This window comes from Miniopterus natalensis, chromosome 11 (genome assembly GCF_054644295.1).
Source record: "Miniopterus natalensis isolate mMinNat1 chromosome 11, mMinNat1.hap1, whole genome shotgun sequence".
Classification (NCBI taxonomy): domain Eukaryota; kingdom Metazoa; phylum Chordata; class Mammalia; order Chiroptera; family Miniopteridae; genus Miniopterus; species Miniopterus natalensis.
In genome coordinates this window covers 71,395,154-71,534,906 of record NC_142091.1, presented here as the reverse complement: position 1 = coordinate 71,534,906, position 139,753 = coordinate 71,395,154, and the positions used below count along the sequence as shown (strand labels likewise).

Below are 139,753 nucleotides of genomic sequence, written 5' to 3'. Positions count from 1 at the left end.
GGGAGTGGCGGTGGTCGGGGGGAAGGAGGCAGATGTTTTAGGGCTTAAAGAAAATCTCAGATCCTGAGATTACTCTCCTAGAATTGAGGGCTCAGACCATTGCCCATAATCTCTCTGAATATCTGTCTCTACTGGGGTGTAAGAGGAGGACAGGCATCGTCGCTATGTCCAACAAGGATGTGGTACCTCTGTGCTCCAGCCTGCTTTTGTGCACTTCCTCCCCAGGCTCTGGCTGCCCCACTTTGGAGGATGTGATCGAAAAGGCCATTGATCCTACAGTGGACGAAACACAGTACATCCAAGATCTTCAAGAGTTCATACCAGATGATGCCACCGCCAATGCCCTAAAGGAAGTGAAGCAATGCTTTCTCAGCCAGAGTAACGAAACTCTGGACAACGTCAGAGTGATGATGGTAATCTTGGTTTGTTCCTAACAGCTTTTACAGCACTGCACAGGGACAAGCAGGCTCCCAGGTTGTTGCCTTTTGAAAGCAAGTGTCGATCACACGCCATTATATCAGTGAATTTAGTTGTTGGTGAGTGTGAATACTTTGACATCCAGAAAGCCACCCAAGGGCTGGGGTTGGTTTGCCTGCTCACATTGTGGATTCTGTAGTGAGTGACGCATGGAGAGGGGAAAGAGGGCTTGAGCAGAGGCCTACCTACCTCTCAGCCTCTCAGAGACACCTGATTCTCAAGAAGACCCTCACTTGTAAGAGTGATCAGCAAACAAACAAAATACTCTTGTTCATCAAAGCAACTACTGAAACACTTTAAAGAATTTTCAAGAGTGCAGAAAATTCCATTTCAGGAAGATGCCTTCCGTCTTATTACTGCCACCCCCAAAGCACCTTCAAGCAACCACAGTTTGCTAGTGTGAGTGAGTGCATTTCTTGACCATGAATTAAAGCCCCATGAGTGACAAGAGGACACCATGGCTATGCATCCACCATGGGTGATGGAATTGTTGAAAGCAAAAATCAGTAGTTAAACAATGAGATCTTTTCTATTTAGAACAGGTGTTGTTTAGTTTTTTTTCTAGTATTCATTCCCTGCCCTAACATACAACTGAAAACATTCCAGGGTAACAAGTTAGAAATATTGCCACAGCACAAAGATAAAAGTCTACATTGCTCAGAATTTTCTGACACAGGGTTTCTGACAACATGGATAAATCTGGAGGAACTTTGATTAAAAAAAAAAAAAGCCAGTCACGAAAAGAGAAATATTGCATTTTGTGTAGCAGGTGATCCCTGAGAAACAGAGGTAGAACTGTGGTCTCCAGGGCGGGTGGTGAGGAAACCGGGAGCTGTTCAGGGTCTGGCGCTGCACTGCAGCAAGGTGAGAAGGTCCTGGAGGTTGGTTGCTCTGCAGGGTGAATGTTCTTAACACGACTAAACTGTACCTTTAAAGTGGTGAAAATGGTCATATTTATGTTACATGTATTTACCATAATTACAGTTTGAAAACACTAACAAGCCCTTCAGTGAAAGGTGATGGGATTTTCCTTTGAAAACCCAGGTCAGACAAGTCACTGGAGTGCACGTCTCCCAAGGTCTGTAGCCACAGGGACGTGGGAGGCCTCAGTCTGTCTGCTCTCTTTCTACATGTAGGCCGTGCAGGATCCCAAAATGCACATGTTCTTGGGCTTGGGCTGAGATACTGAAAAGTGATAACACAGCATATTTATTGGATATGTTATTTCAAGGAAGAGGAGACATGCAGATAAGATCATCAAAGGGATCCCTGATGGGGACCAGATCTGGAAGCAGCAGCACGTCTTTGGCGTCAGGAAATGTCTCCTGAGCAACAGAACAAATGAGATCATTTTGACTTGGCTTTCAGCACCAGCTCTCTGTCGATGGCTGTGGACAAGTCCAGGAAAACAATGAGAGGCCATGTTTGTCTTTCAGGATTTTCCTTTGTAAGGGGAATTGAAATGTGAGTGATGTCTCTGCTTCTGTTTTCCAGGAAACAATATATGACAGTAAATGGTGTGCTACGTATTAACTTCCCACCAGACCTTTGGCTCAGACTGCAGAGATGTCAGAAACCGGCTGTCAATGGGTGGAAACCACACCAAGCTTTCTTTTTTGTCTTTTGATCTTCAGCCTGCAAGACAGTTGTTGAAACCTCACATACATTTTCATTTCAATAAAGAAGCTGCAAACCTAAAGTTCCTTTTTGGTTATTGATTAGAATGGAGACTCTAGAGAGACTCACATCACACATGCGTTCCTCACACACACCCGCACACACACTAGAACTGAATCATTCATTACAGACCCCATGACTGAAGGCCAGAGAATCTGAAAGGTCCTCTGCTCCTTACCATCCGTAGTCCAGCTTTGATCCTGTCTCAGGAAAAGTATTGTCCTCCCCTCATCACCCCCAACCCCCCGGGCCATCTGGGCAGTGCTCAGGGCCTCAGGTTCCCGGATCCACCCATGTCATGTGCAGGCTATGCCCTGCTCACCAGGGCTAGGCTCCTCCCTGGGTACTCTCTGTCCCTGACCCGAGGTGCAGGGAGAGCAACAGAGCTAGTGAGAGAAGTGACTCAGGCAAAGCAAGGCTGAATCCTGTCTTGAACTCCCTCCTACTTCTCAAAACACCTCTGGGTTCGTGACACCATTAGGCCCAGGCAAAATGACCCTTTCCCCACACATGCGTTCCTCACACGCAGGCGCTGAGACAAAGGACCAACACCAGACACTGACTGCACCTAAAGCACTAAATCCCAGGGGCTTCCATCGATCAAGTGATTACACATTTGTCAAAGTTCAGCCTCAGTCTGTGCTGCAAGGCAGACGTGCACAGTGCCAGCAATGCCTCCCTCTGGCATAGTCACTAGGGTGGGACCGTGGATGAGACGGTCACTCAGTGAGGAAGGGAGGGCTGGAGGCCAGGCCTTGTGACCTGTAACGTCCTTTGTGGGCAGGACCAGGGAGGCTCACTAGGTACAAATAGCCCCGGGCTCCCCAGGATGCTGAGTCCAGCTCCCAACTGCTCATTGTTGCCTAAAGCGGATCTCAAAGCAAAATCAGCCATGAGACTGTTCCTGCCTGTCCTGCTGGTCACTCTGCCCCTTCACTGCCATAGGGGTGAGTAGCATTTCTGATCGGACACCAGCGGGCCAGTGCGTAGCCCTCTGACCTAGGGGGCTGCTTGGGGAGAGTGGGGAACACATCAGAATCCTTAGCTTCACTCCCCGTGTGGACCGGCCACCAAAAGCCCAGGGCTCATTGTATCCATTCCCAATGTATGGGGCTTTTACAGGAAATTGTTCCAGAAAAGTTTTAACTCTTTTCCAGTGGAAGCCCCCTTCCCACCCATGGTCTGTGTCCGGGAAGCAAGAGAACGTAATAAAACTTGCTTGTGAATCCGCGTTCTGCTGCTTGGCAGTGCTGGGACCTCGAACAAAGGCTCCATCTCTTCAAGTCTCCCCCACCCTTGGCTTTCCAGCTACAGCAGGAGAAGCTGTGACCATGAGTGACATGAATAGTCAGAGGCCAACTCTGGTCTCCCCAGACGGTCTCTGTCCAGAGTCTTTTAGGTGCCATCGAGTCCAAGGCTGTTGAACTAGATTCAGACCCATGGAAGGTTCCCGCAGGCCGGTGCTCAGCTCAGGAAGAGCCGCTGTTGTCTGAGTCTCGAGTCATCAGTGTTCCCGTGGCCTGAGGGTCAGCAGCACTCACTGAGGCCACACGTCCTGCTCCTGCAGGAGCCCAGCCAGGATGTGCAGAAGCAGCGCAGTCGCCAGGCTGCAACTGCAGTGTTTCTAGGCAAACTGCAGACTTTCCGCCAACAGAAGGGCCGTGTGCTCGTGCCCTCGGGACGGAACAGAGGCCCTCTGAGCCTGTCTCCTGCACCTGACTTTCGGCACCTCCTCCCCTTCCCCGAGCGGCCCCTCTCCCCACCCCTCAGCCCTGCACAGCCGCTGTCTGACCAGGTGGGATTGGGCCCTGCAGGGGCGCCTTTGGAGCTGCAGGTGGTTACAAAGCCCTGGGTGGGGTGGAGAATGCAGAGCAGGAAAAGGGGTCACTTCAGGTCTCGGTACAATCCCAGTGGGAGGAAAGTAGGCCCCAGTTCCTGCCTCCCCGCCCCAGGAACTCTGTCCGTCAATGCAGAATCCGAGAGCCAGAGGTGATCTGTGTTTCAGCTTCAGATGCATGAAGCTTCCAGAGTTCTCTTCATAAGCTTTGTAGGAGTCTTCACCCACCGACAAAACCCCAGTGTTAAACTTAGTCAGAAAAGGGCGTCTCCCCTCCTTTCATAGTTTCCCTCACTCCTCTCCAGATGGACCCCCCTCTGATCTCTGGTAAGATCTGACCTCGCCCTTCATGGGAAAGACTGATTGCTAACATTGCCTCTCCCCCAGTGCCCAAGACAAAAGAAGGCATTGCCCTCCTAGAGGCAAACCTTCATGCCTGAGATCTAGGGAAAGCAAATTTCAACAAAGCAGGCGTCTCGGGAAGGCCTGGGTGTACTTGACAAAGGGTGAGAAGTGACGTAGGGGCCGGTCAGCCTGTTTCCATCCTGGCTCTGCTGCTGGCTCTGTGATCTCGGGCAGGTCAGCACTGCAGGAGTTTGCACTGACATTGGCTCAGTTTGGGGGGAGACCACAGTCCCCTGGGGTTCCTTCTATCTGAGGTCTGGGAGCCATGGGGAAAGCTGACTTATGTTACTGCAATTGTGTTTCTTTTTCTTCTACTCCAGCAAATGCAATAGGCTGTGCAGGACTTGTTTCTGAAATAAAAAGTTTCCTGTTGGATTACAGTTCCGTCTTCCATTTGAAACTTCTGAAGTATCACACACCTCCAGAGGCTGTCAAGGCCAAACTTGAAGTGAAAAAATGCATAGACAAGATCTCCTTTGGTGACAAATTAAGAATTGCAGGAGTAGTGGTAATATCTCCTTTTTTCCAGGACCACCTGCTCAGCTGCATGCCCGGAGGGAGGGGAGGGTGCTGCTCTGTGGGGGGCACAGGGTTGGGGTCCCTGCCCCTCTGCTCGCCTCTGATAGAGTGCCCGGGGCCAAGGGTGGATTATAACAGGACACCTGCTGAGAAAGACTAAGCCTGCACAGGGCATCTTGTTTATGATCCCCCCTGGGCACCAGGTTCCCCACAGTGTCCAGAGTGAGGACAACCAGGGACAACCAGTGGTGATGTTGAAAGACCAGAGGCTGCTGCCTCCCTGCCTGGGAGCTTTCCTGACGGAGGGAGAGTGGCCCTCACCCAGTGGCACTGTCCCCTGGGGATCCCCTGGCAGTGCTGGGAGTGGTGAAGGGGAGACAGTGGAGGGAGAGCGCTGGCCCCCGCCCCTGTCAGGATGGAGAACTGGCCGCCTGGCTCTGGCACATTTGCAGAGCCAAGGCCGGCGCCCTGTCCCTGTGCCCCACTTTCCTGTCCTCCCCAATCAGGGCCCGTGGGCACAGACCCTGCCTGCTATGTCCTCTGCGGCCCTTGTGGAGCTGACCCCTTCCTCAGGTGTCTGTGAGGGACACAGATACGGGAAGGTGTCTCTCAGCTCCTCTGCCCTGAATGAAGTCGGGTTTCATGCCAATGTCCACACCAGCCGGACTCTCGGGGGGAGAAGTCCTTGGGCGGCCAGACTGCACTTCCCACCAGGAGGCTGGAATCTCCTGCAGGAAGATTTTCCCACTTCCCCCCCCAAACCCCATCCAGGTCCCTCAGCCCCGGGTCCACTCTGGAGGAAACACCCGGTCTTCGGACCCAGGACTCAGAGCAAGGAAATCCCAGGCTGCTCCCCCACCCTTGACCCTCCTACTGGCTCCAGCAGACACCTGAGCCCCTCTCTGGGGTCTCTGGGGCCTATGTGTCAGGCTGTGGTCATGCTCTTTCCTGACCTACTGGGTGCATTGTGCCTGCATCAGGACTATTGAGTCCCCACACGCACGGCCATCCTGCCTGGTGCCCGCTGGGCGTTTGCTGGTTGCAGTTTCTTTCAGGTCTTGGTTGTGAACAGCCCTCTGTGTGAACCCGTCACCTCCAGGGCAGCATGACCGAGGCACCTCTCTTTCTTTTTCTCTTTCAGGTCAAAATAAAGAATACATGTAACAGTGGGTTTCCCTCTAGCCCTCCTACCACTGCCTCTGTTGCTCAATGATGACCTGACCTTCCCTGGAAAATGTAGAGGTGTCAACGTCTTGCTTCAATAAATCACTTGACCTGCACGTCTCCACGTGTCCTGTTTTATCCAAGAATCCCTGTCCGTGCATCGAGATGGTATCATCATATCCTGGCGTTGGGTGGTGTCAATGGGGCATTTCATTGACATGAAGAGCAGTGGCCGTGGCGTCTGAGGACAGGGATCAGAGAGGGAATGCTGCTCAGGAACCCCTGTGTCACTCACAGGTCTCCCAGGCCCGTGGCCCTGACAGAAAAGGAGGGTGATGGGTAAAAACACTCCACAGGGTCCTGCTCCTGGGCTTGGTCCCCAGGGAACCGCAGCCTGAGGCCAGTCACCTGGTTCCCAGCAGCAGCAGCCGCCCTGCTCCCCCCTCCCATGAGCTCAAGCAGCCCGCTGGCCTCAGTCCTTCCCTGGGCTTGCAGGCTGGGAGGGGCCCGGGGAGCGTGTTTTCCCTCCACTTCTCCACCTGCAGGGACCGTCCAGGCTTCACTCTTTGCCCTGCACACACTCGTGCGCTCACCCCTCCACCCCCAGCTACTACCACCTCCCCCAAATTCTCCCTAAAGCCCTGAAGCAAGCAGGCAGCTGCCAGGGGGAAACTCCACTCCAACAGTGCACCCCGACCCCAGGGAGCCGGGCAGAGGAGCACAGGGAATGCGCAGCCCTCCTGTCCCCGGGCGCACAGGCTCAGGGGGCGCCACCCAGGGAGGCAGCAGCCCCAGAGCCCCCGATACAGCCCTCAGAGGCCCGGGATGATTGTCCAGGGGCTGCTGCCTTTTGTCACGACTCCTTTAGTTACCACTCTTACTATTAGGAAGAGAGTGTTTGTCACCCAAAGGACCTGTGTGCAAGATCACGAGGGTGTGTCTACAGAACCTATCAGTTCACAGTTACTTTGATGGCTGTATTTATTTATTTCATTTGTGTTAACCCTCCCCCGAGGATATTTGTCCCCGTGATTTTTTTTAGAGAGAGTGGAAAGGAGTGAGGGAGGTGCAAGGAGAGAGAAACTGCCCTGTGAGGGGGACACATCAGCTGGTTGCCTCGCACACTCGACCCGATGGGGGCCCAGGATGGAACCTTCCACCCAGGTACGAGCCTTGACCGGGAATCGAACCATGACCCCCAGTGGGCCGGCCGATGCTCTGACCTGTGGGCCACACAGGCCAGGGCTTAATGACTTTATTTTACTGAAAACTACATCCCCTCCCCCAGCCCCTGGAAAGCACCATTGTAGTCTCTGCTTCTGTGAACTCGATGGCTCTAGAAACCTCTTGTATGGGGATCGTGCATTATGGCCCTCCTCTCACTGGCTTACTTCACAGCGTGTGCTGTCCTCAGCGTCCCCACTGCAGCCGGGACACAGCTCCTGCTGTGGGGGATGACTATGGGCCAGGTGCGCGGATCCTCTCCTCTGCCTCGGACCCTGGGCCGCTTCCACCTCTTGCTGCTCTAAAGTGGGGAGGCAGGTACGTGCTTAAGACCCCGCTTATACACTCAGAGGACAGCTGGATCGAAGACATTGTCATTCTTTGCTTAATATTTCAGGGACCTCCAGACCCTTTCTTCAGTGGCTGCACTAATTCACATCTGCTCCCAACACACACCAGTGTTTCTGTTGCCCACACGCTGGCCAGCACTTCGATTTGGCCTCTCTGTTCCTTCTTTATTATTATTATTATGATTGTTATTATTCTTATTATCTTATTATTATTATTATTGTTATTATTTGGCAAGTAGCCATGAGAGTGGGTGAGAAAAACCCATGTGATACTGACTTGAGATTGGAGACAGAGCAAGAAAGCTCCAGGGCACAACATCCACTTGTGTCACCTCACCCACCCGTTCTGCCACCCGGGCTCCCGGGGGAAGGGACACTCTCCTTGGCGTGGCCCATCCTGTCTCTGCAGTCGCTCGGCGGCCCCCCTCTCTGCTCTGCTGTGGGCTGGGGGACACCGCTCCCCTGCTCCACAAGCCTCCCCGTCTGTGGCGTCTGGTCTTCCCTCAGGCTCCTGCCTCGGGTGGCTCCTCCGAACATTGCTTCATGTCGGAATGATTTCTGTCCAGAGTGGCTCTCAAGTATGCTCCCCTGTCACCAGACGGCTTCCCTGAGCCTTTCTCAGAGTGGTCCCTGCCCCCCTGAGTTTCCACAGAGCAGGTGCTCAGGGTGGGGGCAGGCAGAGGACCAGCCCTGGGGGCACTTGTACTGCTGGGACCCGATCACTCAGAGGGCCCTGTGCTCAGACTGAGAGGTGAGACTGTCCCAGGACAGTTCAGGCTTTGATTTGATGGGCACGTTTGCTTGGTAGTGTTAATGGGTTAGATTAGTCTAGGAAGTTAGGAGGTGGAGGGGTTGTCTTCCTCTTGACACTGTTTTGTCTTGGGAACCAGGCACCGCGGACTTTTTCACAATTGTCACCACACACTGACCTTTCCCCTCAACCGCCCAAAGGAACCCTGGCACACTGGGCATCATTTTACACGAAAGATGCCCCCGAACCAGGTGGAGTGGTTTCTCCAGTCACAGTCATTCATTTATTCCAGGCTGAGACCAGGGAGCAACACCAGACACTGTCGGCGGCTAAGGCGCTGAATCCCAAGGGCTCCCTTCCATCAAGTGATTACACATTTGTCAAAGTCCAGCCTCGGCCTGTGCTGCAAGGCAGACGTGCACGGTGCCAGCAGTGCCTCCCTCTGACACAGCCACTGTGAAGGCACCCTGTGGATGGCATCTGTGCTCAATGTGAAGGGAGGGCTGGAAGCCAGGCCTTGTGATCTGTAACGTCCTTTGTGGGCAGGACCAGTGAGGCTCACTAGGTACAAATAGCCCCGGGCTCCCCAGGATGCTGAGTCCAGCTCCCAACTGCTCATTGTGGCCTAAAGCGGATCTCAAAGCAAAATCAGCCATGAGACTGTTCCTGCCTGTCCTGCTGGTCACTCTGGCCCTTGGCTGCCAGGAGGGTGAGTAGTATTTCCGATCGGACACAGGAGCCAAGTAAGTAACCCTCTGACCTAGGGGGCTGCTTGGGGAGAGTGGGGAACACATCAGAATCCAAACCTTACAGAAAATCGCTGCAGAAAATTTGAAGAGTTTTGCCATGGAAGCCCCCTCCCCCCCATGGTCTGCGTCCGGGAAGAAGCAGGGCCTCATAAAACTGGTCTGCGAATCCTGGTTCTGCCGCTTGGCAGTGCTGGGACCTCGAACAAAGGCTCCATCTCTCCAAGCCTCCCCAAATCCTTGGCTTTCCAGCTATCGCGGGAGAAGCTGTGACCATGAGTGACATGAATAGTCAGAGGCCAGCTATGGTCTCCCCAGATGGTCTCTGTCCAGAGTCTTTTAGGTGCCAGCGAGTCCAAGTCAGACCCATGGAAGGTTCCCCCAGGCGGGGGCTCAGCTCAGGAAGAGCCGCTGTTGTCTGAGTCTCGAGTCACCAGTGTTCCCGTGGCCTGAGGGTCAGCAGCACTCACTGAGGCCACACATCCTGCTCCTGCAGGAGCCCAGCCAGGATGTGCAGAAGCAGCGCAGTCGCCAGGCTGCAACTGCAGTGTTTCTAGGCAAACTGCAGACTTTCCGCCAACAGAAGGGCCGTGTGCTCGTGTCCTCGGGATGGGACGGAACAGAGGCCCTCTGAGCCTGTCTCCTGCACCTGACTTTCCGCACCTCCTCCCCTTCCCCGAGCGGCCCCTCTCCCCACCCCTCAGCCCTGCACAGCCGCTGTCTGATCAGGTGGGATTGGGCCCTGCAGGGGCGCCTTTGGAGCTGCAGGTGGTTACAAAGCCCTGGGTGGGGTGGAGAATGCAGAGCAGGAAAAGGGGTCACTTCAGGTCTCGGTACAATCCCAGTGGGAGGAAAGTAGGCCCCAGTTCCTGCCTCCCCGCCCCAGGAACTCTGTCCGTCAATGCAGAATCCAAGAGCCAGACATGATCTGTGTTTCAGCTTCAGATGCATGAAGCTTCCAGACTTCCCTTTATAAGCTTTGTAGCAGTCTTCACCCACCGACCAAACCCCAGTGTAAAACTTAGTCAGAAAAGAGCGTCTCCCCTTGTTTCAAGTTTCCTTCACTCCTCCCCAATTGGACCCCCCTCTGATCTCTGGTAAGATCTGACCTCGCCCTTCATGGGAAAGACTGATTCCTAACATCTCCTCTCCCCCAGTGCCCAAGACAAAAGAAGGCATTGCCCTCCTAGAGGCAAACCTTCATGCCTGAGATCTAGGGAAAGCGAATTTCACCAAAGCAGGCGTCTCGGGAAGGCCTGGGTATACTTGACAAAGGGTGAGAAGTGAAGTAGGGGCCGGTCAGCCTGCTTCCATCCTGGCTCTGCTGCTGGCTCTGTGATCACGGGCAGGTCAGCACTGCAGGACTTTGCACTGACATTGGCACAATTTGGGGAAGACCACAGTCCCCTGGGGTTCCTTGTATCTGAGATCTGGGAGCCATGGGGGAGGCTGACCTTCATTACATCAATTGTGTTTCTTTTTCTTCTACTCCAGCAAATGCAAACACTTGTCCAGCACTTATTTCTGAACTGGAAAGTTTCCTGTTGGATCCTGCTTCCACCTTCAATTGGAAAGTTCAGAAGTTTCATGCACCTCCAGAGGCTGTCGAGGCCAAACTTGAAGTGCAGAAATGCGTAGATAAGATGTCCTTCGTTGACAAATTAAGAGTTGCAGGAGTAGTGGTAATATCTCCTTTCTTCACAGAGGCAACTGCTCAGCTGCATGCCCGGAGGGAGGGGAGGGTGCTGCTCTGTGGGGGGCACAGGGTTGGGGTCCCTGCCCCTCTGCTCGCCTCTGATAGAGTGCCCGGGGCCAAGGGTGGATTATAACAGGACACCTGCTGAGCAGGACTAAGCCTGCACAGAGCATCTTGTGTATGATCCCCCCTGGGCACCAGGTTCCCCACAGTGTCCAGAGTGAGGACAACCAGGGACAACGAGTGGTGATGTTGAAGGACCAGGGACTGCTGCCTCCCTGCCTGCGAGCTTCCCGAGGGAGGGCGAGTGCCCCTCACCCAGTGGCACTGTCCCCTGGGGACCTCCTGGGAGTGCTGGGAGTGGTGAAGGGGAGACAGTGGAGGGAGAGCGCTGGCCCCCGTCCCTGTCAGGATGGAGCACTGGCCGCCTGGCTCTGGCACATTTGCAGAGCCAAGGCCCGCTCCCTGTCCCTGTGCCACACTTTCCTGTCCTCCCCAATCAGGGCCCGTGGGCACAGACCCTGCCTGCTATGTCCTCTGCGGCCCTTGTGGAGCTGACCCCTTCCTCAGGTGTCTGTGAGGGAGTCAGATACGGGAAGGTGTCTCTCAGCTCCTCTGCCCTGAATGAAGTCGGGTTTCATGCCAATGTCCACACCAGCCGGACTCTCGGGGGGAGAAGTCCTTGGGCGGCCAGACTGCACTTCCCACCAGGAGGCTGGAATCTCCTGCAGGAAGATTTTCCCGCTTCTCCCCCCCAAACCCCATCCAGGTCCCTCAGCCCCGGGTCTACTCTGGAGGAAACACCCGGTCTTCAGACCCAGGACTCAGAGCAAGGAAATCCCAGGCTGCTCCCCCACCCTTGACCCTCCTACTGGCTCCAGCAGACACCTGAGCCCCTCTCTGGGGTCTCTGGGGTCTATGTGTCAGGCTGTGGTCATGCTCTTTCCTGACCTACTGGGTGCATTGTGCCTGCATCAGGACTATTGAGTCCCCACACGCACGGCCATCCTGCCTGGTGCCCGCTGGGCGTTTGCTGGTTGCAGTTTCTTTCAGGTCTTGGTTGTGAACAGCCCTCTGTGTGAACCCGTCACCTCCAGGGCAGCATGACCGAGGCACCTCTTTTTCTATTTCAGGCAGGCACTGTGCTGAATTGTGACGAATAGATTTACAAATTCTTACCCTCCAGTCTTCTGTTGCTCAACCATGACATGACCTTCCCTGGAAAATGTAGAGGTTTCAATGTCTTGCTTCAATAAATCACTTGACCTGTAATTCTCCTTGTGTCCTGTTTTATCCCAGCATCCCTGTCTTGGGTTGGGGCGTTTTCATCATGACATGGTCTTGGGTGGTGTCAATGGGGCATTTAATTGACTCCAAGAGCAGTGGCCGTGGCGTCTGAGGACAGGGATCAGAGAGGGAATGCTGCTCAGGAACCCCTGTGTCACTCACAGGTCTCCCAGGCCCGTGGCCCTGACAGAAAAGGAGGGTGATGGGTAAAAACACTCCACAGGGTCCTGCTCCTGGGCTTGGTCCCCAGGGAACCGCAGCCTGAGGCCAGTCACCTGGTTCCCAGCAGCAGCAGCCGCCCTGCTCCCCCCTCCCATGAGCTCAAGCAGCCCGCTGGCCTCAGCCCTTCCCTGGGCTTGCAGGCTGGGAGGGGCCCGGGGAGCGTGTTTTCCCTCCACTTCTCCATCTGCAGGGACCGTCCAGGCTTCACTCTTTGCCCTGCACACACTCGTGTCGCTCACCACCCCTGGCTACTGCCTCCTCCCCCAAATTCTCCCTAAAGCCCTGAAGCAAGCAGGCAGCTGCCAGGGGGAAACTCCACTCCAACAGTGCACCCCGACCCCAGGGAGCCGGGCAGAGGAGCACAGGGAATGCGCAGCCCTCCTGTCCCGGGGGGCACAGGCTCAGGGGCCAGCAGCCCCAGAACCCCCGACACACCCCTCAGAGTTCCAGGATGAGTGTCCAGGGGCTGCTGCAACACCCGCCACACACTGTGGCCTCAATTAAGTGATTGACCCTGTTGTGGAGGTCCAAAGTCAAAGATCTGTATCATTTGGGGAAATTTCAGTGTCAGGAGGAAATGCTGGCTGTGGACGGTAGAGGTGAACAGCTCTCCCTGGTCGCTGCCCCTGTGAGGGCTGCTCCCATCCTTGTCTGGTACCACATCGCCCCGTCTCTCCCCATGAGGTGACAATGCTGCGTCCTTTCTGGTGCTGAAAATCTCTCTGTGTCTCCTCCGTATACAAAATAATGGGTGGCAGTGAGAGGACCCCAGGAAATCCAAGATTATCTCCTCACCTCAACATCTGTAACTTTATCACGTCTGCAAAGCCCCCTTTGCCCTGGGAGAGAAATGACATGTTGTGGGTTTAGGGTGTGGAACTTGCTGGGGGCATCATGAGCCCACTGCAGCTTATCTCACCCCCGACACCTATGTGTCCACTACGTTCTGCCCCCTCCCTGGCCCCAGCATCCCTTGGACATCCTGTCCTTTCCATCCCCACAGCCATCATCATAGGCCAGGCCCAGACCCTCCGGGCTTGTGTCAGAGTGTCATAAACTGTCCCCTGGGGTGGAAGATGCCCTTCTTTCAATCGGCTTTCGTTTTGACACCACAGTGACCTCCGACAACAAAATGGAATCCCCCCTACTCCTGTCGCCCTGAAACCCTAGGGCTCATGTGCTCCTACTGCTCCAGGAAGAGCACTTAGCTTTAGTCCCCTGAGCATTCTCCAGTTGTACAGGGTGCGTTTCTACAGGTTCTGATGCAGACCGTAGCAGAGAGGACTACCTGCGGTTATCGGCTCTGGCCAAGGCTTTTACAGTAAGTGTGTACTTTGATCACGTCCGGAAGCATATATACTCTAATTAGTCTCTATTTTCTGAAACACATGATGTATTCAGCCTACCTCCTATGCTGGGTGGACACAGGACTCTTGGGGCTCTTGCAACAGCCTGAGAAACAGGGAGTGGAACTGCATGGGGAGGACCAGGGCCCCGTCTGGCTTTGTACACAAGGCCTTGCAAGGCCCATTCCTGGCACCCTCTCACCTTAGCTCCATGCTCACCCAGTATATGTGCCCAACCATGGTTGTCTATATGCCATTCAGCCATGCTTTACCTTCGGTCACACCACTGCCCGTGGGCATGTCCTGGTCCCTCTGCCTCCACATTGTTCCCTGTAGAGGACAGCCGACCACCCTACCTATAATGTCCACTTCACGTCTCCTTCTTGATGGTGCCCTATCTGACTCTTGCCCCCTAAAAAAACCTTTATACACAGACATAATTTACACTCAACAACGCACACAGATACACGTTTTATACACACACACACCCCTGAGATGTGCACAATGAGACCCATACATTCACACAGACAGACATTCACACAGACAGACACATGCATTCACACAGACATGTACACACAGAGACATATATACAGATAGGTATAGTCATCTCTCTGCTATCACTGTATCTTTCTGTGATGTGGTGTTCATATAACAGAGTTGTTTGAAGAACAACTCTCTGTTTGATGTGCCTCCCGGGTTTTCCTTATTGACAATGTGACAACTTTTAGAAACTCTGCTTGTAACATATGGAGTTGAACCAGGTTACAGGACTGACTTCTGCAGACTCTTTGTTTTACCTGTGAGCCTCTACTCCTTCCCTGGCAAGTGCTGTCACTGTCAGTCTCACTCTGCTCCTCACACATCTTCCCTCCCCATCCCACTTAAGCTCTTGGACAAGCTCTATATTCCCCACCCAAAGCACTGGTTTTGGCATAAGCTTAATTCAAGCAAACTTTCAATGGCTCTCCATTCTTAGAATATGAAACTCATTATCTCCATTCAAAATTACTATGTGCAGGCCTGAATGACCATCAAAACTTCACCTTGTGTTAAAGTGAACACCTCCCCTTCCTCTCTCCCTTTTAATTCTACTTTTTCTCTCCCACATGCCAACCTTGTTTCTGACACTTTGAGGGTATAAAAGTGGAGAGAAAAAGAAGACAAGCAACTTCTTAATTGACACATATTCTTTGGAGACTGGTCTAAGTTCTCTGGGCCAGAAAGAACTTTCTCTCAGGGGATACCTTCAGGGGTCTTCAGAAAGCTAAGATCACTATGATCTCCTGTTGTCTTCATGGGTCATAAATACTCAAAGCAAAACAAGTAGTTCTGGAAAAATTGTAAATGATTTGGAAGACAAAGCCAAATAGTGTAACAAAACTATAGGTACATGCAGGATAAAGAACAGAAAAGTGAGAGAAAAGCAAAGCATGATAAGGCATCCATTCATGAGGCCCAGCTAACAGGATTCCAAATGAGAGAGATCAGGGTGGGAGGAAAGTCACCAAAGAAATACATCAAGAAAATTTCCCCACAGTGAAGAATATGAAATGGACTAGCTCACCCATTCCCCACATCAAAACACATTGGTGGGACTTGGAAACAGTGTCCTGAAGACATGAGATTCATTCAGAATGAAACACTGAGTCACATGCAAGGATGAGTTTAAAACCGAGTCAACACAAGTTTGGGAGACACAAAGTAATCCTGAAAATTCCAAGGCTCTGACCTATAATTGAATATGAATAGAATTCTATATGCAGTCAGCTACCATTTAAGCATGAAGATATACATAAAGGTATTTCAGAAATGCAAATCTTGAAGAGTTTTATCTCTAATGAGCTTGCTCTCAAAGGAAGGAGAACATATGCTCTACAAAGAAGAATAGATGGAAAAAACCAGAGCATGGAATCCAGTAAGCACAGGACATAAGCTACGTGCTTACAGATGAATCTGTACTCCTCAGAGACATTTCCACACAAGAAGACACAGTGAAGAAGCTTTTCATGGAGATTGTCTCTCAGTATTTACTCTTTGGAACAATGCTCCTACACCATTATTTCCAAATAAAAACTTATAAAATTATAGGAATTTTAAAGACAGAAATGAAAAGGAAAGACAGGATTGAAGAAAAAGACAAAAAATGGTTGGGGCCAACATTTGGCAAAAAATAGGTGAAGATGCTACAAACCATCTCGGGTCAACTTGGAACCGACACGCAACCAAGTGAGGAGACACTGGATGTACTTTGTTGAAGGACTAATTGATTCCCTGAAGCAATTGATAATCATGTGAAATGACAAGACATAAGACAGAGAAGTGAATAGATATATTAGGTATGTCAGTAGAAGAAGTTTCTTTCATAGCAATTAGAGGCCTATAGACAATCAAGGAAAACAAAGTCCTTATGAGCTTACATTGTCCAGGAAGAAAATCTCTGAGAGGAGGTGAGGACTGAGTTGGATGTTGAAGGACAAAGTCAAGGAGGAAGAAAGAAAGGAGAAATCGAGGCCCTCCAGGAGTGAGGACAAGCCTGGCAAAGTCCCAACCATGAAGCTGAGCTGCAAGCACTAGAGGACACAAGTGCCCACACTCCTGTCGGCATTGTTCTGCATCGAGGCTCCACTTACTGTCCACCAAGTATGAAACCGCCCAGCACTTTATGAGGGCACATGCTTTCAGAGATTTCTCTGTCACTGGGTGACTCAGCCATGGCTCTAGTACCACGTGACGTAGGAGGGTTGTTTTCCGAGTGGATGTCCTGGGCATCGCAGGCTGTTTAGCACCAAACCTGGTCTCACCCATTTGATTCAAGGAGCACACCCCTACCCTGTGGGGACAACACAGTATCTCTGGACATGAACAAATGTCAGCAGGGCGTGTGTAAGGAGAGAGAAAATCAGCCCCAGTAGAGAATCACAGATTTGGAAATTAGAAATACATGTTACTAGATCTCCCATATTCCTCTTTTGATACCCCAAAGGGCCAGAAATTCCCACTATGGAAGCCTACAAATATTGAGAAAATGTGGGCATGAGCTAGAGGGAAAATTAGTAATGAAAGAGAGAAGCTCATGGTGTAGAAATCAAATGAACCATATCAACTGTCAAATGTGTGGGGAATTAAATATATAACCACACATTTTGTATAAATGTCAAGTTGTGTAAAGTTCAGGGTTTTAGTGAATGAGCCAAGGAGAATTAGCTGGAGGTGACAACTGATCCTGACTCAGCTTCCAAATCTGGCTCCTTGTCCATAGTCATTAGATGAATCCGGGTTAGATGGATCAAGCTAATGTTTACTTCCAGGGAACAGAAGGACTGAGGTGGCCCAGGCCCTGGATGTCAGAGCTCCAACTTCTTGCTCTCCCAACCTGGCCCTATGCTGATCCCACAGTTCTCTCCAGAAACATAAAGTATGTGGTGTTAGCACCAGGATGTCAGGCTGATGCCTGGGTTTAGTGCTGTGAACGAGACTTGCCTTTATTAGAGTTTGTATTTGAAATGAGCTTCTCTTTCTAAATAGACCCAGTAATAAAACATGTTATATAATCAGAGACTTCTTTGTAGAATCTCAAAATCTGTCCCAAAAAACAGTTATACAACAATTAATTAGACACCTACTTTATCACTAAGGTCACTCACTCAAAACCCAGAAGAGTACAGGTCATGCCTGTAGGACCTGAACAAGGAGGAAAGAGCCATAGGGTGAGGTGCTGGTTGCCAGCAGGAAGGTGCACAAAAAGAGCCATGGATCTGGAGAAGGTGATCCCTAGAGATTCACAGCCACAATAGAACAAAAGAAGTTGGCTGTCTGTGATGTGGCATCAGGAATAAATACTGAGTTTCAAGCTAAAGGGACTCAGGCAAGGACAGTGGAGAAGTAGACTTCACATGGAGCCAAGACCCGAGCAGAAAACTGTGGGGCCTGCACAGAAATCTACCTAGAGTCCACATAGGGCAGTTGGGCTAGTCAAGGTCACGAGAATCCATCTGAATCAGAAAGTGAAGGTCCATCAGGGTGAAACTAAGGAGGTCAATAGTGTTGAGCACTGTCTCTGATGCTAGAACACCTGGTTCCTTACCTGGCTCTGCCACCCATTAGCTGTGTGCCCTTGGTCAGGCTACTTGACTTCTCTTGTCCCATTGTGTGCAGCTCGTGAGAAATGTTATACCTAACTCATGGGGAGGGAGACCACACATCTCAGTTTGCTCACTCAGGAGAATCCTGTTTTTGGTTGCTGTCGCGGTGTTCCATCCATTTAGTGAGGAAGAAACCTGTGAAGGGTCCAACGTCGCAGCAGACAACAGGGCAGGTCCATAACCATGGGGGCACCAGACAAAGTCCTCACTGAGTCCTGTTCAAGGAGACAGTCTTCCATTTCTTTACGAACATCTTTCACTTGCTTTTGGAATGAAGATCGCCAACCACTGTCACCTGGCAGAAAGTACACACATAAGAACACATCCTTGTTTATGCCTAGCTTTTTCCTAAATCAATATTGTTCTTGACAACTTAAGACCCAGCTGATTGATGGAAAGAAATGAGTCTGAAATAATCCAGACAGAGAATAATGCATTCACAGGCAATTGCTTATTGGCTCATCTCTCAGGCTCTCTCATTTGTTTCTTTTTTCTTTACTCTAAGCCAATGTCGTCTCTCTTTGTCCTTCATACCATCCCTGGTAAACTGATGTGGTTTTTGTATCTTATGAGGCTGTCCTGTCCCTCTCTGACACCAAGAGGCACGCTTTCCATGCTTCCTTTACCTTGCCAAGTGCCATCTGCGCTCAGGGCCTCTGTACTTGCCCAGAACATTCTTCCCCAGATGATCCCCCAGATTTCACTCTTCACTCATGCAAGCTAAAAAGTCCTGGCCTGATAGCCTGCCTGGACCTCCTTGCAGGATGCTGCCCTAGTGGTTTTTCTGTTGTTCATGACACAATCACTTTCCCTTTATGTCATATTCTATTGCAGGCTTGTGTGTTGACTTCCTGTTAGAGGTAAGCTGCAGAAGTGCAAGGTTCTGGTCTAACTTGTTCCTACAACTGAATCTGTGACACGTAGCACAGGGCTTAGTCATAGGGTAATCATGGTTGTTATGAACATGGATGGATAAATGAATGGATGGAAGGATGGATGAATGGATGATAGATGAATGGCTAGATTAATGGATGGATGGATGGATGGATGGATGGATGGGTGGATGATAGGTGAGCAGATGAAAACCTCTGATTTAGTCACGATCACCCTTTCTATGCCCTGTGCTGGGCTTGTACACTGACTGTCTGCTATTCTTACAAAACCAGGCTTGGTATCATTGTGCCCCCTTTAGAAATGAGCAAAGGGAAGCTCGGGACAACTAGCACCAACTTCCCCAAGGACACTTCATGATGAGCAGCTGCATCCAAGATTCACCCCACATCTGCAGGAGCCCAGACCCACCATTCAGCGCCACCTCCCTTAAGCACCTGTAATTCTACTTCTCACGTCAGCTACTGAATCAGAGGACCAAAACCCCAGAACGCTAACAAAACTAAACAAAAATTAACTCTACATTTATAACTAAATTTATGAAATTGACTTAACTAAATGAGATAGTCTTTGTAAAAACAGCCCTCGAAGAAGGTGAAGAATTATAGTTCTTTTCCAACAAAGGTATCTGACGGGTCAAGTCTATGGGTGTGGAACGTCTGCCCTCCACAGGCGCTATGTGGTATCACACCCAGCCTAGGTTTCTCATGACTCAGGAGGAGCAGAAAGAGGGTAGGAAGAGTTTTGCACCTTGAAGAAATAGACCAAAAAGAGGAGTCTCGGGGGTGTGGGGAGAGGACGAGGTCAAGGGGAGAGCAGGAGTGGCAAGGGGAAGGAGACCTGCAGGAGGAGAGAGAGGTAGTGAGGACCCCAATAACAATAAAACAAAAATGACAGCACAGGCTCAGGGCGTAATTTGCTTTTATTTAGCAAGGCCTTCAGCATTAATTTCACCTAATGTCATTTCCACTATTGCAGCTCTGAAATTTCTAAGGGTTTTTAAAGGTTCTGTCTCCTTGGTTTCTACAAACAGAGCACAGGCTGGCTGGGTTCCAGTTGATTCTCGAGTCCTTCCTGGGGCCCAGTGCCAGGTTTATCTGGTGACGCATTCCGCCGTCATTGGCAGGGATTCGGGTGCCCACCAGGAGAATAAAAGGAGGAGTCTGGGCCCTCTCCTCCAAAGTGAGTCAGTCTCTGCTTCCCTGCCACATCGGAGTGACCGGCCAACAACAGCTGCTTGAACCATGAAGCTGGTGACAGTCCTCATGCTGGCTGCCCTCCCCCTGTCCTGTTATGCCGGTGAGTGCTGACAGGGCCAGGCCGTGGGTGCAGGCCTTTGTCGGGCCCCCTGTGGAAGATCTCCTGCCCCCAGACCCCAGTGCAGAGCATCTCATTTCTCTGGTGTCTTCCTTGTTCGCGGTTACATAGTGTTTGGTTTCTGGGCTGTGGAAGCCAGGCAGCTGGGAGTGGCGGTGGTCGGGGGGAAGGAGGCAGATGTTTTAGGGCTTAAAGAAAATCTCAGATCCTGAGATTACTCTCCTAGAATTGAGGGCTCAGACCATTGCCCATAATCTCTCTGAATATCTGTCTCTACTGGGGTGTAAGAGGAGGACAGGCATCGTCGCTATGTCCAACAAGGATGTGGTACCTCTGTGCTCCAGCCTGCTTTTGTGCACTTCCTCCCCAGGCTCTGGCTGCCCCACTTTGGAGGATGTGATCGAAAAGGCCATTGATCCTACAGTGGACGAAACACAGTACATCCAAGATCTTCAAGAGTTCATACCAGATGATGCCACCGCCAATGCCCTAAAGGAAGTGAAGCAATGCTTTCTCAGCCAGAGTAACGAAACTCTGGACAACGTCAGAGTGATGATGGTAATCTTGGTTTGTTCCTAACAGCTTTTACAGCACTGCACAGGGACAAGCAGGCTCCCAGGTTGTTGCCTTTTGAAAGCAAGTGTCGATCACACGCCATTATATCAGTGAATTTAGTTGTTGGTGAGTGTGAATACTTTGACATCCAGAAAGCCACCCAAGGGCTGGGGTTGGTTTGCCTGCTCACATTGTGGATTCTGTAGTGAGTGACGCATGGAGAGGGGAAAGAGGGCTTGAGCAGAGGCCTACCTACCTCTCAGCCTCTCAGAGACACCTGATTCTCAAGAAGACCCTCACTTGTAAGAGTGATCAGCAAACAAACAAAATACTCTTGTTCATCAAAGCAACTACTGAAACACTTTAAAGAATTTTCAAGAGTGCAGAAAATTCCATTTCAGGAAGATGCCTTCCGTCTTATTACTGCCACCCCCAAAGCACCTTCAAGCAACCACAGTTTGCTAGTGTGAGTGAGTGCATTTCTTGACCATGAATTAAAGCCCCATGAGTGACAAGAGGACACCATGGCTATGCATCCACCATGGGTGATGGAATTGTTGAAAGCAAAAATCAGTAGTTAAACAATGAGATCTTTTCTATTTAGAACAGGTGTTGTTTAGTTTTTTTTCTAGTATTCATTCCCTGCCCTAACATACAACTGAAAACATTCCAGGGTAACAAGTTAGAAATATTGCCACAGCACAAAGATAAAAGTCTACATTGCTCAGAATTTTCTGACACAGGGTTTCTGACAACATGGATAAATCTGGAGGAACTTTGATTAAAAAAAAAAAAAGCCAGTCACGAAAAGAGAAATATTGCATTTTGTGTAGCAGGTGATCCCTGAGAAACAGAGGTAGAACTGTGGTCTCCAGGGCGGGTGGTGAGGAAACCGGGAGCTGTTCAGGGTCTGGCGCTGCACTGCAGCAAGGTGAGAAGGTCCTGGAGGTTGGTTGCTCTGCAGGGTGAATGTTCTTAACACGACTAAACTGTACCTTTAAAGTGGTGAAAATGGTCATATTTATGTTACATGTATTTACCATAATTACAGTTTGAAAACACTAACAAGCCCTTCAGTGAAAGGTGATGGGATTTTCCTTTGAAAACCCAGGTCAGACAAGTCACTGGAGTGCACGTCTCCCAAGGTCTGTAGCCACAGGGACGTGGGAGGCCTCAGTCTGTCTGCTTTCTTTCTACATGTAGGCCGTGCAGGATCCCAAAATGCACATGTTCTTGGGCTTGGGCTGAGATACTGAAAAGTGATAACACAGCATATTTATTGGATATGTTATTTCAAGGAAGAGGAGACATGCAGATAAGATCATCAAAGGGATCCCTGATGGGGACCAGATCTGGAAGCAGCAGCACGTCTTTGGCGTCAGGAAATGTCTCCTGAGCAACAGAACAAATGAGATCATTTTGACTTGGCTTTCAGCACCAGCTCTCTGTCGATGGCTGTGGACAAGTCCAGGAAAACAATGAGAGGCCATGTTTGTCTTTCAGGATTTTCCTTTGTAAGGGGAATTGAAATGTGAGTGATGTCTCTGCTTCTGTTTTCCAGGAAACAATATATGACAGTAAATGGTGTGCTACGTATTAACTTCCCACCAGACCTTTGGCTCAGACTGCAGAGATGTCAGAAACCGGCTGTCAATGGGTGGAAACCACACCAAGCTTTCTTTTTTGTCTTTTGATCTTCAGCCTGCAAGACAGTTGTTGAAACCTCACATACATTTTCATTTCAATAAAGAAGCTGCAAACCTAAAGTTCCTTTTTGGTTATTGATTAGAATGGAGACTCTAGAGAGACTCACATCACACATGCGTTCCTCACACACACCCGCACACACACTAGAACTGAATCATTCATTACAGACCCCATGACTGAAGGCCAGAGAATCTGAAAGGTCCTCTGCTCCTTACCATCCGTAGTCCAGCTTTGATCCTGTCTCAGGAAAAGTATTGTCCTCCCCTCATCACCCCCAACCCCCCGGGCCATCTGGGCAGTGCTCAGGGCCTCAGGTTCCCGGATCCACCCATGTCATGTGCAGGCTATGCCCTGCTCACCAGGGCTAGGCTCCTCCCTGGGTACTCTCTGTCCCTGACCCGAGGTGCAGGGAGAGCAACAGAGCTAGTGAGAGAAGTGACTCAGGCAAAGCAAGGCTGAATCCTGTCTTGAACTCCCTCCTACTTCTCAAAACACCTCTGGGTTCGTGACACCATTAGGCCCAGGCAAAATGACCCTTTCCCCACACATGCGTTCCTCACACGCAGGCGCTGAGACAAAGGACCAACACCAGACACTGACTGCACCTAAAGCACTAAATCCCAGGGGCTTCCATCGATCAAGTGATTACACATTTGTCAAAGTTCAGCCTCAGTCTGTGCTGCAAGGCAGACGTGCACAGTGCCAGCAATGCCTCCCTCTGGCATAGTCACTAGGGTGGGACCGTGGATGAGACGGTCACTCAGTGAGGAAGGGAGGGCTGGAGGCCAGGCCTTGTGACCTGTAACGTCCTTTGTGGGCAGGACCAGGGAGGCTCACTAGGTACAAATAGCCCCGGGCTCCCCAGGATGCTGAGTCCAGCTCCCAACTGCTCATTGTTGCCTAAAGCGGATCTCAAAGCAAAATCAGCCATGAGACTGTTCCTGCCTGTCCTGCTGGTCACTCTGCCCCTTCACTGCCATAGGGGTGAGTAGCATTTCTGATCGGACACCAGCGGGCCAGTGCGTAGCCCTCTGACCTAGGGGGCTGCTTGGGGAGAGTGGGGAACACATCAGAATCCTTAGCTTCACTCCCCGTGTGGACCGGCCACCAAAAGCCCAGGGCTCATTGTATCCATTCCCAATGTATGGGGCTTTTACAGGAAATTGTTCCAGAAAAGTTTTAACTCTTTTCCAGTGGAAGCCCCCTTCCCACCCATGGTCTGTGTCCGGGAAGCAAGAGAACGTAATAAAACTTGCTTGTGAATCCGCGTTCTGCTGCTTGGCAGTGCTGGGACCTCGAACAAAGGCTCCATCTCTTCAAGTCTCCCCCACCCTTGGCTTTCCAGCTACAGCAGGAGAAGCTGTGACCATGAGTGACATGAATAGTCAGAGGCCAACTCTGGTCTCCCCAGACGGTCTCTGTCCAGAGTCTTTTAGGTGCCATCGAGTCCAAGGCTGTTGAACTAGATTCAGACCCATGGAAGGTTCCCGCAGGCCGGTGCTCAGCTCAGGAAGAGCCGCTGTTGTCTGAGTCTCGAGTCATCAGTGTTCCCGTGGCCTGAGGGTCAGCAGCACTCACTGAGGCCACACGTCCTGCTCCTGCAGGAGCCCAGCCAGGATGTGCAGAAGCAGCGCAGTCGCCAGGCTGCAACTGCAGTGTTTCTAGGCAAACTGCAGACTTTCCGCCAACAGAAGGGCCGTGTGCTCGTGCCCTCGGGACGGAACAGAGGCCCTCTGAGCCTGTCTCCTGCACCTGACTTTCGGCACCTCCTCCCCTTCCCCGAGCGGCCCCTCTCCCCACCCCTCAGCCCTGCACAGCCGCTGTCTGACCAGGTGGGATTGGGCCCTGCAGGGGCGCCTTTGGAGCTGCAGGTGGTTACAAAGCCCTGGGTGGGGTGGAGAATGCAGAGCAGGAAAAGGGGTCACTTCAGGTCTCGGTACAATCCCAGTGGGAGGAAAGTAGGCCCCAGTTCCTGCCTCCCCGCCCCAGGAACTCTGTCCGTCAATGCAGAATCCGAGAGCCAGAGGTGATCTGTGTTTCAGCTTCAGATGCATGAAGCTTCCAGAGTTCTCTTCATAAGCTTTGTAGGAGTCTTCACCCACCGACAAAACCCCAGTGTTAAACTTAGTCAGAAAAGGGCGTCTCCCCTCCTTTCATAGTTTCCCTCACTCCTCTCCAGATGGACCCCCCTCTGATCTCTGGTAAGATCTGACCTCGCCCTTCATGGGAAAGACTGATTGCTAACATTGCCTCTCCCCCAGTGCCCAAGACAAAAGAAGGCATTGCCCTCCTAGAGGCAAACCTTCATGCCTGAGATCTAGGGAAAGCAAATTTCAACAAAGCAGGCGTCTCGGGAAGGCCTGGGTGTACTTGACAAAGGGTGAGAAGTGACGTAGGGGCCGGTCAGCCTGTTTCCATCCTGGCTCTGCTGCTGGCTCTGTGATCTCGGGCAGGTCAGCACTGCAGGAGTTTGCACTGACATTGGCTCAGTTTGGGGGGAGACCACAGTCCCCTGGGGTTCCTTCTATCTGAGGTCTGGGAGCCATGGGGAAAGCTGACTTATGTTACTGCAATTGTGTTTCTTTTTCTTCTACTCCAGCAAATGCAATAGGCTGTGCAGGACTTGTTTCTGAAATAAAAAGTTTCCTGTTGGATTACAGTTCCGTCTTCCATTTGAAACTTCTGAAGTATCACACACCTCCAGAGGCTGTCAAGGCCAAACTTGAAGTGAAAAAATGCATAGACAAGATCTCCTTTGGTGACAAATTAAGAATTGCAGGAGTAGTGGTAATATCTCCTTTTTTCCAGGACCACCTGCTCAGCTGCATGCCCGGAGGGAGGGGAGGGTGCTGCTCTGTGGGGGGCACAGGGTTGGGGTCCCTGCCCCTCTGCTCGCCTCTGATAGAGTGCCCGGGGCCAAGGGTGGATTATAACAGGACACCTGCTGAGAAAGACTAAGCCTGCACAGGGCATCTTGTTTATGATCCCCCCTGGGCACCAGGTTCCCCACAGTGTCCAGAGTGAGGACAACCAGGGACAACCAGTGGTGATGTTGAAAGACCAGAGGCTGCTGCCTCCCTGCCTGGGAGCTTTCCTGACGGAGGGAGAGTGGCCCTCACCCAGTGGCACTGTCCCCTGGGGATCCCCTGGCAGTGCTGGGAGTGGTGAAGGGGAGACAGTGGAGGGAGAGCGCTGGCCCCCGCCCCTGTCAGGATGGAGAACTGGCCGCCTGGCTCTGGCACATTTGCAGAGCCAAGGCCGGCGCCCTGTCCCTGTGCCCCACTTTCCTGTCCTCCCCAATCAGGGCCCGTGGGCACAGACCCTGCCTGCTATGTCCTCTGCGGCCCTTGTGGAGCTGACCCCTTCCTCAGGTGTCTGTGAGGGACACAGATACGGGAAGGTGTCTCTCAGCTCCTCTGCCCTGAATGAAGTCGGGTTTCATGCCAATGTCCACACCAGCCGGACTCTCGGGGGGAGAAGTCCTTGGGCGGCCAGACTGCACTTCCCACCAGGAGGCTGGAATCTCCTGCAGGAAGATTTTCCCACTTCCCCCCCCAAACCCCATCCAGGTCCCTCAGCCCCGGGTCCACTCTGGAGGAAACACCCGGTCTTCGGACCCAGGACTCAGAGCAAGGAAATCCCAGGCTGCTCCCCCAACCTTGACCCTCCTACTGGCTCCAGCAGACACCTGAGCCCCTCTCTGGGGTCTCTGGGGTCTATGTGTCAGGCTGTGGTCATGCTCTTTCCTGACCTACTGGGTGCATTGTGCCTGCATCAGGACTATTGAGTCCCCACACGCACGGCCATCCTGCCTGGTGCCCGCTGGGCGTTTGCTGGTTGCAGTTTCTTTCAGGTCTTGGTTGTGAACAGCCCTCTGTGTGAACCCGTCACCTCCAGGGCAGCATGACCGAGGCACCTCTCTTTCTTTTTCTCTTTCAGGTCAAAATAAAGAATACATGTAACAGTGGGTTTCCCACCAGCCCCCCTACCACTGTCTCTGTTGCTCAATGATGACCTGACCTTCCCTGGAAAATGTAGAGGTGTCAACGTCTTGCTTCAATAAATCACTTGACCTGCACGTCTCCACGTGTCCTGTTTTATCCAAGAATCCCTGTCCGTGCATCGAGATGGTATCATCATATCCTGGCGTTGGGTGGTGTCAATGGGGCATTTCATTGACATGAAGAGCAGTGGCCGTGGCGTCTGAGGACAGGGATCAGAGAGGGAATGCTGCTCAGGAACCCCTGTGTCACTCACAGGTCTCCCAGGCCCGTGGCCCTGACAGAAAAGGAGGGTGATGGGTAAAAACACTCCACAGGGTCCTGCTCCTGGGCTTGGTCCCCAGGGAACCGCAGCCTGAGGCCAGTCACCTGGTTCCCAGCAGCAGCAGCCGCCCTGCTCCCCCCTCCCATGAGCTCAAGCAGCCCGCTGGCCTCAGCCCTTCCCTGGGCTTGCAGGCTGGGAGGGGCCCGGGGAGCGTGTTTTCCCTCCACTTCTCCATCTGCAGGGACCGTCCAGGCTTCACTCTTTGCCCTGCACACACTCGTGCGCTCACCCCTCCACCCCCAGCTACTACCACCTCCCCCAAATTCTCCCTAAAGCCCTGAAGCAAGCAGGCAGCTGCCAGGGGGAAACTCCACTCCAACAGTGCACCCCGACCCCAGGGAGCCGGGCAGAGGAGCACAGGGAAGGCGCAGCCCTCCTGTCCCCGGGCGCACAGGCTCAGGGGGCGCCACCCAGGGAGGCAGCAGCCCCAGAGCCCCCGATACAGCCCTCAGAGGCCCGGGATGATTGTCCAGGGGCTGCTGCCTTTTGTCACGACTCCTTTAGTTACCACTCTTACTATTAGGAAGAGAGTGTTTGTCACCCAAAGGACCTGTGTGCAAGATCACGAGGGTGTGTCTACAGAACCTATCAGTTCACAGTTACTTTGATGGCTGTATTTATTTATTTCATTTGTGTTAACCCTCCCCCGAGGATATTTGTCCCCGTGATTTTTTTTAGAGAGAGTGGAAAGGAGTGAGGGAGGTGCAAGGAGAGAGAAACTGCCCTGTGAGGGGGACACATCAGCTGGTTGCCTCGCACACTCGACCCGATGGGGGCCCAGGATGGAACCTTCCACCCAGGTACGAGCCTTGACCGGGAATCGAACCATGACCCCCAGTGGGCCGGCCGATGCTCTGACCTGTGGGCCACACAGGCCAGGGCTTAATGACTTTATTTTACTGAAAACTACATCCCCTCCCCCAGCCCCTGGAAAGCACCATTGTAGTCTCTGCTTCTGTGAACTCGATGGCTCTAGAAACCTCTTGTATGGGGATCGTGCATTATGGCCCTCCTCTCACTGGCTTACTTCACAGCGTGTGCTGTCCTCAGCGTCCCCACTGCAGCCGGGACACAGCTCCTGCTGTGGGGGATGACTATGGGCCAGGTGCGCGGATCCTCTCCTCTGCCTCGGACCCTGGGCCGCTTCCACCTCTTGCTGCTCTAAAGTGGGGAGGCAGGTACGTGCTTAAGACCCCGCTTATACACTCAGAGGACAGCTGGATCGAAGACATTGTCATTCTTTGCTTAATATTTCAGGGACCTCCAGACCCTTTCTTCAGTGGCTGCACTAATTCACATCTGCTCCCAACACACACCAGTGTTTCTGTTGCCCACACGCTGGCCAGCACTTCGATTTGGCCTCTCTGTTCCTTCTTTATTATTATTATTATGATTGTTATTATTCTTATTATCTTATTATTATTATTATTGTTATTATTTGGCAAGTAGCCATGAGAGTGGGTGAGAAAAACCCATGTGATACTGACTTGAGATTGGAGACAGAGCAAGAAAGCTCCAGGGCACAACATCCACTTGTGTCACCTCACCCACCCGTTCTGCCACCCGGGCTCCCGGGGGAAGGGACACTCTCCTTGGCGTGGCCCATCCTGTCTCTGCAGTCGCTCGGCGGCCCCCCTCTCTGCTCTGCTGTGGGCTGGGGGACACCGCTCCCCTGCTCCACAAGCCTCCCCGTCTGTGGCGTCTGGTCTTCCCTCAGGCTCCTGCCTCGGGTGGCTCCTCCGAACATTGCTTCATGTCGGAATGATTTCTGTCCAGAGTGGCTCTCAAGTATGCTCCCCTGTCACCAGACGGCTTCCCTGAGCCTTTCTCAGAGTGGTCCCTGCCCCCCTGAGTTTCCACAGAGCAGGTGCTCAGGGTGGGGGCAGGCAGAGGACCAGCCCTGGGGGCACTTGTACTGCTGGGACCCGATCACTCAGAGGGCCCTGTGCTCAGACTGAGAGGTGAGACTGTCCCAGGACAGTTCAGGCTTTGATTTGATGGGCACGTTTGCTTGGTAGTGTTAATGGGTTAGATTAGTCTAGGAAGTTAGGAGGTGGAGGGGTTGTCTTCCTCTTGACACTGTTTTGTCTTGGGAACCAGGCACCGCGGACTTTTTCACAATTGTCACCACACACTGACCTTTCCCCTCAACCGCCCAAAGGAACCCTGGCACACTGGGCATCATTTTACACGAAAGATGCCCCCGAACCAGGTGGAGTGGTTTCTCCAGTCACAGTCATTCATTTATTCCAGGCTGAGACCAGGGAGCAACACCAGACACTGTCGGCGGCTAAGGCGCTGAATCCCTAGGGCTCCCTTCCATCAAGTGATTACACATTTGTCAAAGTCCAGCCTCGGCCTGTGCTGCAAGGCAGACGTGCACGGTGCCAGCAGTGCCTCCCTCTGACACAGCCACTGTGAAGGCACCCTGTGGATGGCATCTGTGCTCAATGTGAAGGGAGGGCTGGAAGCCAGGCCTTGTGATCTGTAACGTCCTTTGTGGGCAGGACCAGTGAGGCTCACTAGGTACAAATAGCCCCGGGCTCCCCAGGATGCTGAGTCCAGCTCCCAACTGCTCATTGTGGCCTAAAGCGGATCTCAAAGCAAAATCAGCCATGAGACTGTTCCTGCCTGTCCTGCTGGTCACTCTGGCCCTTGGCTGCCAGGAGGGTGAGTAGTATTTCCGATCGGACACAGGAGCCAAGTAAGTAACCCTCTGACCTAGGGGGCTGCTTGGGGAGAGTGGGGAACACATCAGAATCCAAACCTTACAGAAAATCGCTGCAGAAAATTTGAAGAGTTTTGCCATGGAAGCCCCCTCCCCCCCATGGTCTGCGTCCGGGAAGCAGCAGGGCCTCATAAAACTGGTCTGCGAATCCTGGTTCTGCCGCTTGGCAGTGCTGGGACCTCGAACAAAGGCTCCATCTCTCCAAGCCTCCCCAAATCCTTGGCTTTCCAGCTATCGCGGGAGAAGCTGTGACCATGAGTGACATGAATAGTCAGAGGCCAGCTATGGTCTCCCCAGATGGTCTCTGTCCAGAGTCTTTTAGGTGCCAGCGAGTCCAAGTCAGACCCATGGAAGGTTCCCCCAGGCGGGGGCTCAGCTCAGGAAGAGCCGCTGTTGTCTGAGTCTCGAGTCACCAGTGTTCCCGTGGCCTGAGGGTCAGCAGCACTCACTGAGGCCACACATCCTGCTCCTGCAGGAGCCCAGCCAGGATGTGCAGAAGCAGCGCAGTCGCCAGGCTGCAACTGCAGTGTTTCTAGGCAAACTGCAGACTTTCCGCCAACAGAAGGGCCGTGTGCTCGTGCCCTCGGGACGGAACAGAGGCCCTCTGAGCCTGTCTCCTGCACCTGACTTTCCGCACCTCCTCCCCTTCCCCGAGCGGCCCCTCTCCCCACCCCTCAGCCCTGCACAGCCGCTGTCTGATCAGGTGGGATTGGGCCCTGCAGGGGCGCCTTTGGAGCTGCAGGTGGTTACAAAGCCCTGGGTGGGGTGGAGAATGCAGAGCAGGAAAAGGGGTCACTTCAGGTCTCGGTACAATCCCAGTGGGAGGAAAGTAGGCCCCAGTTCCTGCCTCCCCGCCCCAGGAACTCTGTCCGTCAATGCAGAATCCAAGAGCCAGACATGATCTGTGTTTCAGCTTCAGATGCATGAAGCTTCCAGACTTCCCTTTATAAGCTTTGTAGCAGTCTTCACCCACCGACCAAACCCCAGTGTAAAACTTAGTCAGAAAAGAGCGTCTCCCCTTGTTTCAAGTTTCCTTCACTCCTCCCCAATTGGACCCCCCTCTGATCTCTGGTAAGATCTGACCTCGCCCTTCATGGGAAAGACTGATTCCTAACATCTCCTCTCCCCCAGTGCCCAAGACAAAAGAAGGCATTGCCCTCCTAGAGGCAAACCTTCATGCCTGAGATCTAGGGAAAGCGAATTTCACCAAAGCAGGCGTCTCGGGAAGGCCTGGGTATACTTGACAAAGGGTGAGAAGTGAAGTAGGGGCCGGTCAGCCTGCTTCCATCCTGGCTCTGCTGCTGGCTCTGTGATCACGGGCAGGTCAGCACTGCAGGACTTTGCACTGACATTGGCACAATTTGGGGAAGACCACAGTCCCCTGGGGTTCCTTGTATCTGAGATCTGGGAGCCATGGGGGAGGCTGACCTTCATTACATCAATTGTGTTTCTTTTTCTTCTACTCCAGCAAATGCAAACACTTGTCCAGCACTTATTTCTGAACTGGAAAGTTTCCTGTTGGATCCTGCTTCCACCTTCAATTGGAAAGTTCAGAAGTTTCATGCACCTCCAGAGGCTGTCGAGGCCAAACTTGAAGTGCAGAAATGCGTAGATAAGATGTCCTTCGTTGACAAATTAAGAGTTGCAGGAGTAGTGGTAATATCTCCTTTCTTCACAGAGGCAACTGCTCAGCTGCATGCCCGGAGGGAGGGGAGGGTGCTGCTCTGTGGGGGGCACAGGGTTGGGGTCCCTGCCCCTCTGCTCGCCTCTGATAGAGTGCCCGGGGCCAAGGGTGGATTATAACAGGACACCTGCTGAGCAGGACTAAGCCTGCACAGAGCATCTTGTGTATGATCCCCCCTGGGCACCAGGTTCCCCACAGTGTCCAGAGTGAGGACAACCAGGGACAACGAGTGGTGATGTTGAAGGACCAGGGACTGCTGCCTCCCTGCCTGCGAGCTTCCCGAGGGAGGGCGAGTGCCCCTCACCCAGTGGCACTGTCCCCTGGGGACCTCCTGGGAGTGCTGGGAGTGGTGAAGGGGAGACAGTGGAGGGAGAGCGCTGGCCCCCGTCCCTGTCAGGATGGAGCACTGGCCGCCTGGCTCTGGCACATTTGCAGAGCCAAGGCCCGCTCCCTGTCCCTGTGCCACACTTTCCTGTCCTCCCCAATCAGGGCCCGTGGGCACAGACCCTGCCTGCTATGTCCTCTGCGGCCCTTGTGGAGCTGACCCCTTCCTCAGGTGTCTGTGAGGGAGTCAGATACGGGAAGGTGTCTCTCAGCTCCTCTGCCCTGAATGAAGTCGGGTTTCATGCCAATGTCCACACCAGCCGGACTCTCGGGGGGAGAAGTCCTTGGGCGGCCAGACTGCACTTCCCACCAGGAGGCTGGAATCTCCTGCAGGAAGATTTTCCCGCTTCTCCCCCCCAAACCCCATCCAGGTCCCTCAGCCCCGGGTCTACTCTGGAGGAAACACCCGGTCTTCGGACCCAGGACTCAGAGCAAGGAAATCCCAGGCTGCTCCCCCACCCTTGACCCTCCTACTGGCTCCAGCAGACACCTGAGCCCCTCTCTGGGGTCTCTGGGGTCTATGTGTCAGGCTGTGGTCATGCTCTTTCCTGACCTACTGGGTGCATTGTGCCTGCATCAGGACTATTGAGTCCCCACACGCACGGCCATCCTGCCTGGTGCCCGCTGGGCGTTTGCTGGTTGCAGTTTCTTTCAGGTCTTGGTTGTGAACAGCCCTCTGTGTGAACCCGTCACCTCCAGGGCAGCATGACCGAGGCACCTCTTTTTCTATTTCAGGCAGGCACTGTGCTGAATTGTGACGAATAGATTTACAAATTCTTACCCTCCAGTCTTCTGTTGCTCAAACATGACATGACCTTCCCTGGAAAATGTAGAGGTTTCAATGTCTTGCTTCAATAAATCACTTGACCTGTAATTCTCCTTGTGTCCTGTTTTATCCCAGCATCCCTGTCTTGGGTTGGGGCGTTTTCATCATGACATGGTCTTGGGTGGTGTCAATGGGGCATTTAATTGACTCCAAGAGCAGTGGCCGTGGCGTCTGAGGACAGGGATCAGAGAGGGAATGCTGCTCAGGAACCCCTGTGTCACTCACAGGTCTCCCAGGCCCGTGGCCCTGACAGAAAAGGAGGGTGATGGGTAAAAACACTCCACAGGGTCCTGCTCCTGGGCTTGGTCCCCAGGGAACCGCAGCCTGAGGCCAGTCACCTGGTTCCCAGCAGCAGCAGCCGCCCTGCTCCCCCCTCCCATGAGCTCAAGCAGCCCGCTGGCCTCAGCCCTTCCCTGGGCTTGCAGGCTGGGAGGGGCCCGGGGAGCGTGTTTTCCCTCCACTTCTCCATCTGCAGGGACCGTCCAGGCTTCACTCTTTGCCCTGCACACACTCGTGTCGCTCACCACCCCTGGCTACTGCCTCCTCCCCCAAATTCTCCCTAAAGCCCTGAAGCAAGCAGGCAGCTGCCAGGGGGAAACTCCACTCCAACAGTGCACCCCGACCCCAGGGAGCCGGGCAGAGGAGCACAGGGAATGCGCAGCCCTCCTGTCCCGGGGGGCACAGGCTCAGGGGCCAGCAGTCCCAGAACCCCCGACACACCCCTCAGAGTTCCAGGATGAGTGTCCAGGGGCTGCTGCAACACCCGCCACACACTGTGGCCTCAATTAAGTGATTGACCCTGTTGTGGAGGTCCAAAGTCAAAGATCTGTATCATTTGGGGAAATTTCAGTGTCAGGAGGAAATGCTGGCTGTGGACGGTAGAGGTGAACAGCTCTCCCTGGTCGCTGCCCCTGTGAGGGCTGCTCCCATCCTTGTCTGGTACCACATCGCCCCGTCTCTCCCCATGAGGTGACAATGCTGCGTCCTTTCTGGTGCTGAAAATCTCTCTGTGTCTCCTCCGTATACAAAATAATGGGTGGCAGTGAGAGGACCCCAGGAAATCCAAGATTATCTCCTCACCTCAACATCTGTAACTTTATCACGTCTGCAAAGCCCCCTTTGCCCTGGGAGAGAAATGACATGTTGTGGGTTTAGGGTGTGGAACTTGCTGGGGGCATCATGAGCCCACTGCAGCTTATCTCACCCCCGACACCTATGTGTCCACTACGTTCTGCCCCCTCCCTGGCCCCAGCATCCCTTGGACATCCTGTCCTTTCCATCCCCACAGCCATCATCATAGGCCAGGCCCAGACCCTCCGGGCTTGTGTCAGAGTGTCATAAACTGTCCCCTGGGGTGGAAGATGCCCTTCTTTCAATCGGCTTTCGTTTTGACACCACAGTGACCTCCGACAACAAAATGGAATCCCCCCTACTCCTGTCGCCCTGAAACCCTAGGGCTCATGTGCTCCTACTGCTCCAGGAAGAGCACTTAGCTTTAGTCCCCTGAGCATTCTCCAGTTGTACAGGGTGCGTTTCTACAGGTTCTGATGCAGACCGTAGCAGAGAGGACTACCTGCGGTTATCGGCTCTGGCCAAGGCTTTTACAGTAAGTGTGTACTTTGATCACGTCCGGAAGCATATATACTCTAATTAGTCTCTATTTTCTGAAACACATGATGTATTCAGCCTACCTCCTATGCTGGGTGGACACAGGACTCTTGGGGCTCTTGCAACAGCCTGAGAAACAGGGAGTGGAACTGCATGGGGAGGACCAGGGCCCCGTCTGGCTTTGTACACAAGGCCTTGCAAGGCCCATTCCTGGCACCCTCTCACCTTAGCTCCATGCTCACCCAGTATATGTGCCCAACCATGGTTGTCTATATGCCATTCAGCCATGCTTTACCTTCGGTCACACCACTGCCCGTGGGCATGTCCTGGTCCCTCTGCCTCCACATTGTTCCCTGTAGAGGACAGCCGACCACCCCACCTATAAGGTCTACTTCACGTCTCCTTCTTGATGGTGCCCTATCTGACTCTTGCCCCCTAAAAAAACCTTTATACACAGACATAATTTACACTCAACAACGCACACAGATACACGTTTTATACACACACACACCCCTGAGATGTGCACAATGAGACCCATACATTCACACAGACAGACATTCACACAGACAGACACATGCATTCACACAGACATGTACACACAGAGACATATATACAGATAGGTATAGTCATCTCTCTGCTATCACTGTATCTTTCTGTGATGTGGTGTTCATATAACAGAGTTGTTTGAAGAACAACTCTCTGTTTGATGTGCCTCCCGGGTTTTCCTTATTGACAATGTGACAACTTTTAGAAACTCTGCTTGTAACATATGGAGTTGAACCAGGTTACAGGACTGACTTCTGCAGACTCTTTGTTTTACCTGTGAGCCTCTACTCCTTCCCTGGCAAGTGCTGTCACTGTCAGTCTCACTCTGCTCCTCACACATCTTCCCTCCCCATCCCACTTAAGCTCTTGGACAAGCTCTATATTCCCCACCCAAAGCACTGGTTTTGGCATAAGCTTAATTCAAGCAAACTTTCAATGGCTCTCCATTCTTAGAATATGAAACTCATTATCTCCATTCAAAATTACTATGTGCAGGCCTGAATGACCATCAAAACTTCACCTTGTGTTAAAGTGAACACCTCCCCTTCCTCTCTCCCTTTTAATTCTACTTTTTCTCTCCCACATGCCAACCTTGTTTCTGACACTTTGAGGGTATAAAAGTGGAGAGAAAAAGAAGACAAGCAACTTCTTAATTGACACATATTCTTTGGAGACTGGTCTAAGTTCTCTGGGCCAGAAAGAACTTTCTCTCAGGGGATACCTTCAGGGGTCTTCAGAAAGCTAAGATCACTATGATCTCCTGTTGTCTTCATGGGTCATAAATACTCAAAGCAAAACAAGTAGTTCTGGAAAAATTGTAAATGATTTGGAAGACAAAGCCAAATAGTGTAACAAAACTATAGGTACATGCAGGATAAAGAACAGAAAAGTGAGAGAAAAGCAAAGCATGATAAGGCATCCATTCATGAGGCCCAGCTAACAGGATTCCAAATGAGAGAGATCAGGGTGGGAGGAAAGTCACCAAAGAAATACATCAAGAAAATTTCCCCACAGTGAAGAATATGAAATGGACTAGCTCACCCATTCCCCACATCAAAACACATTGGTGGGACTTGGAAACAGTGTCCTGAAGACATGAGATTCATTCAGAATGAAACACTGAGTCACATGCAAGGATGAGTTTAAAACCGAGTCAACACAAGTTTGGGAGACACAAAGTAATCCTGAAAATTCCAAGGCTCTGACCTATAATTGAATATGAATAGAATTCTATATGCAGTCAGCTACCATTTAAGCATGAAGATATACATAAAGGTATTTCAGAAATGCAAATCTTGAAGAGTTTTATCTCTAATGAGCTTGCTCTCAAAGGAAGGAGAACATATGCTCTACAAAGAAGAATAGATGGAAAAAACCAGAGCATGGAATCCAGTAAGCACAGGACATAAGCTACGTGCTTACAGATGAATCTGTACTCCTCAGAGACATTTCCACACAAGAAGACACAGTGAAGAAGCTTTTCATGGAGATTGTCTCTCAGTATTTACTCTTTGGAACAATGCTCCTACACCATTATTTCCAAATAAAAACTTATAAAATTATAGGAATTTTAAAGACAGAAATGAAAAGGAAAGACAGGATTGAAGAAAAAGACAAAAAATGGTTGGGGCCAACATTTGGCAAAAAATAGGTGAAGATGCTACAAACCATCTCGGGTCAACTTGGAACCGACACGCAACCAAGTGAGGAGACACTGGATGTACTTTGTTGAAGGACTAATTGATTCCCTGAAGCAATTGATAATCATGTGAAATGACAAGACATAAGACAGAGAAGTGAATAGATATATTAGGTATGTCAGTAGAAGAAGTTTCTTTCATAGCAATTAGAGGCCTATAGACAATCAAGGAAAACAAAGTCCTTATGAGCTTACATTGTCCAGGAAGAAAATCTCTGAGAGGAGGTGAGGACTGAGTTGGATGTTGAAGGACAAAGTCAAGGAGGAAGAAAGAAAGGAGAAATCGAGGCCCTCCAGGAGTGAGGACAAGCCTGGCAAAGTCCCAACCATGAAGCTGAGCTGCAAGCACTAGAGGACACAAGTGCCCACACTCCTGTCGGCATTGTTCTGCATCGAGGCTCCACTTACTGTCCACCAAGTATGAAACCGCCCAGCACTTTATGAGGGCACATGCTTTCAGAGATTTCTCTGTCACTGGGTGACTCAGCCATGGCTCTAGTACCACGTGACGTAGGAGGGTTGTTTTCCGAGTGGATGTCCTGGGCATCGCAGGCTGTTTAGCACCAAACCTGGTCTCACCCATTTGATTCAAGGAGCACACCCCTACCCTGTGGGGACAACACAGTATCTCTGGACATGAACAAATGTCAGCAGGGCGTGTGTAAGGAGAGAGAAAATCAGCCCCAGTAGAGAATCACAGATTTGGAAATTAGAAATACATGTTACTAGATCTCCCATATTCCTCTTTTGATACCCCAAAGGGCCAGAAATTCCCACTATGGAAGCCTACAAATATTGAGAAAATGTGGGCATGAGCTAGAGGGAAAATTAGTAATGAAAGAGAGAAGCTCATGGTGTAGAAATCAAATGAACCATATCAACTGTCAAATGTGTGGGGAATTAAATATATAACCACACATTTTGTATAAATGTCAAGTTGTGTAAAGTTCAGGGTTTTAGTGAATGAGCCAAGGAGAATTAGCTGGAGGTGACAACTGATCCTGACTCAGCTTCCAAATCTGGCTCCTTGTCCATAGTCATTAGATGAATCCGGGTTAGATGGATCAAGCTAATGTTTACTTCCAGGGAACAGAAGGACTGAGGTGGCCCAGGCCCTGGATGTCAGAGCTCCAACTTCTTGCTCTCCCAACCTGGCCCTATGCTGATCCCACAGTTCTCTCCAGAAACATAAAGTATGTGGTGTTAGCACCAGGATGTCAGGCTGATGCCTGGGTTTAGTGCTGTGAACGAGACTTGCCTTTATTAGAGTTTGTATTTGAAATGAGCTTCTCTTTCTAAATAGACCCAGTAATAAAACATGTTATATAATCAGAGACTTCTTTGTAGAATCTCAAAATCTGTCCCAAAAAACAGTTATACAACAATTAATTAGACACCTACTTTATCACTAAGGTCACTCACTCAAAACCCAGAAGAGTACAGGTCATGCCTGTAGGACCTGAACAAGGAGGAAAGAGCCATAGGGTGAGGTGCTGGTTGCCAGCAGGAAGGTGCACAAAAAGAGCCATGGATCTGGAGAAGGTGATCCCTAGAGATTCACAGCCACAATAGAACAAAAGAAGTTGGCTGTCTGTGATGTGGCATCAGGAATAAATACTGAGTTTCAAGCTAAAGGGACTCAGGCAAGGACAGTGGAGAAGTAGACTTCACATGGAGCCAAGACCCGAGCAGAAAACTGTGGGGCCTGCACAGAAATCTACCTAGAGTCCACATAGGGCAGTTGGGCTAGTCAAGGTCACGAGAATCCATCTGAATCAGAAAGTGAAGGTCCATCAGGGTGAAACTAAGGAGGTCAATAGTGTTGAGCACTGTCTCTGATGCTAGAACACCTGGTTCCTTACCTGGCTCTGCCACCCATTAGCTGTGTGCCCTTGGTCAGGCTACTTGACTTCTCTTGTCCCATTGTGTGCAGCTCGTGAGAAATGTTATACCTAACTCATGGGGAGGGAGACCACACATCTCAGTTTGCTCACTCAGGAGAATCCTGTTTTTGGTTGCTGTCGCGGTGTTCCATCCATTTAGTGAGGAAGAAACCTGTGAAGGGTCCAACGTCGCAGCAGACAACAGGGCAGGTCCATAACCATGGGGGCACCAGACAAAGTCCTCACTGAGTCCTGTTCAAGGAGACAGTCTTCCATTTCTTTACGAACATCTTTCACTTGCTTTTGGAATGAAGATCGCCAACCACTGTCACCTGGCAGAAAGTACACACATAAGAACACATCCTTGTTTATGCCTAGCTTTTTCCTAAATCAATATTGTTCTTGACAACTTAAGACCCAGCTGATTGATGGAAAGAAATGAGTCTGAAATAATCCAGACAGAGAATAATGCATTCACAGGCAATTGCTTATTGGCTCATCTCTCAGGCTCTCTCATTTGTTTCTTTTTTCTTTACTCTAAGCCAATGTCGTCTCTCTTTGTCCTTCATACCATCCCTGGTAAACTGATGTGGTTTTTGTATCTTATGAGGCTGTCCTGTCCCTCTCTGACACCAAGAGGCACGCTTTCCATGCTTCCTTTACCTTGCCAAGTGCCATCTGCGCTCAGGGCCTCTGTACTTGCCCAGAACATTCTTCCCCAGATGATCCCCCAGATTTCACTCTTCACTCATGCAAGCTAAAAAGTCCTGGCCTGATAGCCTGCCTGGACCTCCTTGCAGGATGCTGCCCTAGTGGTTTTTCTGTTGTTCATGACACAATCACTTTCCCTTTATGTCATATTCTATTGCAGGCTTGTGTGTTGACTTCCTGTTAGAGGTAAGCTGCAGAAGTGCAAGGTTCTGGTCTAACTTGTTCCTACAACTGAATCTGTGACACGTAGCACAGGGCTTAGTCATAGGGTAATCATGGTTGTTATGAACATGGATGGATAAATGAATGGATGGAAGGATGGATGAATGGATGATAGATGAATGGCTAGATTAATGGATGGATGGATGGATGGATGGATGGATGGATGGATGGATGGGTGGATGATAGGTGAGCAGATGAAAACCTCTGATTTAGTCACGATCACCCTTTCTATGCCCTGTGCTGGGCTTGTACACTGACTGTCTGCTATTCTTACAAAACCAGGCTTGGTATCATTGTGCCCCCTTTAGAAATGAGCAAAGGGAAGCTCGGGACAACTAGCACCAACTTCCCCAAGGACACTTCATGATGAGCAGCTGCATCCAAGATTCACCCCACATCTGCAGGAGCCCAGACCCACCATTCAGCGCCACCTCCCTTAAGCACCTGTAATTCTACTTCTCACGTCAGCTACTGAATCAGAGGACCAAAACCCCAGAACGCTAACAAAACTAAACAAAAATTAACTCTACATTTATAACTAAATTTATGAAATTGACTTAACTAAATGAGATAGTCTTTGTAAAAACAGCCCTCGAAGAAGGTGAAGAATTATAGTTCTTTTCCAACAAAGGTATCTGACGGGTCAAGTCTATGGGTGTGGAACGTCTGCCCTCCACAGGCGCTATGTGGTATCACACCCAGCCTAGGTTTCTCATGACTCAGGAGGAGCAGAAAGAGGGTAGGAAGAGTTTTGCACCTTGAAGAAATAGACCAAAAAGAGGAGTCTCGGGGGTGTGGGGAGAGGACGAGGTCAAGGGGAGAGCAGGAGTGGCAAGGGGAAGGAGACCTGCAGGAGGAGAGAGAGGTAGTGAGGACCCCAATAACAATAAAACAAAAATGACAGCACAGGCTCAGGGCGTAATTTGCTTTTATTTAGCAAGGCCTTCAGCATTAATTTCACCTAATGTCATTTCCACTATTGCAGCTCTGAAATTTCTAAGGGTTTTTAAAGGTTCTGTCTCCTTGGTTTCTACAAACAGAGCACAGGCTGGCTGGGTTCCAGTTGATTCTCGAGTCCTTCCTGGGGCCCAGTGCCAGGTTTATCTGGTGACGCATTCCGCCGTCATTGGCAGGGATTCGGGTGCCCACCAGGAGAATAAAAGGAGGAGTCTGGGCCCTCTCCTCCAAAGTGAGTCAGTCTCTGCTTCCCTGCCACATCGGAGTGACCGGCCAACAACAGCTGCTTGAACCATGAAGCTGGTGACAGTCCTCATGCTGGCTGCCCTCCCCCTGTCCTGTTATGCCGGTGAGTGCTGACAGGGCCAGGCCGTGGGTGCAGGCCTTTGTCGGGCCCCCTGTGGAAGATCTCCTGCCCCCAGACCCCAGTGCAGAGCATCTCATTTCTCTGGTGTCTTCCTTGTTCGCGGTTACATAGTGTTTGGTTTCTGGGCTGTGGAAGCCAGGCAGCTGGGAGTGGCGGTGGTCGGGGGGAAGGAGGCAGATGTTTTAGGGCTTAAAGAAAATCTCAGATCCTGAGATTACTCTCCTAGAATTGAGGGCTCAGACCATTGCCCATAATCTCTCTGAATATCTGTCTCTACTGGGGTGTAAGAGGAGGACAGGCATCGTCGCTATGTCCAACAAGGATGTGGTACCTCTGTGCTCCAGCCTGCTTTTGTGCACTTCCTCCCCAGGCTCTGGCTGCCCCACTTTGGAGGATGTGATCGAAAAGGCCATTGATCCTACAGTGGACGAAACACAGTACATCCAAGATCTTCAAGAGTTCATACCAGATGATGCCACCGCCAATGCCCTAAAGGAAGTGAAGCAATGCTTTCTCAGCCAGAGTAACGAAACTCTGGACAACGTCAGAGTGATGATGGTAATCTTGGTTTGTTCCTAACAGCTTTTACAGCACTGCACAGGGACAAGCAGGCTCCCAGGTTGTTGCCTTTTGAAAGCAAGTGTCGATCACACGCCATTATATCAGTGAATTTAGTTGTTGGTGAGTGTGAATACTTTGACATCCAGAAAGCCACCCAAGGGCTGGGGTTGGTTTGCCTGCTCACATTGTGGATTCTGTAGTGAGTGACGCATGGAGAGGGGAAAGAGGGCTTGAGCAGAGGCCTACCTACCTCTCAGCCTCTCAGAGACACCTGATTCTCAAGAAGACCCTCACTTGTAAGAGTGATCAGCAAACAAACAAAATACTCTTGTTCATCAAAGCAACTACTGAAACACTTTAAAGAATTTTCAAGAGTGCAGAAAATTCCATTTCAGGAAGATGCCTTCCGTCTTATTACTGCCACCCCCAAAGCACCTTCAAGCAACCACAGTTTGCTAGTGTGAGTGAGTGCATTTCTTGACCATGAATTAAAGCCCCATGAGTGACAAGAGGACACCATGGCTATGCATCCACCATGGGTGATGGAATTGTTGAAAGCAAAAATCAGTAGTTAAACAATGAGATCTTTTCTATTTAGAACAGGTGTTGTTTAGTTTTTTTTCTAGTATTCATTCCCTGCCCTAACATACAACTGAAAACATTCCAGGGTAACAAGTTAGAAATATTGCCACAGCACAAAGATAAAAGTCTACATTGCTCAGAATTTTCTGACACAGGGTTTCTGACAACATGGATAAATCTGGAGGAACTTTGATTAAAAAAAAAAAAAGCCAGTCACGAAAAGAGAAATATTGCATTTTGTGTAGCAGGTGATCCCTGAGAAACAGAGGTAGAACTGTGGTCTCCAGGGCGGGTGGTGAGGAAACCGGGAGCTGTTCAGGGTCTGGCGCTGCACTGCAGCAAGGTGAGAAGGTCCTGGAGGTTGGTTGCTCTGCAGGGTGAATGTTCTTAACACGACTAAACTGTACCTTTAAAGTGGTGAAAATGGTCATATTTATGTTACATGTATTTACCATAATTACAGTTTGAAAACACTAACAAGCCCTTCAGTGAAAGGTGATGGGATTTTCCTTTGAAAACCCAGGTCAGACAAGTCACTGGAGTGCACGTCTCCCAAGGTCTGTAGCCACAGGGACGTGGGAGGCCTCAGTCTGTCTGCTCTCTTTCTACATGTAGGCCGTGCAGGATCCCAAAATGCACATGTTCTTGGGCTTGGGCTGAGATACTGAAAAGTGATAACACAGCATATTTATTGGATATGTTATTTCAAGGAAGAGGAGACATGCAGATAAGATCATCAAAGGGATCCCTGATGGGGACCAGATCTGGAAGCAGCAGCACATCTTTGGCGTCAGGAAATGTCTCCTGAGCAACAGAACAAATGAGATCATTTTGACTTGGCTTTCAGCACCAGCTCTCTGTCGATGGCTGTGGACAAGTCCAGGAAAACAATGAGAGGCCATGTTTGTCTTTCAGGATTTTCCTTTGTAAGGGGAATTGAAATGTGAGTGATGTCTCTGCTTCTGTTTCCCAGGAAACAATATATGACAGTAAATGGTGTGCTACGTATTAACTTCCCACCAGACCTTTGGCTCAGACTGCAGAGATGTCAGAAACCGGCTGTCAATGGGTGGAAACCACACCAAGCTTTCTTTTTTGTCTTTTGATCTTCAGCCTGCAAGACAGTTGTTGAAACCTCACATACATTTTCATTTCAATAAAGAAGCTGCAAACCTAAAGTTCCTTTTTGGTTATTGATTAGAATGGAGACTCTAGAGAGACTCACATCACACATGCGTTCCTCACACACACCCGCACACACACTAGAACTGAATCATTCATTACAGACCCCATGACTGAAGGCCAGAGAATCTGAAAGGTCCTCTGCTCCTTACCATCCGTAGTCCAGCTTTGATCCTGTCTCAGGAAAAGTATTGTCCTCCCCTCATCACCCCCAACCCCCCGGGCCATCTGGGCAGTGCTCAGGGCCTCAGGTTCCCGGATCCACCCATGTCATGTGCAGGCTATGCCCTGCTCACCAGGGCTAGGCTCCTCCCTGGGTACTCTCTGTCCCTGACCCGAGGTGCAGGGAGAGCAACAGAGCTAGTGAGAGAAGTGACTCAGGCAAAGCAAGGCTGAATCCTGTCTTGAACTCCCTCCTACTTCTCAAAACACCTCTGGGTTCGTGACACCATTAGGCCCAGGCAAAATGACCCTTTCCCCACACATGCGTTCCTCACACGCAGGCGCTGAGACAAAGGACCAACACCAGACACTGACTGCACCTAAAGCACTAAATCCCAGGGGCTTCCATCGATCAAGTGATTACACATTTGTCAAAGTTCAGCCTCAGTCTGTGCTGCAAGGCAGACGTGCACAGTGCCAGCAATGCCTCCCTCTGGCATAGTCACTAGGGTGGGACCGTGGATGAGACGGTCACTCAGTGAGGAAGGGAGGGCTGGAGGCCAGGCCTTGTGACCTGTAACGTCCTTTGTGGGCAGGACCAGGGAGGCTCACTAGGTACAAATAGCCCCGGGCTCCCCAGGATGCTGAGTCCAGCTCCCAACTGCTCATTGTTGCCTAAAGCGGATCTCAAAGCAAAATCAGCCATGAGACTGTTCCTGCCTGTCCTGCTGGTCACTCTGCCCCTTCACTGCCATAGGGGTGAGTAGCATTTCTGATCGGACACCAGCGGGCCAGTGCGTAACCCTCTGACCTAGGGGGCTGCTTGGGGAGAGTGGGGAACACATCAGAATCCTTAGCTTCACTCCCCGTGTGGACCGGCCACCAAAAGCCCAGGGCTCATTGTATCCATTCCCAATGTATGGGGCTTTTACAGGAAATTGTTCCAGAAAAGTTTTAACTCTTTTCCAGTGGAAGACCCCTTCCCACCCATGGTCTGTGTCCGGGAAGCAAGAGAACGTAATAAAACTTGCTTGTGAATCCGCGTTCTGCTGCTTGGCAGTGCTGGGACCTCGAACAAAGGCTCCATCTCTTCAAGTCTCCCCCACCCTTGGCTTTCCAGCTACAGCAGGAGAAGCTGTGACCATGAGTGACACGAATAGTCAGAGGCCAACTCTGGTCTCCCCAGACGGTCTCTGTCCAGAGTCTTTTAGGTGCCATCGAGTCCAAGGCTGTTGAACTAGATTCAGACCCATGGAAGGTTCCCGCAGGCCGGTGCTCAGCTCAGGAAGAGCCGCTGTTGTCTGAGTCTCGAGTCATCAGTGTTCCCGTGGCCTGAGGGTCAGCAGCACTCACTGAGGCCACACGTCCTGCTCCTGCAGGAGCCCAGCCAGGATGTGCAGAAGCAGCGCAGTCGCCAGGCTGCAACTGCAGTGTTTCTAGGCAAACTGCAGACTTTCCGCCAACAGAAGGGCCGTGTGCTCGTGCCCTCCGGACGGAACAGAGGCCCTCTGAGCCTGTCTCCTGCACCTGACTTTCGGCACCTCCTCCCCTTCCCCGAGCGGCCCCTCTCCCCACCCCTCAGCCCTGCACAGCCGCTGTCTGACCAGGTGGGATTGGGCCCTGCAGGGGCGCCTTTGGAGCTGCAGGTGGTTACAAAGCCCTGGGTGGGGTGGAGAATGCAGAGCAGGAAAAGGGGTCACTTCAGGTCTCGGTACAATCCCAGTGGGAGGAAAGTAGGCCCCAGTTCCTGCCTCCCCGCCCCAGGAACTCTGTCCGTCAATGCAGAATCCGAGAGCCAGAGGTGATCTGTGTTTCAGCTTCAGATGCATGAAGCTTCCAGAGTTCTCTTCATAAGCTTTGTAGGAGTCTTCACCCACCGACAAAACCCCAGTGTTAAACTTAGTCAGAAAAGGGCGTCTCCCCTCCTTTCATAGTTTCCCTCACTCCTCTCCAGATGGACCCCCCTCTGATCTCTGGTAAGATCTGACCTCGCCCTTCATGGGAAAGACTGATTGCTAACATTGCCTCTCCCCCAGTGCCCAAGACAAAAGAAGGCATTGCCCTCCTAGAGGCAAACCTTCATGCCTGAGATCTAGGGAAAGCAAATTTCAACAAAGCAGGCGTCTCGGGAAGGCCTGGGTGTACTTGACAAAGGGTGAGAAGTGACGTAGGGGCCGGTCAGCCTGTTTCCATCCTGGCTCTGCTGCTGGCTCTGTGATCTCGGGCAGGTCAGCACTGCAGGAGTTTGCACTGACATTGGCTCAGTTTGGGGGGAGACCACAGTCCCCTGGGGTTCCTTCTATCTGAGGTCTGGGAGCCATGGGGAAAGCTGACTTATGTTACTGCAATTGTGTTTCTTTTTCTTCTACTCCAGCAAATGCAATAGGCTGTGCAGGACTTGTTTCTGAAATAAAAAGTTTCCTGTTGGATTACAGTTCCGTCTTCCATTTGAAACTTCTGAAGTATCACACACCTCCAGAGGCTGTCAAGGCCAAACTTGAAGTGAAAAAATGCATAGACAAGATCTCCTTTGGTGACAAATTAAGAATTGCAGGAGTAGTGGTAATATCTCCTTTTTTCCAGGACCACCTGCTCAGCTGCATGCCCGGAGGGAGGGGAGGGTGCTGCTCTGTGGGGGGCACAGGGTTGGGGTCCCTGCCCCTCTGCTCGCCTCTGATAGAGTGCCCGGGGCCAAGGGTGGATTATAACAGGACACCTGCTGAGAAAGACTAAGCCTGCACAGGGCATCTTGTTTATGATCCCCCCTGGGCACCAGGTTCCCCACAGTGTCCAGAGTGAGGACAACCAGGGACAACCAGTGGTGATGTTGAAAGACCAGAGGCTGCTGCCTCCCTGCCTGGGAGCTTTCCTGACGGAGGGAGAGTGGCCCTCACCCAGTGGCACTGTCCCCTGGGGATCCCCTGGCAGTGCTGGGAGTGGTGAAGGGGAGACAGTGGAGGGAGAGCGCTGGCCCCCGCCCCTGTCAGGATGGAGCACTGGCCGCCTGGCTCTGGCACATTTGCAGAGCCAAGGCCGGCGCCCTGTCCCTGTGCCCCACTTTCCTGTCCTCCCCAATCAGGGCCCGTGGGCACAGACCCTGCCTGCTATGTCCTCTGCGGCCCTTGTGGAGCTGACCCCTTCCTCAGGTGTCTGTGAGGGACACAGATACGGGAAGGTGTCTCTCAGCTCCTCTGCCCTGAATGAAGTCGGGTTTCATGCCAATGTCCACACCAGCCGGACTCTTGGGGGGAGAAGTCCTTGGGCGGCCAGACTGCACTTCCCACCAGGAGGCTGGAATCTCCTGCAGGAAGATTTTCCCACTTCCCCCCCCAAACCCCATCCAGGTCCCTCAGCCCCGGGTCCACTCTGGAGGAAACACCCGGTCTTCGGACCCAGGACTCAGAGCAAGGAAATCCCAGGCTGCTCCCCCAACCTTGACCCTCCTACTGGCTCCAGCAGACACCTGAGCCCCTCTCTGGGGTCTCTGGGGTCTATGTGTCAGGCTGTGGTCATGCTCTTTCCTGACCTACTGGGTGCATTGTGCCTGCATCAGGACTATTGAGTCCCCACACGCACGGCCATCCTGCCTGGTGCCCGCTGGGCGTTTGCTGGTTGCAGTTTCTTTCAGGTCTTGGTTGTGAACAGCCCTCTGTGTGAACCCGTCACCTCCAGGGCAGCATGACCGAGGCACCTCTCTTTCTTTTTCTCTTTCAGGTCAAAATAAAGAATACATGTAACAGTGGGTTTCCCACCAGCCCCCCTACCACTGTCTCTGTTGCTCAATGATGACCTGACCTTCCCTGGAAAATGTAGAGGTGTCAACGTCTTGCTTCAATAAATCACTTGACCTGCACGTCTCCACGTGTCCTGTTTTATCCAAGAATCCCTGTCCGTGCATCGAGATGGTATCATCATATCCTGGCGTTGGGTGGTGTCAATGGGGCATTTCATTGACATGAAGAGCAGTGGCCGTGGCGTCTGAGGACAGGGATCAGAGAGGGAATGCTGCTCAGGAACCCCTGTGTCACTCACAGGTCTCCCAGGCCCGTGGCCCTGACAGAAAAGGAGGGTGATGGGTAAAAACACTCCACAGGGTCCTGCTCCTGGGCTTGGTCCCCAGGGAACCGCAGCCTGAGGCCAGTCACCTGGTTCCCAGCAGCAGCAGCCGCCCTGCTCCCCCCTCCCATGAGCTCAAGCAGCCCGCTGGCCTCAGCCCTTCCCTGGGCTTGCAGGCTGGGAGGGGCCCGGGGAGCGTGTTTTCCCTCCACTTCTCCATCTGCAGGGACCGTCCAGGCTTCACTCTTTGCCCTGCACACACTCGTGCGCTCACCCCTCCACCCCCAGCTACTACCACCTCCCCCAAATTCTCCCTAAAGCCCTGAAGCAAGCAGGCAGCTGCCAGGGGGAAACTCCACTCCAACAGTGCACCCCGACCCCAGGGAGCCGGGCAGAGGAGCACAGGGAAGGCGCAGCCCTCCTGTCCCCGGGCGCACAGGCTCAGGGGGCGCCACCCAGGGAGGCAGCAGCCCCAGAGCCCCCGATACAGCCCTCAGAGGCCCGGGATGATTGTCCAGGGGCTGCTGCCTTTTGTCACGACTCCTTTAGTTACCACTCTTACTATTAGGAAGAGAGTGTTTGTCACCCAAAGGACCTGTGTGCAAGATCACGAGGGTGTGTCTACAGAACCTATCAGTTCACAGTTACTTTGATGGCTGTATTTATTTATTTCATTTGTGTTAACCCTCCCCCGAGGATATTTGTCCCCGTGATTTTTTTTAGAGAGAGTGGAAAGGAGTGAGGGAGGTGCAAGGAGAGAGAAACTGCCCTGTGAGGGGGACACATCAGCTGGTTGCCTCGCACACTCGACCCGATGGGGGCCCAGGATGGAACCTTCCACCCAGGTACGAGCCTTGACCGGGAATCGAACCATGACCCCCAGTGGGCCGGCCGATGCTCTGACCTGTGGGCCACACAGGCCAGGGCTTAATGACTTTATTTTACTGAAAACTACATCCCCTCCCCCAGCCCCTGGAAAGCACCATTGTAGTCTCTGCTTCTGTGAACTCGATGGCTCTAGAAACCTCTTGTATGGGGATCGTGCATTATGGCCCTCCTCTCACTGGCTTACTTCACAGCGTGTGCTGTCCTCAGCGTCCCCACTGCAGCCGGGACACAGCTCCTGCTGTGGGGGATGACTATGGGCCAGGTGCGCGGATCCTCTCCTCTGCCTCGGACCCTGGGCCGCTTCCACCTCTTGCTGCTCTAAAGTGGGGAGGCAGGTACGTGCTTAAGACCCCGCTTATACACTCAGAGGACAGCTGGATCGAAGACATTGTCATTCTTTGCTTAATATTTCAGGGACCTCCAGACCCTTTCTTCAGTGGCTGCACTAATTCACATCTGCTCCCAACACACACCAGTGTTTCTGTTGCCCACACGCTGGCCAGCACTTCGATTTGGCCTCTCTGTTCCTTCTTTATTATTATTATTATGATTGTTATTATTCTTATTATATTATTATTATTATTATTGTTATTATTTGGCAAGTAGCCATGAGAGTGGGTGAGAAAAACCCATGTGATACTGACTTGAGATTGGAGACAGAGCAAGAAAGCTCCAGGGCACAACATCCACTTGTGTCACCTCACCCACCCGTTCTGCCACCCGGGCTCCCGGGGGAAGGGACACTCTCCTTGGCGTGGCCCATCCTGTCTCTGCAGTCGCTCGGCGGCCCCCCTCTCTGCTCTGCTGTGGGCTGGGGGACACCGCTCCCCTGCTCCACAAGCCTCCCCGTCTGTGGCGTCTGGTCTTCCCTCAGGCTCCTGCCTCGGGTGGCTCCTCCGAACATTGCTTCATGTCGGAATGATTTCTGTCCAGAGTGGCTCTCAAGTATGCTCCCCTGTCACCAGACGGCTTCCCTGAGCCTTTCTCAGAGTGGTCCCTGCCCCCCTGAGTTTCCACAGAGCAGGTGCTCAGGGTGGGGGCAGGCAGAGGACCAGCCCTGGGGGCACTTGTACTGCTGGGACCCGATCACTCAGAGGGCCCTGTGCTCAGACTGAGAGGTGAGACTGTCCCAGGACAGTTCAGGCTTTGATTTGATGGGCACGTTTGCTTGGTAGTGTTAATGGGTTAGATTAGTCTAGGAAGTTAGGAGGTGGAGGGGTTGTCTTCCTCTTGACACTGTTTTGTCTTGGGAACCAGGCACCGCGGACTTTTTCACAATTGTCACCACACACTGACCTTTCCCCTCAACCGCCCAAAGGAACCCTGGCACACTGGGCATCATTTTACACGAAAGATGCCCCCGAACCAGGTGGAGTGGTTTCTCCAGTCACAGTCATTCATTTATTCCAGGCTGAGACCAGGGAGCAACACCAGACACTGTCGGCGGCTAAGGCGCTGAATCCCAAGGGCTCCCTTCCATCAAGTGATTACACATTTGTCAAAGTCCAGCCTCGGCCTGTGCTGCAAGGCAGACGTGCACGGTGCCAGCAGTGCCTCCCTCTGACACAGCCACTGTGAAGGCACCCTGTGGATGGCATCTGTGCTCAATGTGAAGGGAGGGCTGGAAGCCAGGCCTTGTGATCTGTAACGTCCTTTGTGGGCAGGACCAGTGAGGCTCACTAGGTACAAATAGCCCCGGGCTCCCCAGGATGCTGAGTCCAGCTCCCAACTGCTCATTGTGGCCTAAAGCGGATCTCAAAGCAAAATCAGCCATGAGACTGTTCCTGCCTGTCCTGCTGGTCACTCTGGCCCTTGGCTGCCAGGAGGGTGAGTAGTATTTCCGATCGGACACAGGAGCCAAGTAAGTAACCCTCTGACCTAGGGGGCTGCTTGGGGAGAGTGGGGAACACATCAGAATCCAAACCTTACAGAAAATCGCTGCAGAAAATTTGAAGAGTTTTGCCATGGAAGCCCCCTCCCCCCCATGGTCTGCGTCCGGGAAGAAGCAGGGCCTCATAAAACTGGTCTGCGAATCCTGGTTCTGCCGCTTGGCAGTGCTGGGACCTCGAACAAAGGCTCCATCTCTCCAAGCCTCCCCAAATCCTTGGCTTTCCAGCTATCGCGGGAGAAGCTGTGACCATGAGTGACATGAATAGTCAGAGGCCAGCTATGGTCTCCCCAGATGGTCTCTGTCCAGAGTCTTTTAGGTGCCAGCGAGTCCAAGTCAGACCCATGGAAGGTTCCCCCAGGCGGGGGCTCAGCTCAGGAAGAGCCGCTGTTGTCTGAGTCTCGAGTCACCAGTGTTCCCGTGGCCTGAGGGTCAGCAGCACTCACTGAGGCCACACGTCCTGCTCCTGCAGGAGCCCAGCCAGGATGTGCAGAAGCAGCGCAGTCGCCAGGCTGCAACTGCAGTGTTTCTAGGCAAACTGCACACTTTCCGCCAACAGAAGGGCCGTGTGCTCGTGCCCTCGGGACGGAACAGAGGCCCTCTGAGCCTGTCTCCTGCACCTGACTTTCCGCACCTCCTCCCCTTCCCCGAGCGGCCCCTCTCCCCACCCCTCAGCCCTGCACAGCCGCTGTCTGATCAGGTGGGATTGGGCCCTGCAGGGGCGCCTTTGGAGCTGCAGGTGGTTACAAAGCCCTGGGTGGGGTGGAGAATGCAGAGCAGGAAAAGGGGTCACTTCAGGTCTCGGTACAATCCCAGTGGGAGGAAAGTAGGCCCCAGTTCCTGCCTCCCCGCCCCAGGAACTCTGTCCGTCAATGCAGAATCCAAGAGCCAGACATGATCTGTGTTTCAGCTTCAGATGCATGAAGCTTCCAGACTTCCCTTTATAAGCTTTGTAGCAGTCTTCACCCACCGACCAAACCCCAGTGTAAAACTTAGTCAGAAAAGAGCGTCTCCCCTTGTTTCAAGTTTCCTTCACTCCTCCCCAATTGGACCCCCCTCTGATCTCTGGTAAGATCTGACCTCGCCCTTCATGGGAAAGACTGATTCCTAACATCTCCTCTCCCCCAGTGCCCAAGACAAAAGAAGGCATTGCCCTCCTAGAGGCAAACCTTCATGCCTGAGATCTAGGGAAAGCGAATTTCACCAAAGCAGGCGTCTCGAGAAGGCCTGGGTATACTTGACAAAGGGTGAGAAGTGAAGTAGGGGCCGGTCAGCCTGCTTCCATCCTGGCTCTGCTGCTGGCTCTGTGATCACGGGCAGGTCAGCACTGCAGGACTTTGCACTGACATTGGCACAATTTGGGGAAGACCACAGTCCCCTGGGGTTCCTTGTATCTGAGATCTGGGAGCCATGGGGGAGGCTGACCTTCATTACATCAATTGTGTTTCTTTTTCTTCTACTCCAGCAAATGCAAACACTTGTCCAGCACTTATTTCTGAACTGGCAAGTTTCCTGTTGGATCCTGCTTCCATCTTCAATTGGAAAGTTCAGAAGTTTCATGCACCTCCAGAGGCTGTCGAGGCCAAACTTGAAGTGCAGAAATGCGTAGATAAGATGTCCTTCGTTGACAAATTAAGAGTTGCAGGAGTAGTGGTAATATCTCCTTTCTTCACAGAGGCAACTGCTCAGCTGCATGCCCGGAGGGAGGGGAGGGTGCTGCTCTGTGGGGGGCACAGGGTTGGGGTCCCTGCCCCTCTGCTCGCCTCTTATAGAGTGCCCGGGGCCAAGGGTGGATTATAACAGGACACCTGCTGAGCAGGACTAAGCCTGCACAGAGCATCTTGTGTATGATCCCCCCTGGGCACCAGGTTCCCCACAGTGTCCAGAGTGAGGACAACCAGGGACAACCAGTGGTGATGTTGAAGGACTAGAGACTGCTGCCTCCCTGCCTGCGAGCTTCCCGAGGGAGGGCGAGTGCCCCTCACCCAGTGGCACTGTCCCCTGGGGACCTCCTGGGAGTGCTGGGAGTGGTGAAGGGGAGACAGTGGAGGGAGAGCGCTGGCCCCCGTCCCTGTCAGGATGGAGCACTGGCCGCCTGGCTCTGGCACATTTGCAGAGCCAAGGCCCGCTCCCTGTCCCTGTGCCACACTTTCCTGTCCTCCCCAATCAGGGCCAGTGGGCACAGACCGTGCCTGCTATGTCCTCTGCGGCCCTTGTGGAGCTGACCCCTTCCTCAGGTGTCTGTGAGGGAGTCAGATACGGGAAGGTGTCTCTCAGCTCCTCTGCCCTGAATGAAGTCGGGTTTCATGCCAATGTCCACACCAGCCGGACTCTCGGGGGGAGAAGTCCTTGGGCGGCCAGACTGCACTTCCCACCAGGAGGCTGGAATCTCCTGCAGGAAGATTTTCCCACTTCTCCCCCCAAACCCCATCCAGGTCCCTCAGCCCCGGGTCTACTCTGGAGGAAACACCCGGTCTTCGGACCCAGGACTCAGAGCAAGGAAATCCCAGGCTGCTCCCCCACCCTTGACCCTCCTACTGGCTCCAGCAGACACCTGAGCCCCTCTCTGGGGTCTCTGGGGTCTATGTGTCAGGCTGTGGTCATGCTCTTTCCTGACCTACTGGGTGCATTGTGCCTGCATCAGGACTATTGAGTCCCCACACGCACGGCCATCCTGCCTGGTGCCCGCTGGGCGTTTGCTGGTTGCAGTTTCTTTCAGGTCTTGGTTGTGAACAGCCCTCTGTGTGAACCCGTCACCTCCAGGGCAGCATGACCGAGGCACCTCTCTTTCTTTTTCTCTTTCAGGTCAAAATACAGAATACATGTAACAGTGGGTTTCCCACCAGCCCCCCTACCACTGTCTCTGTTGCTCAATGATGACCTGATCTTCCTTGGAAAATGTAGAGGTGTCAACATCTTGCTTCAATAAATCACTTGACCTGCATGTCTCCACGTGTCCTGTTTTATCCTAGACTTCTTCCCCTTGCTTTGGGGTGATTTCATCTTAACTTGGCTTTCGATGGTGTCAATGTGGCATTTTACAGACTCGACAAGCTATGGCCGCGGCATTGGAGGGCAGGGATCACAGAGGGAACATTGCTCAGGAACCCCTGTGTCACTCACAGGTCTCCCAGTGCCATGACCCTGACAGAAAAGGAGGGTGATGGGTAAAAACACTCCACAGAAAGGGTGGTCCCTCGGCTTGGTCCCCAAGGAACCGCAGCCTGAGGCCAGTCACCTGGTTCCCAGCAGCAGCAGCCGCCCTGCTCCCCCCTCCCATGAGCTCAAGCAGCCCGCTGGCCTCAGCCCTTCCCTGGGCTTGCAGGCTGGGAGGGGCCCGGGGAGCGTGTTTTCCCTCCACTTCTCCATCTGCAGGGACCGTCCAGGCTTCACTCTTTGCCCTGCACACACTCGTGTCGCTCACCACCCCTGGCTACTGCCTCCTCCCCCAAATTCTCCCTAAAGCCCTGAAGCAAGCAGGCAGCTGCCAGGGGGAAACTCCACTCCAACAGTGCACCCCGACCCCAGGGAGCCGGGCAGAGGAGCACAGGGAATGCGCAGCCCTCCTGTCCCGGGGGGCACAGGCTCAGGGGCCAGCAGCCCCAGAACCCCCGACACACCCCTCAGAGTTCCAGGATGAGTGTCCAGGGGCTGCTGCAACACCCGCCACACACTGTGGCCTCAATTAAGTGATTGACCCTGTTGTGGAGGTCCAAAGTCAAAGATCTGTATCATTTGGGGAAATTTCAGTGTCAGGAGGAAATGCTGGCTGTGGACGGTAGAGGTGAACAGCTCTCCCTGGTCGCTGCCCCTGTGAGGGCTGCTCCCATCCTTGTCTGGTACCACATCGCCCCGTCTCTCCCCATGAGGTGACAATGCTGCGTCCTTTCTGGTGCTGAAAATCTCTCTGTGTCTCCTCCGTATACAAAATAATGGGTGGCAGTGAGAGGACCCCAGGAAATCCAAGATTATCTCCTCACCTCAACATCTGTAACTTTATCACGTCTGCAAAGCCCCCTTTGCCCTGGGAGAGAAATGACATGTTGTGGGTTTAGGGTGTGGAACTTGCTGGGGGCATCATGAGCCCACTGCAGCTTATCTCACCCCCGACACCTATGTGTCCACTACGTTCTGCCCCCTCCCTGGCCCCAGCATCCCTTGGACATCCTGTCCTTTCCATCCCCACAGCCATCATCATAGGCCAGGCCCAGACCCTCCGGGCTTGTGTCAGAGTGTCATAAACTGTCCCCTGGGGTGGAAGATGCCCTTCTTTCAATCGGCTTTCGTTTTGACACCACAGTGACCTCCGACAACAAAATGGAATCCCACCTGCTCCTGTCGCCCTGAAACCCTAGGGCTCATGTGCTCCTACTGCTCCAGGAAGAGCACTTAGCTTTAGTCCCCTGAGCATTCTCCAGTTGTACAGGGTGCGTTTCTACAGGTTCTGATGCAGACCGTAGCAGAGAGGACTACCTGCGGTTATCGGCTCTGGCCAAGGCTTTTACAGTAAGTGTGTACTTTGATCACGTCCGGAAGCATATATACTCTAATTAGTCTCTATTTTCTGAAACACATGATGTATTCAGCCTACCTCCTATGCTGGGTGGACACAGGACTCTTGGGGCTCTTGCAACAGCCTGAGAAACAGGGAGTGGAACTGCATGGGGAGGACCAGGGCCCCGTCTGGCTTTGTACACAAGGCCTTGCAAGGCCCATTCCTGGCACCCTCTCACCTTAGCTCCATGCTCACCCAGTATATGTGCCCAGCCATGGTTGTCTATATGCCATTCAGCCATGCTTTACCTTCGGTCACACCACTGCCCGTGGGCATGTCCTGGTCCCTCTGCCTCCACACTGTTCCCTGTAGAGGACAGCCGACCACCCCACCTATAAGGTCCACTTCACGTCTCCTTCTTGATGGTGCCCTATCTGACTCTTGCCCCCTAAAAAAACCTTTATACACAGACATAATTTACACTCAACAACGCACACAGATACACATTTTATACACACACACACACACACACCCCTGAGATGTACACAATAAGACACATACAGACATTCACACAGACATTCACACAGACAGACACATGCATTCACACAGACATGTACACACAGAGACATATATACAGATAGGTATAGTCATCCCTCTGCTATCACTGTATCTTTCTGTGATGTGGTGTTCATATAACAGAGTTGTTTGAAGAACAACTCTCTGTTTGATGTGCCTCCCGGGTTTTCCTTATTGACAATGTGACAAGTTTTAGAAACTCTGCTTGAAACTCACAAATGGAGTTTAACCAGGTTACAGAACTGTCTTCTGAAGACTCTTTGCTTTACCTGTGAGCCTCTACTCCTTCCCTGGCAAGTGCTGTCACTGTCAGTCTCACTCTGCTCCTCACACATCTTCCCTCCCCATCCCACTTAAGCTCTTGGACAAGCTCTATATTCCCCACCCAAAGCACTGGTTTTGTCATAAGCTTAATTCAAGCAAACTTTCAATGGCTCTCCATTCTTAGAATATGAAACTCATTGTCTCCATTCAAAATTACTATGTGCAGGCCTGAATGACCATCAAAACTTCACCTTGTGTTAAAGTGAACACCTCCCCTTCCTCTCTCCCTTTTAATTCTACTTTTTCTCTCCCACATGCCAACCTTGTTTCTGACACTTTGAGGGTATAAAAATAGAGAGAAAAAGAAGACAAGCAACTTCTTAATTGACACATATTCTTTGGAGACTGGTCTAAGTTCTCTGGGCCAGAAAGAACTTTCTCTCAGGGGATACATTCAGGGGTCTTCAGAAAGCTAAGATCACTATGATCTGCTGTTGACTTCATGATTCATAAATACTCACAGCAAAACAAGTAGTTCTGGGAAAACTGTCAGATCTTCGGAAGACAAAGCATTGTCCAGGAAGAAAAACTCTGTGAGGATGTGAGGAGTGAGTTGGATGTTAAAACGCAAAGTCAAGGAGGAAGACAGAAAGGAGAAAGCGAGGCCCTCCAGGAGCGAGGACAAGCCTGGCAAAGTCTTGACCGTGAAGCTGAGCTGAAAGCACTAGAGGACACAAGTGCCCACACTCCTGTCGGCATTGTTCTGCATCGAGGCTCCACTCAGTGTCTGCTGAGTGGGAGATAACCTCTCTCTGCCAAAGGACAAATGCTTTCAGCGAATTCTCTATCACTGGGTGTCAAATCTGGTCTTAGCAATTTGATGCAAATAGCACATCACCCACCCTGTGGGGACATCAAAATATCTCTGGACATGGACAAATGTACACAGGGTTGAGTGCAAGGAGGGAGAAAATCAGGCCCACTAGAGAATCTCAGTTCTAGCATTGGAAATATGCATTATTATCCAGGGGAGCGGTTTGGAGGAGGGTGGAGGGGGTCAATGGAGGAAGAAAATGGGACATTTGTAATACTTTCAAAAATAAAGATAAATAAATAAATGAATAAATAAATAAATAAATAAGTATTACTAGATTGCCAACATTTTCACTGTGACACACATAAAGGCCAGAGGTTCCCATTCTGGAGGCCACAGTCAGTGAGACAATGTGGGCATTAGCTGTAGAGAAATTAGTGACAGATTAGAGAAGATAATGGTGTAGAAATTGAATGAACCATATGAACTGTCACATGTGTATGGGGATTAAATATATAACCACACATTTTGTATAAACATCAAGCTGTGTAAAGTTCAGGGTTTTAGTGAATGAGCCAAAAAGAATAGGCTGGAGGTAACAACTGATCCTGACTCAGCTTCCAAATCCGGTTCCATGACCCAAATCATTAGACGGATCCGGGTTAGATTGGATCAAGCTAATGTTTACTTCTAGGAAATTGAAGGACTGAAGTGGCCCAGGCCCTGGATGTCAGAGTTCCAACTGCAGCTCTCCTGCTTTATGATACCTAAGAGTCCACTAAGTTGTGTCTCCTCCATGGCCCCAGCATCCTTGGAACATTCTGTCCTTTCCAACTGCACAACTTTCATCATAGTCCAGGCCTAGTCCCTTCTGGCTTGTGTCAAAGTCCCCTAAACGGTCTCCTGGGGTCAGAGATACCCTTCCTGCAGTAGGATTTCTCATTGGCACCACAGTAACCTCTGACAACAAAGTGGGAATCCTACCTTACTTCTGTCACCCTGAAATACTCAATGTTTCAAGTAAGAGGACTTAGTATTAGTTCTCTACTTATTCTCCCATTATAAAGGGTATATTTGTACAAACGCTGATGGAGACAATAGCAGAGAGGACTACCTACGATTATCAGTTCTGTCCAATGCTTTTACAATAAGTGTGTATTTTTATCACGTCGGGAAGCATATGTACTCTAATTAGTCTCTATTTTCTGAAATACATTATGTATTCAGTCTACTTCCTATGCTGGGTGGACACAGGATTCTTGGGGCTCTGGCAAGAGCCTGAGAAACAGGGAGTGGACTGGCTCTGGCAGGAAGAGGGCCCCCTTTGGCGTTGCACACAAGGCTTTCCACAACTTGTCCCTGGCACCACTCCCACCTCATCTCCCTGCTCAAACAAAATCTGTGCCCAGCCATGGTTGTCTTTATGCCAGTCACTCATGCTTTACCTTGGGTCACACTACTGCCCATGGACATGTCGTGGACCCTCTGCCTCCACATTGTTCTCTGTAGAGGACAGCTGACCACCCTATCTGTAAGGTCCATTAAATATCTCCTTCTTGAAGGAGCCCTCTCTGACTCTCACCCCTTAAAATAAACTTTTATACACAGAAGCAAGTTTATATTCAATGACACACAGATAGATACACATTTACACACACACACACACACACACACACACACACACACACACATACACACTAAGCCCAGACACACGCACAATGAGACACCCACACAGACACAGACAGACCTTCATACAGACATGCACATGAAAGGCATAGTCACCCTTGTGTTATCACTGTATCTTTCTGTGTTGTAGTATTCATATCACAGAGTTGTTTTGAGAACATATTGAATAAATTAATAATATAAAAACAAATGTTATCAACCATTATCATTATTTCTAAACTACTTCAGAGTTTACGTGCATCGGGCAGCCTATGGGGTGGACCTTGTCCAGGGAGGCTTACAGGTTCTATCTCACTGAGTCCTGACTACACTCCAGGAAGGGAAAGACTGTGACCATCATTGGACATGGGAACAAAGAATGTCCTACCCACTGCCCCTCAAGCCTGGCTCTGTGTCTTCTCACAGCTAACTGGGAAGATTTCAAAAGCAAGTGATACCCCAGCTCCACTCCAGGACTAACGTGTGGGTGTCTCCGCAGGTAGAGCCTGCATGGTCCCCATTCATCACCTCCACCTCTTGCACATGCAGCACCAGTGACTGTGGAGGCTGCTGCCTCATTGAACTGGGGGTAACACCAAGACCGTGTACAACAGTCAGAGACTCCCTGCACACCAGGGAGTCACCTGGAGACCTTTCCTTGGACACTCCTCTAGTTCTGCAAGCCTGGCAGCTGCAGGTCATTCCTTAGTTTCACTGTTAAAATGATAATAGGCTTTGGGTCTTGTGCAGGGACATTTTCTTTTGTGAGCTGCTGACAGTGTGGGGGGTGAGATCATGCAGGGCTCCAAAGGTGGGGCTGGAGGAGAGGCTGAAGAGTGATGATCCAATGGGTAGAGACCCTGTTTGGAGTGAATCTGGAAATGGAAAGTGGTAAAATAAAAGATCATGAGTGTACCCAATGGCAGAGAATTCCACACATAAATTAGGTGAAAATGGTAAATTTTATGCTGTATGCATTTTACCAAACACACAAAGTCTGCACAGACCATAGAGTTCTGAGAGGCAGCAGAAAGATACCTGCAAGTGGGAACAGGGCCTGCATCTCAACCCCCTGGACACTTTCCTTCAGCACTGTCCCCATCTCACTTCAAATCATGTCAGCTGTCAACTCTCTGCTTGATTTGTCTCCTGGGTTTTCCTTGTTGATGATACGATCAAATTTTAGAGACTCTTGCTCAAACTCACAAATCGAGTTTAACCAGGTTAAAGACTGGCTTCTGCAGAGTCTTCATTTTACCTGTGAGCCTCTGCTCCTTTCCTGGCAAGTGCTGTCACTCTCAGGCTCATTCTGCTCCTCACACATCTTTCCTCCCCATCCCATGTACACTCAGTGACAGGCTGAATATTCCCAGCCCAAAGCTCTGGTTTTGGCTTAAGCTTACTTCAAACAAACTTTCAGTCACTCTCCATTCCTATAATGTGAAACTCATTGTCTCCATTTAGAAATCAGTATATTCAGGTGTATAAAGTAATCAGAACTTCACCTTGTGTCCAAATGAACACTCTCCTTCCTCTGCCCCCTTTCATTCTACTTTTCCTCTCCCAGACGCTCACCATCATTTCTGACAGATTGAGGACATAAAACATTAAGCAAGTTCTTAATGCACTCATATTCTTTTGAGACTGGACTAAGTTCTCTGTGCCAGAAAGAACTTTCTCTCAGGGGACACCTTTGGAGGTCTTCAGAAAGCTCAGATTACTATGATCTGCTGTTGTCTTCATTGTTAATAAACATTCAAAGTAAAACAAGGTGCTTTGGAGAAATACAATAAATGACATCTGGGAAAATTTAAAGTATTTGGAAGAAAAACCAAATAGTGTAACAAAACTATAGGTACATTAGGATAAAGAACAGAAATATGAAGAAAAAGAAAAGCATGATAGGTCATCCATTCAGGAGGCCCAACTAACAGGTTTCCAAAATGAGAAAGATCAGGGTGGGAGGAAAGTCACCAAAGAAACACATCAAGAAAATTTCCCCACATGAAAAAAATGAAATGGACTAGCTCACCCATTCCCCGCATCATAACACATTTGTGTGACTTGGAAACAGTGTCCTGAAGACATGAGATTCATTCAGAATGAAACACTGAGTCACATGCAAGGATGGGTTTAAAACTGAATCAACACAAGATTGGGAGACACAAAGTAATCCTGAAAATTCCAAGGCTCTAACCTATAATTGAATATGAATAGAATTCTATATGCGGTCAGCTAGCATTTAAGCTTGAAGATACACAAAGATATTTCAGAAGTGAAAATCTTGAAGAGTTTTATCTCCAGTGAGCTTGCTCTCAAAGGGTGGAGAGCATAGGCTCTACAAAGAGACATAGATGAAAAAAACCACGACATGGAATCCAGTAAGCACAGGACATAAGCTATGTGCTTACAGATGAATCTGTACTCCTCAGAGACATTTCCACACAAGAAGACACAGTGAAGAAGCGTCTCATGGATGTTGTCTCTCAGTATTTACTCTTTGGAACAATGCTCCTACACCATTATTTCAAAATAAAAATTTATGAAATTATAGGAATTTTTAAGACAGAAGTGAAAAGAAAAGACAGGATTGAAGAAAAAGACAAAAAATGTTGGGGTCAAAATTTGGCAAAAAATAGGTGAATTGCTGCAAATCATGTCAGGTCAACTTGGAACCTACACGCAACCAACTTAGGAGACTATGGATGTACTTTGGTGAAGGATTAATTGATTCCCTCAAGCAATTGATTATCATGTGAAATGACAAGACATAAGACAGAGAAGTGAATAGATATATGAAGTATGTCACTAGAAGGAGTTTCTTTCATAGCAATTAGAGGCCTATAGACAATCAAGGAAAACAAAGTCCTTATGAGCTTACATTGTCCAGGAAGAAAAACTCTGAGAGGTGGTGAGAACTGAGTTGGATGTTGAAGGACAAAGTGAAGGAGGAAGAAAGAAAGGAGAGAGTGAGGCCCTCCAGGAGTGAGGACAAGCCTGGCAAAGTCTCAACCATGAAGCTGAGCTGCAAGCATAAGAGAACACAAGTGCCCACACTCCTGTCGGCATTGTTCTGCATCAAGGCTCCACTCATTGTCCACCAAGTATGAAAACGCCCAGCACTTCATGAGGACACATGCTTTCAGAGATTTCTCTGTCACTGGGTGACTCAACCACAGCTCTAGTACCATGGGACGTAGGAGGGTTGTTTTCCGAGTGGATGTCCTGGGCATCGCAGGCTGTTTAGCACCAAACCTGGTCTCACCCATTTGCTACCAGGGGCACATCCCTACCCTGTGGGGACAGCACAGTATCTCCGGACATGAACAAATGTCAACAGAGTGCATGCAAAAAGAGAGAAAATCAGCTCCAGTAGAGAATTACAGTTCTGGAAATTAGAAATACACATTATTAGATCTCCCATATTCCTCTTTTGATGCCCCAAAGGGCCAGAAGTTCCCACTATTGAAGCCTACAAATATCGAGAAAAAGTGGACATGAGCTGGAGGAAAAATTAGTAACAGAAGAAAGAAGCTCATGGTGTAGAAATCAAATGAACCATATCAACTGTCAAATGTGTGGGGAATTAAATATATAACCACACATTTTGTATAAATGTCAAGTTGTGTAAAGTTCAGGGTTTTAGTGAATGAGCCAAGGAGAATTAGCTGGAGGTGACAACTGATCCTGACTCAGCTTCCAAATCTGGCTCCTTGTCCATAGTCATTAGATGGATCCGGGTTAGATTGGATCAAGCTAATGTTTACTTCCAGGGAACAGAAGAACTGAGGTGGCCCAGGCCCTGGATGTCAGAGCTCCAACTTCTTGCTCTCCTAACCTGGCCCTATGCTGATCCCACAGTTCTCTCCAGAAACATAAAGTATGTGGTGTTAGCACCAGGATGTCAGGCTGATGCCTGGGTTTAGTGCTGTGAACGAGACTTGCCTTTATTAGAGTTTGTATTTGAAATGAGCTTCTCTTTCTAAATAGACCCAGTAATAAAACATGTTATATAATCAGAGACTTCTTTGTAGAATCTCAAAATCTGTCCCAAAAAACAGTTATACAACAACTAATTAAACACCTACTTTATCACTAATGTCACTCACTCAAAACCCAGGGGTTCAGGTCATGCCCTGTAGGACCTGAACAGGGAGGAAAGAGTCATAGGGTCAGGTGCTGGTTGCCAGGAGGAAGGTACTCAAAAAGAGCCATGGGTCTGGAGAAGGTGATCCCTAGAGATTCACAGCCACAATAGAACAAAAGAAGTTGGCTGTCTGTGATGTGGCATCAGGAATAAATACTGAGTTTCAAGCTAAAGGGACTCAGGCAAGGACAGTGGAGAAGTAGACTTCACATGGAGCCAAGACCCGAACAGAAAACTGTGGGGCCTACACAGAAATCTACCTAGAGTCCACATAGGGCAGTTGGGCAAGTCAAGGTCATGAGAATCCATCTGAATCAGAAAGTGAAGGTCCATCAGGGTGAAACTAAGGAGGTCAATAGTGTTGAAAACTGTCTCTGGTGCCAGAACACCTGGTTCCTTACCTGGCTCTGCCACCCATTAGCTGTGTGCCCTTGGTCAGGTTACTTGACTTCTCTTGTCCCATTGTGTGCAGCTCGTGAGAAATGGTATACCTAACTCATGGTGGGGAGACCACACATCTCAGTTTGCTCACTCAGGAGAATCCTGTTTTTGGTTGCTGTCGCAGAAACCTGTGAAGGGTCCAACGTCGCAGCAGACAACAGGGCAGGTCCATAACCATGGGGGCACCAGACAAAGTCCTCACTGAGTCCTGTTCAAGGAGACAGTCTTCCATTTCTTTACGAACATCTTTCACTTGCTTTTGGAATGAAGATCGCCAACCACTGTCACCTGGCAGAAAGTACACACATAAGAACACATCCTTGTTTATGCCTAGCTTTTTCCTAAATCAATATTGTTCTTGACAACTTAGAATCCAGCTGAATGATGGAAAGAAATGAGTCTGAAATAATCCAGACAGAGAATAATGCATTCACAGGCAACTACTTATTGGATCATCTCTCAGTGTTTCACACTAGTTTCTTTTTTCTTTACTCTAAGCCAATGTCGTCTCTCTTTGTCCTTCATACCATCCCTGGTAAACTGATGTGGTTTTTGTATCTTATGAGGCTGTCCTGTCCCTCTCTGACACCAAGAGGCACGCTTTCCATGCTTCCTTTACCTTGCCAAGTGCCATCTGCGCTCAGGGCCTCTGTACTTGCCCAGAACATTCTTCCCCAGATGATCCCCCAGATTTCACTCTTCACTCATGCAAGCTAAAAAGTCCTGGCCTGATAGCCTGCCTGGACCTCCTTGCAGGATGCTGCCCTAGTGGTTTTTCTGTTGTTCATGACACAATCACTTTCCCTTTATGTCATATTCTATTGCAGGCTTGTGTGTTGACTTCCTGTTAGAGGTAAGCTGCAGAAGTGCAAGGTTCTGGTCTAACTTGTTCCTACAACTGAATCTGTGACACGTAGCACAGGGCTTAGTCATAGGGTAATCATGGTTGTTATGAACATGGATGGATAAATGAATGGATGGAAGGATGTATGATAGATGAATGGCTAGATTAATGGATGGATGGATGGATGGATGGATGGATGGATGGATGGGTGGATGATAGGTGAGCAGATGAAAACCTCTGATTTAGTCACGATCACCCTTTCTATGCCCTGTGCTGGGCTTGTGCACTGACTTTCTGCCATTCTTACAAAACCAGGCTTGGCATCGTTATGCCCCCTTTAGAAAAGAGCAAAGGGAAGCTCGGGACAACTAGTACCAACTTCCCCAAAGACACTTCATGATGAGCAGCTGCATCCAAGATTCATTCCACATCTGCAGGAGCCCAGACCCACCATTCAGCGCCGCCTCCCTTAAGCACCTGTAATTCTACTTCTCACGTCAGCTACTGAATCGGACGAACAAAAAACCCAGAACGCTAACAAAACTAAACAAAAATTAACTCTACATTTATAACTAAATTTATGAAATTCACATAACTAAATGAGATAGCCTTTGTAAAAATAGCCTTCAAAGAAGGTGAGGAATTATTACTCTTTTCCGACAAGGTACCTGACGGATCAAGTCTATGGGTGTGGAACGTCTGCCCTCCACAGGCACTATGTGGTATCACACCCAGCCTAGGTTTCTCATGACTCAGGAGGAGCAGAAAGAGGGTAGGAAGAGTTTTGCACCTTGAAGAAATAGACCAAAAAGAGGAGTCTCGGGGGTGTGGGGAGAGGACGAGGTCAAGGGGAGAGCAGGAGTGGCAAGGGGAGGGAGACCTGCAGGAGGAGAGAGAGGTAGTGAGGACCCCAATAACAATAAAACAAAAATGACAGCACAGGCTCAGGGCGTAATTTGCTTTTATTTAGCAAGGCCTTCAGCATTAATTTCACCTAATGTCATTTCCACTATTGCAGCTCTGAAATTTCTAAGGGTTTTTAAAGGTTCTGTCTCCTTGGTTTCTACAAACAGAGCACAGGCTGGCTGGGTTCCAGTTGATTCTCGAGTCCTTCCTGGGGCCCAGTGCCAGGTTTATCTGGTGACGCATTCCGCCGTCATTGGCAGGGATTCGGGTGCCCACCAGGAGAATAAAAGGAGGAGTCTGGGCCCTCTCCTCCAAAGTGAGTCAGTCTCTGCTTCCCTGCCACATCGGAGTGACCGGCCAACAACAGCTGCTTGAACCATGAAGCTGGTGACAGTCCTCATGCTGGCTGCCCTCCCCCTGTCCTGTTATGCCGGTGAGTGCTGACAGGGCCAGGCCGTGGGTGCAGGCCTTTGTCGGGCCCCCTGTGGAAGATCTCCTGCCCCCAGACCCCAGTGCAGAGCATCTCATTTCTCTGGTGTCTTCCTTGTTCGCGGTTACATAGTGTTTGGTTTCTGGGCTGTGGAAGCCAGGCAGCTGGGAGTGGCGGTGGTCGGGGGCAAGGAGGCAGATGTTTTAGGGCTTAAAGAAAATCTCAGATCCTGAGATTACTCTCCTAGAATTGAGGGCTCAGACCATTGCCCATAATCTCTCTGAATATCTGTCTCTACTGGGGTGTAAGAGGAGGACAGGCATCGTCGCTATGTCCAACAAGGATGTGGTACCTCTGTGCTCCAGCCTGCTTTTGTGCACTTCCTCCCCAGGCTCTGGCTGCCCCACTTTGGAGGATGTGATCGAAAAGGCCATTGATCCTACAGTGGACGAAACACAGTACATCCAAGATCTTCAAGAGTTCATACCAGATGATGCCACCGCCAATGCCCTAAAGGAAGTGAAGCAATGCTTTCTCAGCCAGAGTAACGAAACTCTGGACAACGTCAGAGTGATGATGGTAATCTTGGTTTGTTCCTAACAGCTTTTACAGCACTGCACAGGGACAAGCAGGCTCCCAGGTTGTTGCCTTTTGAAAGCAAGTGTCGATCACACGCCATTATATCAGTGAATTTAGTTGTTGGTGAGTGTGAATACTTTGACATCCAGAAAGCCACCCAAGGGCTGGGGTTGGTTTGCCTGCTCACATTGTGGATTCTGTAGTGAGTGACGCATGGAGAGGGGAAAGAGGGCTTGAGCAGAGGCCTACCTACCTCTCAGCCTCTCAGAGACACCTGATTCTCAAGAAGACCCTCACTTGTAAGAGTGATCAGCAAACAAACAAAATACTCTTGTTCATCAAAGCAACTACTGAAACAATTTAAAGAATTTTCAAGAGTGCAGAAAATTCCATTTCAGGAAGATGCCTTCCGTCTTATTACTGCCACCCCCAAAGCACCTTCAAGCAACCACAGTTTGCTAGTGTGAGTGAGTGCATTTCTTGACCATGAATTAAAGCCCCATGAGTGACAAGAGGACACCATGGCTATGCATCCACCATGGGTGATGGAATTGTTGAAAGCAAAAATCAGTAGTTAAACAATGAGATCTTTTCTATTTAGAACAGGTGTTGTTTAGTTTTTTTTCTAGTATTCATTCCCTGCCCTAACATACAACTGAAAACATTCCAGGGTAACAAGTTAGAAATATTGCCACAGCACAAAGATAAAAGTCTACATTGCTCAGAATTTTCTGACACAGGGTTTCTGACAACATGGATAAATCTGGAGGAACTTTGATTAAAAAAAAAAAAAGCCAGTCACGAAAAGAGAAATATTGCATTTTGTGTAGCAGGTGATCCCTGAGAAACAGAGGTAGAACTGTGGTCTCCAGGGCGGGTGGTGAGGAAACCGGGAGCTGTTCAGGGTCTGGCGCTGCACTGCAGCAAGGTGAGAAGGTCCTGGAGGTTGGTTGCTCTGCAGGGTGAATGTTCTTAACACGACTAAACTGTACCTTTAAAGTGGTGAAAATGGTCATATTTATGTTACATGTATTTACCATAATTACAGTTTGAAAACACTAACAAGCCCTTCAGTGAAAGGTGATGGGATTTTCCTTTGAAAACCCAGGTCAGACAAGTCACTGGAGTGCACGTCTCCCAAGGTCTGTAGCCACAGGGACGTGGGAGGCCTCAGTCTGTCTGCTCTCTTTCTACATGTAGGCCGTGCAGGATCCCAAAATGCACATGTTCTTGGGCTTGGGCTGAGATACTGAAAAGTGATAACACAGCATATTTATTGGATATGTTATTTCAAGGAAGAGGAGACATGCAGATAAGATCATCAAAGGGATCCCTGATGGGGACCAGATCTGGAAGCAGCAGCACGTCTTTGGCGTCAGGAAATGTCTCCTGAGCAACAGAACAAATGAGATCATTTTGACTTGGCTTTCAGCACCAGCTCTCTGTCGATGGCTGTGGACAAGTCCAGGAAAACAATGAGAGGCCATGTTTGTCTTTCAGGATTTTCCTTTGTAAGGGGAATTGAAATGTGAGTGATGTCTCTGCTTCTGTTTTCCAGGAAACAATATATGACAGTAAATGGTGTGCTACGTATTAACTTCCCACCAGACCTTTGGCTCAGACTGCAGAGATGTCAGAAACCGGCTGTCAATGGGTGGAAACCACACCAAGCTTTCTTTTTTGTCTTTTGATCTTCAGCCTGCAAGACAGTTGTTGAAACCTCACATACATTTTCATTTCAATAAAGAAGCTGCAAACCTAAAGTTCCTTTTTGGTTATTGATTAGAATGGAGACTCTAGAGAGACTCACATCACACATGCGTTCCTCACACACACCCGCACACACACTAGAACTGAATCATTCATTACAGACCCCATGACTGAAGGCCAGAGAATCTGAAAGGTCCTCTGCTCCTTACCATCCGTAGTCCAGCTTTGATCCTGTCTCAGGAAAAGTATTGTCCTCCCCTCATCACCCCCAACCCCCCGGGCCATCTGGGCAGTGCTCAGGGCCTCAGGTTCCCGGATCCACCCATGTCATGTGCAGGCTATGCCCTGCTCACCAGGGCTAGGCTCCTCCCTGGGTACTCTCTGTCCCTGACCCGAGGTGCAGGGAGAGCAACAGAGCTAGTGAGAGAAGTGACTCAGGCAAAGCAAGGCTGAATCCTGTCTTGAACTCCCTCCTACTTCTCAAAACACCTCTGGGTTCGTGACACCATTAGGCCCAGGCAAAATGACCCTTTCCCCACACATGCGTTCCTCACACGCAGGCGCTGAGACAAAGGACCAACACCAGACACTGACTGCACCTAAAGCACTAAATCCCAGGGGCTTCCATCGATCAAGTGATTACACATTTGTCAAAGTTCAGCCTCAGTCTGTGCTGCAAGGCAGACGTGCACAGTGCCAGCAATGCCTCCCTCTGGCATAGTCACTAGGGTGGGACCGTGGATGAGACGGTCACTCAGTGAGGAAGGGAGGGCTGGAGGCCAGGCCTTGTGACCTGTAACGTCCTTTGTGGGCAGGACCAGGGAGGCTCACTAGGTACAAATAGCCCCGGGCTCCCCAGGATGCTGAGTCCAGCTCCCAACTGCTCATTGTTGCCTAAAGCGGATCTCAAAGCAAAATCAGCCATGAGACTGTTCCTGCCTGTCCTGCTGGTCACTCTGCCCCTTCACTGCCATAGGGGTGAGTAGCATTTCTGATCGGACACCAGCGGGCCAGTGCGTAACCCTCTGACCTAGGGGGCTGCTTGGGGAGAGTGGGGAACACATCAGAATCCTTAGCTTCACTCCCCGTGTGGACCGGCCACCAAAAGCCCAGGGCTCATTGTATCCATTCCCAATGTATGGGGCTTTTACAGGAAATTGTTCCAGAAAAGTTTTAACTGTTTTCCAGTGGAAGCCCCCTTCCCACCCATGGTCTGTGTCCGGGAAGCAAGAGAACGTAATAAAACTTGCTTGTGAATCCGCGTTCTGCTGCTTGGCAGTGCTGGGACCTCGAACAAAGGCTCCATCTCTTCAAGTCTCCCCCACCCTTGGCTTTCCAGCTACAGCAGGAGAAGCTGTGACCATGAGTGACATGAATAGTCAGAGGCCAACTCTGGTCTCCCCAGACGGTCTCTGTCCAGAGTCTTTTAGGTGCCATCGAGTCCAAGGCTGTTGAACTAGATTCAGACCCATGGAAGGTTCCCGCAGGCCGGTGCTCAGCTCAGGAAGAGCCGCTGTTGTCTGAGTCTCGAGTCATCAGTGTTCCCGTGGCCTGAGGGTCAGCAGCACTCACTGAGGCCACACATCCTGCTCCTGCAGGAGCCCAGCCAGGATGTGCAGAAGCAGCGCAGTCGCCAGGCTGCAACTGCAGTGTTTCTAGGCAAACTGCAGACTTTCCGCCAACAGAAGGGCCGTGTGCTCGTGCCCTCGGGACGGGACGGAACAGAGGCCCTCTGAGCCTGTCTCCTGCACCTGACTTTCGGCACCTCCTCCCCTTCCCCGAGCGGCCCCTCTCCCCACCCCTCAGCCCTGCACAGCCGCTGTCTGACCAGGTGGGATTGGGCCCTGCAGGGGCGCCTTTGGAGCTGCAGGTGGTTACAAAGCCCTGGGTGGGGTGGAGAATGCAGAGCAGGAAAAGGGGTCACTTCAGGTCTCGGTACAATCCCAGTGGGAGGAAAGTAGGCCCCAGTTCCTGCCTCCCCGCCCCAGGAACTCTGTCCGTCAATGCAGAATCCGAGAGCCAGAGGTGATCTGTGTTTCAGCTTCAGATGCATGAAGCTTCCAGAGTTCTCTTCATAAGCTTTGTAGGAGTCTTCACCCACCGACAAAACCCCAGTGTTAAACTTAGTCAGAAAAGGGCGTCTCCCCTCCTTTCATAGTTTCCCTCACTCCTCTCCAGATGGACCCCCCTCTGATCTCTGGTAAGATCTGACCTCGCCCTTCATGGGAAAGACTGATTGCTAACATTGCCTCTCCCCCAGTGCCCAAGACAAAAGAAGGCATTGCCCTCCTAGAGGCAAACCTTCATGCCTGAGATCTAGGGAAAGCAAATTTCAACAAAGCAGGCGTCTCGGGAAGGCCTGGGTGTACTTGACAAAGGGTGAGAAGTGAAGTAGGGGCCGGTCAGCCTGTTTCCATCCTGGCTCTGCTGCTGGCTCTGTGATCACGGGCAGGTCAGCACTGCAGGAGTTTGCACTGACATTGGCTCAGTTTGGGGGGAGACCACAGTCCCCTGGGGTTCCTTCCATCTGAGGTCTGGGAGCCATGGGGAAAGCTGACTTATGTTACTGCAATTGTGTTTCTTTTTCTTCTACTCCAGCAAATGCAATAGGCTGTGCAGGACTTGTTTCTGAAATAAAAAGTTTCCTGTTGGATTACAGTTCCGTCTTCCATTTGAAACTTCTGAAGTATCACACACCTCCAGAGGCTGTCAAGGCCAAACTTGAAGTGAAAAAATGCATAGACAAGATCTCCTTTGGTGACAAATTAAGAATTGCAGGAGTAGTGGTAATATCTCCTTTTTTCCAGGACCACCTGCTCAGCTGCATGCCCGGAGGGAGGGGAGGGTGCTGCTCTGTGGGGGGCACAGGGTTGGGGTCCCTGCCCCTCTGCTCGCCTCTGATAGAGTGCCCGGGGCCAAGGGTGGATTATAACAGGACACCTGCTGAGAAAGACTAAGCCTGCACAGGGCATCTTGTTTATGATTCCCCCTGGGCACCAGGTTCCCCACAGTGTCCAGAGTGAGGACAACCAGGGACAACCAGTGGTGATGTTGAAAGACCAGAGGCTGCTGCCTCCCTGCCTGGGAGCTTTCCTGACGGAGGGAGAGTGGCCCTCACCCAGTGGCACTGTCCCCTGGGGATCCCCTGGCAGTGCTGGGAGTGGTGAAGGGGAGACAGTGGAGAGAGAGCGCTGGCCCCCGCCCCTGTCAGGATGGAGAACTGGCCGCCTGGCTCTGGCACATTTGCAGAGCCAAGGCCGGCGCCCTGTCCCTGTGCCACACTTTCCTGTCCTCCCCAATCAGGGCCCGTGGGCACAGACCCTGCCTGCTATGTCCTCTGCGGCCCTTGTGGAGCTGACCCCTTCCTCAGGTGTCTGTGAGGGACACAGATACGGGAAGGTGTCTCTCAGCTCCTCTGCCCTGAATGAAGTCGGGTTTCATGCCAATGTCCACACCAGCCGGACTCTCGGGGGGAGAAGTCCTTGGGCGGCCAGACTGCACTTCCCACCAGGAGGCTGGAATCTCCTGCAGGAAGATTTTCCCACTTCCCCCCCCAAACCCCATCCAGGTCCCTCAGCCCCGGGTCCACTCTGGAGGAAACACCCGGTCTTCGGACCCAGGACTCAGAGCAAGGAAATCCCAGGCTGCTCCCCCAACCTTGACCCTCCTACTGGCTCCAGCAGACACCTGAGCCCCTCTCTGGGGTCTCTGGGGCCTATGTGTCAGGCTGTGGTCATGCTCTTTCCTGACCTACTGGGTGCATTGTCCCTGCATCAGGACTATTGAGTCCCCACACGCACGGCCATCCTGCCTGGTGCCCGCTGGGCGTTTGCTGGTTGCAGTTTCTTTCAGGTCTTGGTTGTGAACAGCCCTCTGTGTGAACCCGTCACCTCCAGGGCAGCATGACCGAGGCACCTCTCTTTCTTTTTCTCTTTCAGGTCAAAATAAAGAATACATGTAACAGTGGGTTTCCCTCTAGCCCTCCTACCACTGCCTCTGTTGCTCAATGATGACCTGACCTTCCCTGGAAAATGTAGAGGTGTCAACGTCTTGCTTCAATAAATCACTTGACCTGCACGTCTCCACGTGTCCTGTTTTATCCAAGAATCCCTGTCCGTGCATCGAGATGGTATCATCATATCCTGGCGTTGGGTGGTGTCAATGGGGCATTTCATTGACATGAAGAGCAGTGGCCGTGGCGTCTGAGGACAGGGATCAGAGAGGGAATGCTGCTCAGGAACCCCTGTGTCACTCACAGGTCTCCCAGGCCCGTGGCCCTGACAGAAAAGGAGGGTGATGGGTAAAAACACTCCACAGGGTCCTGCTCCTGGGCTTGGTCCCCAGGGAACCGCAGCCTGAGGCCAGTCACCTGGTTCCCAGCAGCAGCAGCCGCCCTGCTCCCCCCTCCCATGAGCTCAAGCAGCCCGCTGGCCTCAGCCCTTCCCTGGGCTTGCAGGCTGGGAGGGGCCCGGGGAGCGTGTTTTCCCTCCACTTCTCCACCTGCAGGGACCGTCCAGGCTTCACTCTTTGCCCTGCACACACTCGTGCGCTCACCCCTCCACCCCCAGCTACTACCACCTCCCCCAAATTCTCCCTAAAGCCCTGAAGCAAGCAGGCAGCTGCCAGGGGGAAACTCCACTCCAACAGTGCACCCCGACCCCAGGGAGCCGGGCAGAGGAGCACAGGGAATGCGCAGCCCTCCTGTCCCCGGGCGCACAGGCTCAGGGGGCGCCACCCAGGGAGGCAGCAGCCCCAGAGCCCCCGATACAGCCCTCAGAGGCCCGGGATGATTGTCCAGGGGCTGCTGCCTTTTGTCACGACTCCTTTAGTTACCACTCTTACTATTAGGAAGAGAGTGTTTGTCACCCAAAGGACCTGTGTGCAAGATCACGAGGGTGTGTCTACAGAACCTATCAGTTCACAGTTACTTTGATGGCTGTATTTATTTATTTCATTTGTGTTAACCCTCCCCCGAGGATATTTGTCCCCGTGATTTTTTTTAGAGAGAGTGGAAAGGAGTGAGGGAGGTGCAAGGAGAGAGAAACTGCCCTGTGAGGGGGACACATCAGCTGGTTGCCTCGCACACTCGACCCGATGGGGGCCCAGGATGGAACCTTCCACCCAGGTACGAGCCTTGACCGGGAATCGAACCATGACCCCCAGTGGGCCGGCCGATGCTCTGACCTGTGGGCCACACAGGCCAGGGCTTAATGACTTTATTTTACTGAAAACTACATCCCCTCCCCCAGCCCCTGGAAAGCACCATTGTAGTCTCTGCTTCTGTGAACTCGATGGCTCTAGAAACCTCTTGTATGGGGATCGTGCATTATGGCCCTCCTCTCACTGGCTTACTTCACAGCGTGTGCTGTCCTCAGCGTCCCCACTGCAGCCGGGACACAGCTCCTGCTGTGGGGGATGATTATGGGCCAGGTGCGCGGATCCTCTCCTCTGCCTCGGACCCTGGGCCGCTTCCACCTCTTGCTGCTCTAAAGTGGGGAGGCAGGTACGTGCTTAAGACCCCGCTTATACACTCAGAGGACAGCTGGATCGAAGACATTGTCATTCTTTGCTTAATATTTCAGGGACCTCCAGACCCTTTCTTCAGTGGCTGCACTAATTCACATCTGCTCCCAACACACACCAGTGTTTCTGTTGCCCACACGCTGGCCAGCACTTCGATTTGGCCTCTCTGTTCCTTCTTTATTATTATTATTATGATTGTTATTATTCTTATTATATTATTATTATTATTATTGTTATTATTTGGCAAGTAGCCATGAGAGTGGGTGAGAAAAACCCATGTGATACTGACTTGAGATTGGAGACAGAGCAAGAAAGCTCCAGGGCACAACATCCACTTGTGTCACCTCACCCACCCGTTCTGCCACCCGGGCTCCCGGGGGAAGGGACACTCTCCTTGGCGTGGCCCATCCTGTCTCTGCAGTCGCTCGGCGGCCCCCCTCTCTGCTCTGCTGTGGGCTGGGGGACACCGCTCCCCTGCTCCACAAGCCTCCCCGTCTGTGGCGTCTGGTCTTCCCTCAGGCTCCTGCCTCGGGTGGCTCCTCCGAACATTGCTTCATGTCGGAATGATTTCTGTCCAGAGTGGCTCTCAAGTATGCTCCCCTGTCACCAGACGGCTTCCCTGAGCCTTTCTCAGAGTGGTCCCTGCCCCCCTGAGTTTCCACAGAGCAGGTGCTCAGGGTGGGGGCAGGCAGAGGACCAGCCCTGGGGGCACTTGTACTGCTGGGACCCGATCACTCAGAGGGCCCTGTGCTCAGACTGAGAGGTGAGACTGTCCCAGGACAGTTCAGGCTTTGATTTGATGGGCACGTTTGCTTGGTAGTGTTAATGGGTTAGATTAGTCTAGGAAGTTAGGAGGTGGAGGGGTTGTCTTCCTCTTGACACTGTTTTGTCTTGGGAACCAGGCACCGCGGACTTTTTCACAATTGTCACCACACACTGACCTTTCCCCTCAACCGCCCAAAGGAACCCTGGCACACTGGGCATCATTTTACACGAAAGATGCCCCCGAACCAGGTGGAGTGGTTTCTCCAGTCACAGTCATTCATTTATTCCAGGCTGAGACCAGGGAGCAACACCAGACACTGTCGGCGGCTAAGGCGCTGAATCCCAAGGGCTCCCTTCCATCAAGTGATTACACATTTGTCAAAGTCCAGCCTCGGCCTGTGCTGCAAGGCAGACGTGCACGGTGCCAGCAGTGCCTCCCTCTGACACAGCCACTGTGAAGGCACCCTGTGGATGGCATCTGTGCTCAATGTGAAGGGAGGGCTGGAAGCCAGGCCTTGTGATCTGTAACGTCCTTTGTGGGCAGGACCAGTGAGGCTCACTAGGTACAAATAGCCCCGGGCTCCCCAGGATGCTGAGTCCAGCTCCCAACTGCTCATTGTGGCCTAAAGCGGATCTCAAAGCAAAATCAGCCATGAGACTGTTCCTGCCTGTCCTGCTGGTCACTCTGGCCCTTGGCTGCCAGGAGGGTGAGTAGTATTTCCGATCGGACACAGGAGCCAAGTAAGTAACCCTCTGACCTAGGGGGCTGCTTGGGGAGAGTGGGGAACACATCAGAATCCAAACCTTACAGAAAATCGCTGCAGAAAATTTGAAGAGTTTTGCCATGGAAGCCCCCTCCCCCCCATGGTCTGCGTCCGGGAAGAAGCAGGGCCTCATAAAACTGGTCTGCGAATCCTGGTTCTGCCGCTTGGCAGTGCTGGGACCTCGAACAAAGGCTCCATCTCTCCAAGCCTCCCCAAATCCTTGGCTTTCCAGCTATCGCGGGAGAAGCTGTGACCATGAGTGACATGAATAGTCAGAGGCCAGCTATGGTCTCCCCAGATGGTCTCTGTCCAGAGTCTTTTAGGTGCCAGCGAGTCCAAGTCAGACCCATGGAAGGTTCCCCCAGGCGGGGGCTCAGCTCAGGAAGAGCCGCTGTTGTCTGAGTCTCGAGTCACCAGTGTTCCCGTGGCCTGAGGGTCAGCAGCACTCACTGAGGCCACACATCCTGCTCCTGCAGGAGCCCAGCCAGGATGTGCAGAAGCAGCGCAGTCGCCAGGCTGCAACTGCAGTGTTTCTAGGCAAACTGCACACTTTCCGCCAACAGAAGGGCCGTGTGCTCGTGCCCTCGGGACGGAACAGAGGCCCTCTGAGCCTGTCTCCTGCACCTGACTTTCGGCACCTCCTCCCCTTCCCCGAGCGGCCCCTCTCCCCACCCCTCAGCCCTGCACAGCCGCTGTCTGATCAGGTGGGATTGGGCCCTGCAGGGGCGCCTTTGGAGCTGCAGGTGGTTACAAAGCCCTGGGTGGGGTGGAGAATGCAGAGCAGGAAAAGGGGTCACTTCAGGTCTCGGTACAATCCCAGTGGGAGGAAAGTAGGCCCCAGTTCCTGCCTCCCCGCCCCAGGAACTCTGTCCGTCAATGCAGAATCCAAGAGCCAGACATGATCTGTGTTTCAGCTTCAGATGCATGAAGCTTCCAGACTTCCCTTTATAAGCTTTGTAGCAGTCTTCACCCACCGACCAAACCCCAGTGTAAAACTTAGTCAGAAAAGAGCGTCTCCCCTTGTTTCAAGTTTCCTTCACTCCTCCCCAATTGGACCCCCCTCTGATCTCTGGTAAGATCTGACCTCGCCCTTCATGGGAAAGACTGATTCCTAACATCTCCTCTCCCCCAGTGCCCAAGACAAAAGAAGGCATTGCCCTCCTAGAGGCAAACCTTCATGCCTGAGATCTAGGGAAAGCGAATTTCACCAAAGCAGGCGTCTCGGGAAGGCCTGGGTATACTTGACAAAGGGTGAGAAGTGAAGTAGGGGCCGGTCAGCCTGCTTCCATCCTGGCTCTGCTGCTGGCTCTGTGATCACGGGCAGGTCAGCACTGCAGGACTTTGCACTGACATTGGCACAATTTGGGGAAGACCACAGTCCCCTGGGGTTCCTTGTATCTGAGATCTGGGAGCCATGGGGGAGGCTGACCTTCATTACATCAATTGTGTTTCTTTTTCTTCTACTCCAGCAAATGCAAACACTTGTCCAGCACTTATTTCTGAACTGGCAAGTTTCCTGTTGGATCCTGCTTCCATCTTCAATTGGAAAGTTCAGAAGTTTCATGCACCTCCAGAGGCTGTCGAGGCCAAACTTGAAGTGCAGAAATGCGTAGATAAGATGTCCTTCGTTGACAAATTAAGAGTTGCAGGAGTAGTGGTAATATCTCCTTTCTTCACAGAGGCAACTGCTCAGCTGCATGCCCGGAGGGAGGGGAGGGTGCTGCTCTGTGGGGGGCACAGGGTTGGGGTCCCTGCCCCTCTGCTCGCCTCTGATAGAGTGCCCGGGGCCAAGGGTGGATTATAACAGGACACTTGCTGAGCAGGACTAAGCCTGCACAGAGCATCTTGTGTATGATCCCCCCTGGGCACCAGGTTCCCCACAGTGTCCAGAGTGAGGACAACCAGGGACAACGAGTGGTGATGTTGAAGGACCAGGGACTGCTGCCTCCCTGCCTGCGAGCTTCCCGAGGGAGGGCGAGTGCCCCTCACCCAGTGGCACTGTCCCCTGGGGACCTCCTGGGAGTGCTGGGAGTGGTGAAGGGGAGACAGTGGAGGGAGAGCGCTGGCCCCCGTCCCTGTCAGGATGGAGCACTGGCCGCCTGGCTCTGGCACATTTGCAGAGCCAAGGCCCGCTCCCTGTCCCTGTGCCACACTTTCCTGTCCTCCCCAATCAGGGCCCGTGGGCACAGACCCTGCCTGCTATGTCCTCTGCGGCCCTTGTGGAGCTGACCCCTTCCTCAGGTGTCTGTGAGGGAGTCAGATACGGGAAGGTGTCTCTCAGCTCCTCTGCCCTGAATGAAGTCGGGTTTCATGCCAATGTCCACACCAGCCGGACTCTCGGGGGGAGAAGTCCTTGGGCGGCCAGACTGCACTTCCCACCAGGAGGCTGGAATCTCCTGCAGGAAGATTTTCCCACTTCTCCCCCCAAACCCCATCCAGGTCCCTCAGCCCCGGGTCTACTCTGGAGGAAACACCCGGTCTTCGGACCCAGGACTCAGAGCAAGGAAATCCCAGGCTGCTCCCCCACCCTTGACCCTCCTACTGGCTCCAGCAGACACCTGAGCCCCTCTCTGGGGTCTCTGGGGTCTATGTGTCAGGCTGTGGTCATGCTCTTTCCTGACCTACTGGGTGCATTGTGCCTGCATCAGGACTATTGAGTCCCCACACGCACGGCCATCCTGCCTGGTGCCCGCTGGGCGTTTGCTGGTTGCAGTTTCTTTCAGGTCTTGGTTGTGAACAGCCCTCTGTGTGAACCCGTCACCTCCAGGGCAGCATGACCGAGGCACCTCTCTTTCTTTTTCTCTTTCAGGTCAAAATACAGAATACATGTAACAGTGGGTTTCCCACCAGCCCCCCTACCACTGTCTCTGTTGCTCAATGATGACCTGATCTTCCTTGGAAAATGTAGAGGTGTCAACATCTTGCTTCAATAAATCACTTGACCTGCATGTCTCCACGTGTCCTGTTTTATCCTAGACTTCTTCCCCTTGCTTTGGGGTGATTTCATCTTAACTTGGCTTTCGATGGTGTCAATGTGGCATTTTACAGACTCGACAAGCTATGGCCGCGGCATTGGAGGGCAGGGATCACAGAGGGAACATTGCTCAGGAACCCCTGTGTCACTCACAGGTCTCCCAGTGCCATGACCCTGACAGAAAAGGAGGGTGATGGGTAAAAACACTCCACAGAAAGGGTGGTCCCTCGGCTTGGTCCCCAAGGAACCGCAGCCTGAGGCCAGTCACCTGGTTCCCAGCAGCAGCAGCCGCCCTGCTCCCCCCTCCCATGAGCTCAAGCAGCCCGCTGGCCTCAGCCCTTCCCTGGGCTTGCAGGCTGGGAGGGGCCCGGGGAGCGTGTTTTCCCTCCACTTCTCCATCTGCAGGGACCGTCCAGGCTTCACTCTTTGCCCTGCACACACTCGTGTCGCTCACCACCCCTGGCTACTGCCTCCTCCCCCAAATTCTCCCTAAAGCCCTGAAGCAAGCAGGCAGCTGCCAGGGGGAAACTCCACTCCAACAGTGCACCCCGACCCCAGGGAGCCGGGCAGAGGAGCACAGGGAATGCGCAGCCCTCCTGTCCCGGGGGGCACAGGCTCAGGGGCCAGCAGCCCCAGAACCCCCGACACACCCCTCAGAGTTCCAGGATGAGTGTCCAGGGGCTGCTGCAACACCCGCCACACACTGTGGCCTCAATTAAGTGATTGACCCTGTTGTGGAGGTCCAAAGTCAAAGATCTGTATCATTTGGGGAAATTTCAGTGTCAGGAGGAAATGCTGGCTGTGGACGGTAGAGGTGAACAGCTCTCCCTGGTCGCTGCCCCTGTGAGGGCTGCTCCCATCCTTGTCTGGTACCACATCGCCCCGTCTCTCCCCATGAGGTGACAATGCTGCGTCCTTTCTGGTGCTGAAAATCTCTCTGTGTCTCCTCCGTATACAAAATAATGGGTGGCAGTGAGAGGACCCCAGGAAATCCAAGATTATCTCCTCACCTCAACATCTGTAACTTTATCACGTCTGCAAAGCCCCCTTTGCCCTGGGAGAGAAATGACATGTTGTGGGTTTAGGGTGTGGAACTTGCTGGGGGCATCATGAGCCCACTGCAGCTTATCTCACCCCCGACACCTATGTGTCCACTACGTTCTGCCCCCTCCCTGGCCCCAGCATCCCTTGGACATCCTGTCCTTTCCATCCCCACAGCCATCATCATAGGCCAGGCCCAGACCCTCCGGGCTTGTGTCAGAGTGTCATAAACTGTCCCCTGGGGTGGAAGATGCCCTTCTTTCAATCGGCTTTCGTTTTGACACCACAGTGACCTCCGACAACAAAATGGAATCCCCCCTACTCCTGTCGCCCTGAAACCCTAGGGCTCATGTGCTCCTACTGCTCCAGGAAGAGCACTTAGCTTTAGTCCCCTGAGCATTCTCCAGTTGTACAGGGTGCGTTTCTACAGGTTCTGATGCAGACCGTAGCAGAGAGGACTACCTGCGGTTATCGGCTCTGGCCAAGGCTTTTACAGTAAGTGTGTACTTTGATCACGTCCGGAAGCATATATACTCTAATTAGTCTCTATTTTCTGAAACACATGATGTATTCAGCCTACCTCCTATGCTGGGTGGACACAGGACTCTTGGGGCTCTTGCAACAGCCTGAGAAACAGGGAGTGGAACTGCATGGGGAGGACCAGGGCCCCGTCTGGCTTTGTACACAAGGCCTTGCAAGGCCCATTCCTGGCACCCTCTCACCTTAGCTCCATGCTCACCCAGTATATGTGCCCAGCCATGGTTGTCTATATGCCATTCAGCCATGCTTTACCTTCGGTCACACCACTGCCCGTGGGCATGTCCTGGTCCCTCTGCCTCCACACTGTTCCCTGTAGAGGACAGCCGACCACCCCACCTATAAGGTCCACTTCACGTCTCCTTCTTGATGGTGCCCTATCTGACTCTTGCCCCCTAAAAAAACCTTTATACACAGACATAATTTACACTCAACAACGCACACAGATACACATTTTATACACACACACACACACACACCCCTGAGATGTACACAATAAGACACATACAGACATTCACACAGACATTCACACAGACAGACACATGCATTCACACAGACATGTACACACAGAGACATATATACAGATAGGTATAGTCATCCCTCTGCTATCACTGTATCTTTCTGTGATGTGGTGTTCATATAACAGAGTTGTTTGAAGAACAACTCTCTGTTTGATGTGCCTCCCGGGTTTTCCTTATTGACAATGTGACAAGTTTTAGAAACTCTGCTTGAAACTCACAAATGGAGTTTAACCAGGTTACAGAACTGTCTTCTGAAGACTCTTTGCTTTACCTGTGAGCCTCTACTCCTTCCCTGGCAAGTGCTGTCACTGTCAGTCTCACTCTGCTCCTCACACATCTTCCCTCCCCATCCCACTTAAGCTCTTGGACAAGCTCTATATTCCCCACCCAAAGCACTGGTTTTGTCATAAGCTTAATTCAAGCAAACTTTCAATGGCTCTCCATTCTTAGAATATGAAACTCATTGTCTCCATTCAAAATTACTATGTGCAGGCCTGAATGACCATCAAAACTTCACCTTGTGTTAAAGTGAACACCTCCCCTTCCTCTCTCCCTTTTAATTCTACTTTTTCTCTCCCACATGCCAACCTTGTTTCTGACACTTTGAGGGTATAAAAATAGAGAGAAAAAGAAGACAAGCAACTTCTTAATTGACACATATTCTTTGGAGACTGGTCTAAGTTCTCTGGGCCAGAAAGAACTTTCTCTCAGGGGATACATTCAGGGGTCTTCAGAAAGCTAAGATCACTATGATCTGCTGTTGACTTCATGATTCATAAATACTCACAGCAAAACAAGTAGTTCTGGGAAAACTGTCAGATCTTCGGAAGACAAAGCATTGTCCAGGAAGAAAAACTCTGTGAGGATGTGAGGAGTGAGTTGGATGTTAAAACGCAAAGTCAAGGAGGAAGACAGAAAGGAGAAAGCGAGGCCCTCCAGGAGCGAGGACAAGCCTGGCAAAGTCTTGACCGTGAAGCTGAGCTGAAAGCACTAGAGGACACAAGTGCCCACACTCCTGTCGGCATTGTTCTGCATCGAGGCTCCACTCAGTGTCTGCTGAGTGGGAGATAACCTCTCTCTGCCAAAGGACAAATGCTTTCAGCGAATTCTCTATCACTGGGTGTCAAATCTGGTCTTAGCAATTTGATGCAAATAGCACATCACCCACCCTGTGGGGACATCAAAATATCTCTGGACATGGACAAATGTACACAGGGTTGAGTGCAAGGAGGGAGAAAATCAGGCCCACTAGAGAATCTCAGTTCTAGCATTGGAAATATGCATTATTATCCAGGGGAGCGGTTTGGAGGAGGGTGGAGGGGGTCAATGGAGGAAGAAAATGGGACATTTGTAATACTTTCAAAAATAAAGATAAATAAATAAATGAATAAATAAATAAATAAATAAGTATTACTAGATTGCCAACATTTTCACTGTGACACACATAAAGGCCAGAGGTTCCCATTCTGGAGGCCACAGTCAGTGAGACAATGTGGGCATTAGCTGTAGAGAAATTAGTGACAGATTAGAGAAGATAATGGTGTAGAAATTGAATGAACCATATGAACTGTCACATGTGTATGGGGATTAAATATATAACCACACATTTTGTATAAACATCAAGCTGTGTAAAGTTCAGGGTTTTAGTGAATGAGCCAAAAAGAATAGGCTGGAGGTAACAACTGATCCTGACTCAGCTTCCAAATCCGGTTCCATGACCCAAATCATTAGACGGATCCGGGTTAGATTGGATCAAGCTAATGTTTACTTCTAGGAAATTGAAGGACTGAAGTGGCCCAGGCCCTGGATGTCAGAGTTCCAACTGCAGCTCTCCTGCTTTATGATACCTAAGAGTCCACTAAGTTGTGTCTCCTCCATGGCCCCAGCATCCTTGGAACATTCTGTCCTTTCCAACTGCACAACTTTCATCATAGTCCAGGCCTAGTCCCTTCTGGCTTGTGTCAAAGTCCCCTAAACGGTCTCCTGGGGTCAGAGATACCCTTCCTGCAGTAGGATTTCTCATTGGCACCACAGTAACCTCTGACAACAAAGTGGGAATCCTACCTTACTTCTGTCACCCTGAAATACTCAATGTTTCAAGTAAGAGGACTTAGTATTAGTTCTCTACTTATTCTCCCATTATAAAGGGTATATTTGTACAAACGCTGATGGAGACAATAGCAGAGAGGACTACCTACGATTATCAGTTCTGTCCAATGCTTTTACAATAAGTGTGTATTTTTATCACGTCGGGAAGCATATGTACTCTAATTAGTCTCTATTTTCTGAAATACATTATGTATTCAGTCTACTTCCTATGCTGGGTGGACACAGGATTCTTGGGGCTCTGGCAAGAGCCTGAGAAACAGGGAGTGGACTGGCTCTGGCAGGAAGAGGGCCCCCTTTGGCGTTGCACACAAGGCTTTCCACAACTTGTCCCTGGCACCACTCCCACCTCATCTCCCTGCTCAAACAAAATCTGTGCCCAGCCATGGTTGTCTTTATGCCAGTCACTCATGCTTTACCTTGGGTCACACTACTGCCCATGGACATGTCGTGGACCCTCTGCCTCCACATTGTTCTCTGTAGAGGACAGCTGACCACCCTATCTGTAAGGTCCATTAAATATCTCCTTCTTGAAGGAGCCCTCTCTGACTCTCACCCCTTAAAATAAACTTTTATACACAGAAGCAAGTTTATATTCAATGACACACAGATAGATACACATTTACACACACACACACACACACACACACACACACACACACACATACACACTAAGCCCAGACACACGCACAATGAGACACCCACACAGACACAGACAGACCTTCATACAGACATGCACATGAAAGGCATAGTCACCCTTGTGTTATCACTGTATCTTTCTGTGTTGTAGTATTCATATCACAGAGTTGTTTTGAGAACATATTGAATAAATTAATAATATAAAAACAAATGTTATCAACCATTATCATTATTTCTAAACTACTTCAGAGTTTACGTGCATCGGGCAGCCTATGGGGTGGACCTTGTCCAGGGAGGCTTACAGGTTCTATCTCACTGAGTCCTGACTACACTCCAGGAAGGGAAAGACTGTGACCATCATTGGACATGGGAACAAAGAATGTCCTACCCACTGCCCCTCAAGCCTGGCTCTGTGTCTTCTCACAGCTAACTGGGAAGATTTCAAAAGCAAGTGATACCCCAGCTCCACTCCAGGACTAACGTGTGGGTGTCTCCGCAGGTAGAGCCTGCATGGTCCCCATTCATCACCTCCACCTCTTGCACATGCAGCACCAGTGACTGTGGAGGCTGCTGCCTCATTGAACTGGGGGTAACACCAAGACCGTGTACAACAGTCAGAGACTCCCTGCACACCAGGGAGTCACCTGGAGACCTTTCCTTGGACACTCCTCTAGTTCTGCAAGCCTGGCAGCTGCAGGTCATTCCTTAGTTTCACTGTTAAAATGATAATAGGCTTTGGGTCTTGTGCAGGGACATTTTCTTTTGTGAGCTGCTGACAGTGTGGGGGGTGAGATCATGCAGGGCTCCAAAGGTGGGGCTGGAGGAGAGGCTGAAGAGTGATGATCCAATGGGTAGAGACCCTGTTTGGAGTGAATCTGGAAATGGAAAGTGGTAAAATAAAAGATCATGAGTGTACCCAATGGCAGAGAATTCCACACATAAATTAGGTGAAAATGGTAAATTTTATGCTGTATGCATTTTACCAAACACACAAAGTCTGCACAGACCATAGAGTTCTGAGAGGCAGCAGAAAGATACCTGCAAGTGGGAACAGGGCCTGCATCTCAACCCCCTGGACACTTTCCTTCAGCACTGTCCCCATCTCACTTCAAATCATGTCAGCTGTCAACTCTCTGCTTGATTTGTCTCCTGGGTTTTCCTTGTTGATGATACGATCAAATTTTAGAGACTCTTGCTCAAACTCACAAATCGAGTTTAACCAGGTTAAAGACTGGCTTCTGCAGAGTCTTCATTTTACCTGTGAGCCTCTGCTCCTTTCCTGGCAAGTGCTGTCACTCTCAGGCTCATTCTGCTCCTCACACATCTTTCCTCCCCATCCCATGTACACTCAGTGACAGGCTGAATATTCCCAGCCCAAAGCTCTGGTTTTGGCTTAAGCTTACTTCAAACAAACTTTCAGTCACTCTCCATTCCTATAATGTGAAACTCATTGTCTCCATTTAGAAATCAGTATATTCAGGTGTATAAAGTAATCAGAACTTCACCTTGTGTCCAAATGAACACTCTCCTTCCTCTGCCCCCTTTCATTCTACTTTTCCTCTCCCAGACGCTCACCATCATTTCTGACAGATTGAGGACATAAAACATTAAGCAAGTTCTTAATGCACTCATATTCTTTTGAGACTGGACTAAGTTCTCTGTGCCAGAAAGAACTTTCTCTCAGGGGACACCTTTGGAGGTCTTCAGAAAGCTCAGATTACTATGATCTGCTGTTGTCTTCATTGTTAATAAACATTCAAAGTAAAACAAGGTGCTTTGGAGAAATACAATAAATGACATCTGGGAAAATTTAAAGTATTTGGAAGAAAAACCAAATAGTGTAACAAAACTATAGGTACATTAGGATAAAGAACAGAAATATGAAGAAAAAGAAAAGCATGATAGGTCATCCATTCAGGAGGCCCAACTAACAGGTTTCCAAAATGAGAAAGATCAGGGTGGGAGGAAAGTCACCAAAGAAACACATCAAGAAAATTTCCCCACATGAAAAAAATGAAATGGACTAGCTCACCCATTCCCCGCATCATAACACATTTGTGTGACTTGGAAACAGTGTCCTGAAGACATGAGATTCATTCAGAATGAAACACTGAGTCACATGCAAGGATGGGTTTAAAACTGAATCAACACAAGATTGGGAGACACAAAGTAATCCTGAAAATTCCAAGGCTCTAACCTATAATTGAATATGAATAGAATTCTATATGCGGTCAGCTAGCATTTAAGCTTGAAGATACACAAAGATATTTCAGAAGTGCAAATCTTGAAGAGTTTTATCTCCAGTGAGCTTGCTCTCAAAGGGTGGAGAGCATAGGCTCTACAAAGAGACATAGATGAAAAAAACCACGACATGGAATCCAGTAAGCACAGGACATAAGCTATGTGCTTACAGATGAATCTGTACTCCTCAGAGACATTTCCACACAAGAAGACACAGTGAAGAAGCGTCTCATGGATGTTGTCTCTCAGTATTTACTCTTTGGAACAATGCTCCTACACCATTATTTCAAAATAAAAATTTATGAAATTATAGGAATTTTTAAGACAGAAGTGAAAAGAAAAGACAGGATTGAAGAAAAAGACAAAAAATGTTGGGGTCAAAATTTGGCAAAAAATAGGTGAATTGCTGCAAATCATGTCAGGTCAACTTGGAACCTACACGCAACCAACTTAGGAGACTATGGATGTACTTTGGTGAAGGATTAATTGATTCCCTCAAGCAATTGATTATCATGTGAAATGACAAGACATAAGACAGAGAAGTGAATAGATATATGAAGTATGTCACTAGAAGGAGTTTCTTTCATAGCAATTAGAGGCCTATAGACAATCAAGGAAAACAAAGTCCTTATGAGCTTACATTGTCCAGGAAGAAAAACTCTGAGAGGTGGTGAGAACTGAGTTGGATGTTGAAGGACAAAGTGAAGGAGGAAGAAAGAAAGGAGAGAGTGAGGCCCTCCAGGAGTGAGGACAAGCCTGGCAAAGTCTCAACCATGAAGCTGAGCTGCAAGCATAAGAGAACACAAGTGCCCACACTCCTGTCGGCATTGTTCTGCATCAAGGCTCCACTCATTGTCCACCAAGTATGAAAACGCCCAGCACTTCATGAGGACACATGCTTTCAGAGATTTCTCTGTCACTGGGTGACTCAACCACAGCTCTAGTACCATGGGACGTAGGAGGGTTGTTTTCCGAGTGGATGTCCTGGGCATCGCAGGCTGTTTAGCACCAAACCTGGTCTCACCCATTTGCTACCAGGGGCACATCCCTACCCTGTGGGGACAGCACAGTATCTCCGGACATGAACAAATGTCAACAGAGTGCATGCAAAAAGAGAGAAAATCAGCTCCAGTAGAGAATTACAGTTCTGGAAATTAGAAATACACATTATTAGATCTCCCATATTCCTCTTTTGATGCCCCAAAGGGCCAGAAGTTCCCACTATTGAAGCCTACAAATATCGAGAAAAAGTGGACATGAGCTGGAGGAAAAATTAGTAACAGAAGAAAGAAGCTCATGGTGTAGAAATCAAATGAACCATATCAACTGTCAAATGTGTGGGGAATTAAATATATAACCACACATTTTGTATAAATGTCAAGTTGTGTAAAGTTCAGGGTTTTAGTGAATGAGCCAAGGAGAATTAGCTGGAGGTGACAACTGATCCTGACTCAGCTTCCAAATCTGGCTCCTTGTCCATAGTCATTAGATGGATCCGGGTTAGATTGGATCAAGCTAATGTTTACTTCCAGGGAACAGAAGAACTGAGGTGGCCCAGGCCCTGGATGTCAGAGCTCCAACTTCTTGCTCTCCTAACCTGGCCCTATGCTGATCCCACAGTTCTCTCCAGAAACATAAAGTATGTGGTGTTAGCACCAGGATGTCAGGCTGATGCCTGGGTTTAGTGCTGTGAACGAGACTTGCCTTTATTAGAGTTTGTATTTGAAATGAGCTTCTCTTTCTAAATAGACCCAGTAATAAAACATGTTATATAATCAGAGACTTCTTTGTAGAATCTCAAAATCTGTCCCAAAAAACAGTTATACAACAACTAATTAAACACCTACTTTATCACTAATGTCACTCACTCAAAACCCAGGGGTTCAGGTCATGCCCTGTAGGACCTGAACAGGGAGGAAAGAGTCATAGGGTCAGGTGCTGGTTGCCAGGAGGAAGGTACTCAAAAAGAGCCATGGGTCTGGAGAAGGTGATCCCTAGAGATTCACAGCCACAATAGAACAAAAGAAGTTGGCTGTCTGTGATGTGGCATCAGGAATAAATACTGAGTTTCAAGCTAAAGGGACTCAGGCAAGGACAGTGGAGAAGTAGACTTCACATGGAGCCAAGACCCGAACAGAAAACTGTGGGGCCTACACAGAAATCTACCTAGAGTCCACATAGGGCAGTTGGGCAAGTCAAGGTCATGAGAATCCATCTGAATCAGAAAGTGAAGGTCCATCAGGGTGAAACTAAGGAGGTCAATAGTGTTGAAAACTGTCTCTGGTGCCAGAACACCTGGTTCCTTACCTGGCTCTGCCACCCATTAGCTGTGTGCCCTTGGTCAGGTTACTTGACTTCTCTTGTCCCATTGTGTGCAGCTCGTGAGAAATGGTATACCTAACTCATGGTGGGGAGACCACACATCTCAGTTTGCTCACTCAGGAGAATCCTGTTTTTGGTTGCTGTCGCAGAAACCTGTGAAGGGTCCAACGTCGCAGCAGACAACAGGGCAGGTCCATAACCATGGGGGCACCAGACAAAGTCCTCACTGAGTCCTGTTCAAGGAGACAGTCTTCCATTTCTTTACGAACATCTTTCACTTGCTTTTGGAATGAAGATCGCCAACCACTGTCACCTGGCAGAAAGTACACACATAAGAACACATCCTTGTTTATGCCTAGCTTTTTCCTAAATCAATATTGTTCTTGACAACTTAGAATCCAGCTGAATGATGGAAAGAAATGAGTCTGAAATAATCCAGACAGAGAATAATGCATTCACAGGCAACTACTTATTGGATCATCTCTCAGTGTTTCACACTAGTTTCTTTTTTCTTTACTCTAAGCCAATGTCGTCTCTCTTTGTCCTTCATACCATCCCTGGTAAACTGATGTGGTTTTTGTATCTTATGAGGCTGTCCTGTCCCTCTCTGACACCAAGAGGCACGCTTTCCATGCTTCCTTTACCTTGCCAAGTGCCATCTGCGCTCAGGGCCTCTGTACTTGCCCAGAACATTCTTCCCCAGATGATCCCCCAGATTTCACTCTTCACTCATGCAAGCTAAAAAGTCCTGGCCTGATAGCCTGCCTGGACCTCCTTGCAGGATGCTGCCCTAGTGGTTTTTCTGTTGTTCATGACACAATCACTTTCCCTTTATGTCATATTCTATTGCAGGCTTGTGTGTTGACTTCCTGTTAGAGGTAAGCTGCAGAAGTGCAAGGTTCTGGTCTAACTTGTTCCTACAACTGAATCTGTGACACGTAGCACAGGGCTTAGTCATAGGGTAATCATGGTTGTTATGAACATGGATGGATAAATGAATGGATGGAAGGATGTATGATAGATGAATGGCTAGATTAATGGATGGATGGATGGATGGGTGGATGATAGGTGAGCAGATGAAAACCTCTGATTTAGTCACGATCACCCTTTCTATGCCCTGTGCTGGGCTTGTGCACTGACTTTCTGCCATTCTTACAAAACCAGGCTTGGCATCGTTATGCCCCCTTTAGAAAAGAGCAAAGGGAAGCTCGGGACAACTAGTACCAACTTCCCCAAAGACACTTCATGATGAGCAGCTGCATCCAAGATTCATTCCACATCTGCAGGAGCCCAGACCCACCATTCAGCGCCGCCTCCCTTAAGCACCTGTAATTCTACTTCTCACGTCAGCTACTGAATCGGACGAACAAAAAACCCAGAACGCTAACAAAACTAAACAAAAATTAACTCTACATTTATAACTAAATTTATGAAATTCACATAACTAAATGAGATAGCCTTTGTAAAAATAGCCTTCAAAGAAGGTGAGGAATTATTACTCTTTTCCGACAAGGTACCTGACGGATCAAGTCTATGGGTGTGGAACGTCTGCCCTCCACAGGCACTATGTGGTATCACACCCAGCCTAGGTTTCTCATGACTCAGGAGGAGCAGAAAGAGGGTAGGAAGAGTTTTGCACCTTGAAGAAATAGACCAAAAAGAGGAGTCTCGGGGGTGTGGGGAGAGGACGAGGTCAAGGGGAGAGCAGGAGTGGCAAGGGGAGGGAGACCTGCAGGAGGAGAGAGAGGTAGTGAGGACCCCAATAACAATAAAACAAAAATGACAGCACAGGCTCAGGGCGTAATTTGCTTTTATTTAGCAAGGCCTTCAGCATTAATTTCACCTAATGTCATTTCCACTATTGCAGCTCTGAAATTTCTAAGGGTTTTTAAAGGTTCTGTCTCCTTGGTTTCTACAAACAGAGCACAGGCTGGCTGGGTTCCAGTTGATTCTCGAGTCCTTCCTGGGGCCCAGTGCCAGGTTTATCTGGTGACGCATTCCGCCGTCATTGGCAGGGATTCGGGTGCCCACCAGGAGAATAAAAGGAGGAGTCTGGGCCCTCTCCTCCAAAGTGAGTCAGTCTCTGCTTCCCTGCCACATCGGAGTGACCGGCCAACAACAGCTGCTTGAACCATGAAGCTGGTGACAGTCCTCATGCTGGCTGCCCTCCCCCTGTCCTGTTATGCCGGTGAGTGCTGACAGGGCCAGGCCGTGGGTGCAGGCCTTTGTCGGGCCCCCTGTGGAAGATCTCCTGCCCCCAGACCCCAGTGCAGAGCATCTCATTTCTCTGGTGTCTTCCTTGTTCGCGGTTACATAGTGTTTGGTTTCTGGGCTGTGGAAGCCAGGCAGCTGGGAGTGGCGGTGGTCGGGGGCAAGGAGGCAGATGTTTTAGGGCTTAAAGAAAATCTCAGATCCTGAGATTACTCTCCTAGAATTGAGGGCTCAGACCATTGCCCATAATCTCTCTGAATATCTGTCTCTACTGGGGTGTAAGAGGAGGACAGGCATCGTCGCTATGTCCAACAAGGATGTGGTACCTCTGTGCTCCAGCCTGCTTTTGTGCACTTCCTCCCCAGGCTCTGGCTGCCCCACTTTGGAGGATGTGATCGAAAAGGCCATTGATCCTACAGTGGACGAAACACAGTACATCCAAGATCTTCAAGAGTTCATACCAGATGATGCCACCGCCAATGCCCTAAAGGAAGTGAAGCAATGCTTTCTCAGCCAGAGTAACGAAACTCTGGACAACGTCAGAGTGATGATGGTAATCTTGGTTTGTTCCTAACAGCTTTTACAGCACTGCACAGGGACAAGCAGGCTCCCAGGTTGTTGCCTTTTGAAAGCAAGTGTCGATCACACGCCATTATATCAGTGAATTTAGTTGTTGGTGAGTGTGAATACTTTGACATCCAGAAAGCCACCCAAGGGCTGGGGTTGGTTTGCCTGCTCACATTGTGGATTCTGTAGTGAGTGACGCATGGAGAGGGGAAAGAGGGCTTGAGCAGAGGCCTACCTACCTCTCAGCCTCTCAGAGACACCTGATTCTCAAGAAGACCCTCACTTGTAAGAGTGATCAGCAAACAAACAAAATACTCTTGTTCATCAAAGCAACTACTGAAACAATTTAAAGAATTTTCAAGAGTGCAGAAAATTCCATTTCAGGAAGATGCCTTCCGTCTTATTACTGCCACCCCCAAAGCACCTTCAAGCAACCACAGTTTGCTAGTGTGAGTGAGTGCATTTCTTGACCATGAATTAAAGCCCCATGAGTGACAAGAGGACACCATGGCTATGCATCCACCATGGGTGATGGAATTGTTGAAAGCAAAAATCAGTAGTTAAACAATGAGATCTTTTCTATTTAGAACAGGTGTTGTTTAGTTTTTTTTCTAGTATTCATTCCCTGCCCTAACATACAACTGAAAACATTCCAGGGTAACAAGTTAGAAATATTGCCACAGCACAAAGATAAAAGTCTACATTGCTCAGAATTTTCTGACACAGGGTTTCTGACAACATGGATAAATCTGGAGGAACTTTGATTAAAAAAAAAAAAAGCCAGTCACGAAAAGAGAAATATTGCATTTTGTGTAGCAGGTGATCCCTGAGAAACAGAGGTAGAACTGTGGTCTCCAGGGCGGGTGGTGAGGAAACCGGGAGCTGTTCAGGGTCTGGCGCTGCACTGCAGCAAGGTGAGAAGGTCCTGGAGGTTGGTTGCTCTGCAGGGTGAATGTTCTTAACACGACTAAACTGTACCTTTAAAGTGGTGAAAATGGTCATATTTATGTTACATGTATTTACCATAATTACAGTTTGAAAACACTAACAAGCCCTTCAGTGAAAGGTGATGGGATTTTCCTTTGAAAACCCAGGTCAGACAAGTCACTGGAGTGCACGTCTCCCAAGGTCTGTAGCCACAGGGACGTGGGAGGCCTCAGTCTGTCTGCTCTCTTTCTACATGTAGGCCGTGCAGGATCCCAAAATGCACATGTTCTTGGGCTTGGGCTGAGATACTGAAAAGTGATAACACAGCATATTTATTGGATATGTTATTTCAAGGAAGAGGAGACATGCAGATAAGATCATCAAAGGGATCCCTGATGGGGACCAGATCTGGAAGCAGCAGCACGTCTTTGGCGTCAGGAAATGTCTCCTGAGCAACAGAACAAATGAGATCATTTTGACTTGGCTTTCAGCACCAGCTCTCTGTCGATGGCTGTGGACAAGTCCAGGAAAACAATGAGAGGCCATGTTTGTCTTTCAGGATTTTCCTTTGTAAGGGGAATTGAAATGTGAGTGATGTCTCTGCTTCTGTTTTCCAGGAAACAATATATGACAGTAAATGGTGTGCTACGTATTAACTTCCCACCAGACCTTTGGCTCAGACTGCAGAGATGTCAGAAACCGGCTGTCAATGGGTGGAAACCACACCAAGCTTTCTTTTTTGTCTTTTGATCTTCAGCCTGCAAGACAGTTGTTGAAACCTCACATACATTTTCATTTCAATAAAGAAGCTGCAAACCTAAAGTTCCTTTTTGGTTATTGATTAGAATGGAGACTCTAGAGAGACTCACATCACACATGCGTTCCTCACACACACCCGCACACACACTAGAACTGAATCATTCATTACAGACCCCATGACTGAAGGCCAGAGAATCTGAAAGGTCCTCTGCTCCTTACCATCCGTAGTCCAGCTTTGATCCTGTCTCAGGAAAAGTATTGTCCTCCCCTCATCACCCCCAACCCCCCGGGCCATCTGGGCAGTGCTCAGGGCCTCAGGTTCCCGGATCCACCCATGTCATGTGCAGGCTATGCCCTGCTCACCAGGGCTAGGCTCCTCCCTGGGTACTCTCTGTCCCTGACCCGAGGTGCAGGGAGAGCAACAGAGCTAGTGAGAGAAGTGACTCAGGCAAAGCAAGGCTGAATCCTGTCTTGAACTCCCTCCTACTTCTCAAAACACCTCTGGGTTCGTGACACCATTAGGCCCAGGCAAAATGACCCTTTCCCCACACATGCGTTCCTCACACGCAGGCGCTGAGACAAAGGACCAACACCAGACACTGACTGCACCTAAAGCACTAAATCCCAGGGGCTTCCATCGATCAAGTGATTACACATTTGTCAAAGTTCAGCCTCAGTCTGTGCTGCAAGGCAGACGTGCACAGTGCCAGCAATGCCTCCCTCTGGCATAGTCACTAGGGTGGGACCGTGGATGAGACGGTCACTCAGTGAGGAAGGGAGGGCTGGAGGCCAGGCCTTGTGACCTGTAACGTCCTTTGTGGGCAGGACCAGGGAGGCTCACTAGGTACAAATAGCCCCGGGCTCCCCAGGATGCTGAGTCCAGCTCCCAACTGCTCATTGTTGCCTAAAGCGGATCTCAAAGCAAAATCAGCCATGAGACTGTTCCTGCCTGTCCTGCTGGTCACTCTGCCCCTTCACTGCCATAGGGGTGAGTAGCATTTCTGATCGGACACCAGCGGGCCAGTGCGTAACCCTCTGACCTAGGGGGCTGCTTGGGGAGAGTGGGGAACACATCAGAATCCTTAGCTTCACTCCCCGTGTGGACCGGCCACCAAAAGCCCAGGGCTCATTGTATCCATTCCCAATGTATGGGGCTTTTACAGGAAATTGTTCCAGAAAAGTTTTAACTCTTTTCCAGTGGAAGACCCCTTCCCACCCATGGTCTGTGTCCGGGAAGCAAGAGAACGTAATAAAACTTGCTTGTGAATCCGCGTTCTGCTGCTTGGCAGTGCTGGGACCTCGAACAAAGGCTCCATCTCTTCAAGTCTCCCCCACCCTTGGCTTTCCAGCTACAGCAGGAGAAGCTGTGACCATGAGTGACACGAATAGTCAGAGGCCAACTCTGGTCTCCCCAGACGGTCTCTGTCCAGAGTCTTTTAGGTGCCATCGAGTCCAAGGCTGTTGAACTAGATTCAGACCCATGGAAGGTTCCCGCAGGCCGGTGCTCAGCTCAGGAAGAGCCGCTGTTGTCTGAGTCTCGAGTCATCAGTGTTCCCGTGGCCTGAGGGTCAGCAGCACTCACTGAGGCCACACATCCTGCTCCTGCAGGAGCCCAGCCAGGATGTGCAGAAGCAGCGCAGTCGCCAGGCTGCAACTGCAGTGTTTCTAGGCAAACTGCAGACTTTCCGCCAACAGAAGGGCCGTGTGCTCGTGCCCTCGGGACGGGACGGAACAGAGGCCCTCTGAGCCTGTCTCCTGCACCTGACTTTCGGCACCTCCTCCCCTTCCCCGAGCGGCCCCTCTCCCCACCCCTCAGCCCTGCACAGCCGCTGTCTGACCAGGTGGGATTGGGCCCTGCAGGGGCGCCTTTGGAGCTGCAGGTGGTTACAAAGCCCTGGGTGGGGTGGAGAATGCAGAGCAGGAAAAGGGGTCACTTCAGGTCTCGGTACAATCCCAGTGGGAGGAAAGTAGGCCCCAGTTCCTGCCTCCCCGCCCCAGGAACTCTGTCCGTCAATGCAGAATCCGAGAGCCAGAGGTGATCTGTGTTTCAGCTTCAGATGCATGAAGCTTCCAGAGTTCTCTTCATAAGCTTTGTAGGAGTCTTCACCCACCGACAAAACCCCAGTGTTAAACTTAGTCAGAAAAGGGCGTCTCCCCTCCTTTCATAGTTTCCCTCACTCCTCTCCAGATGGACCCCCCTCTGATCTCTGGTAAGATCTGACCTCGCCCTTCATGGGAAAGACTGATTGCTAACATTGCCTCTCCCCCAGTGCCCAAGACAAAAGAAGGCATTGCCCTCCTAGAGGCAAACCTTCATGCCTGAGATCTAGGGAAAGCAAATTTCAACAAAGCAGGCGTCTCGGGAAGGCCTGGGTGTACTTGACAAAGGGTGAGAAGTGAAGTAGGGGCCGGTCAGCCTGTTTCCATCCTGGCTCTGCTGCTGGCTCTGTGATCACGGGCAGGTCAGCACTGCAGGAGTTTGCACTGACATTGGCTCAGTTTGGGGGGAGACCACAGTCCCCTGGGGTTCCTTCCATCTGAGGTCTGGGAGCCATGGGGAAAGCTGACTTATGTTACTGCAATTGTGTTTCTTTTTCTTCTACTCCAGCAAATGCAATAGGCTGTGCAGGACTTGTTTCTGAAATAAAAAGTTTCCTGTTGGATTACAGTTCCGTCTTCCATTTGAAACTTCTGAAGTATCACACACCTCCAGAGGCTGTCAAGGCCAAACTTGAAGTGAAAAAATGCATAGACAAGATCTCCTTTGGTGACAAATTAAGAATTGCAGGAGTAGTGGTAATATCTCCTTTTTTCCAGGACCACCTGCTCAGCTGCATGCCCGGAGGGAGGGGAGGGTGCTGCTCTGTGGGGGGCACAGGGTTGGGGTCCCTGCCCCTCTGCTCGCCTCTGATAGAGTGCCCGGGGCCAAGGGTGGATTATAACAGGACACCTGCTGAGAAAGACTAAGCCTGCACAGGGCATCTTGTTTATGATTCCCCCTGGGCACCAGGTTCCCCACAGTGTCCAGAGTGAGGACAACCAGGGACAACCAGTGGTGATGTTGAAAGACCAGAGGCTGCTGCCTCCCTGCCTGGGAGCTTTCCTGACGGAGGGAGAGTGGCCCTCACCCAGTGGCACTGTCCCCTGGGGATCCCCTGGCAGTGCTGGGAGTGGTGAAGGGGAGACAGTGGAGAGAGAGCGCTGGCCCCCGCCCCTGTCAGGATGGAGAACTGGCCGCCTGGCTCTGGCACATTTGCAGAGCCAAGGCCGGCGCCCTGTCCCTGTGCCACACTTTCCTGTCCTCCCCAATCAGGGCCCGTGGGCACAGACCCTGCCTGCTATGTCCTCTGCGGCCCTTGTGGAGCTGACCCCTTCCTCAGGTGTCTGTGAGGGACACAGATACGGGAAGGTGTCTCTCAGCTCCTCTGCCCTGAATGAAGTCGGGTTTCATGCCAATGTCCACACCAGCCGGACTCTCGGGGGGAGAAGTCCTTGGGCGGCCAGACTGCACTTCCCACCAGGAGGCTGGAATCTCCTGCAGGAAGATTTTCCCACTTCCCCCCCCAAACCCCATCCAGGTCCCTCAGCCCCGGGTCCACTCTGGAGGAAACACCCGGTCTTCGGACCCAGGACTCAGAGCAAGGAAATCCCAGGCTGCTCCCCCAACCTTGACCCTCCTACTGGCTCCAGCAGACACCTGAGCCCCTCTCTGGGGTCTCTGGGGCCTATGTGTCAGGCTGTGGTCATGCTCTTTCCTGACCTACTGGGTGCATTGTCCCTGCATCAGGACTATTGAGTCCCCACACGCACGGCCATCCTGCCTGGTGCCCGCTGGGCGTTTGCTGGTTGCAGTTTCTTTCAGGTCTTGGTTGTGAACAGCCCTCTGTGTGAACCCGTCACCTCCAGGGCAGCATGACCGAGGCACCTCTCTTTCTTTTTCTCTTTCAGGTCAAAATAAAGAATACATGTAACAGTGGGTTTCCCTCTAGCCCTCCTACCACTGCCTCTGTTGCTCAATGATGACCTGACCTTCCCTGGAAAATGTAGAGGTGTCAACGTCTTGCTTCAATAAATCACTTGACCTGCACGTCTCCACGTGTCCTGTTTTATCCAAGAATCCCTGTCCGTGCATCGAGATGGTATCATCATATCCTGGCGTTGGGTGGTGTCAATGGGGCATTTCATTGACATGAAGAGCAGTGGCCGTGGCGTCTGAGGACAGGGATCAGAGAGGGAATGCTGCTCAGGAACCCCTGTGTCACTCACAGGTCTCCCAGGCCCGTGGCCCTGACAGAAAAGGAGGGTGATGGGTAAAAACACTCCACAGGGTCCTGCTCCTGGGCTTGGTCCCCAGGGAACCGCAGCCTGAGGCCAGTCACCTGGTTCCCAGCAGCAGCAGCCGCCCTGCTCCCCCCTCCCATGAGCTCAAGCAGCCCGCTGGCCTCAGCCCTTCCCTGGGCTTGCAGGCTGGGAGGGGCCCGGGGAGCGTGTTTTCCCTCCACTTCTCCACCTGCAGGGACCGTCCAGGCTTCACTCTTTGCCCTGCACACACTCGTGCGCTCACCCCTCCACCCCCAGCTACTACCACCTCCCCCAAATTCTCCCTAAAGCCCTGAAGCAAGCAGGCAGCTGCCAGGGGGAAACTCCACTCCAACAGTGCACCCCGACCCCAGGGAGCCGGGCAGAGGAGCACAGGGAATGCGCAGCCCTCCTGTCCCCGGGCGCACAGGCTCAGGGGGCGCCACCCAGGGAGGCAGCAGCCCCAGAGCCCCCGATACAGCCCTCAGAGGCCCGGGATGATTGTCCAGGGGCTGCTGCCTTTTGTCACGACTCCTTTAGTTACCACTCTTACTATTAGGAAGAGAGTGTTTGTCACCCAAAGGACCTGTGTGCAAGATCACGAGGGTGTGTCTACAGAACCTATCAGTTCACAGTTACTTTGATGGCTGTATTTATTTATTTCATTTGTGTTAACCCTCCCCCGAGGATATTTGTCCCCGTGATTTTTTTTAGAGAGAGTGGAAAGGAGTGAGGGAGGTGCAAGGAGAGAGAAACTGCCCTGTGAGGGGGACACATCAGCTGGTTGCCTCGCACACTCGACCCGATGGGGGCCCAGGATGGAACCTTCCACCCAGGTACGAGCCTTGACCGGGAATCGAACCATGACCCCCAGTGGGCCGGCCGATGCTCTGACCTGTGGGCCACACAGGCCAGGGCTTAATGACTTTATTTTACTGAAAACTACATCCCCTCCCCCAGCCCCTGGAAAGCACCATTGTAGTCTCTGCTTCTGTGAACTCGATGGCTCTAGAAACCTCTTGTATGGGGATCGTGCATTATGGCCCTCCTCTCACTGGCTTACTTCACAGCGTGTGCTGTCCTCAGCGTCCCCACTGCAGCCGGGACACAGCTCCTGCTGTGGGGGATGATTATGGGCCAGGTGCGCGGATCCTCTCCTCTGCCTCGGACCCTGGGCCGCTTCCACCTCTTGCTGCTCTAAAGTGGGGAGGCAGGTACGTGCTTAAGACCCCGCTTATACACTCAGAGGACAGCTGGATCGAAGACATTGTCATTCTTTGCTTAATATTTCAGGGACCTCCAGACCCTTTCTTCAGTGGCTGCACTAATTCACATCTGCTCCCAACACACACCAGTGTTTCTGTTGCCCACACGCTGGCCAGCACTTCGATTTGGCCTCTCTGTTCCTTCTTTATTATTATTATTATGATTGTTATTATTCTTATTATATTATTATTATTATTATTGTTATTATTTGGCAAGTAGCCATGAGAGTGGGTGAGAAAAACCCATGTGATACTGACTTGAGATTGGAGACAGAGCAAGAAAGCTCCAGGGCACAACATCCACTTGTGTCACCTCACCCACCCGTTCTGCCACCCGGGCTCCCGGGGGAAGGGACACTCTCCTTGGCGTGGCCCATCCTGTCTCTGCAGTCGCTCGGCGGCCCCCCTCTCTGCTCTGCTGTGGGCTGGGGGACACCGCTCCCCTGCTCCACAAGCCTCCCCGTCTGTGGCGTCTGGTCTTCCCTCAGGCTCCTGCCTCGGGTGGCTCCTCCGAACATTGCTTCATGTCGGAATGATTTCTGTCCAGAGTGGCTCTCAAGTATGCTCCCCTGTCACCAGACGGCTTCCCTGAGCCTTTCTCAGAGTGGTCCCTGCCCCCCTGAGTTTCCACAGAGCAGGTGCTCAGGGTGGGGGCAGGCAGAGGACCAGCCCTGGGGGCACTTGTACTGCTGGGACCCGATCACTCAGAGGGCCCTGTGCTCAGACTGAGAGGTGAGACTGTCCCAGGACAGTTCAGGCTTTGATTTGATGGGCACGTTTGCTTGGTAGTGTTAATGGGTTAGATTAGTCTAGGAAGTTAGGAGGTGGAGGGGTTGTCTTCCTCTTGACACTGTTTTGTCTTGGGAACCAGGCACCGCGGACTTTTTCACAATTGTCACCACACACTGACCTTTCCCCTCAACCGCCCAAAGGAACCCTGGCACACTGGGCATCATTTTACACGAAAGATGCCCCCGAACCAGGTGGAGTGGTTTCTCCAGTCACAGTCATTCATTTATTCCAGGCTGAGACCAGGGAGCAACACCAGACACTGTCGGCGGCTAAGGCGCTGAATCCCAAGGGCTCCCTTCCATCAAGTGATTACACATTTGTCAAAGTCCAGCCTCGGCCTGTGCTGCAAGGCAGACGTGCACGGTGCCAGCAGTGCCTCCCTCTGACACAGCCACTGTGAAGGCACCCTGTGGATGGCATCTGTGCTCAATGTGAAGGGAGGGCTGGAAGCCAGGCCTTGTGATCTGTAACGTCCTTTGTGGGCAGGACCAGTGAGGCTCACTAGGTACAAATAGCCCCGGGCTCCCCAGGATGCTGAGTCCAGCTCCCAACTGCTCATTGTGGCCTAAAGCGGATCTCAAAGCAAAATCAGCCATGAGACTGTTCCTGCCTGTCCTGCTGGTCACTCTGGCCCTTGGCTGCCAGGAGGGTGAGTAGTATTTCCGATCGGACACAGGAGCCAAGTAAGTAACCCTCTGACCTAGGGGGCTGCTTGGGGAGAGTGGGGAACACATCAGAATCCAAACCTTACAGAAAATCGCTGCAGAAAATTTGAAGAGTTTTGCCATGGAAGCCCCCTCCCCCCCATGGTCTGCGTCCGGGAAGAAGCAGGGCCTCATAAAACTGGTCTGCGAATCCTGGTTCTGCCGCTTGGCAGTGCTGGGACCTCGAACAAAGGCTCCATCTCTCCAAGCCTCCCCAAATCCTTGGCTTTCCAGCTATCGCGGGAGAAGCTGTGACCATGAGTGACATGAATAGTCAGAGGCCAGCTATGGTCTCCCCAGATGGTCTCTGTCCAGAGTCTTTTAGGTGCCAGCGAGTCCAAGTCAGACCCATGGAAGGTTCCCCCAGGCGGGGGCTCAGCTCAGGAAGAGCCGCTGTTGTCTGAGTCTCGAGTCACCAGTGTTCCCGTGGCCTGAGGGTCAGCAGCACTCACTGAGGCCACACGTCCTGCTCCTGCAGGAGCCCAGCCAGGATGTGCAGAAGCAGCGCAGTCGCCAGGCTGCAACTGCAGTGTTTCTAGGCAAACTGCACACTTTCCGCCAACAGAAGGGCCGTGTGCTCGTGCCCTCGGGACGGAACAGAGGCCCTCTGAGCCTGTCTCCTGCACCTGACTTTCCGCACCTCCTCCCCTTCCCCGAGCGGCCCCTCTCCCCACCCCTCAGCCCTGCACAGCCGCTGTCTGATCAGGTGGGATTGGGCCCTGCAGGGGCGCCTTTGGAGCTGCAGGTGGTTACAAAGCCCTGGGTGGGGTGGAGAATGCAGAGCAGGAAAAGGGGTCACTTCAGGTCTCGGTACAATCCCAGTGGGAGGAAAGTAGGCCCCAGTTCCTGCCTCCCCGCCCCAGGAACTCTGTCCGTCAATGCAGAATCCAAGAGCCAGACATGATCTGTGTTTCAGCTTCAGATGCATGAAGCTTCCAGACTTCCCTTTATAAGCTTTGTAGCAGTCTTCACCCACCGACCAAACCCCAGTGTAAAACTTAGTCAGAAAAGAGCGTCTCCCCTTGTTTCAAGTTTCCTTCACTCCTCCCCAATTGGACCCCCCTCTGATCTCTGGTAAGATCTGACCTCGCCCTTCATGGGAAAGACTGATTCCTAACATCTCCTCTCCCCCAGTGCCCAAGACAAAAGAAGGCATTGCCCTCCTAGAGGCAAACCTTCATGCCTGAGATCTAGGGAAAGCGAATTTCACCAAAGCAGGCGTCTCGAGAAGGCCTGGGTATACTTGACAAAGGGTGAGAAGTGAAGTAGGGGCCGGTCAGCCTGCTTCCATCCTGGCTCTGCTGCTGGCTCTGTGATCACGGGCAGGTCAGCACTGCAGGACTTTGCACTGACATTGGCACAATTTGGGGAAGACCACAGTCCCCTGGGGTTCCTTGTATCTGAGATCTGGGAGCCATGGGGGAGGCTGACCTTCATTACATCAATTGTGTTTCTTTTTCTTCTACTCCAGCAAATGCAAACACTTGTCCAGCACTTATTTCTGAACTGGCAAGTTTCCTGTTGGATCCTGCTTCCATCTTCAATTGGAAAGTTCAGAAGTTTCATGCACCTCCAGAGGCTGTCGAGGCCAAACTTGAAGTGCAGAAATGCGTAGATAAGATGTCCTTCGTTGACAAATTAAGAGTTGCAGGAGTAGTGGTAATATCTCCTTTCTTCACAGAGGCAACTGCTCAGCTGCATGCCCGGAGGGAGGGGAGGGTGCTGCTCTGTGGGGGGCACAGGGTTGGGGTCCCTGCCCCTCTGCTCGCCTCTTATAGAGTGCCCGGGGCCAAGGGTGGATTATAACAGGACACCTGCTGAGCAGGACTAAGCCTGCACAGAGCATCTTGTGTATGATCCCCCCTGGGCACCAGGTTCCCCACAGTGTCCAGAGTGAGGACAACCAGGGACAACCAGTGGTGATGTTGAAGGACTAGAGACTGCTGCCTCCCTGCCTGCGAGCTTCCCGAGGGAGGGCGAGTGCCCCTCACCCAGTGGCACTGTCCCCTGGGGACCTCCTGGGAGTGCTGGGAGTGGTGAAGGGGAGACAGTGGAGGGAGAGCGCTGGCCCCCGTCCCTGTCAGGATGGAGCACTGGCCGCCTGGCTCTGGCACATTTGCAGAGCCAAGGCCCGCTCCCTGTCCCTGTGCCACACTTTCCTGTCCTCCCCAATCAGGGCCAGTGGGCACAGACCGTGCCTGCTATGTCCTCTGCGGCCCTTGTGGAGCTGACCCCTTCCTCAGGTGTCTGTGAGGGAGTCAGATACGGGAAGGTGTCTCTCAGCTCCTCTGCCCTGAATGAAGTCGGGTTTCATGCCAATGTCCACACCAGCCGGACTCTCGGGGGGAGAAGTCCTTGGGCGGCCAGACTGCACTTCCCACCAGGAGGCTGGAATCTCCTGCAGGAAGATTTTCCCACTTCTCCCCCCAAACCCCATCCAGGTCCCTCAGCCCCGGGTCTACTCTGGAGGAAACACCCGGTCTTCGGACCCAGGACTCAGAGCAAGGAAATCCCAGGCTGCTCCCCCACCCTTGACCCTCCTACTGGCTCCAGCAGACACCTGAGCCCCTCTCTGGGGTCTCTGGGGTCTATGTGTCAGGCTGTGGTCATGCTCTTTCCTGACCTACTGGGTGCATTGTGCCTGCATCAGGACTATTGAGTCCCCACACGCACGGCCATCCTGCCTGGTGCCCGCTGGGCGTTTGCTGGTTGCAGTTTCTTTCAGGTCTTGGTTGTGAACAGCCCTCTGTGTGAACCCGTCACCTCCAGGGCAGCATGACCGAGGCACCTCTCTTTCTTTTTCTCTTTCAGGTCAAAATACAGAATACATGTAACAGTGGGTTTCCCACCAGCCCCCCTACCACTGTCTCTGTTGCTCAATGATGACCTGATCTTCCTTGGAAAATGTAGAGGTGTCAACATCTTGCTTCAATAAATCACTTGACCTGCATGTCTCCACGTGTCCTGTTTTATCCTAGACTTCTTCCCCTTGCTTTGGGGTGATTTCATCTTAACTTGGCTTTCGATGGTGTCAATGTGGCATTTTACAGACTCGACAAGCTATGGCCGCGGCATTGGAGGGCAGGGATCACAGAGGGAACATTGCTCAGGAACCCCTGTGTCACTCACAGGTCTCCCAGTGCCATGACCCTGACAGAAAAGGAGGGTGATGGGTAAAAACACTCCACAGAAAGGGTGGTCCCTCGGCTTGGTCCCCAAGGAACCGCAGCCTGAGGCCAGTCACCTGGTTCCCAGCAGCAGCAGCCGCCCTGCTCCCCCCTCCCATGAGCTCAAGCAGCCCGCTGGCCTCAGCCCTTCCCTGGGCTTGCAGGCTGGGAGGGGCCCGGGGAGCGTGTTTTCCCTCCACTTCTCCATCTGCAGGGACCGTCCAGGCTTCACTCTTTGCCCTGCACACACTCGTGTCGCTCACCACCCCTGGCTACTGCCTCCTCCCCCAAATTCTCCCTAAAGCCCTGAAGCAAGCAGGCAGCTGCCAGGGGGAAACTCCACTCCAACAGTGCACCCCGACCCCAGGGAGCCGGGCAGAGGAGCACAGGGAATGCGCAGCCCTCCTGTCCCGGGGGGCACAGGCTCAGGGGCCAGCAGCCCCAGAACCCCCGACACACCCCTCAGAGTTCCAGGATGAGTGTCCAGGGGCTGCTGCAACACCCGCCACACACTGTGGCCTCAATTAAGTGATTGACCCTGTTGTGGAGGTCCAAAGTCAAAGATCTGTATCATTTGGGGAAATTTCAGTGTCAGGAGGAAATGCTGGCTGTGGACGGTAGAGGTGAACAGCTCTCCCTGGTCGCTGCCCCTGTGAGGGCTGCTCCCATCCTTGTCTGGTACCACATCGCCCCGTCTCTCCCCATGAGGTGACAATGCTGCGTCCTTTCTGGTGCTGAAAATCTCTCTGTGTCTCCTCCGTATACAAAATAATGGGTGGCAGTGAGAGGACCCCAGGAAATCCAAGATTATCTCCTCACCTCAACATCTGTAACTTTATCACGTCTGCAAAGCCCCCTTTGCCCTGGGAGAGAAATGACATGTTGTGGGTTTAGGGTGTGGAACTTGCTGGGGGCATCATGAGCCCACTGCAGCTTATCTCACCCCCGACACCTATGTGTCCACTACGTTCTGCCCCCTCCCTGGCCCCAGCATCCCTTGGACATCCTGTCCTTTCCATCCCCACAGCCATCATCATAGGCCAGGCCCAGACCCTCCGGGCTTGTGTCAGAGTGTCATAAACTGTCCCCTGGGGTGGAAGATGCCCTTCTTTCAATCGGCTTTCGTTTTGACACCACAGTGACCTCCGACAACAAAATGGAATCCCACCTGCTCCTGTCGCCCTGAAACCCTAGGGCTCATGTGCTCCTACTGCTCCAGGAAGAGCACTTAGCTTTAGTCCCCTGAGCATTCTCCAGTTGTACAGGGTGCGTTTCTACAGGTTCTGATGCAGACCGTAGCAGAGAGGACTACCTGCGGTTATCGGCTCTGGCCAAGGCTTTTACAGTAAGTGTGTACTTTGATCACGTCCGGAAGCATATATACTCTAATTAGTCTCTATTTTCTGAAACACATGATGTATTCAGCCTACCTCCTATGCTGGGTGGACACAGGACTCTTGGGGCTCTTGCAACAGCCTGAGAAACAGGGAGTGGAATTGCGCGGGGAGGACCAGGGCCCCGTCTGGCTTTGTACACAAGGCCTTGCAAGGCCCATTCCTGGCACCCTCTCACCTTAGCTCCATGCTCACCCAGTATATGTGCCCAACCATGGTTGTCTATATGCCATTCAGCCATGCTTTACCTTCGGTCACACCACTGCCCGTGGGCATGTCCTGGTCCCTCTGCCTCCACACTGTTCCCTGTAGAGGACAGCCGACCACCCTACCTATAATGTCCACTTCACGTCTCCTTCTTGATGGTGCCCTATCTGACTCTTGCCCCCTAAAAAAACCTTTATACACAGACATAATTTACACTCAACAACGCACACAGATACACATTTTATACACACACACACACACACACCCCTGAGATGTACACAATAAGACACATACAGACATTCACACAGACAGACATTCACACAGACAGACACATGCATTCACACAGACATGTACACACAGAGACATATATACAGATAGGTATAGTCATCCCTCTGCTATCACTGTATCTTTCTGTGATGTGGTGTTCATATAACAGAGTTGTTTGAAGAACAACTCTCTGTTTGATGTGCCTCCCGGGTTTTCCTTATTGACAATGTGACAACTTTTAGAAACTCTGCTTGAAACTCACAAATGGAGTTTAACCAGGTTACAGAACTGTCTTCTGAGGACTCTTTGCTTTACCTGTGAGCCTCTACTCCTTCCCTGGCAAGTGCTGTCACTGTCAGTCTCACTCTGCTCCTCACACATCTTCCCTCCCCATCCCACTTAAGCTCTTGGACAAGCTCTATATTCCCCACCCAAAGCACTGGTTTTGTCATAAGCTTAATTCAAGCAAACTTTCAATGGCTCTCCATTCTTAGAATATGAAACTCATTGTCTCCATTCAAAATTACTATGTGCAGGCCTGAATGACCATCAAAACTTCACCTTGTGTTAAAGTGAACACCTCCCCTTCCTCTCTCCCTTTTAATTCTACTTTTTCTCTCCCACATGCCAACCTTGTTTCTGACACTTTGAGGGTATAAAAATAGAGAGAAAAAGAAGACAAGCAACTTCTTAATTGACACATATTCTTTGGAGACTGGTCTAAGTTCTCTGGGCCAGAAAGAACTTTCTCTCAGGGGATACATTCAGGGGTCTTCAGAAAGCTAAGATCACTATGATCTGCTGTTGACTTCATGATTCATAAATACTCACAGCAAAACAAGTAGTTCTGGGAAAACTGTCAGATCTTCGGAAGACAAAGCATTGTCCAGGAAGAAAAACTCTGTGAGGATGTGAGGAGTGAGTTGGATGTTAAAACGCAAAGTCAAGGAGGAAGACAGAAAGGAGAAAGCGAGGCCCTCCAGGAGCGAGGACAAGCCTGGCAAAGTCTTGACCGTGAAGCTGAGCTGAAAGCACTAGAGGACACAAGTGCCCACACTCCTGTCGGCATTGTTCTGCATCGAGGCTCCACTCAGTGTCTGCTGAGTGGGAGATAACCTCTCTCTGCCAAAGGACAAATGCTTTCAGCGAATTCTCTATCACTGGGTGTCAAATCTGGTCTTAGCAATTTGATGCAAATAGCACATCACCCACCCTGTGGGGACATCAAAATATCTCTGGACATGGACAAATGTACACAGGGTTGAGTGCAAGGAGGGAGAAAATCAGGCCCACTAGAGAATCTCAGTTCTAGCATTGGAAATATGCATTATTATCCAGGGGAGCGGTTTGGAGGAGGGTGGAGGGGGTCAATGGAGGAAGAAAATGGGACATTTGTAATACTTTCAAAAATAAAGATAAATAAATAAATGAATAAATAAATAAATAAATAAGTATTACTAGATTGCCAACATTTTCACTGTGACACACATAAAGGCCAGAGGTTCCCATTCTGGAGGCCACAGTCAGTGAGACAATGTGGGCATTAGCTGTAGAGAAATTAGTGACAGATTAGAGAAGATAATGGTGTAGAAATTGAATGAACCATATGAACTGTCACATGTGTATGGGGATTAAATATATAACCACACATTTTGTATAAACATCAAGCTGTGTAAAGTTCAGGGTTTTAGTGAATGAGCCAAAAAGAATAGGCTGGAGGTAACAACTGATCCTGACTCAGCTTCCAAATCCGGTTCCATGACCCAAATCATTAGACGGATCCGGGTTAGATTGGATCAAGCTAATGTTTACTTCTAGGAAATTGAAGGACTGAAGTGGCCCAGGCCCTGGATGTCAGAGTTCCAACTGCAGCTCTCCTGCTTTATGATACCTAAGAGTCCACTAAGTTGTGTCTCCTCCATGGCCCCAGCATCCTTGGAACATTCTGTCCTTTCCAACTGCACAACTTTCATCATAGTCCAGGCCTAGTCCCTTCTGGCTTGTGTCAAAGTCCCCTAAACGGTCTCCTGGGGTCAGAGATACCCTTCCTGCAGTAGGATTTCTCATTGGCACCACAGTAACCTCTGACAACAAAGTGGGAATCCTACCTTACTTCTGTCACCCTGAAATACTCAATGTTTCAAGTAAGAGGACTTAGTATTAGTTCTCTACTTATTCTCCCATTATAAAGGGTATATTTGTACAAACGCTGATGGAGACAATAGCAGAGAGGACTACCTACGATTATCAGTTCTGTCCAATGCTTTTACAATAAGTGTGTATTTTTATCACGTCGGGAAGCATATGTACTCTAATTAGTCTCTATTTTCTGAAATACATTATGTATTCAGTCTACTTCCTATGCTGGGTGGACACAGGATTCTTGGGGCTCTGGCAAGAGCCTGAGAAACAGGGAGTGGACTGGCTCTGGCAGGAAGAGGGCCCCCTTTGGCGTTGCACACAAGGCTTTCCACAACTTGTCCCTGGCACCACTCCCACCTCATCTCCCTGCTCAAACAAAATCTGTGCCCAGCCATGGTTGTCTTTATGCCAGTCACTCATGCTTTACCTTGGGTCACACTACTGCCCATGGACATGTCGTGGACCCTCTGCCTCCACATTGTTCTCTGTAGAGGACAGCTGACCACCCTATCTGTAAGGTCCATTAAATATCTCCTTCTTGAAGGAGCCCTCTCTGACTCTCACCCCTTAAAATAAACTTTTATACACAGAAGCAAGTTTATATTCAATGACACACAGATAGATACACATTTACACACACACACACACACACACACACACACACACACACATACACACTAAGCCCAGACACACGCACAATGAGACACCCACACAGACACAGACAGACCTTCATACAGACATGCACATGAAAGGCATAGTCACCCTTGTGTTATCACTGTATCTTTCTGTGTTGTAGTATTCATATCACAGAGTTGTTTTGAGAACATATTGAATAAATTAATAATATAAAAACAAATGTTATCAACCATTATCATTATTTCTAAACTACTTCAGAGTTTACGTGCATCGGGCAGCCTATGGGGTGGACCTTGTCCAGGGAGGCTTACAGGTTCTATCTCACTGAGTCCTGACTACACTCCAGGAAGGGAAAGACTGTGACCATCATTGGACATGGGAACAAAGAATGTCCTACCCACTGCCCCTCAAGCCTGGCTCTGTGTCTTCTCACAGCTAACTGGGAAGATTTCAAAAGCAAGTGATACCCCAGCTCCACTCCAGGACTAACGTGTGGGTGTCTCCGCAGGTAGAGCCTGCATGGTCCCCATTCATCACCTCCACCTCTTGCACATGCAGCACCAGTGACTGTGGAGGCTGCTGCCTCATTGAACTGGGGGTAACACCAAGACCGTGTACAACAGTCAGAGACTCCCTGCACACCAGGGAGTCACCTGGAGACCTTTCCTTGGACACTCCTCTAGTTCTGCAAGCCTGGCAGCTGCAGGTCATTCCTTAGTTTCACTGTTAAAATGATAATAGGCTTTGGGTCTTGTGCAGGGACATTTTCTTTTGTGAGCTGCTGACAGTGTGGGGGGTGAGATCATGCAGGGCTCCAAAGGTGGGGCTGGAGGAGAGGCTGAAGAGTGATGATCCAATGGGTAGAGACCCTGTTTGGAGTGAATCTGGAAATGGAAAGTGGTAAAATAAAAGATCATGAGTGTACCCAATGGCAGAGAATTCCACACATAAATTAGGTGAAAATGGTAAATTTTATGCTGTATGCATTTTACCAAACACACAAAGTCTGCACAGACCATAGAGTTCTGAGAGGCAGCAGAAAGATACCTGCAAGTGGGAACAGGGCCTGCATCTCAACCCCCTGGACACTTTCCTTCAGCACTGTCCCCATCTCACTTCAAATCATGTCAGCTGTCAACTCTCTGCTTGATTTGTCTCCTGGGTTTTCCTTGTTGATGATACGATCAAATTTTAGAGACTCTTGCTCAAACTCACAAATCGAGTTTAACCAGGTTAAAGACTGGCTTCTGCAGAGTCTTCATTTTACCTGTGAGCCTCTGCTCCTTTCCTGGCAAGTGCTGTCACTCTCAGGCTCATTCTGCTCCTCACACATCTTTCCTCCCCATCCCATGTACACTCAGTGACAGGCTGAATATTCCCAGCCCAAAGCTCTGGTTTTGGCTTAAGCTTACTTCAAACAAACTTTCAGTCACTCTCCATTCCTATAATGTGAAACTCATTGTCTCCATTTAGAAATCAGTATATTCAGGTGTATAAAGTAATCAGAACTTCACCTTGTGTCCAAATGAACACTCTCCTTCCTCTGCCCCCTTTCATTCTACTTTTCCTCTCCCAGACGCTCACCATCATTTCTGACAGATTGAGGACATAAAACATTAAGCAAGTTCTTAATGCACTCATATTCTTTTGAGACTGGACTAAGTTCTCTGTGCCAGAAAGAACTTTCTCTCAGGGGACACCTTTGGAGGTCTTCAGAAAGCTCAGATTACTATGATCTGCTGTTGTCTTCATTGTTAATAAACATTCAAAGTAAAACAAGGTGCTTTGGAGAAATACAATAAATGACATCTGGGAAAATTTAAAGTATTTGGAAGAAAAACCAAATAGTGTAACAAAACTATAGGTACATTAGGATAAAGAACAGAAATATGAAGAAAAAGAAAAGCATGATAGGTCATCCATTCAGGAGGCCCAACTAACAGGTTTCCAAAATGAGAAAGATCAGGGTGGGAGGAAAGTCACCAAAGAAACACATCAAGAAAATTTCCCCACATGAAAAAAATGAAATGGACTAGCTCACCCATTCCCCGCATCATAACACATTTGTGTGACTTGGAAACAGTGTCCTGAAGACATGAGATTCATTCAGAATGAAACACTGAGTCACATGCAAGGATGGGTTTAAAACTGAATCAACACAAGATTGGGAGACACAAAGTAATCCTGAAAATTCCAAGGCTCTAACCTATAATTGAATATGAATAGAATTCTATATGCGGTCAGCTAGCATTTAAGCTTGAAGATACACAAAGATATTTCAGAAGTGCAAATCTTGAAGAGTTTTATCTCCAGTGAGCTTGCTCTCAAAGGGTGGAGAGCATAGGCTCTACAAAGAGACATAGATGAAAAAAACCACGACATGGAATCCAGTAAGCACAGGACATAAGCTATGTGCTTACAGATGAATCTGTACTCCTCAGAGACATTTCCACACAAGAAGACACAGTGAAGAAGCGTCTCATGGATGTTGTCTCTCAGTATTTACTCTTTGGAACAATGCTCCTACACCATTATTTCAAAATAAAAATTTATGAAATTATAGGAATTTTTAAGACAGAAGTGAAAAGAAAAGACAGGATTGAAGAAAAAGACAAAAAATGTTGGGGTCAAAATTTGGCAAAAAATAGGTGAATTGCTGCAAATCATGTCAGGTCAACTTGGAACCTACACGCAACCAACTTAGGAGACTATGGATGTACTTTGGTGAAGGATTAATTGATTCCCTCAAGCAATTGATTATCATGTGAAATGACAAGACATAAGACAGAGAAGTGAATAGATATATGAAGTATGTCACTAGAAGGAGTTTCTTTCATAGCAATTAGAGGCCTATAGACAATCAAGGAAAACAAAGTCCTTATGAGCTTACATTGTCCAGGAAGAAAAACTCTGAGAGGTGGTGAGAACTGAGTTGGATGTTGAAGGACAAAGTGAAGGAGGAAGAAAGAAAGGAGAGAGTGAGGCCCTCCAGGAGTGAGGACAAGCCTGGCAAAGTCTCAACCATGAAGCTGAGCTGCAAGCATAAGAGAACACAAGTGCCCACACTCCTGTCGGCATTGTTCTGCATCAAGGCTCCACTCATTGTCCACCAAGTATGAAAACGCCCAGCACTTCATGAGGACACATGCTTTCAGAGATTTCTCTGTCACTGGGTGACTCAACCACAGCTCTAGTACCATGGGACGTAGGAGGGTTGTTTTCCGAGTGGATGTCCTGGGCATCGCAGGCTGTTTAGCACCAAACCTGGTCTCACCCATTTGCTACCAGGGGCACATCCCTACCCTGTGGGGACAGCACAGTATCTCCGGACATGAACAAATGTCAACAGAGTGCATGCAAAAAGAGAGAAAATCAGCTCCAGTAGAGAATTACAGTTCTGGAAATTAGAAATACACATTATTAGATCTCCCATATTCCTCTTTTGATGCCCCAAAGGGCCAGAAGTTCCCACTATTGAAGCCTACAAATATCGAGAAAAAGTGGACATGAGCTGGAGGAAAAATTAGTAACAGAAGAAAGAAGCTCATGGTGTAGAAATCAAATGAACCATATCAACTGTCAAATGTGTGGGGAATTAAATATATAACCACACATTTTGTATAAATGTCAAGTTGTGTAAAGTTCAGGGTTTTAGTGAATGAGCCAAGGAGAATTAGCTGGAGGTGACAACTGATCCTGACTCAGCTTCCAAATCTGGCTCCTTGTCCATAGTCATTAGATGGATCCGGGTTAGATTGGATCAAGCTAATGTTTACTTCCAGGGAACAGAAGAACTGAGGTGGCCCAGGCCCTGGATGTCAGAGCTCCAACTTCTTGCTCTCCTAACCTGGCCCTATGCTGATCCCACAGTTCTCTCCAGAAACATAAAGTATGTGGTGTTAGCACCAGGATGTCAGGCTGATGCCTGGGTTTAGTGCTGTGAACGAGACTTGCCTTTATTAGAGTTTGTATTTGAAATGAGCTTCTCTTTCTAAATAGACCCAGTAATAAAACATGTTATATAATCAGAGACTTCTTTGTAGAATCTCAAAATCTGTCCCAAAAAACAGTTATACAACAACTAATTAAACACCTACTTTATCACTAATGTCACTCACTCAAAACCCAGGGGTTCAGGTCATGCCCTGTAGGACCTGAACAGGGAGGAAAGAGTCATAGGGTCAGGTGCTGGTTGCCAGGAGGAAGGTACTCAAAAAGAGCCATGGGTCTGGAGAAGGTGATCCCTAGAGATTCACAGCCACAATAGAACAAAAGAAGTTGGCTGTCTGTGATGTGGCATCAGGAATAAATACTGAGTTTCAAGCTAAAGGGACTCAGGCAAGGACAGTGGAGAAGTAGACTTCACATGGAGCCAAGACCCGAACAGAAAACTGTGGGGCCTGCACAGAAATCTACCTAGAGTCCACATAGGGCAGTTGGGCAAGTCAAGGTCATGAGAATCCATCTGAATCAGAAAGTGAAGGTCCATCAGGGTGAAACTAAGGAGGTCAATAGTGTTGAAAACTGTCTCTGGTGCCAGAACACCTGGTTCCTTACCTGGCTCTGCCACCCATTAGCTGTGTGCCCTTGGTCAGGTTACTTGACTTCTCTTGTCCCATTGTGTGCAGCTCGTGAGAAATGGTATACCTAACTCATGGTGGGGAGACCACACATCTCAGTTTGCTCACTCAGGAGAATCCTGTTTTTGGTTGCTGTCGCAGAAACCTGTGAAGGGTCCAACGTCGCAGCAGACAACAGGGCAGGTCCATAACCATGGGGGCACCAGACAAAGTCCTCACTGAGTCCTGTTCAAGGAGACAGTCTTCCATTTCTTTACGAACATCTTTCACTTGCTTTTGGAATGAAGATCGCCAACCACTGTCACCTGGCAGAAAGTACACACATAAGAACACATCCTTGTTTATGCCTAGCTTTTTCCTAAATCAATATTGTTCTTGACAACTTAGAATCCAGCTGAATGATGGAAAGAAATGAGTCTGAAATAATCCAGACAGAGAATAATGCATTCACAGGCAACTACTTATTGGATCATCTCTCAGTGTTTCACACTAGTTTCTTTTTTCTTTACTCTAAGCCAATGTCGTCTCTCTTTGTCCTTCATACCATCCCTGGTAAACTGATGTGGTTTTTGTATCTTATGAGGCTGTCCTGTCCCTCTCTGACACCAAGAGGCACGCTTTCCATGCTTCCTTTACCTTGCCAAGTGCCATCTGCGCTCAGGGCCTCTGTACTTGCCCAGAACATTCTTCCCCAGATGATCCCCCAGATTTCACTCTTCACTCATGCAAGCTAAAAAGTCCTGGCCTGATAGCCTGCCTGGACCTCCTTGCAGGATGCTGCCCTAGTGGTTTTTCTGTTGTTCATGACACAATCACTTTCCCTTTATGTCATATTCTATTGCAGGCTTGTGTGTTGACTTCCTGTTAGAGGTAAGCTGCAGAAGTGCAAGGTTCTGGTCTAACTTGTTCCTACAACTGAATCTGTGACACGTAGCACAGGGCTTAGTCATAGGGTAATCATGGTTGTTATGAACATGGATGGATAAATGAATGGATGGAAGGATGTATGATAGATGAATGGCTAGATTAATGGATGGATGGATGGATGGATGGATGGATGGATGGATGGATGGATGGGTGGATGATAGGTGAGCAGATGAAAACCTCTGATTTAGTCACGATCACCCTTTCTATGCCCTGTGCTGGGCTTGTGCACTGACTTTCTGCCATTCTTACAAAACCAGGCTTGGCATCGTTATGCCCCCTTTAGAAAAGAGCAAAGGGAAGCTCGGGACAACTAGTACCAACTTCCCCAAAGACACTTCATGATGAGCAGCTGCATCCAAGATTCATTCCACATCTGCAGGAGCCCAGACCCACCATTCAGCGCCGCCTCCCTTAAGCACCTGTAATTCTACTTCTCACGTCAGCTACTGAATCGGACGAACAAAAAACCCAGAACGCTAACAAAACTAAACAAAAATTAACTCTACATTTATAACTAAATTTATGAAATTCACATAACTAAATGAGATAGCCTTTGTAAAAATAGCCTTCAAAGAAGGTGAGGAATTATTACTCTTTTCCGACAAGGTACCTGACGGATCAAGTCTATGGGTGTGGAACGTCTGCCCTCCACAGGCACTATGTGGTATCACACCCAGCCTAGGTTTCTCATGACTCAGGAGGAGCAGAAAGAGGGTAGGAAGAGTTTTGCACCTTGAAGAAATAGACCAAAAAGAGGAGTCTCGGGGGTGTGGGGAGAGGACGAGGTCAAGGGGAGAGCAGGAGTGGCAAGGGGAGGGAGACCTGCAGGAGAAGAGAGAGGTAGTGAGGACCCCAATAACAATAAAACAAAAATGACAGCACAGGCTCAGGGCATAATTTGCTTTTATTTAGCAAGGCCTTCAGCATTAATTTCATCTAATGTCATTTCCGCTATTGTAGATCTGAAATTTCTGAGGGTTTTAAAAGTTCTGTCTCTTTGGTTTCTACAAACAGAGCACAGGCTGGCTGGGTTCCAGTTGATTCTTGAGTCCTTCCTGGGGCCCAGTGCCAGGTTTATCTGGTGACTCATTCCGCCGTCATTGGCAGGGATTCGGGTGCCCACCAGGAGAATAAAAGGAGGAGTCTGGGCCCTCTCCTCCAAAGTGAGTCAGTCTCTTCTTCCCTGCCACATCGGAGTGACCGGCCAACAACAGCTGCTTGAACCATGAAGCTGGTGACAGTCCTCATGCTGGCTGCCCTCCCCCTGTCCTGTTATGCCGGTGAGTACTGACAGGGCCAGGCTGTGGGTGAAGGCTGTTGTCAGGACCCTTGTGGAAGATCTCCTGCCCCCAGACCCCAGTGCAGAGCATCTCATTTCTTTGGTGTCTTCCTTGTTCGTGGTTACATAGTGTTTGGTTTCTGGGTTGTGGAAGCCAGGCAGCTGGGAGTGGCGGTGGTCGGGGGGAAGGAAGCAGATGTTTTAGGGCTCAAAGAAAATCTCAGATCCTGAGATTACTCTCCTAGAATTGAGGGCTCAGACCATTGCCCATAATCTCTCTGAATATCTGTCTCTACTGGGGTGTAAGAGGAGGACAGGCATCGTCGCTATGTCCAACAAGGATGTGGTACCTCTGTGATCCAGCCTGCTTTTGTGCACTTCCACCCCAGGCTCTGGCTGCCCCACTTTGGAGGATGTGATCGAAAAGGCCATTGATCCTACAGTGGACGCAACACAGTACGTCCAAGATCTTCAAGAGTTCATACCAGATGATGCCACCGCCAATGCCCTAAAGGAACTGAAGCAATGCTTTCTCAGCGAGAGTAACGAAACTCTGGACAACGTCAGAGTGATGATGGTAATCTTGGTTTGTTCCTAACAGCTTTTACAGCACTGCACAGGGACAAGCAGGCTCCCAGGTTTTTGCTAACTTTTTGAAAGCAAGTGTCGATCACATGCCATTTTATTTCAGTGAATTTAGTTGTTGGTGAGTGTGAATACTTTGACATCCAGAAAGCCACCCAAGGGCTGGGGTTGGTTTGCCTGCTCACGTTGTGGACTCTGTAGTGAGTGACGCATGGAGAGGGGAAAGAGGGCTTGAGCAGAGGCCTACCTACCTCTCAGCCTCTCAGAGACACCTGATTCTCAAGAAGACCCTCACTTGTAAGAATGATCAGCAGGAAACAAACAAACAAAATACTCTTGTTCATCAAAACAAGTAGTAGAACACTTTAAAGAATTTTCAAAAGAGTGCAGAAAATTCCATTTCAGGAAGATGCCTTCCGTCTTATTACTGCCACCCCCAAAGCACCTTCAAGCAACCACAGTTTGCTAGTGTGAGTGATTGCGTTTCTTGACCATGAATTAAAGCCCCATGAGTGACAAGAGGATATCATGGCTATGCATCCACCATGGGTGATGGAATTGTTGAAAACAAAAATCAGTAGTTAAACAATGAGATTTTTTTCTATTTAGAACAGGTGTTGTTTAGTTTTTTTTCTAGTATTCATTCCCTACCTTAACACACAACTGAAAACATTCCAGGGTAACAAGTTAGAAATATTGCCACAGCACAAAGATAAAAGTCTACATTGCTCAGAATTTTCTGACACAGGGTTTCTGGCAACATGGATAAATCTGGAGGAACTTTGATTAAAAAAAAAAAAAAGCCAGTCACGAAAAGAGAAATATTGCATTTTGTGTAGTAGGTGATCCCTGAGAAACAGAGATAGAACTGTGGTCTCCAGGGCGGATGGTGAGGAAACGCGGAGCTGTTCAGGGTCTGGAGCTGCACTGCAGCAAGGTGAGAAGATCCTGGAGGTTGGTTGCTCTGCAGAGTGAATGTTCTTTTTTTTAATTTATCTTTATTGTTGAGAGTATTACAGGTGTCCCATTTTTTCCCCCAAAGTGACCCCCCCTCTTCGCTCCCACCCTCTCCCCAAGCCTTCACCCTGTCATTGACTGTGTCCATGGGTTATGCATATATGCATATAACTTCTTTGGTTCATCTCTTCCCACCCTCCACCCTCCTTCCCTCTTTCCTCTGAGATATGATTGTTGCATGCGTCAGTGTCTCTGGATCTATTTAGTTAGTCAGATTCTTTTGTTCATTAGCTTCTTCTTAAAGAAAACCTTTCAACTTTTCCTGTAGTGTTGGTCTGGTCGTGATGAACTCCTTCAGCTTTTTCTTATCTGTGAAGCTCTTTATTTGACCTTCAATTCTAAATGATTGTCTTTGTCTTTAACCTTTGGCATTTTAATTATGATATGTCTTGCTGTGGGCCTCTTTGGGTTCCTCTTGTTTGGGACCCTCTGTGCTTCCTGGACTTGTAAGTCTATTTCTTTCCCCAGGTAGGGGAAGTTTTCTGTAATTATTTTTTCAAATAGGTTTTCAATTTCTTGCTCTCTTTCTTCCCCTCTTGACACCCCAATAATACAAATGTTGGGCCTCTTAAAGTTGTCCCAGAGGCTCCTTATGCTATTTTCATATTTCTGGATTTTTTTTTCTTTTTTCTCTTTTGGTTGGGTGTTTTTTGTTTCCTCATGTTCTAAATTGCTGATTGGATTCTCAGCGTCCTCTACTCTACTGTTGATTCCCTGTAAATTATTCTTCATTTCAGTTCTGTAGGTTTCATTTCAAATTGCTACTTTATTATGTTATCAATTTTCTCAGTTATTTCTCTAATAGTCTGCTTAAACATCCTTATAAACAAAGTTCTGAACTCTGTATCTGTTAGCTTGCTTGGACCTATTTCATTTAGTTCCTCTTCTAGAGATTTCTTCTGTTCTTTCTTTTGAGACATGTGTCTTTGCCTCCACATTTTGGCTGCTTCCAAGTATTTGTTTCTATGTATTAGGTAAAGCTGCTATGTGTCCTGGAATTTGTAGAGTGGCTTTGTGTAGTAGGTGTCCTGTAGTGGCTCAACCTCCCCAGTCACCTGAGTTGGGCCTTCTAAGTGCTCCCCTGTGTGGGCTGTCTGCACGGTCCTGTTGTAGTTGAGCCTTAGTTGCTGCTGGTGTCACTGGGAGGAATTGACCCCCAGACCAATCAGCTGTGAGGACCAGCTGCACCTACAGCCAGAGAGCTGCTGTGCTGGAGACACCCCTATGGAGCAGGACTTGCTTCAGTGGAGCTTTGGTGTTCACCAAGTGTGCCCCTTGAGTGTCACTTATGGATGTGGTAGGGTTGTAATCCACCATGGTTGAGTCTGACCACCAGGTGCACTGTCTCTGGGGCCTCTTGGGAGGTACAAAGTCAGCCTGTGCCAGTGCCTTGCCCAGGGCCACCCAGCATAAGCTACACAGCAACTGTAGTTGGCTGCTACTTGTGCTGCACTTGGAGGTGCCCAGGAGAGGCCAAGCTATGAGCCAATGCAGCTGCCGCTAGTGCCAGGCCTGGGGCCCTTATCAAGCCGTATGGGGCAGCTGCTGCTTGTTTGAGAGATTTTAGGAGAGTCTTAAGCATGAGGCTCCAGAGGCCACTTGCACAGAAAAGCCCCTGGAAATGGCCTGGATGAGCTGCAGGTGGGGAGGGGCGGGGCCTCCGGGAGTCATGGGGCGGGGCCAAAGGCGAGTCAGGTGCTGGCGACTCAAATATGGCGCCTGCCTGCCGGGTGTGTGCGGGGAGGACTCGCCAAAGGAGCCAGGCCTCCGCCAGCCCCTCTGCCCGGGAGGAAGCCGCCCTCCGCCTCTCGCCCGGATCTCAGGCAGGTTAGTTCCTCCCAAGGGTCCCGCGTCCTTTCAGGCCGCTGCCCGGCGCTGGGCTCAGAGGGAGCGTCCGAGTGAGTCCATGCCGGGCCCTTTAGAGGAGCTGCTGGGGCTCCCGCAGCCTCCGAGACCCTCAGGGACAGTCCCCGCTGGGTTCACAGCCCGGAGTTGTGGGGACGTCTCTTCCTGGCCTGGAGCCCTGGGCTGGGGGCCTGCTGTGGGGCTGGGACCCCTCCCTCCTCCGGGAAACCTCCGCCACTGAGATTCCCTCCCCGGTTTACCCCGAGGCACCAGGTGTGGGCTGCTGCAGCGTCTCTGCGATTCATCCCCTATCCCTACGCGTCTCCGCCCCTCCTCCCGGTCTCGGTGCTGCTTCAGCTCCCTGGTTGTGGGGCTTCTGTGCAGCCGGATCTCAGGAGGCCCTGAGTGACGGTGGTTCTGGATTTTAGTTGTATTTTTGATGTGGCTGCGGGAGGCGGCGGGTGCAGCTGCCCCCTACGCCGCCATCTGGTTTCTCTCCCAGAGTGAATGTTCTTAACACAACTAAACTGTACCTTTAAAGTGGTGAAAATGGTCATATTTATGTTACATGTATTTACCATAATTACAATTTGAAAACACTAACAAGCCTTTCAGTGAAAGGTGATGGGATTTTCCTTTGAAAACCCAGGTCAGACAAGTCACTGGAGTGCACGTCTCCCAAGGTCTGTAGCCACAGGGACGTGGGAGGCCTCAGTCTGTCTGCTCTCTTTCTACATGTAGGCCGTGCAGGATCCCAAAATGCACATGTTCTTGGGCTTGGGCTGAGATACTGAAAAGTGATAACACAGCATATTTATTGGATATGTTATTTCAAGGAAGAGGAGACATGCAGATAAGATCATCAAAGGGATCCCTGGTGGGGACCAGATCTGGAAGCAGCAGCACGTCTTTGGCGTCAGGAAATGTCTCCTGAGCAACAGAACAAATGAGATCATTTTGACTTGGCTTTCAGCACCAGCTCTCTGTCGATGGCTGTGGACAAGTCCAGGAAAACAATGAGAGGCCATGTTTGTCTTTCAGGATTTTCCTTTGTAAGGGGAATTGAAATGTGAGTGATGTCTCTGCTTCTGTTTCCCAGGAAACAATATATGACAGTAAATGGTGTGCTAGGTATTAACTTCCCACCAGACCTTTGGCTCAGACTGCAGAGATGTCAGAAACCGGCTGTCAATGGGTGGAAACCACACCAAGCTTTCTTTTTTGTCTTTTGATCTTCAGCCTGCAAGACAGTTGTTGAAACCTCACATACATTTTCATTTCAATAAAGAAGCTGCAAACCTAAAGTTCCTTTTTGGTTATTGATTAGAATGGAGACTCTAGAGAGACTCACATCACACATGCGTTCCTCACACACACCCGCACACACACTGGGACTCAATCATTCATTATAGAAATCCATCATTCTGAGTATTTTCCAACCACTGTTTGTGCATTTAAGCAAACTTTGCCTCTCATGAAGTAGACTCTTGAATTCCCCCACTTTTCACAAGATACGTGAACAGCATGGCAATAGCCTGGAATAGACATGATAATAAACCTTTTCTTTCTAGATCTTTGAGGATGACAGGAATAGAAATGACATATGGTGTTTGCCTACAAAAATCAGCCATTTGCTCTAGGTAGAAAGGATATTAAAAACAGTAACATAGCCAGTTTTTCTCAGTGGTTAGAGCCTTGTTCCGTGTACCAAAGGGTCACAGGTTTGATTCCCGGTCAAGGGCATGTACCTTGGTTGCAGGTTTGATTCCTGGCCTAGGTAGGGCACATGCAGGAGACAACTAATAGATGTGTCTCTTTCACATCATGTGGATACTCTCTTCTCTCTCTCCCTTGCACTCACCCCTTTCCACTTTCTCTAAGGAACAAAGGGAAAAAATATCCTCAAGAAAGGGTTAACAAAACAAACAAACAAACAAAAACAAAAAACCACCAGTAACATAATGAAGCAGAAGAAAGAATATGTAACATCATAGACAACTCATTTGAAATTGTGTAGTTAGAGAATAAAAAAGATAAAAGATGAAAATGCTTAAAGAAAGCCCTCAGCTCTACTGGGATATTATTAATTAAAGCAGTGCTTGCATTTTGGGAGTCCTAGAAAGAGTAGGGAAATAGAAAGTGGTAGAAAAAAAGGGTCTTTGATCCTGATGATAGGAGCATTGTGGAAGGTGTATAAATGTGTTTTTATAATTCCATGTAAAGTTCCTGTCCACTCAAATGAAACCAGTCCATGGCAGTTACTGTGCTCTGTACAGGCCCATGATGGATCTCAGAAGGATTGCGGGGGTTGGAATGAGCGCCTGTTCTTTGTAGGCCAGTCTGGTGCTCAGACCTTTAGACTCACTGTAAGTCCCCACTGCCAGCAGAAGACCAAAGAGTGTGACTTGTCAATGTACAGCGTGACATCATTAAAAACTGATGCTAGCCACAGAGACTGGCCTAGTCTCTGAGCCTGGGAGAGGCCTGCCTAGCCCCAAAGAGCGGTGCAGAGCCCCTCAGAGAGCCAAGAGAGGGCTGCCCAAGCAAGGTCTTTATCTCTGGTTCTGCGCTTCACCCCTGCTCTGGTACTTTCTTGGAACCATTGTTCAGAATCCCCAGTCCATTCCTCCCTTCCAAGCTGGTGACCACTTTGACTAGAGAATGGGAATCTCAGTAACTACAGTAATATTTCTCCTTCTGACTCCCCAACACAAGGCGTTCTACTGCTTCATCAAAAGGTCTACTCCACCTGCAAAAATATAGACCCCTCTTCAAATGGGCCAGGGTCAACCACTGAGCAAATGCAAACTTCTGCATATGAGTCAAAGCACCAAGACCGAGCATGGCCCATGAGTTCTTACTAAATAACTGAGTGTGCATGTGTGCGTGTGCATGTGTGTGTGTGTGTGAGAGAGAGAGAAAGGTAAAATATAAGCTGTGGGTGTGGGGAAAGGGTCATTTTGCCTGGGCCTAATGGTGTCACGAACCCGGAGGTGTTTTGGGAAGTAGGAGGGAGTTCAAGACAGGATTCAGCCCTGCTTTGCCTGAGTCACTTCTCTCACTAGCTCTGTTGCTCTCCCTGCACCTCGGGTCAGGGACAGAGAGCACCCAGGGAGGAGCCTAGCCCTGGTGAGCAGGGCATAGCCTGCACATGACATGGGTGGATCCGGGAACCTGAGGCCCTGAGCACTGCCCAGATGGCCCGGGGGGTTGGGGGTGATGAGGGGAGGACAATACTTTTCCTGAGACAGGATCAAAGCTGGACTACGGATGGTAAGGAGCAGAGGACCTTTCAGATTCTCTGGCCTTCAGTCATGGGGTCTGTAATGAATGATTCAGTTCTAGTGTGTGTGCGGGTGTGTGTGAGGAACGCATGTGTGATGTGAGTCTCTCTAGAGTCTCCATTCTAATCAATAACCAAAAAGGAACTTTAGGTTTGCAGCTTCTTTATTGAAATGAAAATGTATGTGAGGTTTCAACAACTGTCTTGCAGGCTGAAGATCAAAAGACAAAAAAGAAAGCTTGGTGTGGTTTCCACCCATTGACAGCCGGTTTCTGACATCTCTGCAGTCTGAGCCAAAGGTCTGGTGGGAAGTTAATACCTAGCACACCATTTACTGTCATATATTGTTTCCTGGGAAACAGAAGCAGAGACATCACTCACATTTCAATTCCCCTTACAAAGGAAAATCCTGAAAGACAAACATGGCCTCTCATTGTTTTCCTGGACTTGTCCACAGCCATCGACAGAGAGCTGGTGCTGAAAGCCAAGTCAAAATGATCTCATTTGTTCTGTTGCTCAGGAGACATTTCCTGACGCCAAAGACGTGCTGCTGCTTCCAGATCTGGTCCCCACCAGGGATCCCTTTGATGATCTTATCTGCATGTCTCCTCTTCCTTGAAATAACATATCCAATAAATATGCTGTGTTATCACTTTTCAGTATCTCAGCCCAAGCCCAAGAACATGTGCATTTTGGGATCCTGCACGGCCTACATGTAGAAAGAGAGCAGACAGACTGAGGCCTCCCACGTCCCTGTGGCTACAGACCTTGGGAGACGTGCACTCCAGTGACTTGTCTGACCTGGGTTTTCAAAGGAAAATCCCATCACCTTTCACTGAAGGGCTTGTTAGTGTTTTCAAACTGTAATTATGGTAAATACATGTAACATAAATATGACCATTTTCACCACTTTAAAGGTACAGTTTAGTTGTGTTAAGAACATTCACCCTGCAGAGCAACCAACCTCCAGGACCTTCTCACCTTGCTGCAGTGCAGCGCCAGACCCTGAACAGCTCCCGGTTTCCTCACCACCCGCCCTGGAGACCACAGTTCTACCTCTGTTTCTCAGGGATCACCTGCTACACAAAATGCAATATTTCTCTTTTCGTGACTGGCTTTTTTTTTTTTTTTAATCAAAGTTCCTCCAGATTTATCCATGTTGTCAGAAACCCTGTGTCAGAAAATTCTGAGCAATGTAGACTTTTATCTTTGTGCTGTGGCAATATTTCTAACTTGTTACCCTGGAATGTTTTCAGTTGTATGTTAGGGCAGGGAATGAATACTAGAAAAAAACTAAACAACACCTGTTCTAAATAGAAAAGATCTCATTGTTTAACTACTGATTTTTGCTTTCAACAATTCCATCACCCATGGTGGATGCATAGCCATGGTGTCCTCTTGTCACTCATGGGGCTTTAATTCATGGTCAAGAAATGCACTCACTCACACTAGCAAACTGTGGTTGCTTGAAGGTGCTTTGGGGGTGGCAGTAATAAGACGGAAGGCATCTTCCTGAAATGGAATTTTCTGCACTCTTGAAAATTCTTTAAAGTGTTTCAGTAGTTGCTTTGATGAACAAGAGTATTTTGTTTGTTTGCTGATCACTCTTACAAGTGAGGGTCTTCTTGAGAATCAGGTGTCTCTGAGAGGCTGAGAGGTAGGTAGGCCTCTGCTCAAGCCCTCTTTCCCCTCTCCATGTGTCACTCACTACAGAATCCACAATGTGAGCAGGCAAACCAACCCCAGCCCTTGGGTGGCTTTCTGGATGTCAAAGTATTCACACTCACCAACAACTAAATTCACTGATATAATGGCGTGTGATCGACACTTGCTTTCAAAAGGCAACAACCTGGGAGCCTGCTTGTCCCTGTGCAGTGCTGTAAAAGCTGTTAGGAACAAACCAAGATTACCATCATCACTCTGACGTTGTCCAGAGTTTCGTTACTCTCGCTGAGAAAGCATTGCTTCAGTTCCTTTAGGGCATTGGCGGTGGCATCATCTGGTATGAACTCTTGAAGATCTTGGACGTACTGTGTTGCGTCCACTGTAGGATCAATGGCCTTTTCGATCACATCCTCCAAAGGGGGGCAGCCAGAGCCTGGGGAGGAAGTGCACAAAAGCAGGCTGGAGCACAGAGGTACCACATCCTTGTTGGACATAGCGACGATGCCTGTCCTCCTCTTACACCCCAGTAGAGACAGATATTCAGAGAGATTATGGGCAATGGTCTGCGCCCTCAATTCTAGGAGAGTAATCTCAGGATCTGAGATTTTCTTTAAGCCCTAAAACATCTGCCTCCTTCCCCCCGACCACCGCCACTCCCAGCTGCCTGGCTTCCACAGCCCAGAAACCAAACACTATGTAACCGCGAACATGGAAGACACCAGAGAAATGAGATGCTCTGCACTGGGGTCTGGGGGCAGGAGATCTTCCACAGGGGGCCCGACAAAGGCCTGCACCCACGGCCTGGCCCTGTCAGCACTCACCGGCATAACAGGACAGGGGGAGGGCAGCCAGCATGAGGACTGTCACCAGCTTCATGGTTCAAGCAGCTGTTGTTGGCCGGTCACTCCGATGTGGCAGGGAAGCAGAGACTGACTCACTTTGGAGGAGAGGGCCCAGACTCCTCCTTTTATTCTCCTGGTGGGCACCCGAATCCCTGCCAATGACGGCGGAATGCGTCACCAGATAAACCTGGCACTGGGCCCCAGGAAGGACTCGAGAATCAACTGGAACCCAGCCAGCCTGTGCTCTGTTTGTAGAAACCAAGGAGACAGAACCTTTAAAAACCCTTAGAAATTTCAGAGCTGCAATAGTGGAAATGACATTAGGTGAAATTAATGCTGAAGGCCTTGCTAAATAAAAGCAAATTACGCCCTGAGCCTGTGCTGTCATTTTTGTTTTATTGTTATTGGGGTCCTCACTACCTCTCTCTCCTCCTGCAGGTCTCCTTCCCCTTGCCACTCCTGCTCTCTCCTTGACCTTGTCCTCTCCCCACACCCCCGAGACTCCTCTTTTTGGTCTATTTCTTCAAGGTGCAAAACTCTTCTTACCCTCTTTCTGCTCCTCATGAGTCATGAGAAACCTAGGCTGGGTGTGATACCACATAGCGCCTGTGGAGGGCAGACGTTCCACACCCATAGACTTGACCCGTCAGATACCTTTGTTGGAAAAGAACTATAATTCTTCACCTTCTTCGAGGGCTGTTTTTACAAAGACTATCTCATTTAGTTAAGTCAATTTCATAAATTTAGTTATAAATGTAGAGTTAATTTTTGTTTAGTTTTGTTAGCGTTCTGGGGTTTTGGTCCTCTGATTCAGTAGCTGACGTGAGAAGTAGAATTACAGGTGCTTAAGGGAGGTGGCGCTGAATGGTGGGTCTGGGCTCCTGCAGATGTGGGGTGAATCTTGGATGCAGCTGCTCATCATGAAGTGTCCTTGGGGAAGTTGGTGCTAGTTGTCCCGAGCTTCCCTTTGCTCATTTCTAAAGGGGGCACAATGATACCAAGCCTGGTTTTGTAAGAATAGCAGACAGTCAGTGTACAAGCCCAGCACAGGGCATAGAAAGGGTGATCGTGACTAAATCAGAGGTTTTCATCTGCTCACCTATCATCCACCCATCCATCCATCCATCCATCCATCCATCCATCCATCCATCCATTAATCTAGCCATTCATCTATCATCCATTCATCCATCCTTCCATCCATTCATTTATCCATCCATGTTCATAACAACCATGATTACCCTATGACTAAGCCCTGTGCTACGTGTCACAGATTCAGTTGTAGGAACAAGTTAGACCAGGACCTTGCACTTGTGCAGCTTACCTCTAACAGGAAGTCAACAAACAAGCCTGCAGTAGAATATGACATAAAGGGAAAGTGATTCTGTCATGAACAACAGAAAAACCACTAGGGCAGCATCCTGCAAGGAGGTCCAGGCAGGCTATCAGGCCAGGACTTTTTAGCTTGCATGAGTGAAGAGTGAAATCTGGGGGATCATCTGGGGAAGAATGTTCTGGGCAAGTACAGAGGCCCTGAGCGCAGATGGCACTTGGCAAGGTAAAGGAAGCATGGAAAGCGTGCCTCTTGGTGTCAGAGAGGGACAGGACAGCCTCATAAGATACAAAAACCACATCAGTTTACCAGGGATGGTATGAAGGACAAAGAGAGACGACATTGGCTTAGAGTAAAGAAAAAAGAAACAAATGAGAGAGCCTGAGAGATGAGCCAATAAGCAATTGCCTGTGAATGCATTATTCTCTGTCTGGATTATTTCAGACTCATTTCTTTCCATCAATCAGCTGGATCTTAAGTTGTCAAGAACAATATTGATTTAGGAAAAAGCTAGGCATAAACAAGGATGTGTTCTTATGTGTGTACTTTCTGCCAGGTGACAGTGGTTGGCGATCTTCATTCCAAAAGCAAGTGAAAGATGTTCGTAAAGAAATGGAAGACTGTCTCCTTGAACAGGACTCAGTGAGGACTTTGTCTGGTGCCCCCATGGTTATGGACCTGCCCTGTTGTCTGCTGCGACGTTGGACCCTTCACAGGTTTCTTCCTCACTAAATGGATGGAACACCGCGACAGCAACCAAAAACAGGATTCTCCTGAGTGAGCAAACTGAGATGTGTGGTCTCCCTCCCCATGAGTTAGGTATAACATTTCTCACGAGCTGCACACAATGGGACAAGAGAAGTCAAGTAGCCTGACCAAGGGCACACAGCTAATGGGTGGCAGAGCCAGGTAAGGAACCAGGTGTTCTAGCATCAGAGACAGTGCTCAACACTATTGACCTCCTTAGTTTCACCCTGATGGACCTTCACTTTCTGATTCAGATGGATTCTCGTGACCTTGACTTGCCCAACTGCCCTATGTGGACTCTAGGTAGATTTCTGTGCAGGCCCCACAGTTTTCTGCTCGGGTCTTGGCTCCATGTGAAGTCTACTTCTCCACTGTCCTTGCCTGAGTCCCTTTAGCTTGAAACTCAGTATTTATTCCTGATGCCACATCACAGACAGCCAACTTCTTTTGTTCTATTGTGGCTGTGAATCTCTAGGGATCACCTTCTCCAGATCCATGGCTCTTTTTGTGCACCTTCCTGCTGGCAACCAGCACCTCACCCTATGGCTCTTTCCTCCTTGTTCAGGTCCTACAGGCATGACCTGTACTCTTCTGGGTTTTGAGTGAGTGACCTTAGTGATAAAGTAGGTGTCTAATTAATTGTTGTATAACTGTTTTTTGGGACAGATTTTGAGATTCTACAAAGAAGTCTCTGATTATATAACATGTTTTATTACTGGGTCTATTTAGAAAGAGAAGCTCATTTCAAATACAAACTCTAATAAAGGCAAGTCTCGTTCACAGCACTAAACCCAGGCATCAGCCTGACATCCTGGTGCTAACACCACATACTTTATGTTTCTGGAGAGAACTGTGGGATCAGCATAGGGCCAGGTTGGGAGAGCAAGAAGTTGGAGCTCTGACATCCAGGGCCTGGGCCACCTCAGTCCTTCTGTTCCCTGGAAGTAAACATTAGCTTGATCCATCTAACCCGGATTCATCTAATGACTATGGACAAGGAGCCAGATTTGGAAGCTGAGTCAGGATCAGTTGTCACCTCCAGCTAATTCTCCTTGGCTCATTCACTAAAACCCTGAACTTTACACAACTTGACATTTATACAAAATGTGTGGTTATATATTTAATTCCCCACACATTTGACAGTTGATATGGTTCATTTGATTTCTACACCATGAGCTTCTCTCTTTCATTACTAATTTTCCCTCTAGCTCATGCCCACATTTTCTCAATATTTGTAGGCTTCCATAGTGGGAATTTCTGGCCCTTTGGGGTATCAAAAGAGGAATATGGGAGATCTAGTAACATGTATTTCTAATTTCCAAATCTGTGATTCTCTACTGGGGCTGATTTTCTCTCTCCTTACACACGCCCTGCTGACATTTGTTCATGTCCAGAGATACTGTGTTGTCCCCACAGGGTAGGGGTGTGCTCCTTGAATCAAATGGGTGAGACCAGGTTTGGTGCTAAACAGCCTGCGATGCCCAGGACATCCACTCGGAAAACAACCCTCCTACGTCGCGTGGTACTAGAGCCATGGCTGAGTCACCCAGTGACAGAGAAATCTCTGAAAGCATGTGCCCTCATAAAGTGCTGGGCGGTTTCATACTTGGTGGACAGTAAGTGGAGCCTCGATGCAGAACGATGCCGACAGGAGTGTGGGCACTTGTGTCCTCTAGTGCTTGCAGCTCAGCTTCATGGTTGAGACTTTGCCAGGCTTGTCCTCACTCCTGGAGGGCCTCGATTTCTCCTTTCTTTCTTCCTCCTTGACTTTGTCCTTCAACATCCAACTCAGTCCTCACCTCCTCTCAGAGATTTTCTTCCTGGACAATGTAAGCTCATAAGGACTTTGTTTTCCTTGATTGTCTATAGGCCTCTAATTGCTATGAAAGAAACTTCTTCTACTGACATACCTAATATATCTATTCACTTCTCTGTCTTATGTCTTGTCATTTCACATGATTATCAATTGCTTCAGGGAATCAATTAGTCCTTCAACAAAGTACATCCAGTGTCTCCTCACTTGGTTGCGTGTCGGTTCCAAGTTGACCCGAGATGGTTTGTAGCATCTTCACCTATTTTTTGCCAAATGTTGGCCCCAACCATTTTTTGTCTTTTTCTTCAATCCTGTCTTTCCTTTTCATTTCTGTCTTTAAAATTCCTATAATTTTATAAGTTTTTATTTGGAAATAATGGTGTAGGAGCATTGTTCCAAAGAGTAAATACTGAGAGACAATCTCCATGAAAAGCTTCTTCACTGTGTCTTCTTGTGTGGAAATGTCTCTGAGGAGTACAGATTCATCTGTAAGCACGTAGCTTATGTCCTGTGCTTACTGGATTCCATGCTCTGGTTTTTTCCATCTATTCTTCTTTGTAGAGCATATGTTCTCCTTCCTTTGAGAGCAAGCTCATTAGAGATAAAACTCTTCAAGATTTGGATTTCTGAAATACCTTTATGTATATCTTCATGCTTAAATGGTAGCTGACTGCATATAGAATTCTATTCATATTCAATTATAGGTCAGAGCCTTGGAATTTTCAGGATTACTTTGTGTCTCCCAAACTTGTGTTGACTCGGTTTTAAACTCATCCTTGCATGTGACTCAGTGTTTCATTCTGAATGAATCTCATGTCTTCAGGACACTGTTTCCAAGTCCCACCAATGTGTTTTGATGTGGGGAATGGGTGAGCTAGTCCATTTCATATTCTTCACTGTGGGGAAATTTTCTTGATGTATTTCTTTGGTGACTTTCCTCCCACCCTGATCTCTCTCATTTGGAATCCTGTTAGCTGGGCCTCATGAATGGATGCCTTATCATGCTTTGCTTTTCTCTCACTTTTCTGTTCTTTATCCTGCATGTACCTATAGTTTTGTTACACTATTTGGCTTTGTCTTCCAAATCATTTACAATTTTTCCAGAACTACTTGTTTTGCTTTGAGTATTTATGACCCATGAAGACAACAGGAGATCATAGTGATCTTAGCTTTCTGAAGACCCCTGAAGGTATCCCCTGAGAGAAAGTTCTTTCTGGCCCAGAGAACTTAGACCAGTCTCCAAAGAATATGTGTCAATTAAGAAGTTGCTTGTCTTCTTTTTCTCTCCACTTTTATACCCTCAAAGTGTCAGAAACAAGGTTGGCATGTGGGAGAGAAAAAGTAGAATTAAAAGGGAGAGAGGAAGGGGAGGTGTTCACTTTAACACAAGGTGAAGTTTTGATGGTCATTCAGGCCTGCACATAGTAATTTTGAATGGAGACAATGAGTTTCATATTCTAAGAATGGAGAGCCATTGAAAGTTTGCTTGAATTAAGCTTATGACAAAACCAGTGCTTTGGGTGGGGAATATAGAGCTTGTCCAAGAGCTTAAGTGGGATGGGGAGGGAAGATGTGTGAGGAGCAGAGTGAGACTGACAGTGACAGCACTTGCCAGGGAAGGAGTAGAGGCTCACAGGTAAAACAAAGAGTCTGCAGAAGTCAGTCCTGTAACCTGGTTCAACTCCATATGTTACAAGCAGAGTTTCTAAAAGTTGTCACATTGTCAATAAGGAAAACCCGGGAGGCACATCAAACAGAGAGTTGTTCTTCAAACAACTCTGTTATATGAACACCACATCACAGAAAGATACAGTGATAGCAGAGAGATGACTATACCTATCTGTATATATGTCTCTGTGTGTACATGTCTGTGTGAATGCATGTGTCTGTCTGTGTGAATGTCTGTCTGTGTGAATGTATGGGTCTCATTGTGCACATCTCAGGGGTGTGTGTGTGTATAAAACGTGTATCTGTGTGCGTTGTTGAGTGTAAATTATGTCTGTGTATAAAGGTTTTTTTTAGGGGGCAAGAGTCAGATAGGGCACCATCAAGAAGGAGACGTGAAGTGGACCTTATAGGTGGGGTGGTCGGCTGTCCTCTACAGGGAACAATGTGGAGGCAGAGGGACCAGGACATGCCCACGGGCAGTGGTGTGACCGAAGGTAAAGCATGGCTGAATGGCATATAGACAACCATGGTTGGGCACATATACTGGGTGAGCATGGAGCTAAGGTGAGAGGGTGCCAGGAATGGGCCTTGCAAGGCCTTGTGTACAAAGCCAGACGGGGCCCTGGTCCTCCCCATGCAGTTCCACTCCCTGTTTCTCAGGCTGTTGCAAGAGCCCCAAGAGTCCTGTGTCCACCCAGCATAGGAGGTAGGCTGAATACATCATGTGTTTCAGAAAATAGAGACTAATTAGAGTATATATGCTTCCGGACGTGATCAAAGTACACACTTACTGTAAAAGCCTTGGCCAGAGCCGATAACCGCAGGTAGTCCTCTCTGCTACGGTCTGCATCAGAACCTGTAGAAACGCACCCTGTACAACTGGAGAATGCTCAGGGGACTAAAGCTAAGTGCTCTTCCTGGAGCAGTAGGAGCACATGAGCCCTAGGGTTTCAGGGCGACAGGAGTAGGGGGGATTCCATTTTGTTGTCGGAGGTCACTGTGGTGTCAAAACGAAAGCCGATTGAAAGAAGGGCATCTTCCACCCCAGGGGACAGTTAATGACACTCTGACACAAGCCCGGAGGGTCTGGGCCTGGCCTATGATGATGGCTGTGGGGATGGAAAGGACAGGATGTCCAAGGGATGCTGGGGCCAGGGAGGGGGCAGAACGTAGTGGACACATAGGTGTCGGGGGTGAGATAAGCTGCAGTGGGCTCATGATGCCCCCAGCAAGTTCCACACCCTAAACCCACAACATGTCATTTCTCTCCCAGGGCAAAGGGGGCTTTGCAGACGTGATAAAGTTACAGATGTTGAGGTGAGGAGATAATCTTGGATTTCCTGGGGTCCTCTCACTGCCACCCATTATTTTGTATACGGAGGAGACACAGAGAGATTTTCAGCACCAGAAAGGACGCAGCATTGTCACCTCATGGGGAGAGACGGGGCGATGTGGTACCAGACAAGGATGGGAGCAGCCCTCACAGGGACAGCGACCAGGGAGAGCTGTTCACCTCTACCGTCCACAGCCAGCATTTCCTCCTGACACTGAAATTTCCCCAAATGATACAGATCTTTGACTTTGGACCTCCACAACAGGGTCAATCACTTAATTGAGGCCACAGTGTGTGGCGGGTGTTGCAGCAGCCCCTGGACACTCATCCTGGAACTCTGAGGGGTGTGTCGGGGGTTCTGGGGCTGCTGGCCCCTGAGCCTGTGCCCCCCGGGACAGGAGGGCTGCGCATTCCCTGTGCTCCTCTGCCCGGCTCCCTGGGGTCGGGGTGCACTGTTGGAGTGGAGTTTCCCCCTGGCAGCTGCCTGCTTGCTTCAGGGCTTTAGGGAGAATTTGGGGGAGGAGGCAGTAGCCAGGGGTGGTGAGCGACACGAGTGTGTGCAGGGCAAAGAGTGAAGCCTGGACGGTCCCTGCAGATGGAGAAGTGGAGGGAAAACACGCTCCCCGGGCCCCTCCCAGCCTGCAAGCCCAGGGAAGGGCTGAGGCCAGCGGGCTGCTTGAGCTCATGGGAGGGGGGAGCAGGGCGGCTGCTGCTGCTGGGAACCAGGTGACTGGCCTCAGGCTGCGGTTCCCTGGGGACCAAGCCCAGGAGCAGGACCCTGTGGAGTGTTTTTACCCATCACCCTCCTTTTCTGTCAGGGCCACGGGCCTGGGAGACCTGTGAGTGACACAGGGGTTCCTGAGCAGCATTCCCTCTCTGATCCCTGTCCTCAGACGCCACGGCCACTGCTCTTGGAGTCAATTAAATGCCCCATTGACACCACCCAAGACCATGTCATGATGAAAACGCCCCAACCCAAGACAGGGATGCTGGGATAAAACAGGACACAAGGAGAATTACAGGTCAAGTGATTTATTGAAGCAAGACATTGAAACCTCTACATTTTCCAGGGAAGGTCATGTCATGGTTGAGCAACAGAAGACTGGAGGGTAAGAATTTGTAAATCTATTCGTCACAATTCAGCACAGTGCCTGCCTGAAATAGAAAAAGAGGTGCCTCGGTCATGCTGCCCTGGAGGTGACGGGTTCACACAGAGGGCTGTTCACAACCAAGACCTGAAAGGAACTGCAACCAGCAAACGCCCAGCGGGCACCAGGCAGGATGGCCGTGCGTGTGGGGACTCAATAGTCCTGATGCAGGCACAATGCACCCAGTAGGTCAGGAAAGAGCATGACCACAGCCTGACACATAGACCCCAGAGACCCCAGAGAGGGGCTCAGGTGTCTGCTGGAGCCAGTAGGAGGGTCAAGGGTGGGGGAGCAGCCTGGGATTTCCTTGCTCTGAGTCCTGGGTCCGAAGACCGGGTGTTTCCTCCAGAGTAGACCCGGGGCTGAGGGACCTGGATGGGGTTTGGGGGGGAGAAGCGGGAAAATCTTCCTGCAGGAGATTCCAGCCTCCTGGTGGGAAGTGCAGTCTGGCCGCCCAAGGACTTCTCCCCCCGAGAGTCCGGCTGGTGTGGACATTGGCATGAAACCCGACTTCATTCAGGGCAGAGGAGCTGAGAGACACCTTCCCGTATCTGACTCCCTCACAGACACCTGAGGAAGGGGTCAGCTCCACAAGGGCCGCAGAGGACATAGCAGGCACGGTCTGTGCCCACTGGCCCTGATTGGGGAGGACAGGAAAGTGTGGCACAGGGACAGGGAGCGGGCCTTGGCTCTGCAAATGTGCCAGAGCCAGGCGGCCAGTGCTCCATCCTGACAGGGACGGGGGCCAGCGCTCTCCCTCCACTGTCTCCCCTTCACCACTCCCAGCACTCCCAGGAGGTCCCCAGGGGACAGTGCCACTGGGTGAGGGGCACTCGCCCTCCCTCGGGAAGCTCGCAGGCAGGGAGGCAGCAGTCCCTGGTCCTTCAACATCACCACTCGTTGTCCCTGGTTGTCCTCACTCTGGACACTGTGGGGAACCTGGTGCCCAGGGGGGATCATACACAAGATGCTCTGTGCAGGCTTAGTCCTGCTCAGCAAGTGTCCTGTTATAATCCACCCTTGGCCCCGGGCACTCTATCAGAGGCGAGCAGAGGGGCAGGGACCCCAACCCTGTGCCCCCCACAGAGCAGCACCCTCCCCTCCCTCCGGGCATGCAGCTGAGCAGTTGCCTCTGTGAAGAAAGGAGATATTACCACTACTCCTGCAACTCTTAATTTGTCAACGAAGGACATCTTATCTACGCATTTCTGCACTTCAAGTTTGGCCTCGACAGCCTCTGGAGGTGCATGAAACTTCTGAACTTTCCAATTGAAGGTGGAAGCAGGATCCAACAGGAAATTTTCCATTTCAGAAATAAGTGCTGGACAAGTGTTTGCATTTGCTGGAGTAGAAGAAAAAGAAACACAATTGATGTAATGAAGGTCAGCCTCCCCCATGGCTCCCAGATCTCAGATACAAGGAACCCCAGGGGACTGTGGTCTTCCCCAAATTGTGCCAATGTCAGTGCAAAGTCCTGCAGTGCTGACCTGCCCGTGATCACAGAGCCAGCAGCAGAGCCAGGATGGAAGCAGGCTGACCGGCCCCTACTTCACTTCTCACCCTTTGTCAAGTATACCCAGGCCTTCCCGAGACGCCTGCTTTGGTGAAATTCGCTTTCCCTAGATCTCAGGCATGAAGGTTTGCCTCTAGGAGGGCAATGCCTTCTTTTGTCTTGGGCACTGGGGGAGAGGAGATGTTAGGAATCAGTCTTTCCCATGAAGGGCGAGGTCAGATCTTACCAGAGATCAGAGGGGGGTCCAATTGGGGAGGAGTGAAGGAAACTTGAAACAAGGGGAGACGCTCTTTTCTGACTAAGTTTTACACTGGGGTTTGGTCGGTGGGTGAAGACTGCTACAAAGCTTATAAAGGGAAGTCTGGAAGCTTCATGCATCTGAAGCTGAAACACAGATCATGTCTGGCTCTTGGATTCTGCATTGACGGACAGAGTTCCTGGGGCGGGGAGGCAGGAACTGGGGCCTACTTTCCTCCCACTGGGATTGTACTGAGACCTGAAGTGACCCCTTTTCCTGCTCTGCATTCTCCACCCCACCCAGGGCTTTGTAACCACCTGCAGCTCCAAAGGCGCCCCTGCAGGGCCCAATCCCACCTGGTCAGACAGCGGCTGTGCAGGGCTGAGGGGTGGGGAGAGGGGCCGCTCGGGGAAGGGGAGGAGGTGCCGAAAGTCAGGTGCAGGAGACAGGCTCAGAGGGCCTCTGTTCCGTCCCGAGGGCACGAGCACACGGCCCTTCTGTTGGCGGAAAGTGTGCAGTTTGCCTAGAAACACTGCAGTTGCAGCCTGGCGACTGCGCTGCTTCTGCACATCCTGGCTGGGCTCCTGCAGGAGCAGGACGTGTGGCCTCAGTGAGTGCTGCTGACCCTCAGGCCACGGGAACACTGGTGACTCGAGACTCAGACAACAGCGGCTCTTCCTGAGCTGAGCCCCCGCCTGGGGGAACCTTCCATGGGTCTGACTTGGACTCGCTGGCACCTAAAAGACTCTGGACAGAGACCATCTGGGGAGACCATAGCTGGCCTCTGACTATTCATGTCACTCATGGTCACAGCTTCTCCCGCGATAGCTGGAAAGCCAAGGATTTGGGGAGGCTTGGAGAGATGGAGCCTTTGTTCGAGGTCCCAGCACTGCCAAGCGGCAGAACCAGGATTCGCAGACCAGTTTTATGAGGCCCTGCTGCTTCCCGGACGCAGACCATGGGGGGGAGGGGGCTTCCATGGCAAAACTCTTCAAATTTTCTGCAGCGATTTTCTGTAAGGTTTGGATTCTGATGTGTTCCCCACTCTCCCCAAGCAGCCCCCTAGGTCAGAGGGTTACTTACTTGGCTCCTGTGTCCGATCGGAAATACTACTCACCCTCCTGGCAGCCAAGGGCCAGAGTGACCAGCAGGACAGGCAGGAACAGTCTCATGGCTGATTTTGCTTTGAGATCCGCTTTAGGCCACAATGAGCAGTTGGGAGCTGGACTCAGCATCCTGGGGAGCCCGGGGCTATTTGTACCTAGTGAGCCTCACTGGTCCTGCCCACAAAGGACGTTACAGATCACAAGGCCTGGCTTCCAGCCCTCCCTTCACATTGAGCACAGATGCCATCCACAGGGTGCCTTCACAGTGGCTGTGTCAGAGGGAGGCACTGCTGGCACCGTGCACGTCTGCCTTGCAGCACAGGCCGAGGCTGGACTTTGACAAATGTGTAATCACTTGATGGAAGGGAGCCCCTGGGATTCAGAGCCTTAGCCGCCGACAGTGTCTGGTGTTGCTCCCTGGTCTCAGCCTGGAATAAATGAATGACTGTGACTGGAGAAACCACTCCACCTGGTTCGGGGGCATCTTTCGTGTAAAATGATGCCCAGTGTGCCAGGGTTCCTTTGGGCGGTTGAGGGGAAAGGTCAGTGTGTGGTGACAATTGTGAAAAAGTCCGCGGTGCCTGGTTCCCAAGACAAAACAGTGTCAAGAGGAAGACAACCCCTCCACCTCCTAACTTCCTAGACTAATCTAACCCATTAACACTACCAAGCAAACGTGCCCATCAAATCAAAGCCTGAACTGTCCTGGGACAGTCTCACCTCTCAGCCTGAGCACAGGGCCCTCTGAGTGATCGGGTCCCAGCAGTACAAGTGCCCCCAGGGCTGGTCCTCTGCCTGCCCCCACCCTGAGCACCTGCTCTGTGGAAACTCAGGGGGGCAGGGACCACTCTGAGAAAGGCTCAGGGAAGCCGTCTGGTGACAGGGGAGCATACTTGAGAGCCACTCTGGACAGAAATCATTCCGACATGAAGCAATGTTCGGAGGAGCCACCCGAGGCAGGAGCCTGAGGGAAGACCAGACGCCACAGACGGGGAGGCTTGTGGAGCAGGGGAGCGGTGTCCCCCAGCCCACAGCAGAGCAGAGAGGGGGGCCGCCGAGCGACTGCAGAGACAGGATGGGCCACGCCAAGGAGAGTGTCCCTTCCCCCGGGAGCCCGGGTGGCAGAACGGGTGGGTGAGGTGACACAAGTGGATGTTGTGCCCTGGAGCTTTCTTGCTGTCTCGGATCTCAATCAATATCACATGGGTTTTTATACACACTGTGATGGGTGAGACTTAACAAAAAATAAAATAAATAATGTCATTAAAATATGTGTGAGCTGATTAGATCTGAGACCCACCATCCTCTTGCACACAGGTCCTTTGGGTGACAAACACTATGTCGCTAATAACAGTCGTAAGTAAAGGAGCAGCGATATTTTTTTGCTAACTCTGGTCGGACCATGTGTCAACCTAATTTATCATATTTAATCATTGCTGCAAATCAATAAGCTACCACATGCCCCAGTTCAACAGGCGAGTGCACTAACTTTCAGAAAGTGGGACTTTGCTCAAACGTGCGCAGTCTGGAGGCCACGAGGTGCAGCCCGAGCACTTATGTGAGCGAGAAAGTCACTCAGTGGGACTTTCCGCCGGGGTGTCGGGTAGAGGTGACACGCCCGGTGGAAACAAGACCACGAGCCCTGAGCTCTCACGCGGGCACTTGCGTCTCAGTTTCCAACTCGACCCGCTTCTCTCGTAGGTGACTCAGCCTGGTCCCTGCCCTGCTCAATTCTTCCTTCTTTCTCTTTTAAAAGGATCCCGGGCGACCACCGCAAGTGCGGGTGGGGACGTGGCGCCACGGGAACTGTCCCTCCCGGGGGACGGCGTGGCGGTGTCCTGTAACCTCGAGGCACTGTCGCCAAGCGCCAGCCGTGGCCCAGCGGGGTCGAGGGCAGGGGGCGCGGTGCCCACCCTGCGGAAGGCTGCGCCCGGGAAAGAAGCAGGTGGGACTCGCTGGACTTTCTGCTCAGTTTTTCTGTGAACCTAAAACTGCTGTAAAAGTCAAAACTCGTCGGAAACGAAGGAATCATCTCGTTGAAAACATTCTGTTCGCACCCCGGGGGAATCAGGTACATAGACAGTCGACCGGCCACCAGGGGAACCTCCGAGGATCCGCTGAGGAACTGCTGGACCGGGTGGAAGGTGACAACGCCGAGCACAGATGGGCGCAGGGACAGCCGTCCCGTCCCGTCCCGTCCCACAAACGGGATCGCCCTGCGACCCAAGGCAGACAGCCCGCCGTCGGCCGCTGGAGCTGCAGCAGCTCCACAGTGACGTTCACACGATTGAAGCTCGCAAACCTTGAGGGTCAAATCGGGAAAATTCACTCAGGGGTATAACAAGGGGTCTAAACCACCAGGGCTCACACCCTGTTCCTGAAGAAATATCACAAACTTTAAAGTCACCTCTTCTCAAATTATTGTAGCTTCAGTCCGCCCCCGCCGGAGCCCCATCGGGCAGTCGGACGCTGTGTTTTGAATTCTCAAGAGCTGTTTGGACCTTTAAATTCAGGGTGCGTCACTCACTGGGTTGAGGGGAAGGGCCCAGCTTCAGGGCCGGGTACCTGGGTTCAAGCTCGGCTCTGGAGCTTTCTGCTCGTGGGGCCTTCAGTGAGGCGCTGACCCTCTCTGGCTCAGTTTCCTCATCTGTAAAATAGGGGCGACAGCATAGATGAGTGTTAGGATAAGTAAATTAATTCAGGAAAAATGCTCAGCACGGTATCCGGAGGGAAAACGTCAGCTACTGAAATGATGCAACAAAACGGAAAAAAATGTAAGTAGTAAGTTAAACAGAATAAATCACCTCATCCCCAAAGGCAAACAGCAGACCGGGTCTAACTGACCCTGCCAAGGCGGAGGGTTGGTTTATCCTTGGTGCCCACTGAGTGCGCTTCTGAAGTTGGCTCTGGTTTTGTTGGGATTTCTCTTGGTTACAAAGAGCTGCTTACTTTTCAGTCACTTAATCTACTGTTTACTGATCCCATCTAAGTGACTGTTACTGTGATTTTATAATCCCTAAATCTGGATATTGGAACTAAGGTCATGGGCATGGGTAGCTGGGGACAGGTATAATTTATCCCAAGGCACACAGGTCTGGAATCCCAGGGCTCCCCCAGCGCTCAGTCTCTAACTGGGTCACACCTCAGACATCACTTTTGGATCATGATGTCCACGTGGGCTTCTACAGTACATAGCATCTGGTGACCCTGGTTCCCATGTGCCACCTCCCCTGTCATAAACAGCCTTGTTCCATTTCACAAAGACAGACGCCCACAGGTCCCCTGTCAGACCCTGTGCAGCAGTGACTCTGCATATGCAACTCTCAGTGTCAAGAACACAGCTGGAATAATATTGGGGAACCAGCAATTTTCTCTCTGGGGAGTGGTCTCCGTGTCCTTGCTTAGCAGGAAATCGAAACCAGGCCTCATTCAGCTCACTAAGAGATGGACGTGGGAATATTTTTTTTTTATAAGAAGAATCAAAAATTGAAAGATACACATTTGTCTTTACGCAAAGCTGCAAGGTCTCTGATGGCACCCAAATCGCCAAAGCCCCTCATCTTACAAACTCCAGAAGCCGCGCTATTGCTCCTGCCCCACCCCTTGTGCACTGAGAGCCACGGGATTCGTGCCCTGAGGCTTCAGGGACTCGTGAGAGCTGCCACCGGCCCCTCACCGCTCCACAGGCCACCTGCCCGCAGCCCTCAGTCACCCAACGGTGCTCTGACTTCTTGTTCTGAGCCCTGAGCTGCAAAGGGAGGCCCCCGACATGGACAGGGCCGTGGGGCATCAGAGGTGGTTTCCTGCCTCCTGTTCACCAGCTCTCCCCATAACTCAGCTCTCCTGGGGTGGCTACATCTCTTCTTGTTGTACATAGGTAAAAAATAAACAATAATAAAATAAATAAAATAAAATAAAATAAAATAAAATAAAATAATAAAATAGGAACAAGTCAGAAACGCCTGGTTTGCTCCAGAAGGCTCACTAGTCTCACTGTGTGCACTCGCCCCCTTGTGTGCTCATAAGGCCGGGGATCAGGTCGCTGCCCTTTCAGACCCAACCTGCAGAGTGAGGCCCCTTCCTCCGAGTGCACATCGACTCCCCTGCCGCCACCCGTCGAGGGGTCCTCCCGGGACCCAGCTCTACCTTGGACTCTCCCTGGGTGGCGGACCCTTCTTCCTGGGACGGCAGGAGTGTGTTCATCACAATACACTTTGCCTCAGGAAAACAATTTTCAACTTTGAGCTTGAAAATAACTTCAAAGTTACGGAAACGTTGCAGTGATCTAGAAGCTGGAAAAACACCTGCACACACTTACCCAGGTCCACCTGTTATCGGCGTGGACCTCTTTTGGTCTTGTGTGCAGTGTCCTTGGGGTGTTCTGTTCAAGAGAGACTAAACCAACAATCTCAACTTATGAGACAAATTGTCCAGCAGATACTCCAAGTCTTACTCATCCGGTCACAGCCATGCGCCCCACCCCACGCCCAGGCTCTGGGAGTCAGGCCCAAATCCAGCGGCAAATCAGGACCCGAGTAAATGACAGAAACCACCCGGGGTTGAGAGAGCCCAAAGCCCTCTCAGTGCCAGGATGGCCGTGCGGGCTGCCTCCAGAGGAGCTCGGGCTCTGCACAGACGACATTGCCATGGGCCCGTGAGATTTCCAGGCACCCCAGTGATTTGCACCTTCCAGGAGAAGACACTTCAATGTCAAGGACTCTCTCTCCATCCTAAGGTTCTTTTCAGCAGGAGTCAAGGTTACCAGGCCAAGGTGAGGTTCTGTTAAACCCCTGTTCTACCTGGGGAGCTGATGCTACGTAAAGCAATTGCTGAGGAAGAGCTGCCTCAGAGCCATGAAGGCCACGTCCTCACCACTCTTCTTGACCATCCCCCAGCCAGGAGGCCTGCTGGTCCATCCTGAGGTACATGCTCCTACTGTAGGTCAGCCCCATGTGTCAACAAGAACTTGAGGACAACTCACAAAGGTACCTTCCACGCAGGGAAGTTCAAGTCCCCTGTGCACACAGCTGTCACTTTTGAGGATGAACATAAGGGACTATGTGTTCTAGTCTTTAGCTTCGGGAGGAAAACAGTCGCCTTCTGGCATCAACAGCAGGCTGAATAAAGTTGTTTATGAACCTTGGAAGAACATCCCAGAGAAGGCAGCCAAATAACCTCAGGATCTGTGAGTTGGACAGGGAAACTCCTGAGCTAACTGACACTCACTGTAGGATCCTCTAGACTATTTAGGAAGTTAATTAAGTTGGTTTCTCATGTTATGGGCAGCCAGCTACCAGTTATTAACTCGTGGCCTCCAACTGGCTGGAAATAAGATGAGGACTGTGGATGACCATGGCTGTGCAGAGGCCCATATTGTCTTAGTTTCAGGATTGCTCTGTCCTACTCACCCTGCTCCTGTCACAGCTGAAGGCCTGCGAGTCACGTATCCCGACTCCCCTCCAGCTGCCCTCCTGGTAGCTTCTCCAGTGGAAGGCGCTGGGGGTTGAAGGTGGGAAGAGGGGAGATGTGACGGCTCTCGGCGGTCACGTCGCCTCTTGCAGTGGCTGTGGGAGCGGAGTGTAGAATACTCACGGCACCCAGAAGGCAGTGTCCGCAGGGGCGGCTGCCGTGCACGGGCTCCGGGGTCTTGGTCAGTGAGCTCAGTCCCCACAGCAGCCTCAGCTTCACCTGCGGTCACGGGGTCCGGGCAACCCCCGTTTTCTTTTCTCTCCCATTTCTAGGAACTGTCTTGCCGCAATCTTCCATCAATGGAAGATTCCATCCTTCATCTCCCCTCTTTTGCTTCCCCAGCCTGCAAACACCTTTATTACCAACTGCTGGGTGAAACTCCCCGTTTACTACACCTAGAACCTGTTCGATTTCCTTTATGGGACCCCAGCTGATGAACGCCGGGAAAGACTGCTGAGAGCTGGCTTGACTGTGCGGGGAAATGCATAGCTTGCAGTCACCAAGGGAAGGGAGAAGCCCCCTCACCGTCAGGACTGAGTGTGGGTCACACTGACTGCCACTTAGAGGAAAAGGTAAAGTGTCGACTTATAGTAAGGCCCAGTGTTACAGTCTCTGAACAAAGACTCTGACATCTTCAAAGGCATGCGGCCAACACCATTAGCAATACTCAGAAATTTTGCTCGTCCATGGCTCCTTTGATAATGGACACTAGGTATTATTTTGTGATGCGGCGTCATTTCGGTGTCATCAGCTGACCTGTAACTTATTGTACCCAAAGGAAATCAGTTGTTCTGCCTTTTCCTTCTGTCTCCTACAGTGAAACACCACGTCCTGAGCAAACAGAGGGAGCGGGGGTGAGGGAGCTGCCCAGTGCTGGCCATGTGCTTCTCTCTCGCCCTTTCCTATTTTAAACTTTAATAGTTATTCAAGCCCTACCCTCACCCTTGATTCCTCCTTTGCACAAAAATGTGCTCCCTCTAAGGGAGCTTTCTCCAGCCCATGCTGGGACTTCCCTTCCTCCAGATTTCTTTCTCAGCAGATTTCACCTACTGCTCCCTACCTGTGTGAAAAACACTTCTAATCAGATGTTGTCACTTTCTTTTCCCAGAACACTGTTGAGTTTCCTGCTTTGTTCTTTGCTGTTGTACTAATATCATTCTGTGGTTTTGCCAGGGGCTGTGATTTCAAAAGGAGGGTGGGCCGAGATTGGACCCTGGTCAGTCTGTGTTGTTGGTTCAGCGTCAGGTGATGTGCTGATTTCCACTGTGGTCAGGGCTTTGACTGATCATGAGCCTGTGGCCAATGGAAGTTTGTTTATGGGTTATTTTTTAAGCAAATAAAACTCTAACTCTCCTTTTGAAATTTTTTCTGTACTGATTTCTATATTGGATATTAGTGACAAAGATAAAAGATCTTTGCCACAGGGAAATAGTTTCAATATCGTTTAAGGGAGACAACTAGTCTGGTTTCCTATGTCCAGTTTTGGATCCCTGTCTGTAGCACACCATTCAGGTTGTGCTGGTGCCTTCCCAAGGTCAACAGGGAAGGGGCAGGGGGACTGTTCAGTATCATCAGGGTTCAGGGTGTGGACCTAGTTTTTCAACTGGGGGTTATATGGTATATGTCAGCTTGAGAGAGTCTTTAATTTTTCTACGTTTCAGTAAATGGAAACTATTCTTTCAAGAAAATAATGGGAGTTAAATGATAGCATGTCTGTACAACACTTACAGTGTCTTGTTCAGATTATCCTTTGAACCCAGCCAGGCGTGGCTCAGCGGTTGAGCATCGACCTAGGATCCAGGTGATCGGGGTTCGATTCCCGGTCAGGGCACATGCTCGGGTTGCGGGCTTGATCCCCAGTCAGGGCGTGCAGGAGGTGGCCGATCAATGACTCTCTCATCATTGATGTTTCTCTCTCTCTCTCCCTCTCCTTTCCTCTCTCTGAAATCAATAAAGATATATATTTTTTTAAAAAAATGACTGGATGTTTAAAAAAAAAAAATTATCCTTTGAGCAGGACCCATACATGCAGACACTGTCTTTCCTCTCAAATAAGGCGCTTCTGCGTCCTCTCCTCCTCCCAGGCTCCATCGTCCAATTTTCCTCCGGTCCTTCCACACCACCAGTGCGATCATTCATCTGCCCCCTCTA

At 50.4% G+C, this 139,753-nt stretch overlaps 9 protein-coding genes across 9 annotated transcripts in view; 8 read left to right on the top strand and 1 right to left on the bottom strand.

Annotated features, from left to right (window-relative positions):
• Positions 1–2,010, top strand: part of LOC148092086 (mammaglobin-A-like) — a 2,228-nt gene extending 218 nt beyond the window's left edge. Inside the window, exons 2-3 of the mRNA XM_087822401.1 lie at positions 226–413; positions 1,972–2,010. Of these exons, the coding sequence (XP_087678527.1) occupies positions 226–413; positions 1,972–2,010 (227 nt within the window). The remainder of the gene's footprint in view (positions 1–225; positions 414–1,971) is intronic.
• Positions 2,011–19,978: 17,968 nt separating this feature from the next.
• On the top strand, positions 19,979–22,206 carry LOC148092085 (mammaglobin-A-like). Its single transcript, XM_087822400.1, has 3 exons — positions 19,979–20,033; positions 20,422–20,609; positions 22,168–22,206. The coding sequence occupies exons 1-3, from the start codon at positions 19,979–19,981 to the stop codon at positions 22,204–22,206; spliced, it is 282 nt and encodes a 93-aa protein (XP_087678526.1).
• A 17,975-nt stretch (positions 22,207–40,181) lies between these two features.
• Positions 40,182–42,409, top strand: LOC148092084 (mammaglobin-A-like). Its single transcript, XM_087822399.1, has 3 exons — positions 40,182–40,236; positions 40,625–40,812; positions 42,371–42,409. The coding sequence occupies exons 1-3, from the start codon at positions 40,182–40,184 to the stop codon at positions 42,407–42,409; spliced, it is 282 nt and encodes a 93-aa protein (XP_087678525.1).
• A 21,694-nt stretch (positions 42,410–64,103) lies between these two features.
• Positions 64,104–66,331, top strand: LOC148092083 (mammaglobin-A-like). The gene is made up of 3 exons (XM_087822398.1): positions 64,104–64,158; positions 64,547–64,734; positions 66,293–66,331. The coding sequence occupies exons 1-3, from the start codon at positions 64,104–64,106 to the stop codon at positions 66,329–66,331; spliced, it is 282 nt and encodes a 93-aa protein (XP_087678524.1).
• Positions 66,332–88,010: 21,679 nt separating this feature from the next.
• Positions 88,011–90,238, top strand: LOC148092082 (mammaglobin-A-like). The gene is made up of 3 exons (XM_087822397.1): positions 88,011–88,065; positions 88,454–88,641; positions 90,200–90,238. The coding sequence occupies exons 1-3, from the start codon at positions 88,011–88,013 to the stop codon at positions 90,236–90,238; spliced, it is 282 nt and encodes a 93-aa protein (XP_087678523.1).
• A 1,036-nt stretch (positions 90,239–91,274) lies between these two features.
• On the top strand, positions 91,275–94,137 carry LOC148092081 (secretoglobin family 1D member 1-like). Its single transcript, XM_087822299.1, has 3 exons — positions 91,275–91,329; positions 92,950–93,137; positions 94,078–94,137. The coding sequence occupies exons 1-3, from the start codon at positions 91,275–91,277 to the stop codon at positions 94,135–94,137; spliced, it is 303 nt and encodes a 100-aa protein (XP_087678425.1).
• Positions 94,138–97,291: 3,154 nt separating this feature from the next.
• On the top strand, positions 97,292–99,338 carry LOC107527640 (secretoglobin family 1D member 2). The gene is made up of 3 exons (XM_087822298.1): positions 97,292–97,346; positions 98,873–99,060; positions 99,180–99,338. Exons 1-3 carry the CDS (start codon positions 97,292–97,294, stop codon positions 99,336–99,338), a joined length of 402 nt encoding a protein of 133 aa, XP_087678424.1.
• A 12,608-nt stretch (positions 99,339–111,946) lies between these two features.
• On the top strand, positions 111,947–116,708 carry LOC107527639 (mammaglobin-A-like). The gene is made up of 3 exons (XM_016200418.2): positions 111,947–112,001; positions 112,390–112,577; positions 116,547–116,708. The coding sequence occupies exons 1-3, from the start codon at positions 111,947–111,949 to the stop codon at positions 116,583–116,585; spliced, it is 282 nt and encodes a 93-aa protein (XP_016055904.2). The 3' UTR covers positions 116,586–116,708.
• Positions 116,709–118,919: 2,211 nt separating this feature from the next.
• On the bottom strand, positions 118,920–121,271 carry LOC107527567 (mammaglobin-A-like). The gene is made up of 3 exons (XM_087822396.1): positions 121,217–121,271; positions 120,641–120,828; positions 118,920–119,081 (listed from the first exon to the last, which is right to left on the bottom strand). The coding sequence occupies exons 1-3, from the start codon at positions 121,269–121,271 to the stop codon at positions 119,043–119,045; spliced, it is 282 nt and encodes a 93-aa protein (XP_087678522.1). The 3' UTR covers positions 118,920–119,042.
• Between the last annotated feature and the right edge of the window lie 18,482 nt (positions 121,272–139,753).

Bases quoted from the DNA above. Each gene is read 5' to 3' on its own strand.
- LOC148092085 (XM_087822400.1), top strand. From the start codon at position 19,979: ATGAAGCTGGTGACAGTCCTCATGCTGGCTGCCCTCCCCCTGTCCTGT. The intron at 20,034-20,421 runs GTGAGTGCTGAC...CTTCCTCCCCAG, and splicing joins CCCCCTGTCCTGTTATGCCG to GCTCTGGCTGCCCCACTTTG. The intron at 20,610-22,167 runs GTAATCTTGGTT...TCTGTTTTCCAG, and splicing joins ACAACGTCAGAGTGATGATG to GAAACAATATATGACAGTAA.
- LOC148092084 (XM_087822399.1), top strand. From the start codon at position 40,182: ATGAAGCTGGTGACAGTCCTCATGCTGGCTGCCCTCCCCCTGTCCTGT. The intron at 40,237-40,624 runs GTGAGTGCTGAC...CTTCCTCCCCAG, and splicing joins CCCCCTGTCCTGTTATGCCG to GCTCTGGCTGCCCCACTTTG. The intron at 40,813-42,370 runs GTAATCTTGGTT...TCTGTTTCCCAG, and splicing joins ACAACGTCAGAGTGATGATG to GAAACAATATATGACAGTAA.
- LOC148092083 (XM_087822398.1), top strand. From the start codon at position 64,104: ATGAAGCTGGTGACAGTCCTCATGCTGGCTGCCCTCCCCCTGTCCTGT. The intron at 64,159-64,546 runs GTGAGTGCTGAC...CTTCCTCCCCAG, and splicing joins CCCCCTGTCCTGTTATGCCG to GCTCTGGCTGCCCCACTTTG. The intron at 64,735-66,292 runs GTAATCTTGGTT...TCTGTTTTCCAG, and splicing joins ACAACGTCAGAGTGATGATG to GAAACAATATATGACAGTAA.
- LOC148092082 (XM_087822397.1), top strand. From the start codon at position 88,011: ATGAAGCTGGTGACAGTCCTCATGCTGGCTGCCCTCCCCCTGTCCTGT. The intron at 88,066-88,453 runs GTGAGTGCTGAC...CTTCCTCCCCAG, and splicing joins CCCCCTGTCCTGTTATGCCG to GCTCTGGCTGCCCCACTTTG. The intron at 88,642-90,199 runs GTAATCTTGGTT...TCTGTTTTCCAG, and splicing joins ACAACGTCAGAGTGATGATG to GAAACAATATATGACAGTAA.
- LOC148092081 (XM_087822299.1), top strand. From the start codon at position 91,275: ATGAGACTGTTCCTGCCTGTCCTGCTGGTCACTCTGCCCCTTCACTGC. The intron at 91,330-92,949 runs GTGAGTAGCATT...CTTCTACTCCAG, and splicing joins GCCCCTTCACTGCCATAGGG to CAAATGCAATAGGCTGTGCA. The intron at 93,138-94,077 runs GTAATATCTCCT...CCTATGTGTCAG, and splicing joins TAAGAATTGCAGGAGTAGTG to GCTGTGGTCATGCTCTTTCC.
- LOC107527640 (XM_087822298.1), top strand. From the start codon at position 97,292: ATGAGACTGTTCCTGCCTGTCCTGCTGGTCACTCTGGCCCTTGGCTGC. The intron at 97,347-98,872 runs GTGAGTAGTATT...CTTCTACTCCAG, and splicing joins GGCCCTTGGCTGCCAGGAGG to CAAATGCAAACACTTGTCCA. The intron at 99,061-99,179 runs GTAATATCTCCT...CGCCTCTTATAG, and splicing joins TAAGAGTTGCAGGAGTAGTG to AGTGCCCGGGGCCAAGGGTG.
- LOC107527639 (XM_016200418.2), top strand. From the start codon at position 111,947: ATGAAGCTGGTGACAGTCCTCATGCTGGCTGCCCTCCCCCTGTCCTGT. The intron at 112,002-112,389 runs GTGAGTACTGAC...CTTCCACCCCAG, and splicing joins CCCCCTGTCCTGTTATGCCG to GCTCTGGCTGCCCCACTTTG. The intron at 112,578-116,546 runs GTAATCTTGGTT...TCTGTTTCCCAG, and splicing joins ACAACGTCAGAGTGATGATG to GAAACAATATATGACAGTAA.
- LOC107527567 (XM_087822396.1), bottom strand. From the start codon at position 121,271: ATGAAGCTGGTGACAGTCCTCATGCTGGCTGCCCTCCCCCTGTCCTGT. The intron at 120,829-121,216 runs GTGAGTGCTGAC...CTTCCTCCCCAG, and splicing joins CCCCCTGTCCTGTTATGCCG to GCTCTGGCTGCCCCCCTTTG. The intron at 119,082-120,640 runs GTAATCTTGGTT...TCTGTTTCCCAG, and splicing joins ACAACGTCAGAGTGATGATG to GAAACAATATATGACAGTAA.